Raw genomic sequence first — 121896 nt, forward strand, 5'->3', positions numbered from 1 at the left:
AGACAGCCTGCAGAGTAGAATGTATCCAGTCACAAATGCAGAAAAGAGTGGCACGCAGGACAAACCAGAAGGGGAAGATGAGAAAAGCAGCCAGCAGAAGGATAAATATATTTTGGAGAATATTTAAAGAGTATATACATGCCATCAAGTTATTTATATTTGGTCAAACCCTCCTTAAGATTTGTTTGCATAACTTCCATTAGCACTTCTGTTCTTCAACACGTTTTGCAAATAGAAACTATTCACTTCCAATAGCATATTACCTGTTAAAATCCCACAGTGACTAGACATATTTTCACTGAGAAACTGGCAAAATGTTTCATCTGAAAACCACAGCTTTTCATATTCAAGAGACAACAAAACCAAGGAGAATCTTTAAAACTTTTTTTTTTTTCAAAGAAAAGTCAATGTGGTTGCAGAAGAAATAATCAGAAGTCCAGTATTCTGTAGAACAGCAGTCTCAGCAGATATTTTCTGACAATTTTACTGGTGACTTTTTCAAAGACTCACATAATTCAATATCAGCAGAGCTTTACTTTAAATAATTAGCATCCAACTGACATTACTTTAATGGCTTTGTCATAGCAGAACCCAAGCAAAACTAACTTCTTTGTACTTCTAAACTTTTTTTCCCCAGAGATACTCTGCATATGCGATGTCTTTTCTTCCTCAAGTATCACTCATGCTTTGCTCTCACACCTAGTTACCTACAGTCTCAAAACCACCGAATTCCAGAGCTGCCTGAATTTATACCTTTGTACAGATATGGGAGGGGATGAAGACAAAAGCAATATTACTTAAACAATGGCTCACCTGAGCACAATAAACCCAGCATACACACACTAGTACTATTTTGGCAATATTTAGGCCCACAGAAATTGCTATTTCTTTACATATGGATCCATGAAGAAGGTAAGGCCCCAGGTATGTGATTAAGGCATTGGCCCAGATCTTAAATTGGAGAATTGGAGGTCATCTTAGATAACCTGCACTTTCAAAAGCAATTAAAAAAATAAAAAAAAGGAAAAATACTGACAAGAGCTAAAAGAACAAAACGCATTGGGGGGGGAGGGGAGGGAAGGAAGAAAAAAAGCCTCAAACCATTCAGATTTTATATATGCTCTGCAAGGAGCTCCCCACCACCTTTATGTATTCACTGCCTTCTCTACCTCTTCACAGCATCAGTGTTCCCACACATCCCTCGTACCCCCCAGCCTCCCCGGCTGGCCTGCAGACCTCCTTGCTCCCTCTGCTAGCGCCTGGCATGGCTGTACCCCGGGGAACATCCCTCCCTCCCTCCCACAAACCCACTGCATCAGCAGGACCTCCCGCTCTGCCACTGGCCCCAGAAGACACTGCTGTCTTCATACAGCAGCCCTGCTCTCAGAGCAGTACCTGCAAACATTTTTTAGCTGATTTAAATGTGAAACAAATATTTCATAAATGAGGGTAATGTGGTTTGTCCATGGGGTCAAAACAGTTGACCAGTCCAATGCAGCTGCAGTACCTCAGTTCATTTAGTAACACTCCTGTTGCCGTAACACATAAAAACCCCTTTCAGAGTCATTAAATATTTAAGATATTTGCCACCAGAAGTGTAAAACTGATTTGCCATAGAGGCCATTCCTGACACTGGAAAACAAACAAAAACCAAACAAAGTCACTGCAGCCACAGGAAGAAGGGATTAGTCCCTCGATGCCAAGAGCACAGGTGCGTGCTCCTGAGATGACAGTCAGAATTACTAGCAAAAATTACATCTTACTTCTGTTGCTCATTCATGCTTCAACCATTTCTCTTTCTTCCTAATATTTAATTAAACTTTAATCTTCCTCTGAGGGGGCCCCCACAGAGCCTGACAAACTCTGTTTCAGGAAATGGAAAAAAAGTTTCTGGAACTGGAAAAGTTGCTTGGCAACTGTCAAGAATTAAGCTTCTCAGATAGCCTTTGAGCAAGCCCTATCTATAATTTTTAAAGCAACCTGGTGGCAGGAACAGGATTCCTGTGGAGGCAATGAACAGTGAGGAGAAATACTTTGAAGTCTGAAGTGGGATTATGCTGGGAGAGAAAGTGGTTACGTTATACCAAGGAGCATTCAAGGTTTGACTGTGCAGCAGCAGCACCTCTCCATTAACTTCAGTTGCAGATGCTGCTTTTCAGTAGCATATGACCGCTAAAAACTTCAGTTTGGCTTCTAGACCAGACTAGATTTGTGTCACTGGCTGTTAACTGTCCCCTTAGCTTGTAAACCAAGACTCTCAGTATGTGTATTGGTACAGACAGCTGTAGGATGAGAGCTGACATACAGCATGCTATTGCTGCAGGACCAGCAATCATAAGTGACAGCTGCAGACTTTTCTCACGTACCCAAGCCAGGAGCATCATCAGCTGTGGCTGACACCTGAGCCCTGATACGTCAAGTCCCAGAGCCAGTTTGGATTGCTGGTGCTAAGTAATGCAAGGGCCACTTGCATATGGCTGTATTTTTTCCTAAGTTAACTCTATGATTTTACCTACAGCCTTCTGCATAGCACTGACCATGAAAAATTAGAGTAATTCCCACATCAAGCCTCAAAGTTACAGCCAAACTACCAGTACCTTCAAATATCACAGGATCAAACATACTCCTGGCCAATCTGTTTCAAAGGCAAATTCCTTTGCTGATAGAGAGTTATAATTGAATTTCATTGCTAATATCTGGCATTATGTTCCAGCCACTAGACCTCCATTATATTTCTCTCTGCTAGATTAAGCAATACTGTAGCAGTTGATTTGTTCATTTTCTACATTTATGGCCCAAGATCAAGTTGCTTTTTTGCTTGGGGCTAAAAATAAGGCAGGTATCTTCATTTATCAGAAGCACTGACATAACATCTTTTTGGCTGCTTTCCCTCCCCTCTGGGTGTTATTTCACTTTTGTCTGGCCAAGCTACTCATCCATAACTCAGTTTCCATTAAACATTCAGTATGTGGCTCATTCGCATCAGTGGGGTCAACTGCAGCAATAAACAATGGCCTGGTCATGCCTTCCAGGACTCCTCAGTAAGGAGACATGTATGGATTTGCTTTTCTGTACATATCACACAAATATGAACATGATCAAATGGTTGGTCACAACAATAGACTCAATAGAAAATAGAAATAGAAGGATTTTGCAGGGGCATTTACCCAGCAGCAGAGGAAAAGAGAATGAATCCACCCTGAGAAAGACTTCAAGTGCAGTTTGTTATGAAGCAATGTTATCACCCAGGAGTGGATTCAGCAGCTACACCATACCTCCAGGTCTGGATATTCCAGTCTTCAAACATGCTCCCACCCCAACCTTGGAGACAAGAGAAACTGCTGAGTGCCCTACCCTTTGGCTCACAGCACTCCAGGACTGCATCCTTTTCTGACTGCGCAAAACCAGCCAAATCTTAACTGAACTGTCTGGGCAGGTGATTCTGTCATTCGTATGCTTTGACTGGGTGCACAAACATGACCTTCTCACCAGTCCTGACAGCTAACCCAACCTTGGACATTCAGCTCAATTAACAGCACCAGAAAGAGGATGAAGATCCTCTCCCCTTATAGCCCAGCAGCCACTATGCTTCCTGGAGCACAAAAGGTCACTACCTAATCATGCCTCTGCTGGAGGACAAGGCACCAACCACCAGAAGGATGAATATTTAGAGAAATCTCTCTCAGACACTATGCAAAGTGCCACTTGTTTAACAGGAAACATTACAGTTTAATTTTAAACTGTCTGTGAGCAACACCCAAATTTCATGCTATCATCAGCTAACCTGGCAACTGCAGAATGCCTCTCAGGCAGCTGAAACGCTTGTCAAATCATGTTCGTGTCACTCTATCCCTCAGCTGGACTTGGACACCATGCAGAACTCAGAAGTTCAATTGTTATGAAATCTGAAATAGATTTGAAGAAAATCTGTTAAAAAAAAGCCAACTAAACAAAAATAGTAGAATAATGACAGCAGAGGAAACTCTGTTTTGAAGAAATGGTGGCCAAATACTCTTGGACTAAGCAAGCAAGTTCTTGTTGCAAGCTAACCTAGCTTGTGAGGTGCAATGCATTTCCTTAACACAACCCAAACCTCCACTTTCTGCATCTGGTCATCTGAAGAGGACATCTCCACGCACCTGAGTCTGAGTGTTTTTTCTTGTTGGGATCCAGTACAGTCCAGCCCTTGCCTCAACTCTTTCCCAAGGGTGCAGTATTAAAGCTCATCGTCTGTCCTGTTTATTTACCTCAACAGCCTTTAAATGCTGCTAGGTAGGATCACTGCCCGAAGAGTTATTTCTAGAGACATGGGACAGAGGCTGCCCCTTCTGCCCTCTCGCCTACTGACTGCAGTGAACAGTGCATCACCGGGGCAGGGAGGAAATCACAGCCTCTGAAGCACTGGGGAAGGTGACAATGGTGTCACGGTACCAGCAACAGCTCTGTGGTGTGCACATCTGTCCAGCGACTGAAATGAAAGCATCTCACTTCGCATAGACTGAAACAAAAACTTCCAGGTAATCTACTGAATTTTAGGATGACTCAGTTATTCAGGTCTTCAGCTCCTTATGGCCTTCAGAACCTGATTTGGTTGTCTTGGTTTCAAATGAGGACAAGGCATGCAGGACAAGACGACATACTGTTTGTGTCTGTTGCCAAAATATACGTACAGAGATTTTAAATAAATCTTCATGTAAGAAAACCATAAGAGAGAATTTCAAGATTCTTCAGCCAATGAAAACAACACAGATAATACAATTAGTTGGCTGGTCTTGAAAACTGTAATGCTGATGTGCTCTAGTGAAACGAAACAGAGGGAGTATTTGATCTGGCAGCTGAGCAGGCTGACTCCAGCTCCGTTTCTGGAGGCAGCTCCATCCTCGGGGGCTGTGTAGTCCGATTACTTGCGTGCTGACTGCCAGATGATTTTCTGGTTCTGCTTTATCTTAGAGAAAGTCTGGAATCCGAGACAAAGAAATAAACCATCTAAACCTGCTCATGGTTTCACAGGGTACAACTCTGTTCTGCAAAGAAGAGAGATGAAGCTTTACCAGTTGCAGGCACTCACACCCCAGTTGAGCAAAAGTTTGGAAATAAGAGTGCATTTCTAAGAACATTATCAGCAATACAAAAGTCAGAGAAGTGACTTCCCAACTGGCTGTAATAACAGCTGTATGTATTTTATCCCTGCTCAGTCCCAGCATCATCTGCTTTTTCAATTACTTGAAATTACTTTCCCAAACCAGCTTGTGTTTGGTTTTTTTTTCCTCTTTTGGTGATGTACATAATTTTACTCCTTTTGGTATATCTTTCTATCACAGCTTTTTTATATAGAGCCTGCACTAAGCAGAACTCAAGTGCAGAGGAAGAAGTTTCGCATAAGAACAAAGAATACCTTTGATAATTTTTCCTTGAAATACAAGCAGAGTAAAATATGGGTAATCTCCTAGTGATGGAAGCTCCTAACTGTTGTACCAGTTCAGGTCCAGGGTGGCTGAGCACATGCACGTGTTCTGCTAAAGCAAATTAAATGGAAATTTAGCCATGCCACATGTTGATTGTATTAAGAGCCCTTAGACCTGCTACAGGACAGGAAACAAGTTTCTGGACTCCAAAGCAGCTTAGAGTAAGTGAAAGGTAAGTGATAAAATTTAGTTCATGTGGTTATCTTAAGGCCATAAAGGACTTGGGAGTGCTGTATTAGATGGCAAGAATTGCAGGAAACAAAAGCAAGCATAACATTTCTTGGAGAAAATTATATGTTGCCTTCAATTCTGCTGCTTTGAACATCTAAAAATGAGGAGTTCTACATTTATGCTAACTGAAAGGTCTTTCAATTCATTTACAGCTAATTTTTCCAGGAATCAGATAAAAATTAACATACCACCTGTATTTTCATCCTTTCTATGGCCCCTAGCAGTTTAATGCTAAAATATTTGCATGTAGCTATTTCCAACTGCATGATTTCCAATTCCTATTACGTCTATGAATAAATGGTGACTTGAAGCTCTACAGTGTAAGATGCAGTGATTCTTATTTTCCAGTTGTTATGCTATCGTGGTAATAATCCCACCTGCATCATCTCTGTATACTCTCTAATCTTCTCATCACACCAGGTAAAGCTTAGACTTGCCAACTTTTCCATTTCAGAGAACAAACTCAGGCAGAGAAAAGAGGCTCAGCAATAGAAAAGCTGCTGCCTTTAATTATATCACAATGAAGTCTCTATTTGTAGCCCAGGGAAGAGTCTTTTAAACAAACTCATGTGTTATAGCAAACACTTGAGATGCAAGGTGGAAGTCAGTCACTAGTTTTTCAAATTAGCACATCTTTAAATCAGTTTCTACAAATAACAAATAAAGCATCATTAAAAAACATTCACCTGCCTTGAGCAAAAAAATCAGAGACTCCTTCTTCTGCCCTCTCTGATGCAACTAGCACAGTCTCCTGAGCCTTTCTATAACTCCCTAGTCAAGTTGCAGTAAATTTTCAAGATCTTTCAGAGCACCTATTTTTTAGAAGAAGAGAAATCGACACAGGCTCTGGGCACTTCTTTTCCTTAATGATCTTTTTCTCAAAATGTAGTAACTCAAATCTAGCTTACCTCAATCAGAGATGGAAGCAGAAACCATGCTATGTGCAAGCATTTCCACCTAAGCAAATCTTTCCTAATACACATACACAGCAGCTCTGTAGCAAGCAAACATATTGTCCCTGTCTCCCTCTATAATATACCATCTGACTCCTTCCTGTCTGTGGTGGGTTGACCCTGGCTGGACACCAGCTGCCCACCAAAGCTGCTCTGTCACTCCCCCTCCTCAGCTGGACAAGGAAGAGAAAATATGTTGAAAGGCTCGTGCATCGAGATAAGGACAGGGAGAGATCACTCACCGGTTACTGTCACAGGCAAAATAGACTTGCCTTGGGGAAGTTAATTTATTACCAATCAAATCAGAGTAGGATTATGAGAAATAAAATAAAACCTTAAAAAAATCCAAACAAAACCAAAACAAACCCCCAAACATCTTCCCCTCACCCTTCTCTTCTTCCTGGGCTGAAGTTCATTCCCGATTTTCTCTGCCTTCTCCCTAAAAACAGAGCAGGGGGATGGGGAATGGAGGTTGGAGTCAGTTCATCACATGCTGCTTCTGCCGCTCCTTCCTCCTCAGGGGAAGGGCTGCTCACACTCTCGGCCTTGGCCAGTGATGGGTCCACCCTGGAGCCAGCTGGTACTGGCTTTGTCAGACATGGGGGAAGCTTCTAGCAGCTTCTCACAGAAGCCACTCCTGTAGCCCCCACTGTACCAAAACGTTGCACACAAACCCAGTACGCTGTCTCACTGGAGAAAATGCCTCATCCAAAGTTTCATAGTTTCTGCTTTCTCCCTTTTCTAAGGATTGGTACTATAAAGACTAGTATACTGTCACCCCAGGAAAACCAAAGAGCCCAATAGTTTGGGGGAAAAAAAATAAATAAAAAAAATAAAAAGCAGGATAGAATATTCAGCTGTCAGCTTGATATTTACCAAAAGCACTGGGGTGCTTTCAGTACAGATTTACTGCATCTTACTAACAGATCACATTGTTCTGAAGTATCATTTGTATGTGAGTGGAAATTACCACCACCAAGAATGATGCGAGTTCCGCAAAAACACCAAACAGAAACAGATAATTATACCTGAACTAAAATTCAAGGTCACACTGTAAACACACACTAGTGTGTGACATACAAACCAGTATTTGGGCAGAAAATGTAGAGTTCTCATATTTATACATTCTGCTTCAAATGCCATAGTAATGACATAGCAGCCCTAGAAATGCTCAACAGGCCAAGTGTGGTTTAATTACAATTACATATTAGGTGTCTTAATTTCTAGTCTTTCCTGTCACATCCTTTTAGTCCAATGTCAAAGAAAATAATAACGAGACATTTATGTTTGTATATACTATCCTCCTGACTCCACGTCCAGCCTAATAAAGTCATTAGCCAGACAAGTTCTACACATGTTGTCTCTGCATTTCTTTCATAAAAACTCATTATGTCCTTTTTTTCCTCACTTGACTTTGCGGTGTTAGAATGCATTCAATGTTTCTGCTGTTTTCAGCCATCAACAGAATGGTGGGCTGGACCCGTACACAAGGGCTGACAGCCAGGAGCACCACTAGCACCCTGCCCACACATCCTTCCTGCGAAGGAAAATAAGGTTAATGGATAGTCCAAATGCTCCATGCAGCCAGCACAGGGCAGGATGGATGGAAGAAAGCCAGCATGGGGCTTCTTCAGCTAAACAAAACCAGCAGAAACCATCTAATATGTGCAAATGTATGTGCATTTCAAATTTGTGAAATAGCTTACAAGAGGAATCTTTTCCAGAAGAAGTGAGGAATGGAAAGAGGAGAGGAGGAAATGAATGTCTTTGGTAAGGAAAAGAAAAAAAAAAATCCCTATAAAAGCAAAATGGCAGATAACTGCCTATAATCTAAGTTCCAGCCCAAACACAACTTCGTATTTGCTTTGCTATAAATTGTGTTCAGCCCCTTCTCACAGAGAGAAAGAGGTTTGTGGATCATGCCTCAGGTCCATTTTCAGCAAAGACAGACCTACCTGTGTAAAGAATACAAAGGCGAAGAAGTCAAAATTAAAAAATGAAAGTGTTACCCACCCCTGTAGTCTAATCGCTTCACTATGAAACAGACATCGGTATGGCATCTGCATTGCCGAATGCAAAGACAAAAAAAAAAAAAAAAAAGGAAAGAAGAAAAAATCATTCAAAAGTTAAGGAGCTTATATTTTGGCTGTTCTTTTTCCTGGACACTTTGGAAAATGTTGCTGCAGAATGCTGCAGAATCCTCCTTAGACATCTGCAAGACTCCCTGGGACAAAACCCAGCCAAAGTTTAGTGTCGATCCTGTTGTGAGTGGGAGGTTCAGCTAGATGATCTTCCAGCCTCAGTGATCTATGATTTTTGTTAATTGCCTTTCTACAGGCTTGAATAGCCTTTAAAGTTACCTTCAAAACCCAGAAATATTGAATTATTCATTAGAAAATAAGCACTTCGTAAAGTTGCAACTGTGCCTATGCAATTTGTACTTCCCCAGCTACCAAATGTACCGTCGTAATGGGTGATGATGTCTCACATGGTGCCATCTCCACATCCACTTCTTCACTACCTAGGAAGCATGAGCTGCCTTATTTCAAACTAGTTAAATTACAAGTATCATTTAACCCAATTCAGTTAAAGTAGCACAAAGTTGCATGTTGATTACAATTATTTATTTCAGTTAAGTTTGATGTGCTGGTGGATAATTTCTATAAAGTTATGTTAGAGCAAACCTCTCAAACACAAATGGGAATGTGTCTATATACGTCATACCCAAGCAGCCATCAATCCCTTCCAGGTGACTCCCCCCAGTTTATACACCGGGCATGACATGCTGTGGTGTGGAATACCCCTTTGGCTAGTTTGGGTCAGGTCTGAGCTTCCTCCCAGCTTCTTGTGCCCCTCCTCACTGGCAGAGCACGAGAGACTGAAAAGTCCTTGATCAGGGTAAGCATTGCTTAACAACAACTAAAACATCAGTGTGTTATCAGCATTATTCTCAGACTAAAGCCAAAACACAGCACTGTAGCAGCTAATAGGAAGAAAATCTAACTCTAACCCAGCTGAAACCAGGACAATATACATACATGAAGCCAGTTTAACTTATTAAAAAATTATAAATGTATCATTAAATATCAATTTATGTGTACAGAAGGCTGTGGCTTAGCCCTCTGGAATCCTACCATCATCTTCTATTAACCTATTTCCACATGGGGATTCTCTATGGTATATACAAGTACTGGTGTATGAATCTGTAAATACTGTCAATATTTCATTTTCTATAAAGTGTCTATGAATCGCATGAAATCAGGACAGCTCTGTGCAGACATGGCAAGTCACTGAAGTAAGCAACACGTACTTTAAAAATAATCCCCATTTATTCCAGAAACAATACACCAAAGAAATACTTGACCTGTGTTTCCACAGACTCCATAAATAGTCTGATAAGCAATTAACACAGTGCAATCAACCCACACCACCCATAGGTTTAGAAGTGCTTAGCAAGGTAATAGAACATTGTTGTTCCTATTTTACAGCCGGAAGAGCTGAAACAGGAAACTTGGATGACTTGTCTGAGGTCTCATAGGAAATCAGCGTTATCAATGAGGAAAAATGTCCATAACTCCTGACTCTCAAACCCAATCTTTAGCCACAGATAACTTGACCATGACTAAATTTATGAACGAAAACTGAGACTGAGATAAAAAAATTACTTCGTTCTTCCAACTCCAACAAGAAACAAAGATTTCTCATGGGTATGAGAAATGGTCGTTACTGCAGCAATTTATGGATCAATGAGATATCCCAGAGTTATTAATGGGAAGAGGCCCCTTAATAAAACCCAGATGGATAGAAAGTGGACAGTGGCACGGAGCAAGCTGTAGCCCAGGGACCACTGGAAACACTGAAACCAAATATGTGGCAGAGCAACATCCCAAAGAAACTTCCAAAATGCCAAGGGGCATTTCTGAAGCAGCAAGAGTTTCTACAGAGACCCCTGCACTAACAAACATTTCTCTCATGCTGCAGCACGGGGAGCCCTGCTGTAAGGAGTCTTCTGGGCTGCTCCATTACCGGGAGGCCTGGCAGAGCCATGAGAAGCAGAGGCTGTTGGAGAATGGGTGAACCAAGTCTTGCTCAGGAACCTGTCAGCCTGGGATTGTGGTGGTGGCCACAAGACTTGCACAGCAAGGCACTGCTAGATTTCTGCAATAAGGCTATTCTTATGCTTACTGTTCAACTTTGCATGTTTTGCATTTCAATGCAGCACCATGTCACTAATTAGAAATATCATTTGTTATCCCCTGTGTGTAGACATATTGTCTCAAGACGACTGGTATTTCACAGGGGGATGTTTCTACATGCAGAGATAGAAATGAAGATTGACCTCCTCTGGGCATGGTTATCTACTCTAAAGGGCTGCAGTGACTGCCCTTCTGCCCTTAGGGCACGCTTGTAATAGCCTTTGAAGAATAACAGCATATAATTCTGCTTCAACCACCACCAGTTTCATAGGAAAGGCATGGCACCCGAGCGTGTGCTTCACAGAAGGAAAAGCAATGCACAGATGCACTGGGAGAACAATGCTATGGACAATGTCGTATTTAAGGATCTTTCCCTTATATCATCCGGTCATATTCACATTGCAAAGATCTTTGTTAGCTCCCACACACGGGAAGTTTGGGACTTCAGATGAGGCCACATGGCTCATTTGGTGTCATGCTGACCTCTTGGTTTTGTCCATGAGATGGGCACTTCCAGTTTTCCTGAGGTAGCAGATAGAGAGGTCTTTGTTTCATACCTTTAAGAAAAACAAAAGTAAAGAAAAAGGAAACAGACAGACAGATGTGCTGGAGTTTCTTAGGAAAGACATGAACACACTTGATGCAAAACACATTTCTGAAATATTCCACTGGGACAGACAGCATCAGAGCCTCCAAAAGCAAACCTCACCCTCTCAGAATCACCCTGAAGAACAATTACAGAATTACTGTGGCAAGTTACAGCACAGTTAATCAGACAGGCATGACTTTTCCTAAATAAATGGCCAGGTGCCTGGCTCGACAGGGCCGTGAACTTCACACAGAACGGACGTTTTGCTTGCTAACATCCTGCAGGAGGTCAAGGCAGAGGAACTTCAGGTGCTGTGCCATAACAGTACACAGTACTGACAGCAGGGAAGACAGTGCTGCTTAAAGTGAGGCATTCATAGAATTTATGTGCAGAAAGTATTTATCAGAGGACAAATATACCCATTCCTTCTGTTGTTCTGCCAGTTTTTCTGCCAAGCATTTTACCAGGACAGGGTCCACTTTGGAGTCAAACTTGTTGGCAAACCAGTGTCCGTAATTCAGAAGCCATCTTAATTCTGCAGCCCCATAGATGCAGACACTGCGAAGGTGGGTACCAGTGCAGGGTGGATACAAATGTTCTTCGAGATAGCTCCATTTCACCAGACGAGTTTTGCTTTGTAGGTCTGTTACGTCCTGGGCTGACCTTGGAACTTCCCCAGGGGCCCCAGGAACACGTACAAGAGTGGCCCAGAAATGCTCATCTGGAGAGTATGTATCTCTTGACCACTCAAAAAAATCTTTTGCAAGAGAGCTTGCAAGGGTATATTGAATAAATTCTCGGCTTAAAACAAAATAGGCACTGCCTACAAATACCTCAATATTATGAGGTGGTGGATCCTTGGAAATGTTGGTTTTTACAGGCATCTGCACATATTCATAAGGCACTTTCATAAGTTCATAGTGATAAGTAAATCGTTCTCTTTTGCTACTGCTCGGCTTTACAGTTTCCAGCATGTTTCCTCCACCGAGTTTCTTCAGTTCAACCACCAACTCAAAATTTGACCTCAAAGGGAAATCTTGGCCACACAAATTAATAACATACTTCCAGGGAACTGGAGACTCCATCAAATCAGACAAACAATTGAAATCAGCTTGCAGCCGTGAAATATGTGCATAGTCCACTGTCTCCAATTTCGATGCAATGAAAATATTGGGGAAACATTTAGCTAGATTGTTCACAGCAGATTTGAAACTTTTTGCTGCTTTTTGGTCATAATGGATGCAGTAAATATTTTGATGACTGTACAGTGAATGTATGAGTCTTTCTACCATTACTGCATCTTTGTGAACAACCAAAGAGTAGGCGATTGGAAAACTCTCCTCCTGTGGAGAAACAGGTTTTAGGTGGTATTTCCTAAGCGAACGATACACATGGCAAGCACTTGTCATTGCGACAACATCTTCATCAGTTAAATCGATTATCTCTTTTCTTCTTATCTCTAAACTCTTGCCAATTTCATGGGGATCTTGTTCATATATAGATGAGCAATTAATTTCATACTGGAACTCATTTCTAAGGTAGGAATACCTGTTTCTAACATAAGAAGAAGTGCTCAAGAAAGGCTCAACCAAATAAATGCCCTTAGAGGGAAAAAAGTGTCTTTCAACATGGAGGAGCTTCAGCAGTGCTATCAGCCACCCCGTTACACACAGGATCAGGATCTTCCTTCGTGAGGGACATTTGCAGGGACACTTGCGCCTCTTCATCCTGCAAGTAAACACAGACATGATGGTATTTTAAATCAGGAGCAAAGCATCAGAGGTAGTTCCAGGTTCTAGCTAAGCCATGTGCACACTGGTTTGCCTATGGGATAAACACCACTTAGCAGGACAGGGCACTGGTAATACGCAGTTTCTTCTTAATCATCATGTTAATTGAGAGTCAGACTTTACCATAGTAATAGGCAAAGATTTCATTCCCCTGAACCAGCTGACTGAAGGCAATAAACCAACTCGGATTTCAGATTATTTCCAGCTAAACAACAGTGTTGGAACAAGACTCCCACTGTTTATTTTCCAAATCTTTTTTTAATTTCTTATGAGTCACGAACTGAAGTACAGCAACCCCTGCATTGGCAGAAACATGACTGTCCTCCAAGTGAGTAGGAAGGATTGTTTACTTTCCCAAGTAAGTCCCAGATCCAATGGGATCAGCAAGGGGATCTCCTGGGAGTCTGCAAAGAATGCATGCATAAGGGTAGATATTAGTATTTTAAATAGAAAGCTTTAGAATTCAGTCAGAGCATCCTCATTGTCTCCAACACTGGAACTGGCCCATGAAGATGTCCAAGGGGGAATTAATTTCCTTCCCATCCTCTTCCAAATGGGTCTGACAAGCCCAAGGTCCTCCCTCTGTCCAGATTTGTTCTGGAAAATACTGCTAACCTGCCCTGAACAGAGAGATGGATGAAGACTTCCACGCACTGGAATGACTATATAATGTAACCTTTTGAGAGCAGGAAGGGTAGTAATGAGAAATAGCACAGCTATCCTGTTCTCTCCCATGTGACACATCCTCAGATTCAACTGCAAAAACACACACAGCCCTTTTTTATGCAGCAGGGTATTTAATAACATTCCTGTATAGCAACTTAACAGCTGAGGTGTTACCACAATAAAAGCTAAACAGTGATCATCTTTCCATATAGCTTTACCAGCTGAGTGCAAGCAGCATCGTAGCTATCCCTGAATTAAAATTAGACCAGAGCCTCATATGCAGCATTAAACTTAGCTCTGCTTAGCTTAAACTAAGCTCTACTTTGCCTCTAAATCGAACAGCTCCCAATATTTTCTCTTGAGAAGAAGTTGTTCCAGAATGCTTCAGAGTGAATAAAATGGTGGGGTCACCAGAAGTTGCTCAGATGTCTGAAGATCCCACATATGCATGTAAAATCAAGTACAGAGGTGTGCATGCAACACTTGCTGCAAGACTAACTCAGGCATCTTTAGCATCCCCCTGAATGACAGGTGTTGCAAGCTGTAACTTCTGTTAAAATGCAGCCTGTTAAGGCAGAGATGCTTCATTATTCTGTTCTCCTTGACCTTCCCTTTCCCTGTGCATCTTTCTCCTTGATATTTCTCTTCTGGGGGCAACAGAAAGCATAAGGAAATGCCACCTTCCCATCTCACCTGGCGGCACCAGGTGTAGACCAGGGAATGAAGCAGGGTAAGCCAACACCTACCTGTGTTGTAGAAGCCAGTGCTCAGCAGGTCTCTACAGGTTTCACAAACAGCCTCCAGGTACAAAGAAAGAGAAAAAACAGACCTATCTCCCCACAAAGCCAGGAAATCCCACCTTCTCCCTTAGCCAGCAAGTGCTTTCCTTCACTTCTTCTCCAAACTAATCCCAGCTCAATATCTAATCCAGGTGTCCCCTTTACCTACATCCTTCCTGTACCTATGTTCCTGCAGAAAAGTCATTTCAGAAGCTGCCTCTAACCGAAGCCAGGTTTCCAGCCATGTGATGGAAGCCGTGCAGAGGGCAACACAGCTAACCCACCCCTAGTTTTCCTTTGGAGGGAGAAGACCTGTGTGGTGAGGTCTCTCTGTGAAGCTTGCCTGTGCCTCTGCCTGGTGGTCTCCCTGGTTACCAAGGGCAACCCTTACCACTCCTGGCTGAACAGGCGTCCCCCCTTCCAGGGAGCAAATCTTCCCTTCCCCCCTGTCTTCTTCCAAAAGGCAAAAAGAAAGCCAGGACAAAGAAAAAGGAGGGCAGGGGGAAAGCACATCCTCCACTGCTCCAAACCCCTCTATCTATGGTAGCCCTGGCCAGCTTCCCCCCAGTGCCAAACATTCTGTTTCTAGGCAAAACAACAAAAACACTATTGCGCCACACCTCCCTGCCTGAAACTAGTAATCCAGACTGCTGGACCCCAATGTGGTCTGGACTTAGACCAGGATATGCAAGAAATCACCTGGGCAGCACTGAGGACTCCCTCTTTGCAGCTGATGAGCAAAGGATCCACACTGAGTTCCCTGAATATTCCTATGGTTTTCAGCACTGCCAACTACAAGACACTATTGTGCCATATAAGGAGGTCAAGAAATCTAGAAAATCTGAACATGGCTCAAACACTGTGGAGGAAGGAATTAAGGAGCATCAGTGAGAAATCTCAGCTCTTCCACCAAATCCCTTGGCATAAGAAGCCAGCAATCACATCCACCACCACCCCCCTCCCCCCATCTGTTTGCAGTGTTGTGTTTTGGTTTTGGTTTGGTTTTTTACAACACACACTATATCACCATCACCACAGTGATCTAGACAGAATGAGGCCACGTGTGACCCAACCCACTTGTACTTTCTTTTCGTAACTGCCAATGCACTCCAGAGCCAGGCTTGGTACATCAGTATGAGGGCAACAGCCTTGCCCTTTAGGAACAAGTCATTTGCCTCTAAACAGTATAAAGTTAGTTCCTGCAAAAGACTGGGATTTCTTGAGGTACAATGTGAGACCAGGGGATGAAATCCCTCAGGACAGAAGAGCCACCACAAATCTCATCAGGTTTTGATTCAAGTGCCAAACTCCTATTTCTTACCACATGCAGCACTCAAAGCTGCACCTAGACATAGCAGTGTCCTGTACTTGCAGTCTTCTGTGGAGGAGGGAATGAATGACATGTGGCACACAGGAACAGGCACCTAGAACCACCTGAAACACCCACCTGGGTAGCACTGACCAGACGCTACCTCTGGTTATCTTGCTCATGAGGTTTTTTTTTCCCCAGTGCTACCACACTATACACAGGACCAAGGTTCCACAAAGACTTCATAGTAGGAAGGGAGCTTGGCATTGCCATTGTGCCTTGTTTTGTAAATTGTTTGCACTTTCTCTTTTACATGCAAGAAGACTCCTGCGGAAATTAATGAACACTGGTCTCATCTTGCAACCAACACATATTGCACAGCTGGTCTATATATACACATACACAGCATTTAACCAGGTCAGGGCACTTACTGGCTGGCATGCAAAATACTGAATGATTCAGAGAAGGTAAATGGGTGTTTTTATTTATCCTTTGCTTCTGTAAAGCAAGGGATGTTCAAATGAAAAAGACATGCAACAAATAGAAGGGAAACACATTCATGTTGTGTAACAAAACACATGTTATTACACAACATGATTATAGCTTGCAATAAGGTACCTTAAAGACCTTGAGCTCAGCAGGATTCAAGAAGAAATTAGGCAATCAGCTGGTTATTGAGAGTTTCCAGAGTTACCTTCGCTGATACACAAATATGGACAGAAAGCTAAATTCCCTGGAACCACAACATCAGGAAATTTGTGGTTTCATATTATATTCATCAAACACCAATAAAAATGTTTCTTGTGACCATTGCTCTGTTCTCTGAATCCGCTTCTACCTACTGCTGGACCAGAAGAGGGATTGCTAGTTAGATCCATGACGGCAACACTTGTATCCCACCCAAAAACCAGCTGAGTTTTCCAGTGATGTATTTCACTGCCTTTTCTTTTTTTTGTATTTTCCTCCCTGCGAGAAGCTGTTTTGGGCAGTTTTACACCTTCAAACACTTAAAATAGTTTGCTTCCGGCAACTCGGCAAAGTGCGCAATGACATAAAAGAAGGAACAAGGTGGTGGGAGAATTTCATACCCTTCTAAAAAAGTTGAGCCACAGATCAAGCCGTCCTTCCCACTGAACGCTGTGCTGGCCTTAGTCAGCAGGACAAACCCTCCCAGGATGACTGGGCAGAGGCTGACCCATGCCACTCTCAAATTGAGATTCTCGGCCCTCACCTCCAAGGCAGTCTCCAGCCAGGCTGTGCTGTCTGTGTCTGCCCAAGGCAGTGATGCTGCGCTTGCAGGAGGACCAGAAAATACACGGCAGTCTTCAAGTGGGAAGAGCAGCTCCACTCCTTGCTCTGTGCTTCAACCCAGTGCGCATGTCTCATGTGTTGGGAGGCTGCAGAAGAATTCTGCGGCTCTCCCAGGGCTCACAAAACACTCATAAAACCCTATAAAACCCACAGAACCAGAGGATAAGCTTTCTCCAGTGTTGAACGTTATGAACTGAGCTATGGCCAGCTAAAGGAAGCACTAGGAAAGAAGGCCAAGCTGAAGGCAAAAGCGTGCTAGAAAATGCACATAAGGATACACACTCTAATTAGCCATTGGTTTCTATTGACTTGCAGCAACTGGGGAAGAGAGAGAGAATATGGAAATAAGAACAGAGGAAGTAACACATATTTGACTATGGACATTTGGGTACATATTATGAGTAACATAGCAAAAGTTTGGGGAAGTGAAGTACGGTCTGATCACGGGGAATACCTGTAAAGACTGTTGCCTCAATGGTCACTTCCAGCTGCTATCAGCCAGATGTGCAGAACTTTACCTTCCTGAGAAAAGCTGCTGCTCCTGTTGGCAATCTGTAAAGATAAATCAACAGCCAGCGAAGCTGCAGAATACCCAAAAGTATACAAACCCCTACAGCGGGCACATCACCAGCATGAAAAGCAGTGTTTGCACCTGTACGCTATCCATAGGCAACCTGCTTGCATAAACCACCTAAGCTCATACTGTCATGGAGTTAAAAGTGTACCTATAATGGCCAGAGAAGCAATTCGGACCAGTAGATATTTCTCTTGGCTTTTACAATACAGATTACAATAACAACACAGAAATGTTGAATTCCTACTGAAAGACTGCAATTGCTTGAAATGTTAAATCTTGCAAGATGAAACCAAAGGCAGGGCTCATTAAGGCTCATTAATTAAAGCCTGGTTCTAGGGCTTCTTCTGGGAGGGGAAAAAAAGTAGGACAAAAATAATTCCAATTCTAGCTCCACTGACTGAAAACATTTCTACACACCACCAGGCATTTACCCTGTGGACTTCGCTAAGCATACCTTTGGAGCACTGCTAGTCCGGATCTGCTGTGAGCAGACTGCAGCATGTCACACGTGTATCCAACGAGGCACCCCTGTACTGGAAGGAAGAAACACCCACAGCACCCCACTCCTCCTCCTCTCCTTCCCACATGGACCCCAGTGCAGCCTGGGCTGTGGGACTCTGCTCTTGGGTGTTGAGAGGGAGATGGGGCAGGATTCACCAGGAAACCCTGTGACTTTCTCTCATGCCTGCCCTTCCCAATACCATCCCTCTGGGAGTCACCCCAGCTCCTGCAAATAGGAATCAGGGTGAGTTTGCACTGCCAAGGAAGGCAGGAGCCCTAGGTCTTCACTGGGCATAGGGCATCTGTCCAGATCGTCCCTGAGTTATACAGTCCTTGCATGAACGCTGGCTCCCAGGGATATCCTCCTCTCCTCCCTCTGCACCAAACCTCTGCTAAAAAAAACCCAGATTTTAACCTCTCCATGTTGGCCAAGAACAAACACCTGCATTTGCATCAATCTGATTAACAGGCCCATTATCAATTTGTCACATCAAAGTCTAAGTCACAGCTAGACTGTGAAGATTTCCATTGGAGAAATCTGCATTTCCCTTAGTTTGTAAAACTAAGTATCTGAGGCCTCTCTGCAGCTGGTGGAAAGATAGAAGGAACAGCAAAGGGCCATCAGTTTGTCCCAGAGCACAGGGTACAAGATGGGCTGGATGAAGCATCCTCAGGAAAGTCACTGCCCCAACAAACAGGAGCCAGGACAAAAGCCCAGCACTGTGAGCTCTGCCAGCTCAACCTGCAATGGTGTAGCCTTGATGATGTGAAGCATTCTGGGGGTAACAGCATTGCACCCGACCCTGGTCCTCTGCCAGCAACACCGAGCAATTCCTCCACCCCAGAGAGGTGCTAAGGAGCAGCGGAGAAAAGCCAGCCTTGAAGCTGCTCTGTTCAGCACAAGCCTGATCCCACCCAGAGAACCAAGCTCCTGCTCTGGCTGACCTCCAATGGCTTATATCCACCAGGGTTACAGCAGCTTCAGCTCTCTTTGAGGACACCCCTCTATAAAGGGTTAAGGAAGGATATGAGCAACCCAGAGAAACAGACAGGTTCCCTTCAGCAGCGCAGAGAAATTGGCAGGCTTTGGGCTCATGCTGCCTCTCTGAAGGCATGTTTCCACTTTGCTAAGATCCTAATGATTTACATATGGAGAGCCCTGGTTCCTGAGAGAGCCCAGGGCTTTACTGCTGCTCCTCACACATTTATTTCTGCTGTTTACATAAACCCCATGCATCTGGAGTAACAGCAGCTCCCAGTCAGCGCAACTTAGTGATGCCAATGTCAAGAATCTGCAGCTACCTTCACCCTCAGCAGACCAAATTACCAACTCTCACGCTCCTCTTGCTCTGCGCAGCAAGTCTTACCAGCAGCCCACATAGTCAATGACCTCTTGCATCCCTGTATCGGCAGTATAAATTACATAATATGAAACCTCACTGCCTTGGGGCAAAAAAGATAGTGGATCCCCCTGGCACTGAAGAATCAGCCCAAACCCCTGCAGAAGCCTCTGCTCTTATTTCTCAAATGACTAATCTATGGCTATTGGAAACAGCCTTCTTGGGAATAAAGCAGTTTCCAAACAGCTCTTCCTTTAAAGTAATAGCTGCGTTATTCAAGGTAATTTTTCTGTAACTCAAAACTCAAAGACCTATGGGTATTTACATTTTAACATCTACTCTTTTTCCCTTCTCCCCACTTAGCAAAAACTCCCATAGGGCAAACTCAACCATGAAAAATAGTGAAGGTTCAGACAAGCTACTTTTAATAGAAACCATTTGAAACTAAAAAGTACCCAATTAAGAGTTTGCTGTAACTGGTCCAAAAAGGGTAAATGTGTCACTGGCCTCATCAAAATCTATGGTCTTCTTCCAACCTTTCCTATGCACTGCAGAGGTGTTCCCAGTTCATCTGTTTTCAGATCACACTGATTTATTAACAGCTTGTCAACCACTTTGAGACTACAAAGAATTTTGCAACTCCCAGTACTTCATTCCCTTTCCTCATTGTGTCTTTTCTGATGTAACTTGTGCTCTGCTAAACACAAGCACTTCAGTGATTAAAGGCAGAAGCTGCCAGGCAGATCTACAGAGCCCACAAACTCCCTGGATGCTGCCTGCAGGGTGGGGCTGTCATTAACCAGCTTGGTCCATCACAGGAAGACCAGAGCCTGGTGGGGCCAAGATGCATCAGAAGCCTTCCCACAGGCGTAAGTATGAAATTCCTGCTTTGAAGGTTGGGTTTTACCCAGGGAGGCTGGAGGGATCTCTGCTCAGAGCAGGCTGATCTGGCCCACAAAGAGAGAAAGGCCCTTCAGGCAGCACTGAAAGCAACAGGTTCAGCAGCAGGACATGCAGGCAGGGGTACCTGAGCAAGCTTATACCCTGGCTGCCTGCAACAGCAAACATCGCAACTTCCCTGAGGAACACAAGGTAATCACCAGGCAGTGTCCACTGGCCCCTCTCATCTGCCCTCTGCCAGCCTTCCCTGAAGGACCTGTTCAGTAGATAGCATAACTTCAAGCTCAACCACCAACTACATTGAGCTACAGAAATACAAAAGCCATGATCTCCTTATGTGTAGCCCTGTAGAATTTATACTACTTTTCTACTTTAGCATTATGCATCAAAGAGGTCTGTGACTCTCTACAGATGCCATAAATGACTTTGGTGTCCTGCACAGATGGCCAGCTGGTGGGAACCATCTCGTTATCTGTGGTCACACCTGCTTGTCACACCACACAACCGGCTTGAGAGTGGTTAACCCAGAGTGGGAAGTGATAAGACACACTGGCTGCTACCCGGATAAGGATTCTTGGAAAATGCAGGCTGCGAGTAGGCAGTGCTCTCTCCCAGTGGATTGGAAATACATAGTACTCACTATGAATGCTGTCGTGGGGCAAACTGCTTTTGTGCTTGCCACAGAGCAAGAGTTCAATGAAACGGTCAAGTCTGAATGCGAGTCTGTGGAAGGAGAAAAAACAGAGCAGATGCAGAGGAGCAAGAGTGCTCCTACCCTACCATGTTGTTCTCTCCCTCACGCAGAAACCCTTTTGCTGATATACAGCACAAAACAGGCTCCTTGCTTATCACTTAGGTTAAAAAAATAAAAAGAGAATGGGTGCTGAGAAGAATAGGAGCAGCAGAACCGAGGCTGGGAAATAATGAAAGAGGAGAATGGAGAGAGGGATCAATGCACATAAGTGCTCTCATGTAGGTAGCATTAACAACAACCAAAAAAATCAGAGCAGCAAAACAGGTGCTTTCTCTCACTTGTTACTCCCCCATCCCTCAGAGGCATCTGAGGCAAAAACAGTGTCTACGCCTTTCCTTGGAAACCAGGTCATGGTGTATTTGCAACCAACACCATTACCATATGATAGCAGGAACTATGGGAACAATTGCCTCTCCTCCAGGCGAAAAAACTTAGGGAAAAGTTCTCCCTGATAAAGTATCTCTGTTTGCCTAATACACACCTGCTCACACAGCAATGCAAACTTGGTCGAGTTGTTTGCACGACCAACTCTGCAGACAAGCACAGTTAATTCCTTCTGGTTTTCTCTGTACTCTATACAAATCAAGTCAGTTGGTGGATCTCTAGGGAAGGTGGAGGGACAGTGTTCCTGGGAAGCTGGGGAAGAAGGAAAGTAATGAAGTGATTGGGGGTTTTTTTAGTTGATTGTCTGTCTGAATTAAACTTTTAACTCTACTTGTTTATTCAATGCTGCTAGCTGGGAAAGTTAATTTATTCATGTGCTAGTGTTTACTGCTGGTAGCTGGTTAGTTCCATTGCAAAATTATGGGCTGACAGGGATCACACAGCTTCTGTAGGAGTAATTTTTATTGGCATTAAAGCTAGATCCGTTGATCCTATCGAGTTTGTCTGGTTTTCCACCCACCTTCCCTACACTGGAGCCTCAGCCCATGCCCCTGTAACAGAGCGGCGCCCACTACCATGCTCATTCCACACAGCTCACTCCCTTGTTTCGGCCTGCCTAATGTAATACTTAGATTTCCCCTACATGATGGGCAACTAAAGAGCTAAGTAACTACAATTACTTACATGCTGCCTTATGGACCTCTAATTAAGACATGTGGAAAATACGTCATTACTTTTAGACCCAAGTCTAATTACATTATAAGCCTGCCAATTTTAAGACCCTGAAGACTTAAAACAACACAGTGCCCTAAGGAAAACAACAAAAATCTACAGTTTACCACAGCCTGTTTTGTGCTTCTGCAAGAGGAAAGGCAGCTTCTCATCGCATTCATGAGAAACACAGGCTCTGCAAAGATTTGGCAATTATGGTTATCACATATGCCTTTGTCCCAGTGCTAAACATGACTCTTCATTGCATGGGATACATAGATCTGTGTTTCCTAACAGAACCTGCTGTGCTGCCATTAAGTTGTTTTGCTTGTCTGTCTGCCACTCAGCCCAAACTCCCTCTATCTTCTTTAGAGAAGGCTGGATGCTTTTTTCTAGTTGCCTTCAGCACATCAGTGATCCCCATAACTGCAGTAAAATATCTAACACTAATTCCTGCATATTCATGTCCCAGAGAGAGATACGTCGAGGTAAAGTAAGTCTGCCTCTCTGATCTCTGGTCAGGAGAAGAGGCAGATGACTTCTGCAGGGTCATGCAAGAAGACAGCAGCACAAGAGAGAAGTGAACCTGGTTCCTCTGCATCCCCAACTAATCCGAACTGCTTTACAGTAACTTTTGATGGAAGCTGTTCTGGTGGAGGCCTGAAAAGAAAAATCTCTCAGCAAATCCCTTGGTACATCCCAAACTATCTTTTCCTACCAGTCAGAGGGTCCGCAGCCCTGTTAAAGCAAGGAAGTGTTTGGAAAGCCCAGGGATAGTCGGCTATGGAAATTCTCAAGCCTGCTTGCTTATATGTTGAGTCTTTAAATTCTCTGACTTTACAAGATGAGAGTATCAATCTTTGCCAAGGACGTAATGTACCATAAAGGCAGAAGTCAAGATAAAAATAATGTAAATTAAAATATACAGTTAATTAGTAAAAAAAATAATAAAAAAACCCAAACACAACCAACCAAAACCAACCAGTAAATAGAGTTTACTCACTTCTAATTTGGGGCAATCTAGAGTTTAACAGCTTCATTCCAACTCATACGAGAGTTTAAAATAATACTACTATTACAGTGGAGAGAGAGTTAACCTTTACCCCCAAACTACTGCAAAACATAAATATCAGCCCTAAAGGGCCAGAAGTTGTGTACATTGGCAAGGAGCAGCACTGTAAAAGAGGGTGGAAGTTTCCTGTTAGAGAGGGAGGCAGGAGAAACTGCACCACGCTGCAGAAAAGCTCTCATTAACAGCTCAAAATACTCCTCCATTTCCTTCACCTCTCCACCACACTGCCTGCAGACTCCTGCCTGCAAGCCCCCACTGTAAATCACCCCCTTCTAGTCAAAGTCTTCACTGCCAAAGTCACAGCTTGTGAAATGATGATCAACAAGATCATTTCACGGAGAGCTGCAAACATACCTCCTGGGCTTTGCTGTGGTCTCTTCCCCTTGCAGAGCTCTTCAGGATGCTCTGTCCAAGAAGATCAACACAGGCACAGGCAGCTCGGTGGCTGAACAAAGTCCTGGTGTCTGCTCCATCCTGCTAGTGCCCGCAGCCTTCACCTTTATGGGTGCTTGAAGCGCATATGAAGTCAGCGGTACAGAAGTGGCAGGGACAACATTGCACAGATTACAGAAGAGTGTAAAATGTTAGCTGAAAAACAGCGAGTACAGAGGATTTGCGTGATAAGCTGTGGAAGCCATTATCTGTATAATAAGCCTATATTTTTGTCTACTTGCGTAGCATTTCAAAGCACCAAGATGGGGAGAAAAAACACCATAAAAAGAATAGATCACATCAAAGCAACCTAATTTCCTTCTACGGCAGCGTAAAGAGGACTTGGGGAGAGACAGGAAAGTGTCCAGATATGATGAGTCTCTGTCAAAAGCCTCACCAAGTTCAAGACTCGCACAGCACTTCAGGTACTGAGACTTCAGGTCTGGGAGTCCTTGTTCCCTCCACAGATAAAACAGCTCTGCCACAGAGCCAAGGCCTGAAATTTGGACTGCTGATGTGACTCCCATGGTCCTGGTGACGCTTTCTGAAACTCTGTTGAGACATGATGGCCTGCATTGCAAGTTCACCTATACATAACTATCTCATATGGAATACAATGACTCTTATAAGGCAAGAAACGTATTTTTGTGCTATTATACCTAACCCTTCTGTGTGTGATATTTACAAAGAAATGTGGGGAACTAAACAATGTACTATTTGTGCATCCAACAAATACCACAGTATTTTCCCTCGAGGAAAGCACAGTGCAGTATTCTTAAGGCATATGTAGCATTCTCCTCCTCTCCATCTGCATTTTGACCAAAGTACTGTGCACACCAGCCTCCTCTTAATCATCAGCCTTCCAGCTCATACAGATTTATAAACCACATCTCTGTACCATGGAGCTTATTATCTGTGGTCTCTTCTCCAGTGTAGCAGAAGCAGCTGAGTCTCATAGGCTCCAAAGAGAGGTCTGAGTGCTGCAGATCCATGGGATCCTGCAGTCCTGCCTTAGCTCAATGAGCCCAGCACAGCATTTTCATACAGTGGGAACAGTTTCTGAATTCCCTCCTTAATATTTGGCACTCCCTGTACACACATAATGCAATGTGGCAGGACAGTAGCTGGGTCCACTTCACTCCTTTTCAGGGTGATAGGAGGGGTACAGTGGTGTAAAATGTTAATTGATAAAATTATGTTTCAGAAATGAGCTTTTTGTGACTCATGTGCTCCATCTCTCAGTTCCTTTACATATTTCCTGGGAGCCCTCAAAAGCTGGAGTCACCGTATGACTCCAGATGCCTTCCTGTAGCTGTAACAGCTACACAAATGCCATAAGCTCCTGCCAGAGTCCTCTTAAGCATCATCTGTTAGTGAGACCAAACTCACTTCATCAGCATGCATCACGATAGCCCCTGCTGCCTACCCACTTCCTACATGAAGCCACTTTGTCACATAGGTACACAGTAACCACCAACACTAACAGCTGAGCAGGTACATCAGCACCCCTCTGGTGCTCCACTCCTTGCCCTGACCAACACCTAATGTGCTTACAAAATCCCCGCATCGCCCTCTCCTGAAATCTTTCTGCTGAACTCTGAAAATGCTCTGTTCTGCCCTGTTGGTGGACATAAAGCCTCTTGAAATCATACTCTACATTGTGGATACCTGCTGAGGCCCCCACCCATATCTGGCCAAGCTCAAGATCTGCCAGGCTGACAAGATGCACATGAACAAGAGTCTCTGGATTTACCTGTTTGTTCTCAACCAATGTTTCAACATTTTCTGGGCTTCCCAAAATCCTGTGCATCAGCACTTACTGTTTTGTTTGTACCTAATGATGGCACAAAGCTTTGACTCTCTGTGCATTTTTAATTTTAACTTTGGTTAATTCTTCCCAGTTTACCTGAACTCCTTCTAAAGAATTTCAGAGATCTGCTCTCAGCCACCAAGGCATTTTATGATCATCACAGACAGCCTGTTGACTGACCAGAATAACTTGCATATTAGGCCAGAAAATAGCATGCTCAGTATAGGTTGTCATCCACAAAATGTATACAGCCCAGTACACAAGCGGTTTTCAGTGCCTAGTCCCCTTTCCTGCATTCCCAGTGTAATCCCAGCACAAGAGTTGTGTCAATACAAGCAATCCAAACTTGAATGTATCCCCTATCACAGCATTGCTGCTTTTCAAAAAGTTGTAGACCTTAAGAATTGCTCATTCATATGAATCTTGTCAAAAAGCATTAGCCAGGGCTCTTAGTGATCTTCAAATGCTTTTACAGCTGGGTAGCGTACAGAAGATATGCAGGAATTGGACCAAACCCCATCAGTATCAGATGTATAACACCAAAACCCCCAGGTGCACAAATGCAGCGCAATTTCACTTCCCTTTCTACAACCATCTCAGAAAAGCTATATGCATGGAAGAACAGGCACATCAAATCCATAAGGCCCATCCAGCCCAGGACGTTGTCTCCGATTACCTGAAAGCAGGTACTTGGAAAAAGAGCATAACAAGTACCCTCCAACATCTTCTCCACATGTCGTTTCTGTTTCTGTTCCCTTCAGCTCAGCAGTGGCCGAAGCGGGGGGGTTATAACTTTCTACTTCTCTTGAAATTTCGATTTCTTCCACCCAGTTGCTTTTGAACCCACGTAAGTTTTATGGCATCCAGTAGAATAGGGGCAGGACAAAACCCTCTACAGCTGACCCAAGTATGGTGTACAAAACCCCACTTTCTCTTGTTTCATTTTTTTACCTTCCAGTGTCACTTGACTGTTGTAGTTCTCATCTGAAGGAGAGCAAGCAGCTCTTTCCTGTTCCCCACGTCCACTCCAATCGCAAGCCTATCTACCATGTCTCCCCTTCAGCTGCTTCTCTCCCAGGCTACCAAATGCAAAAATATTATCATTAGGAAATTTATTTATTTTAAAAGGTTACTATTAGGGAAATTTACCTAACTCAAAATGAAATGAGCTGGTTTGAGAACTAGATCTTTGAAATGTCAGAAGGTGTTAGTGGAGCAGATCCTCAGGTGGGACACAGTGAAGGAGTTAACCTCAAGGTAAGCTCCCCTTAAGGTCTCCTTCCACAAGCCTCACTCTGACACTATGAGCCTGTTCACGCCGTGGTGAGAGAGAAGCTGCCGCAGCCTCTCCCCGAGGGAAAAAAATAATAATAAATTTCTGACAGATCCTTGCTGTTCTGTGACTTTTTGTTTCCCTGCAAGGAAAAAAGCCTCTTTCTTTCCATACCGAAGAAAACAGTAAGTGCACTCGGCAAATTAAACACAACTCCAGACTAACGGGTACGGTTTTAGCAATTTACTCAGAAACAAAAAACACAAACCAAAACACGAGAGACTTCAGCTAACGCCACAACAAACCCGGTTCCTGTTACCAAACCACACGGTAAGTTGGTATAACTGTTGCTCCTCAGGAAAAGCACTTGCGGCTGCAGCACCGGGGCACACCTTCTGCGAGCCGGGCTGCGGGCAGGTTGTGCGCCCTCGCTTCCAACGCCCTGAGCCTCGTACCCGACTGACGGCCGCCTCTTTCTGCTCCCGACACCTAAAATCCCCCCGTCATTAACTTTTAAAACGCACGGCGCGTTCTTACCGGAGCTCCCGCCGGCACTCACCTTCCTTCTCCTCCGGCCGCCGCCAGCTCCGCGCCCGGCCCGGCCCGGCCCGGCCCGGCCCCGCGCAGCGCCGCCCCGCGCACCCACCGCCCCTTCCTCCTCCTCCTCCTCCTCATCTCCTCCCCTTCAAACTCCGCTGCGGCGGCCGAGCCTCCAAGTTTGCGCGTATGGCAGAGCGGCCGGGCGGAGGCGGGCGCTGCTGCAGCCCCAGCGTATCGCTCCAAGCGGAAAGTTGCGGCTGTGCTCCGGGGCCCGGCTGCGCTACCACCGCCGCTGTCCCGGGACGTCCCCGCCGGCACCGCACTCACCGGAGCGGGGCGGAGCGCAGCGAGGCGCGGCGCGGCCGTTCCGGGCGCGCTCGTCTGCTCGGAGGCGCGTGTGTACGCGATGTGTGTGTATTGTATGTGTGTGCGATGTGTTTGTACGATGCGTTCGCACGGTGTGTGTGCAGGGACATGTGTGCGACACCGCACCCCGTGACGTGCAGGAAAAAGGAGGGGCCGCCACCCGCCCCGCAACCTGGCGGGCAGGAGGAGGAGGATGGGTAGCCGGGGTTAGCCGCGGCGAGGTGCCCGGGAGCAGAGCCGGCATCTGGGCTCGGACGGGTCCCGCCGCTGCCCCTCTGCGCAGGCGGCGCGGAGCTTGCCGCTGCCGCCCCGGGGAGACGAGGCGGCCGAGGCGAGAGCGCAGGTCCACGCTGCGGCTTTGCAGTCACTGTGGCCGGGAGGGAGCCCACTCGGCGGCGCGACGGGACGGGGCTGGGACGCGCCCCAGTGCCGCCGGGCTGTGTGCGGGCGCGGCCATAAGGGATGGGCGTCTGCCTCCGGGGACGGGACCGCCCTCAGCCCGGGCTCCTGCCGAGTTCTTCGCCCTCCCCTCGGGGCGGCGGCGGGCTCTGCTCGGAACGCACAGACGTGCTTAAGGCCGGCCGAGCGACGGTGCTAACCGCCTTGAACCTCTGCCAACAGAGAATGACCTGCCCTCGCATTGGAATACTGCGGTTCCCCCGCGAGTTGCAGGCAAAGGCCGGTGTTTTAAGGTCAGACTGAGCTGCTAGGCTCTGTTCTCCGAGGAACCGCTCGCCTGCTGCACCGGTTCGGTCGGCAATTTGGAAGACGCTGCCAGAGCAGAGAGCATCTGTCTGCTCCTGCAGCGCAGGCCTCGCAGCTGGGCACTGCTGTGACAGCTCGGGCTGAAGGCTGCTAATTGCTTAAGCCACTGTAACCGACTTGTGTGTAACCATATGCCTCGGCTCCTTCCACAGACACAGAAGTGAAATCAGGACACTGCTGCTGGACAACTCACCTGCAGGTTACTCTGCTGTATAACGTTGGTGTAAGTGGTAGAAGTTTCTCTGACAAAGTCAAAGCCTTAGCAACACCATCACCTCCCAACACCAAAAAACATATAGATATTAAAAACTTGAAAGTTCTTTGAATCCTATTCCACCTTTGAAATGTTATCCTCCCTTCCCGTGTCACGTTATTTTCTTCATAGGCTGGACATTTAGTAATTCAAATTCCAGATCAACTGCTTACTTGACTACTGGTGGCCAGAAGGAGAGCCTGAATCTCAGGTATGTGGTTGGTTGTTCTCTTGATAATTTAAACGGAGTGTTTTCTCCAGTTAACATCAAGGTTTCAAAAATAGTAAAGAAGTCATAGAATCATAGAATAGTAAGGGTTGGAAAGGACCTTAAGATCATCTAGTTCCAACGCCTCTGCCATGGGCAGGGACACCTCGCACGAAACCATGTCACCCAGGGCTCCATCCAACCCAGCCTTGAACACCGCCAGGGATGGAGCATTCACAACCTCCCTGGGCAACCCATTCCAGTGCTTCACCACCCTCACTGTAAAGAACTTCTTCCTTATATCCAATCTAAACTTCCCCTGTTTAAGTTTGAAGCCATTACCCCTTGTGCTACCACTACAGTCCCTAAGGAAGAGTCCCTCCCCAGCATCCTTATAGGCCCCCTTCAGATACTGGAAGGCTGCTATGAGGTCTCCACGCAGCCTTCTCTTCTCCAGGCTGAACAGCCCCAACTTTCGCAGCCTGTCTTCTTACAGGAGGTGCTCCAGCCCCTGATCATCCTCCTGGCCTCCTCTGGACTTGCTCCAACAGCTCCATGTCCTCCTTATGTTGAGGACACCAGAACTGTACACAGTACTCCAAGTGAGGTCTCACAAGAGCAGAGCAGAGGGGCAGGATCACCTCCTTTGACCTGCTGGTCACACTGCTTTTAATGCAGCCCAAGATAGGGTTGGTTTCCGTGCTGTGAGCGCACACTGAAGCCGGCTCATGTTCAGTTTCTCATTGACCAACATCCCCAAGTCCTTCTCTGCAGGGCTGCTCTGAATCTCTTCTCTGCCCAACCTGTAGCTGTGCCTGGGATTGCCCCGACTCAGGTGCAGGACCTTGCACTTGGCTTGGCTGAACCAAGAGTCTTTGCCTCTGTGCCATAATGACAAAACACTTGCCAACTGCAGCTGCTCCAAGAATTTATCCAAATTCCTATGGCAACATCATTCTAGTATCACGTCTCTGTGCCCCCCTCCCACCCCACAGTTGCATTTCCCCATCAAAGCCCCAGGGAGTATTTATGCCTCGCAGTATGTCAAATATCTTTCCAAAGCTGGCCTTCATTCCCACGTTTCTCTTACCTTAACTGCTCTTGCTGGTTATAGTTCAGCTTTGCCTGCAAGAAGGTGCAATGTTTTGTGCTGATTCTCCGCCTAGAGTGAATTTAACTCTATCTTTGCCTTTATTTCTTTTCCCTGTGTCTCCCTTGCTTGTACCTTCTCATAACCTCTGGCCTGTGTAATTCAGGAGGTCAGCTTATCACACTGGACCCTGCTGGCCTTAAAATCTATGAATCGTGTGTTGCACTGTCTGCCTCCCGGCTGCTTCTCATCCTTCCCACACTCATTATTTTGTTTTCTGCCTTGCATTCTTCCTCACTGGTATTAATCTTCCCACTGATTTTTTTTTAACTCCATCTCGGCAATAAATAAATCAATCAATCTGTGGAAATATGAATCTGAATTCGTGGCTTTTGTTCACTGCATCACCTCTTTCTCCTCTTACGCCCTATCTGAATATAAATAGCAGGCAGAATGCCAGGGGTTTTGTATTCTTTGCATTTTATGTCCTTTTTACTTTAGCCTGCACCACATGAAGTATGTGCTAACTCACAGCCTAGGAGTGAAGAAGGGTTTTACTAAATGAAAGAACTGAACAATGAAAGGAGCAGGAGAGGCTGGGAGGACTAACCGCTGCTGTTTGCCAGTGGTGAGCAAAAGCTTTATCACCCTGCTGTAGTTAGGAACACCAACAGCTTATCTTTTTATGCAGAAGTACACTTAGCAGAAATTTAAGCAGAGAAAACAAAACACCCTATTCATGACGGTGTTCATAACTTTCTGCCACCTCTTAATGGATCTTTACATTAAGATTCCAGTAGGGAGAATAGAGAAAGTTCACAGCTATGAGAAGATTTGGGAAGCAGAATTCTACATTTGTTAGTCATATTAAAACATGTTATGAAGCTAACACCTTTCTCAACATGCTTATATACAATATTGGGAAAAAAAGTGCCCCAAACTGGTAGCTTACTTTTACAGACAGCATCAGCAAGAGACAGTGGTTTTCTTGTAACACTCTGCATTTTTACCTCTTTGCCCAGCTTGAATCCAATTTACTGTCCCTGTATCTTAGGATTGCCTTAGGTCATGTAATCATGTTAGTATAATGGACTAGTAGCATTACTGTCAAATCCTCCCAGTTTTTATACATTAATTTTATTAGACACCTTGTAACAAAGAAAACACATCAAACAAAAAAGTAATTCAGTAATTAACAGTCAAAAGTCTTTCACTTTTTGGTGAAAGTGGAAGTGTAGTATTTGAATTAACATTTCCTTCAACCAGTATGCCTTTAAGTTTGTTTTGCTGCTGCAGCTGTGAGACCGCTCAATTTTCTTTGTGTGCAAAGTGACCTTTATGAAATACCTGTCACTCAGTAGCCTTTAACTTTTTTTTTGACTTCCAGGCATTCTGCATTTCTTTATCCTTGCAGCCCATCAAGCTATGATTGCTTATGCATCCCAGGGCACAGTATTAGCTTTCTGTACATCAGACCCTTCTCCCTTCCGTAGAAGACCTTCTGTTTAAGGCACTAATCAAATCTCCCCTGAACAGCTCCTCACACTCCAGCTAGCAAGCTCAGATGGTTATGTAGTGACAGGAGATACTTCTCAACCCATACACTGGAGTTAGGAGTAGCAGGTGCTATTATTTCATCTCTTCTTATAATCCAGAGAATGAAAGAGCAAGAATGCCATTTGAATGCAGATATCTCTCATGACTGTCAGATGTGTTATAAATACGCTACTGAGGCAGAGTCACACATTGTAAAATTAAAGCAACTAGAAATCCTCCAGAGATCCGGGTGAGTAGCTAAGATATTGTTAGATGGAAACAACTGTGTTTCGCAAACAGGCTGACTATATTTCCTGCCATATGCCAGCACATTTTCTACCAGAAAGACTTGGCTGGAACATGAATGGAATTTCCCTGACCATTTCTAATGGCTAGGACTCCTCTTTTAACCTCTCCCAGCACCAACCCCCTTCTCAAACGTTTGTATGCATCCACACCACTTAAAGCAAAGCTGCTGGTGATTTTCAAAGCTGCCCATCTTGATTTTTTACCTAACAGCTTATGCTATTACACAATCATGTGCAGCCATTTCTGACAGCACATGCACAAGCAGAGGGGTTCGAAGTTAAGGTGTAGGAAGTGACTATCAGTGCTGATACTCATCTGGTTCTGTGCAGCCCCATCGAGCATGGGCAGCCCCTGAAATCAGTGGAGTTTCATACAAAGATATCAACCTGTAATATAATTCACAATGAGCACCACTGTGTAACAGTCCTCGTCTACTTCCCCATTTCTTAATCTTACAGAACAAAATTCAATATTGAGAGTTATCCTCGCCCGCTACAAAGTACTCCCCTGTTCCTCATTTACCCAAACAATCTTTCAATTAATTCCAAGTGCTGGGCAAATTATTTATCAACATGACGATAACAAAGCACTTTTAGTTTTAAAACCTCAAATGTTTACTTTTAACTGACGATGAAGATAAAAAATGTTAGCACTCAAGAAGTCTTCAGAATCCAAAATCTTTACATCCTTTGTAGAAATTCCAGTACTTTTCCATTGCAGTGCATGGTAGAAACTCCTCTTTAGGTACCATTACTATGTCATGGAATTGAAGAAAATGTGCCAGACTTTCCACTGAGTTGAACTGGACAGAAGAGCCTGTTAAAAATGAATGCAAATTATTACAGAGTGTATATTAAAGTAATGGAAAGAAATCACTGGCACTATTATCTAGAAAGGTGTTCATATCTTGTTAGAACCACTTACACATTAGCCATCTGTAATGGAATCTGTAATGTGTCCTAGGAATCATGTTGTGTAGGACCTTAGCTATCTTATCAGTATCTCTTACTTGCACCCAGACTGGAGTGAGACAAGGGCCGTACTACACTTCATGGTGCTCAGGATCAGAAGTCAACCATCCTGGCCATTTCCAACTACACATCAGGAAAATGCAATTGTTCTTCAGCATTGCTTGAATTTCACATATTATATCCACAAGGGGTAAGTTTAGTGTACTTCCCCAAAATTAAGGAATCATTCTAACAGGAAATACCCTTCCTACAGTCCCAAAGGACTGTATAAAAAGGAAGGTGTACACCTACAAGCATGAAATTGCAGGACTGAACAACGGCTATCTGCAATATTTAAATATTTGCTGGACTGAAACAACTATTGCAATGCACAAACTTAAGGCTCTTGTGTCAGTGCAGGAAAAGCTGAGCTTTTTACTTTTCACTGTTAAAATCAGTAACAAAATTACCACTGTAAAGATCCAGCAGTAAGAAATTTACTAGACATTTTCTTCATAACAGCACAGACTCCAAAAGGACTCCAAACTACACCTGGACTGTAGTTTTCAGTTACTTGCCTTTGTTCGTCTTTCAACCACACTGTCTCCCCTTGGTACCCTTGCACAAAATATTAGAGCTCCTGAGCTGCCATAACCAGCCTAACATAGAAACTGCCAGTGACGGCAGAAGTGTCAGATGTAGCAGATGTTATCAAGAGAGGGAAGGCTGTCATGAAAATAAGAATGGCTTCTGATTGTTGTGTTGGTTTTGGTTTGTTGTTTGGCTTTTTGTTAAACACAACAGTGCTCAGATACCATTCAAGTGTCTCAAAAAGCAAACCAGGATATGTATTCCGGATTATTAGTTCAGTCAAGATAAATCCCTGTCAAGATGCAGAGAAAACATATTTGAAGTGACACCAGTTGGTCGTTTAACTTGCACTTAGTTCTGGGCTACCATGTGCCATCCCAAGAGTTTGTCTTTCCCTGTTACCACAGTTTTTCAGTTGTATTACCTATACTATTCCAAAATACAAAATATAATTCACTGAACTGACACCATTGGTAGGTTCCAATGCTAAAACAATCAGTGTATCTTGTAGAGTTTAGACCTCTTAACTCCATGTCTTGGTCAGGATTTCCTTGCTACTTCCTGATTTCCAGGAGCTTGCCACCCAAAGTAGCAAAGTGGCAAATTCACTACTAGAAGCAATAGGTCTGTGTTCAGAAATGCGAATACAGTCTTGCGCATGAGGACATATATTGTTCCATACCCATGACATCAACTGCAAAACTTCTGATTCCAATGAGAACAGGATTGCATTCAGTATCTTACACCAAGCGCATCTTCAGTATGCTAGTGCCGTAACACTGCATAATGAACAAAAACCATGACCTGATGTCTAGGGTGTATTTAAGTATCTTGGACTACGACAAAGATGGGTAGGCTGAATACAAGTCCCACCTGAGAAGTTACATTAGAACACTCCTCACAGAGTCTTCATCACTTATGAAGCAGTCATACCAGGAGAAGCCAACTTATACACTCACCAAGAAGGGATTTTTCAAAGGACATAAAAAGGAATCCTTGGATGGGAAGTCACAAAATAGTTTTAGGGACACCTTCAGGTAAAAATTATCTTAAAAGTAAGTAAGTCTGGGAATTTATTTATAAAATAAACTGGCAGAAACTGAGCTGGAACACTGCCATTAATCCTGCGTCTATAGTGACATGACAGGCATGACTTCGAACTGTTCTGATTTGTTGAAAAAAAACTTTTTTGTTCTGAAATGTCTACATTTTGTATGGAAATACAGGAAAACTTCTTGTCAAAGTCTGAAGTTCATTTAACATCCTGTTTTGAGAGACCTTAACTGGAGAACAGACATTCTTTTCTTGCTTTGGAAATGCTCTTCTCAACACTCTCACTGAGATAGTCTAACTTATTTACTAAAAATTCTTAACTCAAATTTAAAAGTGCAATAAAGATATGACAAAATAAATCACTTTTTTTTTTTTCAGCAGTTGACAGCTTGCTTTCTTGATTCCTTTGGGTCAAATTAATGTTTTACCTATTGGATTAAAATTTTGTAGATTAAATACTAGCATTCTACCATAAATACAACTTTACCCAAGTGAATAATTAAAACCTCTACTCTCTGTAATCTCTACTTTTCAGTAATTTTAGGTACAGTCAACAGTTAGCAAAAGCACGGTAATATACATCCCAAAGCAGTCCTCCTCAGTTCTGACATCAGTGTTTGATATGAAAGTTTTTATATACATAGACAATATCTTTTCCCCAGTAGGGATGGATCAGCATTTGAAAATTTAGTCCCTGTGCTTCTTCCTCCACGTTCTGACACAGCCAACTATTTTACTTCACATTTCCACTTTTCTTTCCCAATTCTTTTTCTCTTTTCTCTCTATCTTAGCTTACTATTATTTTTAACCTTTTAATACCCACTTTGATGTTTCCTTTCTCCCTTTTGCTGTTAACTCTCATCCCCTTATGAAAGTCCAGCAGCTTACAGGTTGTAAGCAGTGGAGAAAGTCCTCATTGTAGTGCCTGGGTACAGAAGAAAGTTTAATAAGGTAAGGTGCAACAGGCAGGGTCTTTCTCTGCTTTCCTACCCTTGCTGTCCTTTTAGCTACTCTCAGTTTTCTACCATCTTCATGGACTACAAGATAAAGTATCAACCAGTAACAATAACTGAATGAGCTTTTTTCCCATAAATCTGTCCATCATATTCGAAAAATCCTGGCAGTCAGGTGAAGTTCCCGATGACTGGAAGAAGGGTAATATAACCCCCATTTTCAAGAAGGGGAAAATGGAAGACCCAGGGAACTACAGACCAGTCAGTCTCACCTCTGTGCCTGGCAAAATCTTGGAACAGTTTCTCCTGGAAAACATGCTAAGGCACATGAAAAACAACGAGGTGGTTGGTGACAGCCAACATGGCTTCACTAAGAGGAAATCCTCCCTGACCAATTTGGTGGCCTTCTATGATGGAGCCACAGAACTGATGGACAGGGGCAGAGCGGTTGACGTCATCTACCTGGACTTGTGCAAAGCGTTTGACACTGTCCTGCATGACATCCTTGTCTCTAAATTGGAGAGACATCAATTTGATAGATGGAACACTCCGTGGAGCCAAAACTGGCTCGATGGCCACACGCAAAGAGTTGTGGTAAATGGCTCAATGTCCAGTTGGAAACTTGTAACGAGTGGTGTCCCTCAGGGATCGGTGTTGGGACCGGTCCTGTTCAACATCTTTGTCGGCGACATGGACAGTGGGATTGAGCGCGCCCTCAGCAAGTTTGCCGACGACACCAAGCTGTGTGGTTCGGTTGATACGCTGGAGGGAAGGGATGCCATCCAGAGGGACCTTGACACGCTTGAGAGGTGGGCCGATGCCAACCTTATGAAGTTTAACCAAGCCACGTGTAAGGTCCTACACCTGGGTTGGGGCAACCCCAGGCACAGCTACAGGTTGAGTGGAGAAGAGATTCAGAGCAGCCCTGCAGAGAAGGACTTGGGGGTGTTGGTTGACGAGAAGCTTAACATGAGCCGGCAGTGTGTGCTTGCAGCCTAGAAAGCCAACCATATACTGGGCTGCATCAAAAGCAGTGTGACCAGCAGGTTGACGGAGGTGATCCTGCCCCTCTACTCTGCTCTCGGGAGACCTCACTTGGAGTACTGTGTGCAGTTCCGGTGTCCTCAACATAAAAAGGACATGGAGCTGTTGGAGCGAGTCCAGAGGAGGGCCACGAGGATGATAAGAGGGCTGGAGCACCTCCCGTATGGAGACAGGCTGAGAGAGTTGGGGCTGTTCAGCCTGGAGAAGAGAAGGCTGCGTGGAGACCTCATAGCAGCCTTCCAGTATCTGAAGGGGGTCTATAAAGATGCTGGGGAAGGACTCTTCCTTAGGGACTGTAATGGTAGGACAAGGGCTAATGGGTTCAAACTTAAACAGGGGAAGTTTAGATTAGATATAAGGAAGAAGTTCTTTGCAGTGAGGGTGGTGAAGCACTGGAATAGGTTGCCCAGGGAGGTTGTGGATGCTCCATCCCTGGCGGTGTTCAAGGCCAGGTTGGACAGAGCCTTGGACCACATGGTTTAGGGCAAGGTGTCCCTGCCCATGGCAGGGGAGTTGGAACTAGATGATCTTAAGGTCCTTTCCAACCCTTACTATTCTATGATTCTATGAAAACACGTCACCTCTTGGCACTTTTTCCATGCTGCTTGCCAAAGGCTTTTCTGTCTCTGTTGGCCTCTATTTTAGCATGATAGTTTTGAAACTATCCTAAATTATGTTTCCTTTTTGTTACAGCTTTACAAGAACTTGTCTCTGTGGCTGCTAAGAACCTGAAAGTTGTATTTAAGAATTCCTGTTAGTGGTGCAACTTTATAAACGTCAGACCAGAATCTCCAGTTGCATAAAGGTTAGTCTGACACACAGACCAAAGACTGACACTTCTGTGCAGAGTCACCATTTTATGATCATTAAAATAGCCCTTTAAAGATTGCCTTTTAAAAAATGGATTTCCCACCAGTATCCTCCTTATTTTTCCAAGCAAGAAAGTGCTGGAAGTACACAGAGATATGGTTAAGTATTTTATAACTACTTTACTCGTATAAAATGAATTTAAATGCTTTTGCAGTTTAAGCAACATATTTGAGTCAATTCACAGGTATGAGCAAATCCAGTTTCAATACTTCTGTGAAACAGGTAAAGAGTATTATCATATCTGAGGGAAAGACGAACTGATTTGCAGTATCTATGGCAAAGTCACGGGAGATTTTATTCTTCTGACTCAAATGGATCTGGTTCAGCGCAGCTAGTCTAGACGTGGGCTACAGATGAGTAAGCAAAGAGAATGACACACTTCAAGGTAACAGCATTTGATCTAGAGTAAAATACAAGGGAGTATTCAGAACAAAAATCTGTGTTAAGAGTTTTCAAATTTCTTGGAAATTATCCACACTCCTCTCAGGAACTTAGAAACAAAGATTAGTCACAACCCAGACTCTCAATAGTCCTTGTCCATTCAAACCAAGTAAGGTCTTGTAAATGACAGCCAGTGTCTTGCATGAATATTTTTGGATCCTCTGACTCTTTAAAAAGCTGCTACTGAATTGACGCACATGAATTCTGCCCGTGCTAGTGGTAATTTTGAAAATAACTTTTCTTTCAGCTGACCAGGACCTGGTATCTTGGAAAAAGAGATGTCTGTGGACAGACTGTCATTGTTAGACTTGGTTCTGACAAAATACTATGCTTTCCTGTCTTGTTTTGTTTTTGGTTTTGTTTCTCCCCCCACCCCCCAATGCCTTTATTTTTCTCTGGGTCTCTCCACAGTTCTTGATTCACTTCATGTGATACAGATCTTAATTCTTTTTTCCTCCTGTTGGAGGAAAATGTTGGAGGCCAAGGTCTCTGCCTTTACACAACCAATCAGTATGGAGCTTTCTTTTTCTAATAATCACACCTATCATGTGAGACAGACACCTGAAGTTAAGGTGTCCGTCCCCTAAAAAATACAAGCCAGCAGGGATTTTGGCTAATTGCTTTGTGATCATCTGTGTCCACCTCCATCCTGATTTTGAAAGCACTTTTTTCCCCCTGAGAATTAATTTATCAAGTGATCCTAAATTATGCATGATGCATTTTTGCACTGGTAGTTATGACCCCTGGAAAAAATCAAAGGTTATTTATAACATCTTATTAAATAAATCATTTGAGTTTGGAAGCTACCTAATTGACTGTAATGACCAAATACTTTATAGTACAGCTGTAACAGTGCCAGAAGGACTTAGAGCACCCTCTGACCGTACCTTAGCCTACAGTTCTTTCCTTCACATATCAGACACAAGTCACCATGAAAGATCTCTAGGCTTAGTTCATCATTTGCCTGCAACTAGAATTTGCATAGCAATAATGTGGAACTTAATTCATACTTCTGCAATTCGCTATTCTCTTGCTTCTAGGTGACATGCTAGATTTGAGAAAGTAACATATATATTGTGGAGGAAGAATAGTATTCCTCAGTAGTTCATCCTGTTGTCCTTCAGTGAGACTGGCAAAACCAATGTCACAGAGCAGAAAAAAAAGATTAGATATATAGAATCATTCTTTGACAGTATTTCGTAACAATGGTCTTTCTTGTTAAATTCTGTATCTGCATGGAAAAAGGACTTGTGGGTATGATTAAAGATCAAGAATTTATGCATTTTATTCTAAAGCATCAGTTTCAAGGTTTATGCTGAAATCTCTTTAATTATTTTATGTTTCATGTAGCAGAAAGTATTGTTCCCACAACACAGACCTGAAGATCTTATACTTGAGAGACACAGTTAGTAAATCTTTGATTCTAAATGTCTGAAAAATTAACAATATTAATAATGCTTTATAGCTTTCTTGCAAGTGTTGCCTACATAAGTGATATAAATACAATATATTATTCCCCATTAAAATGTATGGCTACATCATAATTTTATACAGTAACTGTTTTGTCTCTTCTCCTAGATACATTGGGTATATGCCCGTTAGGCAGTAACAAATATGTTATATGATATAATACATTCTGAATTATTATTCTTCAGGGTCCTTGGACTGGTGTATTAAGATATAGTCAAGTTTTTTATTTAGCAATGTGGGGAACCCAAAACTTCCAATCTATTACAGAAATCCATCAATGTTAGAATAATCTATCAGGAAACAAGACAACAATTTAAATCTCAGTGGCTCCTACCTTCTTCAGTATAGCTGTAACATCATTTTTTCCTCAGAAGGTGAGAGAGGTATGATTGACATATATGCAAATACGAATCAAGAAATGTATACAGCCTCCCACAAAAGAATCTATATTCAACATTGAATTTATACAGAAATAAAATAATAAGTACTTTTAAAAGAAAACGTAATAACTTATTCCACTTTTCTCACACAAATATTTTTACACAGCTGTCCAGAAGGCCTCTGAGTTTCTCAATAAAGTCAGTCACTCTATTTAAATATCAAATACAGAGTTGGAATTCAACAACAACAAAGGCATACACTAGTACCGTTTACTAAAAGGCACTAAGATTGCTTTAAAATGATTCATAGGAGATTATTTCTTCGTATGACTAGCAGGGTGCACATTTACACCATAGATACAACTTCTTGAGTTATTATTGTATACTTGATTACATAGTGATTCACTTGTATAATCTTTTGGAAGGAAAATACCTGGATCTCTGAAATGATTTCTAACCATTTTATAAAACCTGAATTTAATGCGCCAAGATAGTGAATAAGAAGCAATTCCAGGGCCAACCTGGGGTAACTAAAACCAGAACAGCTTAAAATTTTTGCAGTTTATAGCACACTGAGATGCAGATTGGAAGAAACAGAAGACAAAGTATAAATTAAGATTCAGCTCAGGTCAGAACAGCTATTTGATAGAAAACCCTATAGCTCATGTTTTTCATGCACTGATAAAATCTACAGGAGCTGTGACTTGTTCAGTGGGTTTTATGTACAGCCTCAGAACAACTTCTAGAGCTTTCTCCTAGACTATTATCATGTGTTGAATTAAAGACGGAATTGTTTTGTTTAGAAGCTTTATCCCAAAACTTCGCTGTAAGTCGCTCCTGAAAAAGTATCCCCAAAGATGTGTGACATAATCTGAATGCTCACTAAGGTAAAATCATCAGCTCTATTCTCAAATGCTTTCATTTGACATTAGCAAAGTGTGGTGTCAAAAAAGTCTCTCTTCTCTATTTCAAGCAAAGCAGTAGCTGAAGCCACTGCCCCTGAAGCTTGCTGTTTATCACACTGCCTTTCTTTTGTTGCTTTCATAAGTAAGATAAGAAAAGACAGATGTGTTCTAGGAAGATTATCTACAACAATTCTGTTTGTCTTAGTCGTCTCTTCGTCTCCATGGAAACACCAAAGCAGATAAAAAATGTTATAGTGCAGCTGATGAGTTAGGAAGATGGGTCAGTTATCAAAGTATTTCTTTTACAACTTGCTCCACAAAGTAAAAAGGCCAGAAAGCTAGTGTTTAAAGCTCTTGACTAGGAGTTAATTTACTTTCAGCCAGGCTTCTTAAGGAAACATGTTTTCTGTGTGCAACAAAAAGAAGCAATGGTTACAAGTTTTAACAAGTAAGAGTCCAACTGGATATATGGGGGAAAAAATGAGCATGGTTAAGCACATGTATATATTGTAAGAACATATTATGGAATGTCCACCCTTGAAAATATTCAGAACTTCAGAACTTCAGCCTATACTTCAGTCATGGCATTCAAAGTTACTGGAAAATACATCTTTGTAAATTCTGGTGACAAATGATGTGCTGCTTTTTAAAGTATGTAAGTACCTACAGCTAATGCCTGGAACTTTGAAGTACTGGAAAATACTTTTAAATATTTTGTCTGCAAGCCATGAAGAAGGGAAAACAGTATAATAGCTGCTACATTTTGAGATACCTCAGAGAAGGAAAAAGATTATGGATAGAAGTCTTTGCCTACAATCTCACTTTGCTTCCAAAGTACAAACTACAAGGAATACGCAGGTCATCTCTGTCCTTTACAATCACATAAACAGGGGCATTGTGTAGCTGATGAGTATTCTGCTATAGGTAACAAGGAGAACACATTATTAGATGCCAGTGTTTTGGTTTTGTGCTCTTTGTTGTTGTTTTGTTGTCTGTTTGTTTTGGATTGTTGGGGGGGTTTTGTGGTTTGTATGATTTTTTTGTTTGGTTGGTTTTTTTAAACACTTCCAAGTACTTCTCCTCTTCCATATTATTACCACTATTATTGATGGTAATGATGAGCCATGACTTCAATAATACTCAATCAAAAAAATTCAGATGTACAGAATCAAGCTCTTTTAAGTCATGCCATTTTGTTAAAGAAAAAGAAAATAAAATTAACCTTCGTGTTCTTAGTTTGGATCTTGACTTTTCAATCCCTAAACTACATTAATGATCTTTTCTAGCTTTTCTCCGAAAACACAAAAATAAGAATAGTAAAGTTTTCCAGTGAAAGTAGCTTCTTACATAATGTCTGAGCCTTAGCAGAAGGTGGGGCTCTGAACTGAAGTACTATGCAGCACAAAATATATTGCAAGCTTTCAATAACAGGTAATATTTCTTTGCACTACAATTACATTGAGCTTTAAACATATTGCAGGAAAAATACACTACAATGGGTTAGATTTGTTGCTTGGACTAATACCAAAGTAATATCTTCATGCAGTTCAAAGATGCATATGAGATCCCTCTTCTGAGGAGTTTACAATTTGAAGTCTAATGGCAGATTCTTGCAAATACATACACGCGATGCTTACTAGTGGTCCAATTCTACACCTATCTAGGAGGTATTGAAATACTTAATAGCTTGGTTTCATTCTACTGGAGCAATTCATTTGGATTTAAATATTCTCCTGCCAAGCCAGCAGTTTCAGCATCATAACTTTGTACTGGTGTGCAAGATGAGAAGTTAAGACTGACTAGCAAGAAAGCTGAAATTAATTACTCTTCTATCATTTTCCAGGACTAGTGAAGCCCAGAAAGTAAAGTAGTTAAAAGCCAATTTATATACCTTAGCTTTATAGTCAGAATTTATTTAGTGTGAAGTAAAGCAGCAATGCCATTGTGTATCTGAATGGTTCTTTGGAAACAATTGTAGAAGGCAACCAAATACAGCAAATCCCTTTATGGGCTATGGGGCTTCTCATGGCACTTCCAAAGCTTCATTTAGAAGATTTCAATTTCTTCATTTCATTAAGGACACTCAATGAAATAATCACCCTGAGACACTTATTTTAAAAGGAATTCCCTGCTTTTCATAGTTTGCGTTAAAAAATATTTTTGCTCAGACCATGAAACCTGAAAAGCTTCTCCTCAGAACTGAATGAGAAAGGTCTGGGATCTATAAGACAGAGATGTAGAAACTGGGCTGGTGGTTTTTAAAGGTTATACAGCATGTTTAGCAGTTTCTTCCTTCAAGTAACAGGGTAATTGTAGTAGTATAAACCAAAATGTATATATGGAACAACATTTCTGTGTATTTCCAACTTATTCATTTTTATCTTATTACGAATCTCTAATTTTGCATAATCCCCACTGTCAGTGGTTACCTTTGCTACAAAATAAATTTTCTACACAGGATTAGGGTAGCAAGGACCATACATGCTACAAGACTGTTACCTTGGTAGGCAGAACTATAACTAGTAACTATTTAAGAAAACATGAATGTGGCTGTTCATCTCTGCAGCAGAGAAATGTAACTCCTATGAGCTCTAATCTTTTCAATTAATTTCAGTCTGGATTGATACATAAATTTGAACATCATCTACTACATAATCTATTTTTTGTAACTTCAAAGACCACCTCCCTCCAAATATTCTGCCCTGGCATTTAAGATACTAAGTCTAGTTGCTTCTATTAAAAAAAAAAAAAAAAAAAAAAAGAAAAAAGAGTGGCATAACAAAGCATCTTTTGCAGAGGATTCACAGCTTCAGAGTTTACTTAATCCTTTGTACTGTAGCTGCAGGGACAGACATACAGAAGCATAAAGAGTTGCTTTATAGTGTGGCTACACTTTCAGTTTACAATGGCTGACATCATTCTTATTGTCTCCCAAAGCAGACCCAACTCAGCACTTGTTACCCACTTCAGTGTAAAGTGTTACCCAACATTGGGCACAGTGGGGGTTTGAGCTGGCTGCTCTGACTCTGCACTGTGGTCAACCAGGTCATCCCTCTGCAATGTAATCAAAGGTGGTAGAGGCAAAAATACTAGGTCAAAGTGCAGTAAGCACTGTTCACATTGTATAAATATTATGGATAGAGTTTAATGTGCAATCAAAATAAAAATGTAACACTGAAACGACAAAGTTACAAGCTCAGTCAACTCCACAAAGATCAGAGCATCTTCAGGAATGTTTCCACTTTTCCCTTTAAATTAGATTACATGAGATTATTCAGCAATGCTTTTGTATCATATTTCTCCATCTAAATCCAGTTGGCATTTGTCTATGCTATTATTTTGTGGAGACATTTAACCAAGTATTTAAAATTATATGGAGTTATTTTGTTAACTCCATCAAAACAACAAGATGTTTCTCATTTGGACACAGGAGAGTTGAACATACTAAGCTCTGAAAAATGTCATTTAGATGACCCATGAGCAGAGTCGTAATTTTTCCCCAGCTCTCTTTCTCTCCCCCACACAAATCAATTCCATGCCACCTACTTTCTTTTTCCTTTTGTATCTCTCGTATAGCCCTTGCACCCACCATTAGGATTTTAAGGCAGATAAAAACAATCTTACTCTTAAATTTCCTGGTAACAGCTGCTTCTCTTTCAGTGCATGTTTTCGCAACTTCTGTTTGTGGTAAAGATGGGCGTTTTGGCTGCATATTGCTTAGGTCAGAGGTTCCAAGAGGCTGAGCAATGGAGATAGTACCAGGACTCTGATGGCGCTTGTTGTGGTTGGTGGGGTTCCTCATGATAAAATTCTTTCCTGAGAGCATAAGAAGATCAAGACAACTTCGTTCTAAGAACAAACAGTACTGTTTAACACTGATGGTTTCATGGTTTAATACGGAGAGCAGTTAGGGGTTTTATTTTTCTTAAAGGTAAATACTGAACTTTTCACTTAGCTTTATAACACCTAACACATGTAACGGCAGACTTCCCTCTGCTCCTTTACCAGCCCACCCATAGCTGCTATAAGATGACTGTGTTCTCTTTTTTTAAAATGTGTATCATCTTCATTGGTAAAATTACATTAGATTCCACAAAAATTGAATTTGAAAAGCAGCCTACTAAATATATGTGTGTTTCACTGCTTGTCTCAAGAAAAATAGAAACAAATAATAACACATATGATCATAGCAAAACTATTCTCATTTGCTTTCATGCAACCTTATTGAGTTCAGCTGCTCATTTTATGCTAGATATAACTGAAAAAACATTAACATAAACCTTCTGAAACAGGCCCCATGGTTCAGCCATTAAGAAATTATCTGGATTCTCTTGAAAACACTCTTTATTCCACACAACTTTGGGGTCTTTCATGAACTAAAGGTGAGCAAGAGTTGTTCTAATCTTTACAGGTGGCTAATAATTATTAAAGGCAGTAAGAGACTGCAAGAGCACAAGAATTGCACTAGTTATGCTGTTTCCCAAAGATCATCTTCCTGAAATAGCAATGTACAAGATGAATGTACATATTACACTTAGTATAACAACTGGATATGCTTTTATTTTAAGTGACTTTGCTGGAATTTCAATGTGAAATATCTAACACCGATATCTGCTCTGCAATTGACATCTGTTCTTCAGCCGACATCTGCTTCTGAATCCTTGTTATTCTTGGTCCTTTTTAGCAAACATTATGTCATCATTACAGGTACCAGAAAGCACAGAGGAATAAATTCCAAGCCACATAATCACTGTTTCTTCTTCTTTCCTATGTACGGATACTCTAAAAGCACTGTTTATTTTCTTAATGTTTAGTTCTCACTCGGGCTTGAATTCAGTAATTCCTGCTTTCTGCTAGTGTGATCCTAGAAGAGACTAAAGGCTCAGACTCAAAGGTGGGGCATAAAGTGAAATTTAGTTAGGATTTAGGTGACTAATTCCAAAATTGCAATCTTTAAAGCTTCTCTTGCATACCTGCATTGGTCTGGGACTACTTTACTTAATGTGCTCTTCAAGTTTTTTGTGTTAACAATCCTCAGGTATCTAAAAATCTGCTGCTACACTAACCTTGAAGCACCTTAATCTCAACCAAGCTGAAAAGCTGAGACATTTCTTTTGCTGGCAGCCACAGAACAGCAATTCCTTCACCTGTCTTTGCCTAGGGACTTTGATTTGGTAGAGGTTCTTAAAACATGCTTCCTAAATTGGGCTCTATACAAAGTTCAGTGTTAGCTGCTGCTTTTTTTTAAAAGATGGCTGGACACAGCCACTGCCTGTATCATTTTCTCCCCTCTTCATACAGTACCTCAAAGAACACTAAGCTAAGATATTGGAAACTGGAAGGAGTGTGTGGGAGGGGTATTTAAAATAATAGGGGTATTTAAAATAATAGCATTCTTCTCCAAAAATGCTCAAATTATCAGGCCCCAGTCTTCTTTTTTAATGATGCTCTGGGATGCATAGAAAAATTTCAATTCACTAACAGTAAAAAAAAAAAATAAATTGATTTTCTACAAAGGCAGGATGAATAAAATACACACACTCTTTAAGTATATTATAAAGATAAAAGAGTGCCTGAGAATGTCCCCAGGCAAGTGGAACAGGATAGCTCACATCCACACCAGCAAACTTTCCTATGCTTTCGAGCAGGTTGGCTGTAGGCAAAGTGCCTGTTGGGAACAGCCCCTGGAACAAGCTACCTGATGAACAGCGCCCGGAAGCCATTTGGGAGCTACCTGATGCCTGAAACTGTTCTCACAATACAATGGTGCAGGTTAATCCTCTTCTGGAATGACTTAAGGCACTGTTTGATTTCCTATATTTATCTGGCCACATAGTACCTGGAACAGAACTGAAACTGAGAAAAGAGAAACTTTGGCTTTCTCTCCCTCATTTTCTCACCTAGGGCTAATGGTAATCTTAAATTAAAAGTGACAAAACCCCCCAACTTCTTTAAATACCTTTCCCAGATTACACTGGACTGTTTGTGAAAAATGGGAAAAAAACCAACTTACTGATCTTCAGGCTGATTTTTGTTTGTCAAGAGTATTTTTTGAATAAACGGATTTCTCTGTTTTACGAGTTACAATATTTATCATAAATTTTCCATTACAGGAATAATTTTCAAGAACTAGTGAAATACTAAAAAGCCTATTAAAGAGTTAAAAGACTAAATCCATTTTAAGTCACTTATAACTGGTATAAACTTAAGTAATGAAGGCAGGGCAAGGTAAACTCATCATCTGGATGCTCTTAGCTTGAAGCAAATTCCAGTAGAACATGGTAGTCTGAATACCAAATTAGTTATTTTAAATTATTATTTTTTAATATTTCAATTTATTTTAATTTATTTCTGGTATGTTAACAACAGATCAAGCCTGATATCCCAGTTCACGCGAGTGAGGTGCAGTGTCCCATCAATTAACAGAACCAATCACAAAAGCCCAAAAGCTTTTCAGATTCCAAGTGCAACAGGCAGTCAAAGGGGCCTGAGTTTCCCTGGAAACACATAAGTTATCAAAATTAGGCTGAAGTTCTTAAGTCTGCTGGGCAGTTCTAAAGAAAATATTCAACATAATTTTGTCATATCAGTGCACTCTGCTTCTTATGGCTGTTTGTTTTTCGAGAATAATCCCCCTAGTTATTCCTGTTGCTTGGGCATACTGGAATCTCCACCAACAAATAATATTTAATATGATTTTAAGATGTACATGTAATTAAAACTTACACTCGTATATCTGAGATTTAAACATAATAAAAAAGTATTAAATTATTAAAACTTCAGTATACATCAAATATTTATAGTGTAAAATGCTACCTAAATATTTTTTACATAACAACCAAGTCATTAGTATTTATTGTCCTCACACAACCAATTAAGGGAAGAAAAGAAACATACTTCTTTAGAGATCATGTGTAAGTTCTGGCACTATCTATATTTCAAGCCCAAGATCTGTAATAAGCATATAGTTCAGCAGAAAAATAAATCAGGAAGCAATATGGGAAATTGGGAACTTAAGCTCTTTAGAAATCACTTTCTGATGCTTCAGTCATGGTGAATATTAGATTTTAAGTGGTACATACCCAAAAGCATTCTTTCTTGTGATGGTAATTCTGGGTCTTTAGAAACTGATACTCCTTCATCAAGAAATTTTGACAACTGTGTCCCAAGATATGTAACCTGTAAAAATATATCTAGATGGATAACTGGTAATTTTAATTAGTGTATTTTTCTTATAGGTGTAAAAATTTCATTTTTCTCATAAAACTGAGTTTATGCACTTAACAGTCTAATCCGTGTCTGTCAAGGTCAAGCAGAAATTCTGCGAATTTGAATTCTAAATGAAATAAAGCATAATACAACACATCTGCAAAGCCCTCTTAAGCTCCACCAGTATTTTGCAACATTTATCCCTGACATGCTGACATTTCAGCAAACTTGGTCCTTTCCATTTTAACTACCTTACAGCTTTTTCTGTCAGCCTCTTAATCATCTTTAAAACTACTCTTTCAAACCACTGATAGCTTACAGAGTGGGCATTCCTCATTCTCTCAATGCTTGCGACTAGCTCATCACTGTACAGCTACAGCTATGTAGCTCTTTCTTTGCTGCTTATTCATTAAAAGTAAGAAGACTTTTTAAAATTTAGGCTTGTACCCTCTTTTGCTTTAAGAACAGTAAGGAGATCAGATTAGTGATATATTGCTATTTTTGGGAGTAAATTCAGGCCTACCTTATTCCATGCATACTTCCATGTCACATAAATATCATTTCCTAGTAGGTCTTTAACCCAATGAACTGGATTCTGCATTATTTGTCTCTTACTGGTTCTGATCTTGCCACTGTTTAAGAGCGTGGCTTTACGACTAAATTCCTAAAAAATAAAAGTCAAGAAGCAGTTTTCTATTTATAAATTAAAAATCTGAATTAACATCCTTAAAACATGAAAAAAATACTGAAGAACAATATAGGTGAAAATAGCTAATTCTGTTTCTCTCTGAAAAATAAAGAAGAAAAAAAAAAAAAGCCACTATTAAGAACTGTTGTATGTAAAATAACACAATTTATTCCACCAGAATAAGATGTTTTAGCCACACTAATACCACTATCAGGGACAAATCTCCCTATTTGTGTTTATCAGAACTGTTTTTGCATCTTAGTTCCTCTTAGACATAATAATGCTGTGAATAAATTAATTTGCAACAGTGAACCGAGGAACTCACAAGAGGCAATTCTGTGCAACAAAAACTGTTACACAAATGCAATCTTCCTTACACATGTGGAACAAATGCATGTCACAGTGAAATTCCAGCAATGATTCAAAAATGAAACATATTTGCATATAAACTTCACTTATGTCAAGGGACACCAATTACATGTTTTAGGAGGAACCTGACAGCCTTAACTTATGCAAAATAAAGGATAATATCTATTTATTCTTGCTGCCTCTTTGATAGTGCTAACACGGCCCAGTTCTGCAAACATATATGCACCCCCAGAAGCACAGTTTATACTATTTATAGTTCAGTAACCTATGGTTTTATTATACTGATCTCAGTTAGGCTAACACAGCTAAATAAGGCAAAAAATTGGTTGTTGATAAACTATGCTAGAACTTAGTAAGGTTGCTTAGCCTGCGTGAGGTTAAACAATCAGAGTAAGAGGTAATGATCCACCAGCAAACACTGAACTGGCCTCCTACCATATCCACTGGCTTGGGGTGTCTATAAGAATCTAAATTAAGATGTTTGATGAACACTTCGAACACTATTTTGCTGAACACTCAATCCAGTTCACTGTTTCCTAGCTTAGGTCTACAACATTCAAAAACTGCATTATGCCTGCCCAAAGCCCTTAAGTAAGGACTACGTACCAGCTCTTTGTTGTTATTTAATACATCTCTATGATAAAGAAGGAAACTTTACTGATATCTCTGCTTTGCAACACAACAGACACTGGCTTCTAAACTTCTATCTTATAGCACTGTCTTCCGAGACATAAATGTCATTTTCATTCTTGTAAAAATCACTGGCTTCTCTACACTCCAAAACATCAACATTTCAATAAACGGTTGTAATTCTTTAAGATCCACATGCACCAAGCCAGTATCACAGATAACAGTCTTGATAAATGACAGTAAACATAATGAATTCTTCATCCTTCCACTTAATCATCTTGAGGTTCAGAGGAATATTACATATCCTTTAAAGAAAAGAAGCATTTGTATATACCTATGACATGGCCCAATGTAGAGGCTTGTGACTTATTCACGCTGCCTTGTATTACAGAACACACGACCACATGAAATAGCCACTCTTAGCAGAAAAGCATTTCTGAGCAGATTATAGATGCAGAAAACAGTCTTTTCTACATTAACTACACCTGGTGCTTTGGCTGAAAAGAACCCTTCATGTTTTAATCAATATGTTGCCCTGGAAATTAACTAGCTCACAGGTGGGAATTCAGTCAATAATTCCACCATTTGCTCAATATTAAGCCAGTCCCCTGGCGGCTGCCTCACAAATCTGCTCTGTATTTGCAGGCACAGGGATGTGCTTTTGTGTGAAAAAAAGAGGTCGTGTTTTTTGGTTGGTTTTTTTTATTTTATGTATGTTTCATACCAGACTGTAAACTATGGAACCAGCTGGCATGTAAGGAAGTAATTTTGCATATATTTGTGTCTAACACAGTGCTATGAAATCCTTGATGTAATATTTCTTTATTTGAGGGACTTGACAGTTGCTTCCAAGAATCACATTAAGTCATAAAAACCTTAATGTTCCTGCTACTTCCAACAGGAAAATCAGCTATTACACTATGTACACCAACCAATGATTCCACACTGGCTTTAGCAACAGGAAATGTTAAGAAGCTGATAATGCAAACTTAAAACACGAATTCTAAAACATGAATATTCTGGGTGTTAATATTATAGGCTAACAGAAGATGCCATCCATAGCATTTCCCTTCCAAACTCATAAAAAGTTATCTGTAACCAATGAGTAAAAATTTTCTATACTAAGTACTGAAGATGCAGACCAAAACATGAGAACTGCTCTTTCTCCATTTCAGTGTTTTGCTTTTTTTGTTGTTGTGGGTTTTTTTCATTCTATGCTAATATGAACATTATTATATCTCAGTAATTACCTGCAGTTTGAATTCTAAAACATTTTCTCCTGGCTTAATCTTTCCCAATTCCAGTAGATCTATCAACTGAAGCTTTTTCTTATTTCTTCTTCCACACCTCACTTGGATTTGTTCACATGCTTGATTACTGTAGCTCTGGGAAGATTTCTCACTGAGATTTAGTGGATAATCTGTATTTGAGGTATGACTTGAAAGTACCAAGTTGGCATTAAACGAATTCTCACCATACTGGAAGATCATTTGCTGCAAAGTATTAGGGAAGTTGTTTGCAGATTTTGACAAAATTATTCGCTGTTGCTGCTGCTGCTGGAAATCTTCTTTCTCATTTATGTATATCTGTAGACCCTCACGTGTAAGAACCTGCTGGCAGTCACTGTCTGGCTGACAGACATTGTTATTGACAACAGTGCTTCGGGGTTCTACAATATTTAATACATTTGTCATTGAAGTGGGATTTAAAGACTTGTTTCCTTGTTCTGCAATTGCTATACAATCAATGTCTTTTTGCTGTGAGCACTTTGTTTTATTAGTGGAAACAGCAGGTTCTGAAGGCAATGTCACCACTTCTACAGCATTTGTCAGCTTTGACATGTTGTCGAAGGGATATTCTCTCACCCTGCTTTCGGATGCCAAAGCATGATCAAAAGCCTCTTTGCTTCTAATTGCTTCTTTATTTGCTCCTGTCTCATCCAAGCAGATGTGTGGATGCTGGCTGCAGTCCTGAGCTGGAAATTCATTTTCTAAAGGGAGATGTGCTTCTACTCTGTTTCCATTAGGCATGCTGGCACCAAGCCCCATACTAAATGTAACTACATCAGGACACACAATTTCATCCGCAGTTAAACTTTGTCTTTCATCATCTCCACAGGAAATAATTGAGTTTGAGATCTGCTTCTCTGAACATGATGCACTGAACACTTGCTTTGCTTTTCTGTAATTCTGTATTTTCTGGACTAATTTTTCCTGGTTTTGGGCAACAGTCAACAGACTCTTTTGCCTAGAAGCAAGGTTAACTAATTGTTTTCTCAGTGCTCCTTTTTTAAAAGATTCTACTGAAGCCCTGTAGAAAATTGAAAACAGAAACAGCTTAACAGACGTAACCCACTAAGAAGAGGAATATGTTTCAGAGGATTCTGCCAGCACCTGAAATTTGAACAATCTCTTTATCATGAATGAAGTTTATAGTTCTAATCCCAGGCTTATGCCCAACAAACTGCAGAATCCTGTCCAGAAGTAGGATGCAAGGATCAAAACTTCAGTGATAGCCTTGTCCTTCTATACCACCCTTACTTCACAAAATCAAAACGGGGTCTGTATTATCACTGGCTGCTCTTTTACCACCAGAAATCACAACAGTTCACTGAGTTCAATGCCTTTGCAGCTCTCATTTAGAGCCTTTTTAAGTGAGCTCAGGATGAACTACTGAAGGATGATACTATCACAAAGTTTTTACGCTGTACACAACAAAACATTTTATGAAGCCACAACTGTAATAATACCCCATGACCTTGCTCTCTAGATGAGCTCATCTCCCTGTGAGACTCCTTCACTGGAGGATTTCCCCCCTTTCCTGCTGGAAGGGAATTCTTTATTTTCCTCACTTCCTTTGGCACAAGAGCCACCAGACCAGCATAATACTCTTTTCTCCTAATTCCCCCTGAGACAAGTGATTGCATCACCACTCTGGCACCATGCTGGGAAGACAGGGGAGTACCACATGGTGTGGGAAAAGGAATAGCAGCATGATTTGCTTTTAACTCCACTCACAGCAGAAGTGCCAAGCAAGTAACACCATCCCAGTCTCAGAGGAGAGAGACTGTTGAGAAGATCAAAACAGAGGTACAGCAAGACTAATTGGTGCAGAACAAGGACACCCAAACCACAGTGTGACAGTACTGGTGTCTGTATTGTGATATTGCTTACAATCATATGTGTTTAGAATCCATTATATGATCAACAAATCAGCATATAGTTGATCACTGATATGCATAAGCCTTGACAACTATGGACTCCTACACAGGCCAGTTAGGCTCCACATAGTTTTCTAGCAGTGTTTCTTCAGGGAATTATTGTTGCTTTATTGCTATACAGGTACAGAAGAACCTGCAACTGAAAAGGCAAAGATAGTGTGACTAAAATGACAAAGGCAAAGTAACTTACAGCCACCGACAAATAGGATGCTTTTTTCCCCATTTTTCTTAGGTGAGAGATACAACTTAATATCTTCAAATGAAGGGACAGAAATGGAAAAGTGTTAATAGGCTAATTAACTGAACAACAGAAAGATGGAAAATGTGATGATGCCTCCTGATTTTGTGTATATTTATGTATTGTGTGACAAAAGCTTATATGCTAATTAGTCAAAAACAAAATGTTCAAAATATAATGAAAAGGAAATTTAATGTAATTTGGCATGTATCTCATTACTGTTGAATAGCTGTTGTGTTAGCTGCAAGGTATCTGCAATACCAAGAAATATTTATCATTCTGCTCTGGAATGGTTTCACTTTCAATATTAGAAGGCACAAAAGTTTGTGTAGACATTAGTTTTACTGTTCTTGTTTCTCAATTCAGTCACTGGTTTGTTCACAAGGATGATGTGGAACCCTAACTTCTCTTCACATAAAATCTTCTCTTATTATCTGTGTAATCTATGTATCTTACATTTTACAGTTGGCAAAATGGTCTGTGACTGAAACATTTCAGACTCTGCTCAACCAGCCTATATGTTTTGCCATGGAACTACCTGAACTGTTGCTTTTACATGACCAAATGAATACTGCTTGCACAAACAATATGTAGACATTCTCATCAGATGGCCTCGAAGCATCCACTGAATACAATGCTACATTGTTAGCTGAGCACTCACCACATGACCAGCATTTAGGTAGTCCCTCTTAGTAGGAAGTATAAAGAGGCCTTGTGAGAGCTGGCAGCAGGAAGCTGACAATTCACAGTCCATGCTCACACTGAGGTGAGCACTCCCAGCTCACGTTTGAGGTGTCCCCACAGAAAAGGAACATCTGCAAGCACACTTTAAGCCATTGTTTTACCCAGCTCTTAGGGGCTCTTGGCTGAACACGCCCAATCTAAGGGTGGTAAAGAAACAAAACTGAAGGCAGGTATGCTACAAGTAGTGCCTGAGTTGCTACTGCTTTCCTCCATGATGTCGCAAAAGCAATCTAATTGCTCACTACCTCCATTTCCTCATTTCTGCTTAAGAATTTTTCCACACGTTTTTTATGTTCACTGCCTCATTTCAGTATTCATTGTGTGCACAGCAACTGATTAGTATACACAAGCTAAACTCTGAAGTTCTTCCTTGATGTAAACTCTTACTGGGAATAACTGAACCAATACGGATCATGCTTCCACAAAATGTGAATGAAAACCACATAGTTTTACTTGCATGCTACTGTATGCTCACCTTCTAAGTTCTATCACTGTTGCTATTAAGAACAGCTTCCTATAAATACAGTCCTTATATTTTACTTACCTGTACTTTTTAGCAAGAGTATCCCTTTCTGTTTTCTGTTTCGCAAGCATTTCATTCAAAGTATCTTGCACCTGAGACAGCCTTTGGATATACATATCTGTCCAATAATTTGATACAATCAAAATGATGATGGCAATAAGTAGTAGAAAATAATTACACTAATAACATTTTAAATGTAGCTATATTTTTATAAAATAAGAGCAGCAATTACAGATTCTTCTTTATATACCCTGTCTCTTAGCCATGTAACATAAGGCAGAGTTCGGAAGTCATGACCAGTGAATGTCACTGGGATAATACGCTAAACATGTAATCTAATTCCTGAAATTCTAAACCAGGAAATACAGGCTTTCCATAATCATGAAAAATGGGATATTACAGGAATAAAAGTGTCATTTATAAAATGTTTACCCAAACTTGTTTCATAGTATGTACAAGTATTTACTTACTTACTAACACATAAAAATAGAAAAATATCACTCTTATTAAGGCGGCTTAATAGGGAATTTTAATCTATTATTTACGATAGGTTTTACTGCATGCAAATGCCTTCAGTATTTTATTGTACGTTCTAAGATTGTAAGTGTACTTCTGTGTCCTTGTTCAGTCTTGTGCCTCCTCACAAGTAATAACTATAATTTAGTTTAAGAAGAGGTGCATTTGTCAGTAGTGCTAAGAGTAGTGCTCATTCCTCTTATTCCTCTAAATAGGAGAAGTTTGATAGTTCTGTTTTGCTTATTTATGAAATTGCACTGATCTCTGCCTATACGCTTGTCTATTGTATCATCTACCTGTTCGTCAAACATTTTTCAAGAAAACACATCAATTTTAATTAACAGTTCATACACCACAAATTTGAGTTGGAAGCTATAAATCGGCATAAGTCTGTATTTAATTTATTTTTAAAATTAACTGTTTTAAGTACAATTTGAAAGCTCCACCCTATATTCAGGCAAATAAATTTAAAACCCCCTTCCTTCTGTCAGTAAGCAAAACTGTTCCATGAGCATAAGCTGCTGGGCATGTGTAAACAGCCCTGCCTGGATAGCTAGGGCAGCTTCGGTCAAAGGCATTCCTACAGCAAGCTTTGCCACTTGAACAGTCATGGCACAGACACAATAGACTTGAACTGCTACGCAGCACCAGCATCATGATCTCCTAGGAAGTCAGTGTCACTTAGTAAACTCTTGAGATTAATCTGAACTGAGATTTTATAGCCTAAGACAAATTACACCTCTGGGCACCAGTATTTCTGAAACTACCCATCATCCACAGCCCTTGCCTGAAAGTTTTTTCTTTTTTCTCTCATAAATTATTTTATGCTTGTGAAAGTCCAGCCACACTAGAATGAAAATGATGCATCTATTACTTTACATATAGGCATAGCATTCTTGACCATGGAGGGGCTCACGTACTTGTCACTGAATAATGTTGCTAACAATGTGCATTCTTACCTAATATATATCTAATATATCTAATATATTCTAAATATATTACATGTATTATTATTTTTAAAATAATTGTATTACCAACAATAATGATGCATGTCCTCCACCCAAAAAACCAGAAAAAGTGAAACAACTTGAATTTATGTCTACCTGCATCTTTGGAAGTTCTCAGTTCAAGCAGCAACAATTCTTTTTGCTTCTCTTCTGCATCTTGTATGGCAGCAGCAGGCTCCTGTTAATAAATACAGAAATGATGGTAAGAAATAGAGCCAAATGCACCATACAAAACATGCCATGATGCATGGCCTGCAGGGTAGGTACTGGCGGACTCAATAGCAGGCAGGGGATGGTAGCAATGGGGGCATCAGTAGCATAGACGTATATATTACCAGAGGTGTGCTCTGCAAGGGGCTGTCACATGCTTGTTTTGCCTAGGCATTCAAACTAGTCCATGTTCAGGGTCCCTGTCGTGGTTTAAGCCCAGCCGGTAACTCAGAACCACACAGCTGCCCGCTCACTGCCCTCCTTCTTCCTCCCCCCGCTCCCAGAGGGATGGGGAGGAGATGGAAAGAATGTAAATCCCATGGGTTGAGATAAGAACAGCCCAGTAACTAAGGCATAATACAAAACTACTACTGCTACCACCAATAATAATAATGATTAGGGAAATAACAAGGGGAGAGAATATAAAACTAAAAGGGGAAAAGGAAAAGAGAACAATAAACACAAGTGATGCACAATACAATTGCTCACCACCCGCTGACCGATACCCAGCACGACCCAAGCAGCAATCTGGGCCTTCCGGGTAACTCCCCCCAGTTTCTATACTGGGCATGACGTGCCGTGGTATGGAATACCCCTTTGGCTAGTTTGGGTCAGGTGTCCTGTCTCTGCTCCCTCCCGGCTTCCCATGCCCCTCCTCACTGGCAGAGCATGAGACTGAAAAAGTCCTTGATCGAAGTAAACATTACTTAGCAATAACTAAAAACATCAGTGTCTTATCAGCGTTGTTCTCAGGCTAATGTCGAAAACACAGCACTGCACCAGCTACTAAGAAGGAGAAAAATGACTGCCACAGCTGAACCCAGGACAGTCCCACCCCTGAGTACACTACAGGGATTAGACAGTGAATCTCACCATGACGGCATCACCTAGACAATGTAGACAGCCTACAGATACCAGCAAGAGCCGACTTAACATAAATTTGTTCAAAAATCTTCCTGTCTGTTTTGAATTAAGATTAAACAATTTCTAAATATCTTCATTATCATGAAGAAAAATCATTACTCTTTCAAAGAGCCATTTTGGAAATGTGACGAAAAGCCTCAGGTTTCCTGAGCTTTTTTCTATTCATATAGGAAATAAGAAATGTATATAAATATTAACTACTGTTTGCACAACAAATAGGAGTGCACAGGAATCATGAACAGAGAGAAGTGATAACACACACACTTGCACACTGTAAACCACAGTTTATATACTGTAAGCCTCTGCATGATGATGTTTTCCACATACATTCTAAAGGGTTAATTATTTAAATGGTATTTTTACATTATTCAGTCAGTAAATAACACTGCAGTAATACACTATAAAGCAGCTTAGCAAAATTCTATTATTTATACTTACCACACTGTATTTCTCACATTGTGGCTCCAAATCTTCATTATCATTTTCACAGTAGCTGTAACAAGGATGTTTTGATCTTCTTGATCTAGAAGGATCTCTCGTCCCTATGCAATTAAGAAAAAATAAATAGAATTTAAAATGAATTTGCAGGAGCATAATAGGTTAGATTAGCTAGTATAGGTTACAAAGATGCAATGGCAGATCTTATCATAAAAAACATCTTGTATATGCAAATGAGATCAAATTTAGGTAGCATAAGGAAATAAGTCTTTAAAGCTACTCCATAGTAAAACACAACGTTCCTGTGAAGGGAAATATGGATAATAACAAAAATCTGAACAGACAAGTATGTCCTTGTATCTCATTCTCTCAGGAAATAAAAAACCAAACCAACCTAACCTCATGTATCCTATTTTCTGTAAATAAATAAAATTCAGTAGTTAACAGAATTAAAAGTATCAGTGCCGGGCAATACGCAGCTCCACAAACCAGCAGCATTCTAATATACTGATTTTCCTTAAGACTCAGAGTGATCCTACGATTTACATTATAAAACCAACATACCTGTAACTTCAATAGTGTCAACAGGAGGTAGAGAGTCCATAGCACCATAAGACTTCAGCAGTTCGCTCATTTCATCATCATGAGCCTCATCCAAAGCACTTTTCCCTGAATTACTCCTCTCACAGGGATTTGCTCCATGCTGTAGTAGAACCCTGGTGGCCTGTTACATATTATTATGATGTGTATTGTGGTAATTCTTGTTGTGAACTTGTAATACAACTATATGTGTTGTATCTATCATAAATCACAAATAATAAAGGTACAAATAAGATACGCTAAAACCTGTTACACTTGCAATCCTAATTAAACAAATAAGTTTAATTGGCTATTATCAACACCAGCTTGTATCTTAACACTTCTAATTTTCCATTAAAATACACAAATAATTCACAACTTGTCATTAAACCTATCATCTTCATGGTATTGTTATAGAGAGCAATTAAAAAACTTCATATATCTAATATAAAAGGAACTGGTCAATTGTATTAAGATCGACGTGCAGAAAAGAAGAGGATTTTTTTCATTTAAGTATTTAATAGTGGGTTTGGTTTTTCGTTACACACACTGATGATTTTTTTCCTAATTCCAAATCTCTTTCAAGACTTCTTAATTGTAAAATGTGGAAATGAGATTAGTGGCATCAGTGGAATCATCTACCCCCTAAAATTCAGATCATATGGAAGTGCTGACAAAGTCAGCTTTGATGGTAAAGAATTTTCATACGTATGAAATCTTTAACATTTCTTCTTTCATATATTCAGAGTGCTTCTAAGTATCAAAAAGTATCAGAAAGAGAATACTCTCTAGAAGTGCAGAACCTTCTACATCGGTTTCTCTCCGCAGTACTGAATAATAGCCTACATGTCTGCAAGAACTGTACTGATATTTTGGCACAAGGCCTGTGAAATAATCCCTTTCTTTATCTTTTCTCACAGAAAAGATAAATGTGATGAAATATCAGCTCTTCTTACAGGAATAGCAGTGGTATGTTTGAGCCAATCTGGCATGACCATTTTATGCTCAGTTCCCTGGACCACACTGTGCCAAACCATTTTATTTATTTGTGTGCAGTTCTGGGCCTCACAATTTAAAAAGGATGTGGAAGTTCTTGAATGCATCCAAAGCAAGGCAACGACCCTGGTGAAAGGCTTGAAAGGCATTTCCTGTGACACATCCATGCTAAGGACTCTGAGCTTGCCTAGTTTAGACAAAAGGAGGCTGAAGGGTGACGTCATTGCTCTCTACAGCTTCCTGAAGAGGGCAAGTGGAGAGGGATGTGCTGAGGTCTTCTCCAGGGTATCCAGTAATAGGATGTATGGAAATGGTTCAAAGCTGCACCAGGGGAGGTTTAGAGTGGACATGAGGAAGCATTTCTTTACTGAGAGGGTGGTCAAACCCTGGAACAGCCTTCCTAGAGGTGGTCAATGCCCCAAGTCCATCAGTGTTGAAGAGGCATTTGGACAATGCCCTTAATAACATGCTTTAACTTTTGGTCAGCCCTGAATTGGTCAGGCAGTTGGACGAGATGATTGTTTAAGGTTCCTTCTAACTGAAAGAGGCTAGTCTATTCTATAGAACCATAAAACAGATTGGGCTGGAAGGGACCAGTCAGTGAAAAACTGTTGATCTCTAAATAGCAGTCCTAGAGTTTTTTTCTTTACAAAATTAAATCTTTTACAATGAGGGTTGTGAGACATTGGAACAGGCTGCCCAGAAAGTTGTGGATGCCCTATCACTGGAAGTGTTCAGAGTCAGACTGGATGGGGCTATGGGCAACCTGGTCTAATGAATGATGTCCCTGTCCATGGCAGAAGAGTTGGACTAGATGATCAAATTGAGAATGCTCTATTTCATTACTACTTTTTTAAAGCCCAGTATGTGGGAAATAACCATGGGAGCTTCTGAATTTTTCTGGATTTGTCTGCTGGACTGAAAAAGTCAACTAACTGCACAGTTTCAACTGTCACTAGTGAAGAAAACTTCTTTCTCTAATTTTGATAATTTTAAAGAATATTAGTTTATTTCCTAGATGCAAATCTACACTAAAATTGTATTAGTAACTTTAACTTTCCTTATTTAAACAAGGATTTTGCTTTGCTGACCCTCTGCTGGAAATCAGTCACAGGAAATCTAATGTAAAAGAAAAATGTACCTCCAAATAATTGCCAGAAACAGCATCATGTATTGGCAAAATACCATCCAGACTTCTGCTGTTAACATTAGCACCAGCTTTCAGTAATTCTAAGATCACTTCAGTAAATCCCCTATTGGAAGCTTCATGAATTGCTGTCCAACCTAATAAAAACAAGGTGACACATACAGCATGCATCTGATTTGGAAAAATCCACATAGATCACTAATTAATCATTATACATTTTGCTGCATTTGCTGTACTTTAAGCAACAGACTACTCTCTTTAAGACAAATATTATACAATCACCTTGAATGCCAAGGTAAATTATTTCCTGTGTAATTCTGTTTAGAGAAAAGTGCATCCAATATTAAGCAGGAAAATACTGTTTATTTTTCTACTACACCGCTAAAAATAATGAAAAAAAACCCAACAGAGTAGAAGACTCTAAAAACTCAGAAGCATAATATTAATAGTCTGATTTCTAATGCCGCTATCGTTTTATAACATCAAGTCAGCCAGGCATCCAGAATAGAATACCATCCATTCTGAGACTACAAAAACAGAAAGACATTATACATTCAGGTAGAAAAAAAGAAATAATCTTGTAATCTGATTTTTGTCCTTATTTCCTAAGGAAGTAAGATTTGTGTGAATGTGCTTCACAAGTGTATATATTCATGTGTGTCAGCATTAATACTCTCGCCAAACTTTCAAGTTCACTTTCCATACACATCTCTGAAAATACGGTCTTCAGCAGAGGAGCAAGACTCGATTAATGCCCCTGCTAAGAAAAAGGCTGCATTACCTGCATGGTAAGACACAAAATCCAGGGATTCACTTATTGTGCTTGCACTTGCTGAATGACTTCCTTTCCTCCTCACAATCATATTGTAAACCAAGAGTCCATAATTAATTATACTAAAATTACACAAATTATGTAAAACCATATATACTATAAATTATATAGAATTGTATCATAAAACAAGCCAATCAGAATTTTCAAACCTGCATTGTCCTGTTCATTGACACAAATTCCAGATGATATTAGCGTTTTCACCAAAGACAAATTTCCTCTCCTAGCAGCAATATGCAGCTGAGTTTCTCCTTTTGTATTTCTCTTTTTTGTTGTCTTTCTCCCAGCTCCTATAATTTTATAATGTAAAATTATAGCCTCTTTTCTGGTAGATAGGGAGGATTCTAAACACATATTGGGTGTTCATTAGGAACAACAAAAGATGTTTCATTATAAACAAACGAGCTTCATAACTCATCTGAATTAATGTAAATGTGTGCAATACAGTTGCTTTAGTTATGCAATAACATTAATTCACTATAACAAAAGGTTAGAAGATACTGCTTAACAGTACCTTGCTAACTGCTTCAGGTAACAAACAGACCCTATGCAAAAGAATTCACAGCTCAAATCTAGGTGACTTAACAAAGATACAATGAATTAAGGATCAACCAAAAATGTAACAAGGATGAACTTTTATATTGTATAGAGGTAAGGAGTATGTTACATTTCTCCATGGGCTGCTTTAAAGTTACCAGGCATGCCCGTTAAATATATAAAATGCTTTCATGAAGGTATTTAAGAAACTATATAAAAGTGAAGATTTGACCATTGCCTCTTTTCCATTCCTTGTTCTGTATCAGGGAAGAGATAGGTTTCTACATAAGGTATTTTCACACTTGTGATGTGAAAATATCCTGTAGACTGATTACAAATCTTTGTTAACGTCTAGTGACACAGCTGAAGTGCCTTTTAATAACACATGTGCAGCATTGGACCCATAACTGTAAATAACCTTGATTTAATCCTTCTATTGGTTCACAAATCAAACAACATGCACATTACATTTTAACATGTGATCATCAGGTATGTCCTAAAGCTGAGGCTCCTGGTAACAGACATACCAAGCAGGAATAGATACAAAGAAAAAAACAGGTTTAAAAAGTCCTGATTCTGCATACTGAGTAAGGACAACCCCCTCCCCAAACTGCTACCAAAAAGACAGGGTGTGTAAATCTTCAAACACTATACCATGCATGTCAGCTTTTTTAAAATTCCTGTTCCTGCTGCTGCAATACTGTCCTATCAGACTTTTTTAAAAGTTCACTGTGTTCTTTTCTGATTTCTTGAAAATCTGTAATTTGTCCAAAAAAAGGAAAGTGTAAGGTTTCAAATAAGCATTTTGCAACTCTTGTCCATGTTTTTTTTTAATTATTCCTATGAATGCAAGTGCTGCATTCCAAGCATTTCCTCTTCTTATCAGACAAGCTGTCTTCTCAAATATCTTCAGTTATCATTATCCATCGCTATCAAACATCTTCCATGATTTGACAGCTGCTTTTCTTCAGGCTCCTCCTGCCTTCTGGAAAATCTGATTTTCCAAGGTTTCCTTTAAGGTAAACTACTGAACTTGTAATCCAAGACTGTTTGGAAAAACATGAAAGACATACTGCAACTATATTGAAGACAGACATATAGCACGGGTATATCCATACTAATTTTAAACTAGATTGTTCAGCCACTATGGCAGCCAGACTATGGGAGAAAAGGAGCTCACCATGGGCTATTCTAACCTGTCAGAAAGCATTCAGGCAGCCCTTTGTGCATTGGGGGTGCTTGGCTCACAGAGCCTGGCAGCCAGAAGAGCTAAAGACTTTCTTTTTTCAAAGGAAAACTGAGATTCTAGAGTACAGACGTGTCACATTATTGAAATACTCCAATCTGAGACCTACTTTTCTGTAAGATAAGGTATTGCATTTTGTCTAAAAGCTTCTGGTATGAACTCCCAAAGCAATCATCTGCTTTCTGGTTCTTCCTTTTCTTTCCCTTTGATTCATGGGAGTATGTCCTAGGGACCTTTAAGAGATGCAGGAAGGAAAAAACAAAAAGGTGCACAACAGACCATTAAGCTAATGACGCTTAGCAATATGGGCTGCAAGTGAACAGAAATAATTGCAAAGTTTTCCAGTTAAGTTGTCATGCACAACTCTTTTCTTTGTGGTTGTTATGAAACATTTGCAAAAGTAAAATGGGACATCGGTATGTGAATCACAAAATACTGGTTCTCCATGGAACACATTGCCAGGTGGGTCATAAGCAGGAAAGATCAGGTACTTGACAAATACAAAATCCAGTCAGAGAGACGTACAAAGATTAAATGGAGAGATTACAGTAACCAACAATCAGATTAGATTAGGCTGCCACACCTCAACAACTTCAAGGACATCCTCCTTCAAAAAGACATTTGAACTTTGGGCAATGAGCAACTCCTTCCACAAATTGAACTGTAAGATAAGAAGTAAGCTGTTTGTACCTTCCTTCTGTATAAACAGAATAGGAGTGTTAGGAGCCTAGCATAGTTGGGAGCCTAAATGGCTGACTGCAGATGAAAGTGACAATGAATCATTTAGGAAGAAAAGCTTTTTATTCAAGAATAGAATAATATAAGGAGGACCACTAGGACACGGAAACAATCAGATAAGATACAAAAGCCACTTAATGAAGAAAAGCATGAGACAGCAAAAAAATCTGAAAACCCCACAATGTCAGAAAACATTATCCCATCTTCCACTTTTTCTGCTGCAATCTGAATGCCATTGTCCCAGTCTCCAAAGCTATCAATACCTTCAACTGCACAGAGGGCTATACTTCCTCACATCAGCTCTCAAACAGCCACATTCTCCTGGGATGAAGGAAATAATTAAATTTTAGATAAATAAAATATTACCTGAAGAACCTCTTTAGGGGGAAAAATTAATCTGTGGAATGCAGTTCCAGCGGTAACCAAAATGTCAGACACATGTTTGGAATAAATTTTTTTTAAATCAAAATTGGAGGCAAAAAATATTAAAGGAAAAAAATGAAAACATGTATTAATGCACACAGACCTTAGAAAGCAGGAATACAGGAGCTACAAAAAGAATTGCTGTAGTGAAAGGAATCCTTTCGACGTTGAATGTTTATTCTTCCAACAATTAGCAGTGGATGATGGAAGGTACCAGATATGCTATGGATTCCACCACCCCACCTCCCCAAATGAAGTAAAAAGACATTCCTACAACAGAAGGAACCAATCTGGAGATAGGGAAGCCTCATACCGACACTGCCAAATACTGGAGAGCAGTAAGTAACATGAAGCACCTACTCGTTTCCTTCTTTCTTTTCAAAAAGAAAACACAAACTTCCAGTCCAAAAACTCAAGAGAGCAGGAACTAACGGTGGGTTGAAAGTTCACAACTACCTGAGATTGAAAAGGTAACAGCATTCTGTACAGCTGAATGCAGAAAAGACAAGAAGACTCTGACTATCAAAGAGAAAAAGATCAGCATGATCCTGAATGTTTCTTCTCATGTGTTACAGGACATTGCATAGACTGGCTGATGACTCCTGAATTCAACTTAGAAGACTCGTGAGGATCTAAAGTCCCCAAAAAGAAGGAGGGTAACTAAGCAAACAACAAAAAGAGATCAACAACTGAGTATGTTGATAGTATGTGTGTGTTTGTATTTGTCCATGCTGTGTGTGTGTATGGGTAAGCAATTATATTTGTTACATGTATTGTTTTAAGTATGTATGCTGTTGTATACTCTGGTTTTAAAAGCATTTTATGGACATAGGAGCATGAATCCCATTGATTTTCAAAATACATACGACATACTTAACGCTAGCAGTTTCCCCCTCAAAGGAAACTGAAGTTTGACCAATAGACCCCAGCAACACATAACTGCAGTCCAAGAAGGAAACTAAATTTTTTTTCTGCACACATTTGGGAAAAATAAATCCCATGCTATAACCACACACAAATACACATGCATTCACACATACTTCTATAAACCTATATATATACATAAAACCCTTTTTCCTATGTATCTATATGCAAAGCATACATTTACACTGACACAGTAGTTGTTTGAAATGCAAAGTTTCACAGAGCTGGAAACAAGTTTGAAGAAAAGGAAAGCAGAAAAATATGAATAATAGTTAGAAAGTATCTCACAACATATCCCACGTTCAAGATGAACAGCTGCACCAATTCAAAAACTAACCTGGTGTATGAAGGGAATTAGGGAGCAACAATAAATGAGAAATTAAAAATGGGAAGTGAATGGTAGCAAGTATAAATAAGCAGTTGCAGAAAACTGCTGTGGAAAACAAAAGAATACAGGGAGATAGTCACGGACAGCTAAGATGCTAAGAAGGCAGTATTTTAGAATCTATCAAACCCAGAAAAAATAATTCCCAAACTCTTAATTACAAGAGAGAAACCACAGAATTATCTATGACAATCACAAAAGACAAATACTCTATTCCATATCAAGACAAAGCTACACAAGAAATTCCTGTCATCTAATGACACAGTTCTTTTAATTTCAACGCAAGTTAAGGAGAATGCCAAATTGTACAAGGATAAACATTTATGAATCAGTGGTCCAGATATACTACATTTAAAAGTTTTAAGAGAGGAGGGATTCCACCTAAACTAGAGGTTATAGTTTTAGTAAGTCTTGAGTGCTATGGTGCCCTGGTTCCAAAAAGAACCAAAGTGCACAAGATCACTGCCAGCTTTACTAAAAAAGCAGTAAGTGTAAAATACTTGGGGGCTATGATGAGTAATCACTTGTAAATGAGTAATCACGGCCCTATTGTGACAGTAAGGCTACAAGACGAATGCACGTCTTAGACATGGGATGAAACTGCTAAACAGAAAGCAACACATGCAGGCAGAAATGAACATAACCACCGCAGCATGCTAAATCCTTACCCCCATGTAAGTAGATTTGTTTCTATACTACAGCTGATTTGTGCCTGATGAGGATATAGTCTATAAAATATAATTTGATACATGTGTCCCAAATATACAGAGAGCCAGGTTTTCTGCCTTGATCTGTGATATGTAAAATAGTTAACTGAGGACCAATTTAAAGTTATTTTAAACTATCATTTATGTAACATAGTTAAGTAAGGATCAATTTAATGTTATTTTAAAACTCTTGGTTATGATCCTGCATCCCCTCAACCACAATGCTGAAAGACTGGTGAATGTAAAAACAAAACAGAATAAGTATGTGTATTCTATAAAATGAAGGACTGAAGTTCTGAAACCTGTAACGAGTGGTGTCCCTCAGGGATCGGTGTTGGGACCGGTCCTGTTCAACATCTTTGTCGGCGACACGGACAGTGGGATTGAGCGCGCCCTCAGCAAGTTTGCCGATGACACCAAGCTGTGTGGTTCGGTTGATACGCTGGAGGGAAGGGATGCCATCCAGAGGGACCTTGACACACTTGTGAGGTGGGCCGATGCCAACCTTATGAAGTTTAACTAAGCCACGTGTAAGGTCCTACACCTGGGTTGGGGCAATCCCAGGCACTGCTACAGGTTGGGCAGAGAAGAGATTCAGAGCAGCCCTGCAGAGAAGGACTTGGGGGTGTTGGTTGACGAGAAGCTTAACATGAGCCAGCAGTGTGCGCTTGCAGCCTAGAAAGCCAACCATATACTGGGCTGCATCAAAAGAAGCGTGACCAGCAGGTCAAAGGAGGTGATCCTGCCCCTCTACTCCGCTCTTGTGAGACCTCACTTGGAGTACTGTGTGCAGTTCCGGTGTCCTCAACATAAAAAGGACATGGAGCTGTTGGAGCGAGTCCAGAGGAGGGCCACGAGGATAATAAGAGGGCTGGAGCACCTCCCGTATGGAGACAGGCTGAGAGAGTTGGGGCTGTTCAGCCTGGAGAAGAGAAGGCTGTGTGGAGACCTCATAGCAGCCTTCCAGTATCTGAAGGGGGTCTATAAGGATGCTGGGGAGGGACTCTTCCTTAGCGACTGTAGTGGTAGGACAAGGGCTAATGGGTTCAAACTTAAACAGGGGAAGTTTAGATTAGATATAAGGAAGAAGTTCTTTGCAGTGAGGGTGGTGAAGCACTGGAATGGGTTGCCCAGGGAGGTTGTGGATGCTCCATCCCTGGCGGTGTTCAAGGCCAGGTTGGACAGAGCCTTGGACCACGTGGTTTAGGGCAAGGTGTCCCTGTCCATGGCAGGGGAGTTGGAACTAGATGATCTTAAGGTCCTTTCCAACCCTTACGATTCTATGATTCTATGATTCTATAAATTAATATAAAGTATTTGGAACTCCCTAGAGTATTTGCTCAACATGCTACATAATTTTTCCAAACTTTCCCTTATGTATTACACAAAGCCTTCTTCATGTATGTCTGAAAGAAACCTCCACTGTTTTTATAAAATATTATTAACTTTTCACCTGATTTCTTGAATGTCTGCTGTCCTGATGCTTGACTGAATTGCGATTGCCTAGATGAAAGGTTCGTTTTGCTGCTGCTGGAATATGAGGCTGCTTTTCGGTTTGTCTCCTGAGGGTCTAATCTTATTCTTTTACTTTGGACTTCTGTTTCAGTTAACTCTGAAAGCACATTGATCTTTGCATTTACTTTGTCTCCATTGTTTTCAGAGCCTTTTGTCCGACTTACTAGAGCAAACACTCCTTCATCTGTTGGTTTAACAAAAGAACTTACAAGTAACCATGGCATAATACTCAGTAATTTCAGAAATTGTAACTGGTATTAAAATGAATGTCAAAATTGCCACCTAGTAGATTAAAAAAATGCCTGCAGTAACTCACTCAATTTTGAAAATACTTCAACATAATAAATCCTTTATCCACTGGTCATCATATGTTAATGTACTGAGACTGAATCCAAAACAGTTCAAAGATTTTTTTGTGAAAATATGACCTTTATTGATTCTTAGATATTAAAAGAAAAAGGTATTTTAGAATTTCCTCTTAGTTATTCTAATGACCATTGTGGTCACATTTTTGTAAATACAATCAGGACTTGGATATAAAACAACCAAGAAAATTCAAAGAAAAAATTGCTAACTAGTTAATCTGGCACAACTGTACCACAACACATTCCATGTGTCTGCTGTTTACTAATGGCAAAATACATTCTCAGGGGACCAACAGCTAGGTTTTTATAATAAAATACACAAACTCATAAAACAATTATTTTCAAACAAAACTTTGTACCTGTTTTCTGGAAGGTTTCTTTCTGCATGTTTTCCACAATCTGAAATGAGAAAGGAGACCTGCTATCTGCATTAACACCAAAATGCAAATCTGCTGTTAAACTGGTTTCATGAGGATCCTTTCTCTTTTGAATAATCTGAAGTGTGTCCTTTTCACAGAGTTGTAAATCTATAGGCTCAATCTCTAAACTACTAACATTTTCAGTTTCAATGCGACACTCTTCAACACTTTCTTCTGCATTAAACAGGATCCTCCCTCCTTCCTCTGGCTGTGAAGCCTTCTGTTCTGCATTGTTTAATACACTACTGGTAGAATTATAAGGAGTTCCAAAAACACTTTCTCCATGAATAGCAGCTAAACGCTCTTGCACTAACAGTGTTTCTGCATTTGCTTGAACTGCCTGTTCAGTGCAGCTGGTTCCATCTCCAGATATATCAGTATAAATGTTTTGCACCTCATTCACAATAGTCTGTTGCAATATGTCTGTGCTGTCTGAATGCAGAAGATTTGCACACGCTGGTTCTGACTCATCTGTCTGTAAGGAAATCTGTTCAAACAAAGGCAAAGAGAGTTTTAAACTTAGAGCTGATCTATTAATTTTGTTTCCATTAACATCAGATTTAACTTGATTTGTCAAGATTTGCAAAGAAATAAATCATTCTGAAATCACACAAATACGTTCACAAGAAGCTGCAAGTTGCTCAGTTTAAAAAAAAACCCAAACAACCACTATAGCACAAGCTTATTCACAAGTCTTTGGCATGATAAATTATCTAAGTCATCTAAATAGCCACATCTATTTGGTAAAATTAGGAAACTTAAAAAAGAAAGAATGGTAATTTAATCAAAAGCAACATAGCATACACTATGGTTCTAAATTAAGGGGCTTTTGTTTGTGTACTTAAGGAAATTATGAACAGGTTGGATGGGGCTTTGAGCAACCTGGTCTAGCGGAAGGTGTCCCTGCCCATGGCAGGAGGTTGGAACTAGGTGATCTTTAAGGTCCCTTCCAACACAAACCATTATATGATTCTATTATCGGCTCAATATTTAGATTCCTGTCACTCAAACTGCTACTAATATTCTGCTTGAGACTATGTTGACCACTGTCATAACTCTTGAATACCTGTAGTAACTTTAAAACAGATACATTGTGAGAGGAAGTCAAAGCAAGTATTGACTGAGAATCAAGATCTGCTAAATCAGTAGTCTGAGAATGCTGTGCAGACACTTTTTCTTCAGAAACCACTGATGTGGGGCAGCGTAAACTGGTGATCTCCTCCCCTATTACAACAGAAGTCACTGAACTTCTACCTGTTCTACCCTATTCTTCTGTAAATGGATTTTCACTGTTACCACTGTTGAATCATGTTCCTGTTGCAATTCTGTCTGACTTAGCTCAGTTTTCCTATAAATTAAGTAGGATGCAACAATTATTATTAGAAATGACAACAGTGTGTCCCATTTCATTAGGTCCAGCATCAGGGAAATGTATTTTCTGCAATGGTTTGGACCTAAACATGATGTCCATCTAACGTGAGACGCTATTTGCGAATAGTTTAACCCTTGGCTGTAGCCTCTGCTGTAACAGTAGCAGATCTGTCTTTTCTGAACTTTTTTTTGGTTTCTGCCTTCAGAATCCTAAAGAACTTTACTGGGTTTGTATTTCACCAAATTTGTTTTTCTGCTTTGCTCATTTTTAGCAGAATTTCCTTTGATGCTTTAGTATTATCATGTTTAATCTATATTTAATTCTATCTACAAAATAGGCCATATACTTATTTTCATTTTCTAATAAATTGCTGTATTATACTCTAAAACTGTGCTATTATAAAATTAACTGATTTCCTCTGTCTATGCAGCTTCATAAGACAGCAGGACAAAGAAATTAAGGAACTAAGAAATACGTGTATAAAAGCATAAAAATTAATGGGTGAAATCCAACAATAAATGTTACTGAAGAGCTTTACACTTCTATTTATTTCTGAAAATTGAACCAGTTTCAAATTAATGCTCTGCCTTTAAAGAATTAAAACTACATTGCTTCTGTGGTCATACACCAGAGCTACAGGTTCACATTGCTAACAAACCTGTCTACAATGACTCTAGGAAATCATAAAGAAAGGGAAACAACACAGCAAAACCACACAGAATTAACTCATGGCAATCTCAGAAGAAAACTGCTCCAAAGGCCAATGACTACATAGAATTATCCTGTTGATTACTTCGTATCTGGAGATAGAACCAGAACACGAACACTGCAACAGCTCACAGAACTACTGAAATCATCAGTTACACAACCACAGTAATTGGTTTTCCCAATTAAATGTTTACAATGCCTTCTTCATCAATTAACTAATGTTTTAAATTGTAATCTAAGACTATACACCATGGATGCTGTTACAACATTTCTAAGGACACTGCAGGCTGCATTACTGGGAGTAACAAGGACAGTTTTCATTACTATATAAAACTTCAGAAAGCAAGAATTAAGTGTCTGTGCACACTGCATTATATGTTTCAGATATTACCAGCTATCATAGTCCAAAGAAGAGAAAACGAGAAAGGGAGAATACAGCTTTTAATGAAAAAAACTGTTGTGCTATATGCAAAAAAACTATGACCCACGTGACTGATCATAGCGTCTTGTCTTCATGTGAGGCGCTAGCTCCCATACAGGTCTCACAGCATAACTGTGAAACCCCTCTGCAAGACAGTGGCTCCCTAACCTTTTCCTATTGAAATCCAACACAACATACTATACAGAGACAAGAAGCAGCTATACTACTGCTTCAAGACAGGCAATATTCGCAGTTTCAGTCATGTTTCTGTAAGCACCAAGAGGCACTGACGTAGCATGCCTGCTGTAAATTACCTCTGCAGCACTTGCAAAAACAGCAAGAACCACTGCCTATGAGAGGCAGCTTATGGCCTATGCCTTGCATTTTCATAAGGCTGCAGCTTATCCCAAATACCAGTGAGGACCAGCAACTGCTTGCCAAATAATTGGTGTAACATTGAATATCACTCTGTTTCAGCCCCTGCTGGGTATAAAGCATCTAGTACATTGTGTGCTAGTTTTGAAACACATTTGAGAAACAATCATCTCCTTTAGTTTAGTGAAGACTGCTAGCAAGCCATTAACAGTTCAGCATCAAATTAACATCAGGATTCTTTGTAAAGATGTACCTGATGCAGGTTTGTATCCTCTACACTTTGAGCATTTAACATATTCTTTGAATCATCTCCACCTGAAATGAAACATGGAAAGAAACCAGAACTGAAAAGACTGTAATTCTTTACATATGTACCATCTTGTGTCCACAATCTTGTGTGTAACTTAGCACATTCAGCTATCTAAAAAAAAAAAAAAAATTATCAAGCCGTAAGGGTTCTATTAGAACCTAAAAGGTCAGGGGAAGGTTCAAAGAAGTGCCACAAGATAAGTCTTGATTAGAGAGGACTGTTGGACACCAATTGGTCAGCGTGGGCTGTGGCATGTATAAGTCTGGAAGGATTCCCCAGCCCTCAGACTATTATACATTATTGCTCTTCCATGTGGGTGGTGATGAAGCTGCAACACATCGTCCCAGCTGGGACAGTTGGTAAGCGAACGTGGTGCACAGGTAATTTGCCCCTCTATCCTTCCAGTTTTGGGCACCGATACTGGAAGAAATAGATGAACCCAGTCTATTAATACATGGCTCTGTGGCTGGTGTCACTGCCGCAATTTCAGGTTTTTCGATAATGGGATGCATGGCACCAGGCCTGCCGGTGTCAGATGGGCCTTTGTGAAAGTGGGAAGAAGGTCTTTGCTCATGAGCTAGTGGGGCTCACTGACAGCTTTAAATTAGACTTGATAGAGGAGTGAGATAATATCAGGTTTGCCCATGACAAGCTGTGGGATGACACACCAAGGTTAGAGGGATGGCCCTCTGTTGCTCTGAGACATGCTGAATACAATGGACCACACCTGAAGTCTTACAGAGATGAGCCAGGGGTTCCTGAGGTAATAAAACCCAACAGGGAAACACTGGTGAAATACCTCAGAGGAATTAAAGTGTGTTCCTCTAAAAATGTGACACAGCCAACAGCACAGCTGAAGTGCCTCTATACACAGCATGGGCAACAAAAAGGCAGAGTTGGAACCTACTGTGCTGCCAGAAAGCTGTGACCTAGTTGCCATTACTGAAACTTGGTGGGACAAATCCTACGACTGGAGTGCGGCTATTGATGGCTACAAGCTGTTCAGAAGGGACAGGTAAGGAAAGAGGGGTGGAAGGGATGCCCTTCACATCAAGAAATGGGTAGAGTGTGAAGAGCTGTTTTTGAAGAATAGCCACAAGTAGGTTGAAAGCTTATGGGTAAAAATACAAGTCCAAGGAAACAAAGGGAACCTTGTGTACGTTGTTTACTACAGGCTGCCCAATGGGAGCCTACTGACAAAGCTTTCTTATTCCAGCTACTGGAGGCATCACACTCACAGGCTCTCACCCTGCTGGAGGACTTCAGCCACCCTGGCATCTGCTGGAAAAGCAGTATAACGAGCTGTAGGCAATCCAGTAGATTCCTGGAGTGCATTGAGGATAACTTCCTTAGCCAGGTAATAGCTCTACCAGGGGGCATGCAATACTGCACTTGATGGTCACCAACACAAGTGAGCTAATCAGTAAGGTCAAGATGAGGCAGCCTGCGTTGCAGTGATCATGTACTGGCGAAATTCGCAGTCCTGGGGGATACGGGTCAAGTGAAGTGTAAAGTCAGGACTCTAAACTTTAGGAAAGAAAAATTCTAGCTGTTCAAGGAGTTAGTCAGTAGGACTATCCCTGGGAAACTGCCTTCAGGGACAAGGGAGCAGAACAGAGCTGGCAGATCTTTAAAGATGCTTTCCATAGCACACAAGAGCTCGCAGTTCCCAGGTGTAAGAAATCAGGGAGGGATGGCAAGAGACCAGCATGGATGAGTCAAGACCTGCTGGCCAAACTAAAGGGCAACAAGGAGATGCACAGGCAGTAGATGCAAGGACAGGTATCCTGGGAAGAGCACAGGGACACTGCTCATTTGTGTAGGCAGTGTCTTCTGAGCCTTCTTCTCAACTTAGGTCCTAAGACTGTACAAGATCCAACTCCCTCCTTAACCAAAATGTTCATCTACCAATCCCTCGCGAACTCACTAGCTATTACCTACAGCAATATTACCCTTGTCCCAGCCATAAGACTAGCAGTTAAGGATAAGCAGTTAAGGCTTGGCAACCCCCAAGATCTTGATCTAATCCTAGATCCATTTTTTACCCTATGGATCCTTCAAAATTCAGCCTCTATATCAGTTTAGAACCAAATTTTATCCCTAGCTCTAAAACCGTACCACAACAATCAACATTTTACATTTAGATAAGTAACAGCTGTTGTGCTCGGTATCTTCATTTCAAATTTAAAGGTAGCTCCAGCCCAAGAAAAAGCTGTACATCATTATCTTTTTTACTTTGCCAATGTACAGCAACTGTGCTGGGTAAGAAGGGCTCATTGGTACTCAGGCATGAGACAGTAAAGCCCTTGGAACTACAAGAAGTAATTAAGGAAATACAGCGCAACAGTCATTCTGAATTTCTCCATTTAGAATGCGATATGTGAGAATAATTCTATCCTACCTGTTACTGAATTTATTCTGTATTTTGCTACATAGCTTTTAAGCAGTTTCCTCATAGCTGGGTCAGAAGCTTCTTCCAATGCACACCTTCCCATCTCATTTTTTAATAAAGGATCAGCTCCATAGAAAAGTAGTAACTCTGCCATCTGGAAAAGGAAGTTTTTCAGGTTGTTTATTTTCTGACAGTATTTTCCATACTCTTTCCTTATATGGGCTTATCTCTTTTGTTGCTCGACAACATGAGCAACTAAAACCAAATCTAAGGCCTAAGACAAATGATCCCTCTCTATCCCAGTTAAGACACCCCAAGCATTCCCCTAGATGCATCATTATCCTATCGTTTTATTATTTTCATGTTTACAAATTCATTCCAGTTTTTAATCTGAAGTTTTCTCAATACAAACGTCCTAAGAACATATCAAATAAAAAAGGGTTCAATCCACAGCAAAACCCTATTAGGCTTCATAAGTTGTCTCAAATCTACAGATTTTTTTCAACAAGTAATGTTGAGAACTCTTATTCCTTAATGAGATCTTTAGCTACACATCACACTTGTATGATCTCCCCCTTAACTGCACTATAAGAAAGTCCCTCATACACATACCATTTTTCTGAAATAAGAAATTAATTTTGCCATACTGTAGGTGCAGAAAAGAATAAAGCAGTCAAAAGGTGTGTTTCCAGTCTACAGTAATAACTTCACTCATAGCAGGTAGCTTTGAAAAAAACAGCTCCAAATACCATGTTACCAAAAGTTGTATTACTGAATCACCATCACTATTTTGTTGTTAGTCAGAAGCAACAAAAATTAAGTCTGACAGACCACTGCAGTGATACAACTATACTGCTCCTGAGGAAATACAGTGCCACCATATAGCACCATTCCCTGTGGATGTACCAGCTCATGTAACTGTAACACAGTTCTCATATAACAGTAACACAGTGTTGAATGATGTTGGTGCACCCCAAGTGACCTAGCTGAGATCAGTGTTCTTCCCAATATCATTCAAATTGCTGGCCCCTATATACTCCCTGTGGAGATGCAGAGTCTTTCATCCATAACCATGGACACGGCATCTTAGGCACTTTCACAGAATTCAGAACTATTTCATGAAACCACAAGAGTCTGTGATCAACAATCTGAAAACCAAGCTTGGGGTTCTTGAGTGTCAGAGAAAATTATTAACCAAAGTCCACCCCTCACTGTTGCTACAAGTGGACTTAGGGAGAAACAGAGTAAGTCTTACCTCAATTGTGAAACAGAAAGAAAGCAAATATTTAAGGACAAACCTTATTACACCCCACAAAAAAAAAAACAAACAAACAAACCTAAAAGATCTTGGAAATTGATAAATATTAGGCAGCATATGAGCACTTCTAGTGAAAGAAACAGCAAGCAGGTAAAAGGGACACGCAGAACTCCTACGTAAATCTGGGCCACCCTAGGAACCTCCACGGACAGGCGGAGGCAACCACTGACAGACTGAAAGAGGATCCACAATTCAGACACAGGCTTACGAACCCACAGCATCTGGAACAAAACTTGTAATTAATTCACACTGACCATTCAGTTGACTTCCTGCTTAAGATCATACAAAATATAAAGTCATAACTTCATAACTCTCCATGTCATGTGATAATAGACAAAAAATGTCTGTGCATGGCTGTGGCTGCACATCGTACACTCATGTTTACCAAATGATGAAAAAGTCATTAAAACTCCAGAAGACTGCTCAGGTCATAAATTATTCTGTAAGGGAATTATAAAATAAGTGAAACATTATTAAACAGGAGCAATCTATTCCTCAGTACTTCAGCTATTGTCCCAAACAATTAGAAAAACAATTGATTTCTGCTTTTGGACAAATCTTGTAAAGCACGGAATAGTTTGAACAGAAATCAGGCAGAAAGGACTTGCAAGCTCCTGAATTTATCCATGATCTGAAAGACCAGCCAAGTGTAACACGATTATGTGACCTTTTAAACCGAACGACAATAATTTATATTCCTAAACCATAATTCGTGTTCAGTTTGGAGTATACCTCATAATGGCCTTCCTTAGCTGCATCTTGCAATGGTGTTACTTGTTCATACCCTTTAGCATCAACATCAGCTCCTGCTTTCAAAAGCTCATTTGCAATCCTGTAAGAGCCTTCCAGACTTGCTGTATGTAGAGCAGACCAGCCTACAAAAAAAAGCAGTATTTCGTATTTGTGTGAAATAATTTATAAAAATTGATGTCAGTTTTAGGTTGTCTATTTGATAAATATTTTAGAGGGTATACGGAAAAATACAGTAAAAACTGTTGTATGAAGAAATGTTTATGAAAAAGTCACAATATTTGGTTGATCTAATTCTTTTGTCAAAATTTGCACTTACTGAAGAACCAGATGCTGCTGTAACAATATTAGTTTTAGATTTGACAGTTCTGTTATGACAGAAGAGAATAAAAATTATTCCACCCACATCTTAGTAACTTCTCCCCCAATAAAATGTATGTGCTGTTTTAAGAACAAGGTAATTTTTTTGATGGCACCCTTTTATTTACATAGCCATGCTGAAGAGGGTAAGCGATAAAGAAGAGACAAAATGAGGACCTGGACTCTTTACTGTCAAACAAAAATGTTTTTTAAGACTACCCAAGAACAGTTTGAGTGCCCAAAGAAAGCAACGAAAAATCCTTACTGAAATTCCATATCCATTCCCAGCTATAGATAATAAACCAAGATATGAGCTTCATGACACACAGAACAACTCTACTCCATGAAGGATGGAGTGGATGGATGGATGAAAGATGGAATGTAAGTCTTTGAACTGGGTTTAGCATAGCCTTGCATCAGCTCCTTAAACATGCGCTATGTGACAGTTTTCTGTAGGGTGAGAAAAGTAAGGGGAAAAGACAGAAGATTTTCTACGTCCTATCTTCCAGCTCTCAAACCACCATGCCCTCCAGAAGACCATTCTGATTGACAGACTTACTCTTCAATCACCTCCCATCATCAGAAGGTTGTCTGGGCCTAATTCACATACTAAATATGTGAATTAATATGTGAATCTGGCTTATTAAGACTGTTATGCTCTCACTGTGTAAAGTTATCTTAATTTCATTGGACAGAGAAACTCCTGAGGATCTTTTATGCACCACTCAACCCAGAATATTGCATATTTGTATAGCATTGCGTTTGTTATGGCCACAGGATGTTGCACCAAGTTGTTAAACAACCTTGTGCTTTCAGGGTTTATTTCCAAATGCTTGAAACTCTACTGAGTTTTAACTACATCACCTAATGCTGACAGTGCTTCAAGATGTATGGTTTTATAACTGTATAATCTGTAAAACATATAACTTCCATTTTACAGAGCCTATTTCATTAAAAAACTCTACTAACTCTATACTCTGGAGCAAAAGCTTGATACGTGCTAAGCGGAAGATAAAAAAGGTTCACTTAGGGGAAAGTACCTATTTCTTCTTCAGTAAAAAAGTACCCTATGTCTGAGATAATAAACTGAAAAATTGAACCTGCAACATGTTCAATTGATAGAGTTTAGCAATATCATTCTCCGAGGACACCATGCATGCTCCAGACGAAGGCGAAACACAAGTTTCATTGCAACTGTTTTTCAGCTCCCTTAAGGCACTGTGAATCACGACTCAAACTGAGAGCACAGACAGTATCTCCTCCATGCTGTCCATACCCTACGTGCTGATGTCTAGGAAATAAAAAGGAGGGAAAAAACCCAACCCAAAACCCAAACACGAAAGAACCCAAGAACTCAGTAAGTTACAGTAGCACAGGAATAAGTAAAAATACTAGGCTATGATATGCATAATCACTGGTGGAGTACTTTCAAGGAAGAGAAAAGGCACAGAAGCAGAATATAACAATCAGAACAATGATTCCCAAAGAGCCCGAGATGAAAGCACATTTCAAAGTGGCACAAGTCTGGCGACTCCTGAAGGTGCACAAGTCCATGGGACCTGACAAGATGCAACCGTGGGTCTTGGGGGAACTGGTGGATGTAGTTGCCAAGCGATTTTCTATTATATCAGAGAAACTGTGGCAGTCTGGTGAAATTCCTGCTGACTGGAAAAGCGGAAATATAACCCCCATTTTTAAAAAGGGTAAAAATGAACACCCAGGAAACTACAGGCCAGTCAGTCCCACCTCAGTGCCCAGCAAGATCATGGAGCAGATCCTCTTGGAAACTATGTTAAGGCTCATGGACAATAAGAGGGTGATTGGTGATAGCCAACATGGCTTTACTAAGGGCAAATCACACCTGACAAATTTGGTGGCCTTCTATGATGGGGCCATGGAATTGCTGGATAAGGCAAGAGCGACTGACATCATCTACCTGGATGTGCAAGGCATTTGACACTGTCCCAGCACAACATCCTTGTCTCTAAATTGGCAAGGCATGGATTTGATGGATGGACCACCCAGTGGATAAGGAATTGGCTGGATGGTCGCACTCAAAGTGTTGTGCTCAACAGCTCAATGTCCAAGTGGAGATCAGTGACAAATGGTGTTCCTCAGGGGTCGGTATTGGACTGGTGCTGTTCAACATCTTTGTTGGCAACACAGACAGTGGGATTGAGTGCACCCTCAGCAAGCTTTCCGATGACAGCAAGCTGTGTGGTGCAGTTGACATGTTGGAGGGAAGGGATGCCATCCAGAGGGACCTTGGCAAGCATAAGAGATGGGCCAATGCCAGCCTCATGAAGTTCAACAAGGCCAAGTGAATGGTCCTGCACCGGGGTTGGAGAAATCCCAAGCACATATACAAGCTGGATGGGGCTTTGAGCAACCTGGACTAGTGGAAGGTGTCCCTGCCTGTGGCAGAGGGGTTGGAAGTAGATGAGCTTTAAGGTCCTTTCCAACCCAAACCATTCTATGATTCTACGGTTCTCTACTTCTTTCTGATTACACCTCCTTTACTAACAAAAGAAATCGGGCTAAGTCAGTCTCTCATCTTTCCAAGGAGTTCAATTAAAACACATTTTGTGCAGTTGTGCTCCTTTTGCACCAAAAAATAGCAGCCAGAGGCTGGGCGATGAAGAAACAGTGGCCTGGCAAAATGCGCAAAGGCAAAAAAAGGAAGTATCTGTGAGGCCAAAAACTGAAACCAGTGCATTTTAGTACACTCGCCCACAGAGGATGCAACTTAACCCACACTACCAACGTTTCTCTGATATCAGCAAGTGGCTTTGAAACCATTACCAAAATGTTTTCTCATCTACCTTTAGCACAAGTTATCACACATTACCAGTCACTCTTAGCTCTGAGTCCTATACTGTAAAAGTCTGAAATTTGCTGCTGACCCAATCCATTTCAATATTTTCCAAAAGACAAAGATTTTCTACCTTAATTTTGGTCTGTTATATGCCTGCATTATGCAACAGTATTCAACTGCGGAACACTTCTTTTTTTTGTTCCCACAGAACAGTTGTGAAATCCTACCAACTGCACTGGATGGAAACATTCTAAGGATGACTCAAAAGTTTTCTACCAAATGAGCCAACTGTCTGTGAATCCATTTTCTCTATTGTTATGGAAATTTAGAGAGCATAAAGAATGAGACAAGGAACTGCAAAATAAGGAACAACAGCTCTACATTTGAAACAACCAGTTGATACTCTAGGGTGTGGCAATGTCTTTGACACAGAATATCACATGTGAAGCTGGATAAGGTGAACTGCTTCAACCAAAATGTTCACAGCTGGCCACTATTTGTCATCCTTTTTTTTCTGTGCCAAAGAATGAACTCAAAATGCAAAATTCCAAGTACTCAGAACTCTACAAAATCACAGCAGAGCTAAATTATGAAGCTACAACTTCCTTTGAGATCCAAGGACAAAATCACAGACCCTGAAAAATTAAACTGGAAAATTTACATCTTGGCATTTCAAGTTGCCACTGAAACGGACAAAAAAAAAAAAAAAAAAAAGTAAAAACAGCACATTATTTAATTAAGGGACTGTTTTATGATAAAAATGAATAGAATTGTTGAATCAAGGCTATGTAAACTCAATTGCATCTCTGTAATTCTTTAAGTGCTTACTTTCTCCACGATTTTTTTTAAGAATACTTTTATACATAGGTCCATATATTTTCTCATGAACAATTCCCAAGTTAAACCAATAAAAATTTAATAATCTATTGACTAGCCACAAACCTAGAGTCTTGTCCGTTGCATAAACTCATAATACGCACTTTTTATTGGTAGGTACTTGTTTTGAAATAGTATTTTGACACAACTGCAACTTACCAGCATAATCCCGAATATTTACATTTCCACCGGCTTTTATTATGTTACATACAAGGTCTACATCTTGATGAAAAACAGCCCTATGCAGTAAGGTTTCACCATACAGATTCCTCCTATGGATGACTGAAAGCGAAATGGGGCAAACAGGATTGACAGAATTCCTCCCAAAGGCTTCTTGTCCTGAAAAATAATGCAAAAGGTCTGTTGAACAGAAAAATCTCTTTCCTCTCGTTTTCTCTTTGCATTACAGTTAGTAAGTAAACTTCCTGGAGAAAAAAATGATCTCCCAATCTAGTAGAAACAAGTATCTTAAAAAAATTATTATAATTAAATAGCAATACTATTCAATAAAAGATGTCATAGTGAATTCCATAACAAAACTCCAACTGAAATTCAGCGCACAGAAATATGACTTTGTAGAAGTGTGTTAAGTTTAGACTTCTCTTTTAATGACATTTTCTCAAAGTGCATTGTTTCCCACTGGATAATAAAACTGCTATTCTAGGTTACAATTCATCACAAGACATGCATTTCAATAGCTAGTGAGTTATTCGGTATTTTCTCTTTTCTTAAATATCAATTTTATCAGCCGTTCTTTTGTACTCATTTATATTTCAAAACCTTCACTTTGTGAGCAAGAAGTATTTACACTATGATAGTGATTGAGATTAGCCCTCTCAGATTACTTTTACCCATTACTGCACAACCAGTTCAGCCATTTCTGCAATGAGCGAAAGGAACAGTTGATAGGGAACATGAGGTCTAAATGCAAAAAAAAAAAAAAGTAAAAAGATACTATTTTTAATTTTCAGCTTATTGTTTTACAAACAAATATGATTTCCCATTATGCACTCATTACAGTTTTTTAGCTTGGGCTAAATTATTTCCAATACATAGATGAGCTGTTCTGTACTGCAGAAGCAGTGCTATCCCAGCATCCCCTCATACTGTGGAGAAGAGCATCCTGGCTACTGCCTCTTCTGAAAAACAGAGAGGGAAGAAAGAAGGGAGAAAAGAAAGCACAATGCATAGCCTAGGCCATTAATTCATCTATTAATGAAAAAACTTGGAACAGTAGGCTATATACACTGCTTCTGTCCACTTCCGTAGCACATCTGGCTCACTAGCCCTAAAACTCTACCTGGGTGTCAGAAACAGCCATTTTAAGTATGACCTTAAAAACACATAGTGTTCCTTGAGCTGTAACTCAGAAAGCCTGATGTCTCTGCTGGTTTGCGCATCGTCGTATACTGTGAGCTCAGACTAATTCCCAACCTTAAGTTCTTCTCTCTGTGTAGATTTTTAGAATCAGTTAACCACATGGACAGTTCTCCTCTCCTCCACCTGTTCAGCCTTGCAAGACCTTAATCATTTAAGATACTGCAGTCCCTAGCCAAAGCTGGTCTAAACCTGCCAAGCAGTTCAGGAGGGATTAAACCACAGACACACAGAGAACAAGGCAGAGTTTTGTGTTACACTTAACCCAATTTAACCTGTTAGTTTGCCAGGACCTATTTCCCATCACGTCTGCCCTGCCTTCCCTGTGTCTGACTTTGTGCAAAACAAGTGATGCTTGCTGATCCAAACCAAAACTTTTCATAGGGTTGGTTTTTCTTCAGTGAATGACCAAACTAAGATGACTCACAGACTCTTGACTGCTAGGTCTGAGGCGAAAGGGAGGTAAACGTGCTAGACCAGATTAACATGAAGCTACCTCTATAGGCAATGCAACTCCTTCTGTAGAAATCCTGCTAAAAGCCCAACAGCTTGTTTTCTGAGTGGGAACTACTAAGTCAATTTGAAACAGATGAGCAGTTAGTCATACAACTTTAAATCTCATAAAAACTGTGCTTCCACTGGGAATAATTAAAACCCTGTAAAAGAATAGGTTTGTTAATTTGAGGTAGAATTACTCATATTTTGTAAGATCTAAGATGTAGCTGTTACAGTTCAAATACTTCCAAACTTTGCAAGCTGTTTAAATGATTGCAGGTGCACAGATAAATCCAGACTGTGTGGGCTTAAAAAAACCCACGTTTTAAGACCCTAATCTTAAAGATGCTGGAGTGAGCACTTAAGTGAGAATATTCTGTATTCTGCTATACACTTCCTCTCTGAGGCAAAGTATTTCTCTGCATGCCTCTTCAAAGGATGAAAAATTGCAATCTTTCTGACAAAGCACACTGCAAGTAAAAACACTTCAAAAGAGTGCTCTGTGACTATTGCAGTGAAGGCCTTATAACCCTGTATTTGAAACAGACGGGGTACCAACATCAGGCATTCAAAATAGAAACAACTGTTTTGAATAGGTCAATTCTTGAGCATGGCAATGCCCTCAGAATGATGTTGCACAGAACACTAGATATTAGAAGGATTTATAAATGTATATCAGGATCTACATTCTCGCTCTGCATGAAAACATTTTTCTTCTGCTTTTCAGAATAACCATTTTTTTTCATATAAAATGCTGTGATAAAACTGCATCCTGAAAAAAATCTCATGATTCTTAAGGAGTTTATGCAAAAAAGTCAACTGTTAGGTTGCCAATATGTAGGTTTAAACAATTGAGAGAAATTATCAATAATTCTAATTATTAAAATAAATGTTTATACCATCCTTTTAAAATAAATGCATGTCCCAATATATTGGAAAGGTTGTGAATTATATTTGATTCAGTACAGTTGTTCAAATAAAAAAATCAACAGATATCTTACTCAGTTTGTTTTCAATTCTCTTGCTCCTTCTTCTCTGCTTAACTTCACTATCCCCATTCAGAGTTACTTCTTGGTATATGTTGGTTTCTAGACCCTGCTTATCTTCAGAAGTAGATTCATGAATTTTACTGACAAGAGATTTGCTTAGAATCAACAAAACCAGATAATTCTCCATATAAATCTATATTCTCTATATAAATCTATTTCATATAGGAGAGATAAGAATGTGAATATATTTGATTTTTAAAGGAAGTCTGTAATAGCATGCAAGTATATAGGCTAACCTAGGTAGTACTGAATAAAGAGAAAGTCAAAAGAGAATCTTATTTCCAGATCTCCAAATAAAAGGTACCTTTTACCTTTTCATCATCTATACTCACTCACATGAGGAATGAGTACTCTGTATGTTACATTAGTTTCAAAAATTAATTTAAGAATATTATGCATGATTTTGTCATACTCAAAATCCTTAGCTTTGTTTCTTGTTGTACTGCCACTGTGAGACATCCTCTGCTGAGTTTCTTCAAGCATTTGGCAGTGACTGGAAATATGAGCTCTGCTCTCTCTTGAGGAGGTCTCCCTCAACTGCATCGCCTCCCCTGATGTTTGGGCTACTTCTGCACATGCTGCAGCATTCGTTGAATGTGCACTTCCCTCAACAGTTTGCTTTTCACTAGAGGTGGTACCCCAGTAATCTGAAGTTACTTCTTTCTCTCTTTGCTGATCACCCACAGGCTATAACAAAAAGGAAACATTACATAGAACTGGTAGCACACAGTTAAAGCAAGGGCTGTATAGATAGGAGCTCCAAGAACATTGTCTTATATGTATGCTCACAAACAGCAGAGGGGTTGCTTAAGCAAATAACTGGCATTCTACAGAGACAACAGAGAGAGGCTGCCAAAGGAGAAGCACTGCTAAAGTAGTATGTGCCCCTGGCAGAATTAGCCAAAGAAATTTGGATACTCAGAATGACAACTTAAATAATAAACCTAGACTGGCTGACAGTGAACAAAAGTTGTTACTATCTGAAAGGTGTTTGGTTGGACATATGAAATGACTTAACAAATTCATTTCAGCTTCCTATGGACACGAGCTCCTGTCCTAAAAAATAAAGTGATATTTAAGATGTCTTAAACTAACCCATTTTATCTCACTCTTGCACAAACCTAGAAATGCGCACAAGATCAAGAACCATGACTCACCTCAGGTGCAGTAACCTCCACCTAAGAAGTTACTTCTAAAGACATACAATACCTGGGCTACAGCAACCACGGAAGAGATTCACTTACCTTCAGTCTTCTAAACGCCAGGGATCTAGACAACACTAACATCCTTGTTACCCCTACCACTAGCAAAGAGGAAGAGCTACTTTCAGACATGATGGTAATTCACGTTGTCCTAAGTTGTGCAAAGGAGAACCTAAATGACTGGTGTATACCAGAAGCTTATCTTTAACAGTCAGGAAGAGAAAGCCCACCCTGAAGATACATCATCACATGGCAGTTAATTTCACTTTATTCACTGTTTTAGTCAGCTGAGTGTGACGTGCTGCAAAACATCACTCAAGCTGCTGAAACCTGGGTACTCATTAGCTCGTTACACACTTGATCAAGGCTGAAAGCTCTTTAGGACACACCCTCAGCAAACATGCATACTAGTTATTTCAGGTGATGTGGGAGAACTTGTTAGTCCTTTCTTGGGACACAGATGAAAATGGAGGATTTGCTGATTAATTCTTTTAATTGACATATTCAGCAGATGTGGTCCCTCCAAGTCCAGAGATGATATGGGTCTTTGGAACTTTCCTTCGAGAGATCATGAGACATAGAAAAGGTACAGAGGCATCAGGAGTTTCGAAACTCCCATGCTGATTATAGATTTCCACATCAGTCACTGAATTAACTTTTCTGGGATTTCCCATCCCAGCAAGCTGAGACATTTCTGTAACATCGATATCAAAACAGGAAAAACACTACTGGACTTTAAAACAAAAAAAAAAATTCAAATGTATTAAACATGTAAATTACTGATGCCAGTTTATTCTTTACTAACATTCACAATCCCAAGTAATTTGGCTATTCTATAAAATATTTTATGATAAACATGTATTTTCAAGTATTAATTAAACTGTGTATATACTTGCTCATTTGTTGTCCTCTGCAAGTCAGATCCTCTTAAGGCTTTTATTTCTTCCACCTGAATTTTAGCAAGTTGAGGCTCAATCCCGTTTGTTACTTGTGTGCAGACATCACCTAATTGGAGAATACTAGGTTCTGAATTTAACTGCTCTCCCTCTGTGTTAAGCAGTATTTCATCTGGCACTATAGGAGATCCTGACATGGCATTCAGAGCTGTCACAAGCTCTACTGGCAGTGCATCACTGCTCTCATCTGCTGATGAATCAATGGAAAATAAATTACCTAAATTGTCAGGCAATGGGTTTATCATTTTAAGATTCTCAGAATCACTGAGGGATCCCAACAAATCAGTAATTTCAAGATCACTAGTCTCTATGTTCAGTTCAGTGAATGCTTCCATGAAAAGCTTCCCTACGGACGTCAGTGAAAGATGTGTATCATCATTATGGGAATGTTCTTTTACTGTGTTATCCACGTCAGCAGTGGTCATGCAGGTTCTCTGGCAATCTTCTAAAACATGTGGAAATGTATCTTGTGATGTCTGTTCCTTTGGAACCATTATCATATCCTCCATATCTAGACAAACGCTCACTTCTGGAGAGAGATCTTCATTACTTAATTTCTGTGAAATCTAAACATTTGAAAAAATGTTTACAAGAAGCAATGGAACAACTCTTTCTAAAAAGCACGTAATTAACATTCACTTTAGAAGTAACCCATATAAATACACGTATTTTGTTTGCAATTTTTGTGCAGACTACAAGACTCATAGCCTTCCCTAAGAATTCATACAATTTCTCAACAACGGTTAGAATGAGGTCTCAGTTTCAAAAGTAGAGCACCTTAGCTGTTGACCTCCCTAGCAGTGAAAATCCAGAGTAAGACAGACTAACTCTTTCATAAAGTCAAAGATATCATGCCATTGCCAACGACCTGAGGGTGTTAAAGGGCTTCAAAAGAAAGGCATTAAGTATCACCCAGAAATAATGAAAGTTAACATAGTCACAATACTATAAAAAGCCTAGTTAGTAAAACACAGTATATGATGTTTCAGTATGTGATTATGTGGATCTCAGACAGGTATGGAGCATTTCTGCCCCACAAGCTCCAGTTCAAAACTTTAGGCATATGTTTGGAGGCTGCACATTTGAGATTTCACACTGAAGACAGAACCACAAAACCATAACTGTTCTTGGAAAAGTAATACTACTACTGTTTTTCTAATACTTTGAGCTGCTTTCAACAGGTTCACCCATTTTTAAACCAATTAGTAGCTTTTTCATGGGTTTTTTTATCCCTGGTCCAAATACTTCTGCAGAAAAATGGATGCCTCAGCCGAACTAAACCATGTTTTTTCCTAGATAACATTTGTATATAATAGTGCTGTTGCTTAGTAATATTGGACCTTAAGAAAATAGATAACAATACATTTTTAGACTCCTGCTGCCAGCAAGTGGCAATACTGGGCACTGCAAGAATCCTTTAACCACTGGTAATGTAATTTTGATAAAAGCTCACACACAGTAGAATAGAAAGGGCAGAAATCCGACAGCACTAACTCACATTCAGTTTGTAAGCCATTATAAATTCCTGACTCTTGTTGAAAAATTATTGCCCAGTTTGCTACTTCCTAACTTGTACCTGTGCAGCTAATTTTCTTTTTTAAGTACTGACTACTTCTTACGTTGTTGTATTGAATTACAGTTTCTTTTTGGCCTACTTCTGTAATTTGTGCAGGCTTTAGACAATTGGGAAAAAAAAACAATGGCATGACTTTCTTTACTTGAAGAACCATGGTATAAACAGCTTGTATGCATATTACAAATTTCCTAATAAAAGGGTTTGATGCTTTTGTTGAAGGGCAGGTGAAACATTTATATTAATGCAGAAGTATCAGGCAGACATAAATGAATAATTTTGCAAGATCCTAAAAACCCAAATCCCAACTGAAATCCAACACTTTAAATGTGACTGGTGTTCACAAAACCCCCATCCAACTACAGGTGCATAAATTTCTTTAGCACTCACTTCTGTTGGCACTAATCCTGTAGGATTTGCTGTACAAATAATTAAAATCTGCAGAACATAATAAATGTCAAAACTTCCCTCCCCTAAAACCTATCCTCAGCAGCCACTTATCCATAAAGACAATTAAAGCCCCAGAGTCTAAGGTCCCTCTACCTTCAATTGTCTGTTGAAAAGGAGCTTAAGGAGCAAGGCTGAGCAAGCTGGGAACTGGACCAAAACAGCAAGTTCTCTCTCCTGTGGGCCCTAGTTTGGTAAATACGGTCTGAATATACTTAAGTTTCACTCAAAGGAGGAGCAGGATTACCCCTTAGTCAGTAGATCAGCAGTAAAATACCAACACTATGGCTGTAAATGCAGGTTCAGGTGCATCCTCCACCAGAAGGGTTTCAAGCAACTGATTTTAAAAAGGTGTTCCTATGAAAGAATGCTAAAGAGAAAAAAGCATCTCTTAGGCACAGGGCTGTTAATTCTTTCTAGGGTTTGAATGCCAACTATCTCGTGTCATCTGTGAATCTCTTCCACTGAGCACACTACTTCAAAAGCCTTGATTTAAATCCCACTATCCTCATGTGTTAATTATTCCCAGTACAAATACAAATCAAGGTGCTCCTTAATCCAGGAACAGATCCTGCTGACCTTCTGGCATCAGCCCAGAATCTCTTATTTCCTCATCTTACCCAGTAAGCACACACTGGTAACAGCTGAGCATGGCCAGTGTCAATGGCAGCCTCAGCTGATTCAGAACACCACCCCAGATGAACCAGGTGGACAGAGAAGTCAACCACAGCTCTCAACGATTAAAAAAAACACCCCAATTTACCTGTCTGTGGATATAAAAACTTTGTGTTAATAAACTCACTGCAATAAAGGCCAACGAGCTAGCCAGGCTTACCCAAGCCCTAGATATCCACCTCTCCTTGTGCACTACAGGAGCAAGCTTTAATCCAGCCTGTCAGTTCCAGCAGATGGCATTGCATTCGCGTCACCCCAGTGAACCCTGACACGCAAAGAACTTTTTTCCCACGTGTTTTGGGAGCAATTAAAAGGTTATCGAGAAATTGGTGGCTATTTGGTGTCACAGACTGTGGCTTTCAAATGTTACTGGACTGACTAATACTGAAGCATAAATAATAAGGATGGAGTGGAAATGTTAAGTGGACTCCTCTATCTGCTCGCTTGGAGCCAAAACAGCAGAGGAATTCAGCCTTTCAATACATAGATGTAAGAGAATCACTATAAGAGTTACGGTGTCAGAAGAATCAACATTATCAGCTGAGCTAAAGATTACTTCTATATAGTGGGACATGAGGAATGCACAGAGAACCACAGAACTGTTAAGGCTGGAAAGGACCTCTTGAGATCATCTAATCCAACCCTGTTGCCCAAGCAGTGCCAACTGCAGCAGGTTGCCTAGGACCACATCCAGTCAGGTTCTGAGTATCTACATAAGGTGAAAATGCACAAGGTTTCTGGGCAACCTGTTTCAGTGTTTGGCTACACTCACAATTAAAAAGTGGAGGGTTTTTTGTGTTCAGATGGTATTTCTTTTTTGTTTCCATTGACTATTCTCTCTAGGGATTACTGAGAAGTCCGGCTCCCTCATCTTCATTCCTTCCTGTCAGGTGTTCATACACATTGGCAAGATCTCCTTGAGCCTTCTCTTCTCCAGCATGAACAGTTCTAGCTTTCTTGGCCTGTCCTCATACAAAAGATCATAGAATGATCTTAGAAGGGTTAGAAGGGTTAGAAGGGGCCTTCAAAGGTCATCTAGTCCAACCTCCCTGCAATGAACAGGGTCACCTTCAACTAGAGCAGGTTGCTCAGAGCCTCAGCCAATCTGACCTTCACTGTTTTCAGGGATGCGGCATCTGCCACCTCTCTGGGCAACCTGTTTCAGTGTTTCGCCACCTTCATTGTAAAAAACATCTTCATTATATCTAGTCTGGATCTACTCTCCTTTAGTTTAAAACTGGGGCCTTTCGTTTAAAACTGAGCTCTGCAACAGGCCCTACTAAAAAGTCTGTCCCTATCTTTCTTATCAGCCCCCTTTGAGTACCCTGTAACATGTCCCTGGAGCCTTCTCTTCTGCAGGCTGAACAACCCCAACTTCCTCAGCCTGTCTTCACAGGAGAGCTGTTCCATCCCTCTTCATCTTTGCGGCCATCCTCTGGACTCACTCCAACAGGTCCATGTCTTTCTGATAGGCTGAGGACTCCAGAGCTGAATAGAGAACTCCAGGTTGGGTCTCATGAGAACCAGTACTCCCAAGTCCTCCTTGGCAGGGCTGCTCTCAATCCCTTCATTCCCCAGCCTGTGCTGGTACCAGGGGTCACCCCGAACATCGTGCAGGACCTTGCACTTGGCCCTGTTGAACCTCATGGGGTTCACATGGATCCACTTCTCAAGATTATCCAAGTCCCTCTGGATGGCATCCTGTCCCTCAGGTGTCAACCACACAACTTAGCTTGGTGTCATCTGCAAACTTGCTGGGGGTGCACTCTATCCCACTGTCTATGTTGCTGATGAAGGTATTAAACAGTATTGGTCCCAGTACAGACTCCTGAGTCTCTACTGATCTCCATCTGGACATCAAGCCATTGACCACCACCTTCTGGATATGATCATCCAACCAGTTTCTCATCCACCAAACAGTGCACCCATTAAACCCAGATCTCTCCAATTTAAAGAGAAGGATGTTGTTGGGAACCCTGTCAAAGGCCTTAGAGAACCAGATGCAACAATCTTTTAATTCTCTTCATAGTTCTGCACTGGACACAGTCCAGTGTGTCTGCATCTTTCTTGTACTGAGGACCCAGAACTGGACATAGCTTGCTGAATGTGGCCTTACCAGTTCTGAGGAGTGGATCACCTCCGTTGACTTGCTGGCAACACTCCTCCTTATGCAGCCCAGAATATTTTGCTACAAGAGTGTGTCACTGGCTCATGGTTTGCTTATTTTCCACCAGGATCCCAACGTCTTTCTCTGCAGAGCTGCTTTCCAGCCAGTTGGTCCACAACGTGTACTGGCATCCAAGGTTGTTCCTCCCCAGATGTAGAACTTCGTATTTTCCCTTGTGGAATTTCATGAGATTCTTCTCTGTCCAGTTCTCCACCCTGTTCAAATCCCTCTGAACAGCAACACAACTATCTGCTGTATCAGTCACTCCTCCCAGTACCATCTCTGAAGCTGATGAGGATGCGTTCTGTTCCTTTTTCCAGACCATTTATGAAGATGTTGAATAGTACTGGACCCACTAGTAACAGACTAACCACAACAGATAATAAAGCTGCTACATTGTAAAAATCAAGACAAGCCAGCAAGACTCATTTCTGCTGTCAGGACTTCTATGTAGAGATTATTAGTTTATTAATTTCTCTTGTAAGTACACAAAACTAACATGCGCAGTGACTCACTGCCTGGTTGTCAAGGTGGCTGTCTTGCCCTTTCTTCAAATCAGTATACACAGGTCTACGACAGCCATTGGTTCCTCTCACAAGAGGTCTTCCTGCAGCACTCAGATCTTGCTAGTGCCAACATCAACCAATATGCAAAAAGAATAACTCACTGCAGTGATCATTTCCAACCTTCTTAGTCCAGGCTCCTAAAATATCCTCTCTGGAGATACCCTCAGCGCACTCAATATGCCTATTCTCCAGAGGCTATTAATTGTAGATAATCTTTGTTTTAAGGCATTTTGATATTGTTCTATTTAACTAATTCTGTACAATGAGAATGCTTCATTTACTAAACTTGGTATTACAGTTGTATACTGGTAGTGTATCTTCCAAAAAGGAATAGCCTAGAGGATTTCATTTTTTCCCTTTGTTCCAAGACAAGGAGTACTTGACCATGTAATCAATCACATTTGCTACAAGACAGGGACAATTCGCCATAGTGGTCTTAAATTTGTCTTTCGTGAATTTTAGCAAGTACTGCTTTTTCCACAACCTTAATCAGCCCGCCTGACAAAGTAAAATTGATTTATACATAATTCTAACTTTTTATTTGTAGATACAAAACTATCAGTCTAGCTAGAACAGTCATAATGCTGTGATTTCAGCAGAAAATTACACTGCATATTGCTGTAAATTGCTCCACGCTGGAATGTCAAAGAAGACACAATGGAACTGGTATCCTCTCTAAGTTAATGGGAGGTTTCCTAAGAAGCTGCAGATGGCAGCAAGCATTACATGTACCCAGTAAGAGCCTCTCATTTCTCTAGGACCCATGCAGCTGATGCCACCAGTGGACAGAAATTCTCAAAACTGTCCATGACACTGCAGTAGGACTCGGTAATAGCAGTTACTTTTCGCTGCAAAAATAGCATCAGAGTAGATTTCAATGAGTTTCTTTGTCCAGCACAAACAGACCTGAAAGCAATAAATCAGTCAGGGTGAACTGAGACTAGAATCAAAAAGCACAGACAGCATTGTGTCTCAGAGGAGCAACAGGAGGTAACAATGCAGAGGTTGCAAAGCAGACACAAGTAACATCGCAGAGTTGCCAAATGGGGGAAAAGATAGTTCCAAAGCTATTACCTCACTTTCACCTCATCAGCAGTGAAACCTGTCACTCATGAGCAGCTTCAGAATTACCAAAGAGGTGTATCAAACAGACTGGTACTACCTATTTTTGGCCACAAGTCATTACTCCCAAATAGAAGGACACTTACAGATAATTTGTTCCTCCTCAAAGACTTTCCTAATATCTCTCCCCTAACTTTCACTGGTGGAAAAAGTTTTAAGCTACCAAAAGTCTTCATTACTTTAGCTTCCTTACAGATTCTGGGTCATGGTGATGTCTTTCCTATTTCCCTGTTACTGCTATGCTTCTATCCTTGTGCCTCGTAAACTTAATAACTGCAGTTCCTACCCAAAAAGCAGGAAATAAAAATTAGCTCTTAAGTTGTTTTCACCTAGTGCACTTGGTTTCAGTTTCTATAGCTGTGTGCTTGCTTTTGAAAATGAAAGAACTGGGATTTTTTAGTAAAATATGGTCTAATGCTGATTCAATTAGATGATATTTTATATACATTCAGTGGTAAAAATACACTAACCTTTTCTTCTGAATCTTTCTGAAATCCATTCAATTCAATATCTAAATTTAGGAGAGTAAAATATTTCAGTTGTATTTTCCACTTCTGAAGGTTCTCATCATCTCTAATAAAATGGCTGCATTTCCTGATTAAGGCTGAAGTTTCAAACTTTAAAAATTAATATAGTCATGTTCCCTAAGTGAAATTGACAACAACGTTTCTAGTTAGGCTCTGTTAGCAACTGGAATATATTCCAGGGCTATTTTGTCACATATCTGCACTGCGGCTTAAAGGCCCATGTTTCCAAAGACAATCAGCAGATGGAATTGCCATCCATTCCCCAAGATGAGACCTATTCCCTGCTCTCTGTAATTACAATGCAATTAGACAGTACAACTAAAACAATCCAATAATTTACTGCCTCTGAAAAGGGCTGATCCCAACCCCCATGCTTCAATCACCACGTTTTGACATTCATATAACTCAGTGGGAATTTCCTAATCAGAAATAAAGTGAATTATTTTCTAGTGGGTTTGCAAAAATTAGCTCAAATAGGGAGACAGCAAAACACATAGGTCAATCTTGCTTTGCTGGGAGCATAGAGGAACAAACAGAAGTACAACTGAAGTAGCAGCAGGCGACAGACAGATCTGGGGAATCATCAGTAGCATTTTTATTTATCCTTTCTTACAGATGCCTTTGTGTCTTGGATGTGTTGGTAAGAAGCATGTAAGAACCTTAATGACTGTTACATCCATGTTTACCTTACACATCCATAGGGCACTTGCCTACCATGTGGCTTGTAACTTTTGCCAGAAAAGCAATGAAATAGTTTTAAGCTGGAAATATACCACTGGCTTGGGAAAAACATTTATTTCTTCAAACAATCCCAACAGAATACTTACAAGAGCATAACTTGTAGTCCAAGACAACTGTGAAAACTAAACAACTGTTGTAAAGGCCACATATAGTCAGATCCTAAACAAACCTACATGGATACTCATCTTCAGCTTCTCAAATTATTTTGCCACAGCTACAGCAACTTTCAGATTTGTACAAAATGTAACATACCTACAGAATTATTTTGGTGTCCCTCTACTGCAGCATTCAGTGAAGAACCAGACTTAGAAATATTTTCAGTAAGTGATGGACACTTTATCCAACACCTGGAATTAAATAATATAATAAAAAGTTTTTATTCAGAAAGAACTGGAATCTGTTCAGTTTAGGACAATTTCTACAGTACTTTTGCGTTTATATATGCAGTTTTGTACTTAAAATTACTTGTGGAAACTACTGAAATTATTTTTAAGGCATACTTCTCTTTACCAGCACATACAGCAACAAAGACTTCCAGATTTCCTAAGAGGAGCTAACTATGTTTGTACACTCATTCTCAGTGAAAAAATGGCCCTTCCTATTTTTTAGTTCTTTCTGTATTTCTATTATAAATTTATCTGCTGCTGAAATCCTTCCATAGCTTCTAAGAGCAAAAGTTATAATATTATTTATTACGAATTTTTATTTATTTTTCTAACATCTAATCCCTGAGTAGTTTACAGTCATTCCTGTTGATTACACCCTTATACCATTGAAGGTAATATCACCAATAAAAACAAGTACAGTTTGACCCATACTGGAAACAGAATTGCCACTGACATAGATATAGATGCTTCACTAAGCAAACAAGGAAACTGCTTCACAATAGAATATTTATAATAAAATAACATACAAAAGGAATTAGAATGTAATAGTTTAATTATAGTCCACCTGACTGGACTTCCTGTGTGACCTCTTATACTCACTGCAGGAGAGACTGAGACTGGTCAGATGTGTATGCCTCTTGAAGTATCTGAATGAAAAAAAATAAATTAGCAAGCTAGTAAACAAAGTACTTTGTTATTTATTTTCTCAGCTTTATTACATGCTTATACTTCTGTAACTGAGTTGGGAAACAGAATTTTTTGATCCAATCCTTACATACATACTAATAAGATTAAAAAGCCATTCCACTTCAATCTTTTTTTTCCTTGTGCTATTTGAGAAAAATGTTGAAAAATAGATAAAGACTGTGAAAGACAGCACTCACCCAGGAAGAAAACATACCTATGCAAGTAGGACACGAATGCTTTAAACGTTAGGTGTTTTATACATCAAAAGACAAAAAACCACAGCATTTTTATTTCAACTCCCAGTTTTAATCTTCTCTTTGTAACAATTCCCTCTTTTCATTAAGACAGGGTGCTACTCCAGACACTGTGGAGTTCAGTATACAACTCTCAATATCCGTGGAAAAGGCAGAATTAAAGAACTTTGCTTACAACTTGCTGCCACATCAGCATGGTGTAAGTGACAGAGCTGCCACCTGCAGGAGCATGGAAGCGCATGTGGGTAAGGAGAGAGCTAATGCCACAGCAGGAGCCAAACTCAAACTCTTTAGTAAAAGGAACTCGCATTTGCTTTTTTGCCTCTGTACGTAAGGACATGATCTTCCCTAGTCTGGAAAAAGAAGCCTTTATGTAAAGTCTAAGGCAACCTAGGAATGATTAAAATAGGCAAGTGAACTGCAGAACGCTTCTGTTCCAGATGAGCCAAAGACTAGGGAACTATCAGCATAAGAGCTGCAATTTTAAACACATCAGTGACATACCGCAGAGAACATTCACAGCACCAGGAAAACTCTGGGAAAGAACCTCTTAGTGTGGACACAAAGTAATGACTTATTTGGCTTGCACAAGATATTAGCAACACAGTAAGAACAACTATCTTAGCAATGATCTGAAGGGCAACAGGACGAGACAGCCCAGTAAGAAGGACTGCTAAAAGGCTCACTGGTACAGAACAGATTCTGTAGAAACAGTCTGTGCAACAATTATAGACTGATCTAGTTCCAAAATACTGCAATAGTATAGTTGGCAGAAAGTTACTGACTTTGCTAAATACACCCTTTGTACGAATCAGCCCAGGTATTTACACAGAATATTATTCAGAGACCAACCAAGGTCAGGAGGTGAGCAGAACAACTATTCAATCTCTTTGACTAGCTAACATTGCTCAGACTTAGAGTTCAATGAACTACTGGTGTATCTCAGAAGAAGGAGGAGCTATTTTGTCTGCTAAAAAATCAGGTTCTAAGCAAAATCAGTGTATTGCTGATAGGTTGAGAGGTCTTCTCAAGTCATGAAAGTTACACAAATAGTATTTGTGGCCATGGACTGCAAGTATTTGGAACAGTCTTTTGTGCTGTTCTCTTGCTTTTGGCAAGGAAATTCCTATAAAACTCAAAATTATTTTTCTCATTTGAGCACTTACTAATACAGCCAACTATCTGAGGGGACTCCAGATGTGCTCCAAAAAAGACTGATGCTTAAAAGCCCTAAGTGCCACCAAACAACTTTAGGTGCACCTGACCAAACTGGGCAAGTAAAAAAAAAGACCCTGAAAAACATGAAAGCGCAAACCTGCATCATGAGGCTTGCCTGAACACGCCATGGAATAGGGGGTTAACAGATAATGGCAACGACTTGTCAGTTGGACAGAACCTGAATCCTACAAAATCTGTTTGTATATCTACTGCATCTCTGGTGGGAGAAAAGTCTTACTTACAATCTCTTACACAGAACAATTTAGGTTGCAAAAGACCTTTATGATCACTGAGTCCAACCATAAACATAACACAGCCAAGTCCACCACTGAACCATGTCCCTAAGTGCCACATCTACATGTCTTATAAGTACATCCAGTGATGGTCACTCAACCACTTCCCTGGGCAGCCTGCTCGAGCTTGACAACCCTTTTCGTGAAGTTCTTCCTAATATCCAATCTAAACCTCCCCTGGCAAAACTTGAGGCCATTTCCTCTTATCCTATCACTTGTTACTTGGGAGAAGAGACCAACCCCCACAATCCTTTCAGGTAGTTGTAGAGCAGGTGAGGTCCTCCCTGAGCTTCCTTTTTTCCAGGCTAAACCACCCCAGTTCCCTCAGCCGTTCCTCATCACACTTGTGCTCCAAACCCTTCACCAGCTTCGTTGCCCTTCTCTGGCCCTGCTCCAGCACCTCAATATCTCTCTTGTAGTGAGGGGTCCAGAACTGAACACAGTATTTCAGGTGCGGCCACGATTACTTCCCTGGCCCTGCTGGCCACGCTATTTCTGATACAGGCCAGGATGCCCTTGGCCTTCTGGGCTGCCTGGGTACAAGCTGGCTCATCTTCAGCCGGGTGTTGACCAACACCCGCAGGTCCTTTTCTGTGGTTGAAGAGCCACACTGGTGCAATCTACGCATGCAAGTATCAGGGATGAAAGGCCAATACAGTTCCTTACAATATTCAGTGAAGATTTAAATTTTGTATCGTCCCCATGCTGTGCATAACCAACCTGCCAGTGGCATGCTATACAGGTCTCACAGGAAAAAAAAAATAAAAATTGTGAGTTACCCAAACTATTTGGTGAAAAGTAGTAGGTTTCTTTGCTTTTACGACTTTTCCTTTGGCGGACAGGGGATTTGTTCTTAGACTTGGAAGAATGCCTTTCCGGGATTGCAAACTGGCTACTCTGGTGACACCCATAAAGCCAAAGACTTAGGTTAGGCAGCAGATAGTCATACTCCCAGAGGAGAAAAAGAGAGCGTAAATGGGCACTTCCCTCACTCCCCCTGTCCTTTGAAAACCATGATAAACTTCAGTCAAGACAAGCCTGGGACATGTAAGCAGCAAAACAGACTTACGGAAAAAGCCTTTGAAATAATAGCTTCTTTTTGATTTATTCGCTATTTCCCATGCTGTCACTTGAGAGAAATTTATTTGCAATACTACAATGCTATTATAGAATAGCATTCTTTCAAAAACTCTTCTCGTACTGGAAAAAGGATAGGTAGTGGTCTTTGGACTGGTGAATCCACAGCACTAAAGACAGTCTAACAGTCACAGGTTTTAAAACAATCTCAGTTACAGAGTAGAAACCTGTTTATTTCTAATTGTTTCATGTGTGTGTCCTATGCAGGAGGAAAGCTGATTGCTCAACTGAACAGGAGTTTACGGACTAGATACCAAACATGGCAAGCATACTGAAAGATAGGCTAATTAGCAGGATAGCGAATGCAGAATTATCCACAGAGCAGAATTACCTCATCGTTATGCAAGCAGACATTTTATTCTGCATTTCAGATTATTATCTTTTTTAAAGAAACTATGGTCCAATCAATGGATCACAGCTAATCTCATAATGAGTAACCGAAGGTGTATTCTCGCATGGTTAACCCAGATAGTTGCCCTTCAGCTCCTGAAGGGAACATACTAAAAAGCCTGTCCTCCACAACTTCTTCATCTTTGTCATGGGCTTGTTCCTCATATATACCCTCATGAAATAGCAGGGAGGAGACTTTGATACATTCCTGGAGACAATGTGCTACACATGTGACAAATGTCTTGACATAAAATTCATTTCAGCTGCAAACCACCAGGCTCTTTCGCACATAAAGAATGTGAGCCCCAGTGAGTTTATTAACAATTAATAGTTAGATATGTGTAGCAGGATACATATAATTTCTATACTTACTGGATTTATCTGTTGTTGCTTCTGACTATATGTGTGATCAGAAAATTTCGGTATAAAACAGATTTCTGGAGAAGCAATTCCTAGGAAAACAAACAAACAAACAAGAAAATTACAGTAACTGTAGGGATGAGGCTGTGAGATATAATTAAAGGAAGTTCTGATTGCCTTACATTCTATGTAACATTCCATAACTCTACAAATTTCTACATAACCAAGTAATTGAGGTATAGGCATCAAAGCTTCTGATATGCAATGGACATAAGTGGTTAAACAGTCTATCTAACTGGATTTTGAAACTACAATATAGGAGAGGTCAGAAATTAATAAGACCATCTGGGGGGGAATTTATTTCACTTAGTGTTCTGGCACCCTCTCTGAGTGTGTACTGGAGATTAACTCTTTCCTAAATTTTTTTTAAACTAACAACTGTAATTTTGGTGAGCTGCCTGATCCATTTGACTGAGAAATATTTGTAGTCCTATATGGAATACTTTCTTTAATGACTATGCAAAGGAAGAACGTCTCTGTGGAAAAAAAAAGAAAAAAAAGAAAAAAAGAAACCCCTAGGTTTCCAAACTAAAATGTTGTTCCTGACATTAATAAAATATACATAAAATTAATCCTTCTTATGTATCTCATCACCCAATTGCTACTATAGGAGTATGCACAAATATATGAGCAATGAATATTAATTCCAATTTACTGAATGTAAATTGCCACAGGCAGAATGCTAAAAATATCATAATCTATTACATTTACAGAGACCAAAAAACCCCACCCCACCTCAGACAAATCCCCAGTCCAAAAACTGAACGATGAGTCAAATAAGATGCCTTAAGCCATGCATGTTGAATGTTGCAAGGTTTTAATTTCAGTGCATAACCACAGATAAATTCAAAATGGGATGATGCTTCTTTCCTCAGACAAAACTACTGAGCAGCTATGAAAGGTTCAGCATCAGGAAATCACAGTGATGTGAAAAGTTTCTGTGGGTTTCAACGGGCTATATGTAAGACTCATATTAACTCAGAGCAGGCTGATTAAAAAAACACAATAGTCTGCTCAAGTCTTCAAACTGAAAGACAACCGAAAAAAGAAATCCTGAGGAACACTAAGAACACCTTGCGCCACTTACAGAATGGGTAGTGTCCATACTGCTGCAATAAAACGTACAGGACACAAGTCAAATGGATTACATAAAAATGCTCAGGAGGTACCCATAAAACTATTATGTAACCACAACATGCTTGCTTATGCAACCTGCTCTAAGGGAGTTACTAGGAAGGATTTTAAGACTTAAATGAGTGTGCACACGTTCACGTTTAAATTAATAATACACTTAAAATAATGCACTTACATATCCCTACCCAAATTTGTTTGTGTTAAACACAATGGATGTATGAACAATATTAAAGCTTTTTTTTAAAAATACTGTGTGCAACTATAGTAACATACAACTACTATATGTATAGATTTTATTTATAAGCCTTTTATGTGTTTAGATTCCATTTACTTTATTCTGCTCAAACACAATACACATACCCCCAACACTTCCCAAGCTGGGCATTCTCAGTTACTAGTACCTAGGAACAATGGAGAAATTAAGAGCAAGCCTATTTTTCATATATTAAAAACATGCTGAACATTCTTCTAAAATGAGAGCTAAATCCACGGATATAATTAGGGAGCACATACAGTTCACAAAAATGAACTTCATGTAACGCTTACTCTGAAGTAACATGGACTTGGGCAACACTCACAGCAGCAATTCATAGGAAAAACAACATAGGCTGAAAGAAGAACCTGTCCTACCTTTATGAATTCTTGTTTCTGTTGTTAAATCCACATCCTCACCAAGAAAAGGCAACCTTTGCAAAAAAAAAATAAAAGGCCATTAAACAGTTGTGTGCTCTGCTTTTCACTCCGATAAACTCCAAGGAGAGTTGAGGCAGCCAAGGGCACCATCTTGGCCTCCCCTGGGGACGCCGCTAACTGCATACTGGGTGAGTGCATCTCTCAAGCTAACACAAGCAGTAAAGAACCCCCAAACTGTGAGGATACACCTGCTACTCTGCACAGAAAACCTGCGGTAGGGAGGTACATCGCCATTTTACGGATTTCCAAGCAATACTGGGCCACAGGAACAGTACAAAGAAGTGCAGCAGCTTGGTAATTTCCACTCTTTGCCATGTTTTAAGAAGATATAATGTCATGAAAATGGTATCAAGTTAAAAGTTGTGGAGAAATAACATCAGTAGCAAATGTATTCAATAGTGTATTTTTTATTTTCTATGAGTTGTGTTCTGATACGTTTCATGTCTGCTGACTAAAATGTTATGAGGGAGGTCTGGAGGTTATAAACTTGGCCCACCAGGCGTGTTGTGGAAAATATACAGGGCCATTTGCAGAGCTGAAAAATACTGCGTCTCGGGGTATATAAAAAAAGGGAAAAAAAAAACCGGAAACAACCAAAGAACAGAGAAAAAAAACCCAAAACAAAGCCAAACCCAAACTAAATATATGAAATAATCGAGAAGAGCCTCCTGCCATGCTCAGGAGGGATGGTTCCCGCGTGTGGCTGCTCCTTGCCCGGGTGAAGCGCGGCGCGGGGCAGGCCGGGGGCAGCACTCCGCCTCTCCTCATGGCGGCGCAGGAGCGCCCCTCAGCCCGCCCCCAAACCCGCCGCCCCGCTCTGACAGGTACCCGCGGCGCCGAGCGACACCGCGTTACCCCCTCCTCCAGCGGAACTCTTCTTCCTCTACATCACTCTCCGCCACGGAGCCCTCCACGATGGTCTCGTCGCTGTCGCTGTCCTCGCCGCTGCCGCTGCACACCCCCATGCTGCCGCCCGCTCCGCTCCCCGCTGCTCTCCCGGGCGCCCCCCGCGCCCTCCCCTCCCCCGCGCGTGCCGCGCCGCTCCCCTCAGCGCAGGCGGCGGCCGCCATCTTGTGCAGGCTCAGCCCTGCGTTGCCTCGGGGCAGCCGGGCGGGGGTCGGGAGAGGCAGAGCGAGCGGGGAGAGCTTGGCTGCAGCCAGCGCTGCCCTCTCCATCGTGGGCAGGGGCGGAGGGGCTGGCGCGGGGAGGTAAAGGCAGCTCTCTGCTGAGAGGGGGAGTCTGGGTCTCCCTCAGCAAGACCAGCCTTGGCCTGCTTGGGGCGGCCCTTCGGCGGGGTTTGCACGCACTTGCTACGTTGGGCTCCTGTGTAGGGCCACACATTTTTCAGCAAATCCACAAAGCGCTGAACATACTCATATGCGTGTCATCAAAAATTGCTCCCTTTTCGTAAGTTGCGTACTTTCATGGCCACATTTTAAGTAGCTAACTTCCTCTGCTGTCCTGAGCGGAATGAGTGGGCAGTGGTTGGACTTGAAGATCTTACAGGGCTATTCCAACCTAGCTGATGCTGTGATTTGATGTTTTAAAGAGTAGGAACATCTTAGAACCAAATTACTAGTTGCCAGTACTTTCACGGTATTTGCAGTAGTGTTCTTGTACATAACCCAGCAATCACCTGTTCACCACTGCAATGTTTATCCTCAAGCAGACAGGTTCTGCCCCAGCTCTGCCTTCTGCAGCTGCTCCCAGGGTCTGCGTGGAGCCGGGCTGTGGACAGGACACCACAAAAGCTGTGGGCAGAAACACTTGGTGGTAGAAACTGTGGTTTCATCATGAACTTGCACAGAGTGCCAGTTTCAAACCATCATAGTGACTCCTGCTCCTGGTGAACTTGCTGATAAAATTGGCATTTTTGGTACTTGCCAAATCATATTCATCACCTACTGCTATGGCAAAAGTGTGGAAAACAGAACAAGATGCTATAGGATACTTAAACTTTGTATCGATTGCACGTAATTATTGCAACTGCACAAATTGCTGTTTTGCTTGGAGTTACTCATATCCGCACGCAATTATAGCAGTTGCTGTGCATATTATCAAATGACTCCAGAAATCTCACTGGTCATACTTCGCTCTTTTCAGGTAATACAGGTGAGGTACTTGAGAAAACATGAATGTTAAGAGAGAAGCTGGCAGGGACGATGGACACGGTAGGAAGTTATTAGGATTTGTAAGCATCACATTGAAGATGAGAATGAAAAGTGTATTTACACGTTGAAAGACTGAGCTGGCATGAGTGGTGTCATCACTGACGGCAGCTGCTTTGGGTGGAGTTCTCAGGAAACCTTTTCATTGGCGTGAGAGATTTTTTGAGGATCCCATTAATGCTTTGCATTAATGCTGGAGCTACCAGAAATACTTCTAAATCAAACAGCTCGTGTAAGAAAGGGGTTTAGGAAACACTGGGGTGTAGATCACCCACAGCAAAATCACTGTGGGTTATGTTTTGGGTTGTATTTGAACACGTTAGCCTGCAAGCTCACACCCAACCGCACAAAGAGGCCAGGCAGAATGGGAGCAATGTACTGCTGCCACCGAGCACGCGCTGCACCTGACTGGGTACCCAAAGGGTACCCAGAGCGGGCCCTCTGTGCCTCGTGAGCCAACCCCGGTATTGCCCCTTGGGCAGGCAGCGACCAGTGGGCACAGACGGCGTTCTACCCTGAATGCCGGTCCCCGCCGCTCCCCACAAGCTGCAGGTCACCACGGCCCAGGGCGCCGGGCTCCAGGGGCCGGCACCGGGGGCAGGATGGGTTGGGCTAAGCCCGTCGGTCGATCGCCATATGTAAACGAGGCGCATCCTGCCGCCCAATCAGGGCGCACGGAGCGGGCAGCGCGGCGGCCCATTGGCGGGCAGCTCGTGGCGAGATGGCGTGTTCGCCGCTCCTGATCGAGTCTCGAGCTGTGCGGCGTTCGCCGGGCCGTTGCCCTGGCGACGCGCCGAGTGACGCGCCACCGGGTGGGCGTACCGGGCGCTCGCCATTGGCTGCGCGATCGGGCGATGGCGGCGGCTGGCGTGCCGCGCCCCGGGTGTCCTTGCTCGGGGAGGAGCGGCCGGCTCAGTCCGCGGCGCGGCGGGAGGTTGGACGGTGGTAGTGTGTGCGGCGGTGCGGCGCCGGCGCCGAGGCGGTGAGCGGCTAGCGGCGGCAGGAGGGCCGCGTTTCAGTCAGGCGCGGTTCGGGCTGCCCGCCGCTGCGGCACGGGTCCTAGTGGTCTGGAGACGGGCCGCGGCCCTGGGCGGCCCCGCGGAAATCGGCCGGCCGGATAACGGCGGCGCGGGGGAGGGCGCTGCCGCCACCGCTGCCCCGGCGGAGCGGCGGCCGCCCAGCGTCACAGCTCCGGGTGGCGGGCGAGGGAGGGCAGAGCCGCCGTCGCGGTGCCGCCTTGACGCCGGAGGGTGCGGCCCCGCGGGGTGGGCACCGGAAGGCCGCCCGCCGCACCGGCTGTCGCAGCGCTGCTGTTGCGCGGGGCCTCCGTGGCCGCAGGGAGGAACCGGTCCTTCCCCTTGTAGGCCGCGCCTCGGTCACAGTGGAGAGCTGTGCTTCGGCACGAGGTTGCGGGGGGCCGGTGTTTGGCGTGCGGGAGGGTGGTTTCTCTTGCTGAAAAAAGCCGCGGCCCGGCCCTTTGACAGCGTCTGTGTGCTGTCATGTGCCGTTCAGGTGAGCTCTGCACAGGTTTTCGCTCAGCTGTTTTTGCCACTCGCTACCTTTATAACGCCGTAGCTATTGCTGAATCAGCTAGCGAGAGGTGGAAAATCTGTGCTGATCTAATAGAGGGTGTTGCAGATGATTGCTCTCAGGTTAGTGAGAACTCTGTGTCAGACTGTAGGTATTTCATTCAGTTACGTGGCAGATAAATTATGTGAATTATTTATGTAAACATACAACCAGTCTAGTTTGCTTTCTAGGTTCTGGCTAAGTTTTTGAAGACGTTTCGGTTGTTTTTTGCTTACATTTTGTTTTGATTCCCAGAATGGATTGCTTTGCACTAGTCTCCTGGAAATTTTTGATGGAAAACAAAGGCAAATAGGAAATTATGGAATCATAGCATTATTTGCATTTGAAGGGACCTTAAAGGTATCTAGTTCCATACCCCCCACAGTGTGGATAGGGATTTATGAAACATCCCTTTTGAACCATCATTTTGAAATTTAACAAAATTATATTAATGTTAATATTGATATTTAACATGTCTTGCTAATGTCAAGCTATGGGTCAGTGTAACTACAGAAATATTTTAAACAGAATTAGAAATATAAGCTGATCATTTTACAGCACTCCGTAATGCAGGATCAGTGTATGAAATCTCAATCAGTATTTTCTAGAATGGTAACTGAATAGCGAAAAACCCCATGCTCTTCAGGCAGGTTAAATAAACATGCAGGCTTTAAAGAATCCTTCTAGGTTAAGAGTTACTGACACTCAGTAAACCCCAAGATCAGCAGTGACGCATCCCCTATTTTGTAGCAGCAGTTAATGATAAAAGGTTGTTTAGTGATAGGTATTAAGCATAAGTATTTTCATAATCAAATTAATGCAACTTTTCCCGATTAATTTATGTGAAGCCATTTCACACTTAATAGTTTTGCTTAGAAATGTGGAAAATAATAGCTGAAGAAAGACTTTAAAATCTTTGTAGCTCTACTAAGAACTTGTTCATTGAGAAGGTAATTCCAGCTGTCAGAATTTATAGGTTGTAGTTTTAGGACTGGTAGGGCTCTATGTTATATAGTCATGTAGTAACAACTAATTCTGTTTGTCCTGCAACAGTGTGGTATTTGAAAGTATTTGTATTTTCATAGGCCATTGCTATGCCTTTTTTATTTTTGGCATTGTTTCACTATCTGTGGTACTAAGATATATACCTCTGGCTGTGTCTTATTTTAGTTTTCCTAATTGAAAGATACCTTATATTCTGTTGAAGAAAATCGATAATGCCACTTTGGAATAGTTTTGCAAGAACATAAATTTACAAAACCATATGTAGATTATATTAAACAGGGAAAAGCGAAGGATAATGTTGACTTTGAAAGGAGTGGTTGTGCTGTGTTGTTTGTTTTTTAATAAACGCTTTCTGTCAAGAAATAATTTATTCACAATGAAAGCAGTCCTCAGTGACTGTTTTGGTTCATTTGGTTCCATGAGCCACAAAAATCCTGCCATGCCTTCATTGTGAAGGGTGGAGAAAAATAGATTGGTGCTGTTAGTGCTACCATGATTCAGATTGGCTTCAGTAGATGTAGTAGATGTAGTGCAAGATGATTCTGGTATTTTCAGAAACACTAAGCAGGTCTGTTATTTTCTCCATTGAATGACAGCTTCATGTTTGATGTCATAGCCAAAAAAAAGAAAATACTGTTCCCAGAAGCCTAATGGATGGATTGTTACTTTTAAGGCAATATGAAGAGGTTTTTTAATCCACTTTGAAGTGTCAATGTGTAGAGCCCTCAGTCCTCTATGGAAATTTAGTTGGAAATCAATGCTAGGTTTGTACATCTAAATACTGAATTACAGATTGTCTCTGCTAGCCAGGCTACTATTTAAGCATCTTTTGAACTTCATGATATAGTTACATAATTATCTTTCATCTCAGAGTTTTATAAGCTGTTGATTTTGTGTGATGAGAAAAGCAAAGTCCCAGTACTAATGTATTTGAGAGATTTTTTTGGCATTTTGTTTCTGTGGTAAAGAGCATAAGGAAACATCCTTGATGAACTTGTATAAAGGTACACCACAGAGCAAACAGATGAGGATGCAGTTTTGTAACTGAAGGATGTACATAACATCCACATTCTCAGTTATGTGAAAAGAGGTGTGAGAATTTCTGTTGAATGTTTGTTACCTGTTGAAAGGGGATGATGAAATGGAGCAGTAACCTGGGAATTAGTTATGGGTAAAAGAGCAGTGTCACAGAATACTGTATGTGAGAAGGACTTGGGCTTGAGGTGAAGAAGGAACCATTTTGAATGTGATTAACTTGAATCACTGCAGAATATTGAGCAGAAAGTAGAGAAGAGGAGACACAGTCAGAGAGAGATAAAGTTGCAAGTCCTGCTGTTGAAGTCGAGCATTACCAACAATGGTTAGTTGGTAATTTTATACAGTTAAAGTTAATCAATATTTTTTATAGGAAGACTGAGTAGAAAGAAGTTACAGAATTTAGTGAGTGTTTATGTAGGTGGTAAAACCAAGAAGTTTGAGTCAAAGTGGTATCAAAATTGTGTGACAGAAAGCTACAAAGAGATGTTGTAAGTGGTGGAGACATTAGCAAGACCTTTTTATGTGTATTTAAAAAAAAAATAGATTGAGAAGGCAGGAGCAGATCATCTTACATTTCAGAGGTTTAGATATATAAATGTGTTTTACGTGGAAGGTTGAAAGGTGGAGATTCTTACTCATCTGTTGCTTAACTGGTTTTGGGGGTATTTTTTTGGGGGGGGGGAATGTGTGTGTTTGGGTTTGGTTTGGTTTGATTTGGTTTATTCTGAGGGATGACTTCCAGAAATTTTTAGAGCTCTATTTTTTATCCATGAATCCTGTACTTGCTTATATGAAATGCTCTTTTGTTGCAGGTTTGCTAAGTGTAGAAAGAGAGTCTTGAAAATGTTGTCCAGACTCTTTCGAATGCATGGCCTTTTTGTGGCCTCCCATCCATGGGAAGTCATTGTGGGGACAGTGACTCTCACCATCTGTATGATGTCCATGAAGATGTTCACTGGGAATGATAAGATCTGCGGCTGGAATTATGAGTGCCCTAAACTTGAAGAAGTAAGGATTTAAATTCATGTTATAGTACTTACTGTCAATCAGTAGATCCAGGGTTTTCAGTAGAACAAGATCAGATTGCGATATATTAGGAGGAAAGTAGCTATGTAGAAACTTCTTTATTGCCTTCTTTTCCCTATGGATATTAAAGCTGTATGCAAGCAGTGATGTGTTACAGGTGGTTTTCATTAAATCTGTCAGTTGCACAGTATCTAGTGAACAAGGAGTTTATATTGGTTTAGTTTTTTAAGACAGACTAGCAGTGAAACTTCCTTTTTAGTGCAGGTTCACAGTGTATTTTTTTATTATGGAAACTTAATAAGTTACTACTTTATGAACTAACAAAATTGCTTTGTATTTCGAACAGGATGTTCTGAGCAGTGACATCATCATCCTGACAATCACACGCTGTATAGCAATCCTTTATATATATTTCCAGTTCCAGAACCTAAGGCAGCTTGGATCAAAATACATTTTAGGTACTGTATGTGATTTTTGTATTTGCTGTATGCCTTTTAATTGGTTTTGATTATAAATTGGTAATAAATATCCAAATTCAAATACTTATGTACAGAATGGGGTTATTTCAGTTACTTGCTTCATAGCAGAATAAATTTTTGGCATGTATCAGAGTGCAGTATTCTAAAGGACTTTTGTGTAGTTGTATAAATGGTGGAAATGTAATTCTTGAAATAATTGTTTACTGTGTGAAACACTTAAAAATATAGAGCTGTTTATAAGCCAGTTTTCAGTTTTGCTGATAATGAGAAGATTTATGGCTTTTATTTGTTAGAGTCTTACTTTGAAGGCAGTACAAATTTTAAATTTAAATATCTGTATAAAAATAGCACCTACTTCAGTTTGTATTGTAACTGCTATTACTGCAGTCTGAGAGACGAGAATTGTCACTTGTTTGCTTCAGGACTGATCTAAAGGTGTAGATTTTCTATTTTCCTCCCTATATGTAAAACAAAATTTTTCAATTCTCTCCCTTTTTTTTTAAGGTATTGCTGGCCTCTTCACAATATTCTCAAGTTTTGTTTTTAGTACAGTGGTAATTCACTTCTTGGATAAAGAACTGACAGGTCTGAAGTAAGTAATGAATTGTTTTTCCAGATTTCTTGCTTGAATTTGTGTTCCTGTACAATAAACCTTGAATTTTAACATATGCCTCTCTTTTTTTCAGTGAAGCTTTACCGTTCTTCCTGCTTCTGATTGATCTATCAAGAGCAAGTGCATTAGCCAAATTTGCGCTCAGTTCCAACTCACAGGTCAGTGGGGTTGTTTTTTTTTCCGGTTGTTTGGTTGGGTTTTTCTGCATTTGGGGTGGTTTTTTATTTTGCAGTGGAGCTCTTGAATTTAATGTTTAAATATGTACATAATCCCATTGCAGGGGGTGTGGAACTAGATGATCTTTCAGGTCCCTTCCAAGCCAAGCCATTCTGTGATTCCACCAACAAAATAGCTGCAGGAGACTCCCTAGAGTTTGCCATGCCTGGCTTCTGGAGGAAATACCTTTGCCCCCAGGGGAAAGGCTTAGTGTCTTTTATGTCTTCTTTCTGTCAGCTAAGTCTAGAGAGTTAAATAATGAAATAATAAAAGTTAGGGTATACAACCACAACCACAGGCAGCAGTGGTTGCAAGAACTTTTGAAGTGCCATGACATGTGTGGCTTCTATTTTATGTCTTAAAGCATAGAAGTCCTGTAATTAAAGTCTGTGCCCATTAGTGTTTTCGGAGCTTAGAATACTGATGAACCAAAGGTAGAGAAATGAATCAAAATGAAATCATTTTATGTAAATAAAGACTGTCAAACTTACGGGAAATAAAGCAATTAAAGAATATATGCTCTCATAATAGTTCAATATATGTTTTATAAGGACTTATCACCATACTACTACTCAATTTACTAATCGTGTACTAATTATGTGTACTCCCTTAATTTGATTTCTGTCTTTATATTAATATACAGAAATTTTTCTTTTTAGGATGAAGTTAGAGAAAATATTTCACGTGGAATGGCAATTTTAGGTCCTACGTTTACACTGGACGCACTTGTGGAGTGTCTTGTGATCGGTGTTGGTACTATGTCAGGTGAGCAATACAATCTGAGGGCGATACAATCTTTCAATCTAAATCTTGAAAAGCCTTGGGATATTGAGAGTTTCTAATAATAGTTGTTACCCATGAGAGTGGAGTGACTCAATCTTTTTTTTTTTTTAACCTTCCTAGTTAGCCTGTATTGCTAGTTTCCTGCAGGTATGAATAATATGTTGAAGAGAAGTTTGAAATACAGATAACAGTAGGAATGAACTTCTGTGCAGCTGCTTTTATGAGATCAAGACTTCCTGTCATTCCTGTTAACATCTTAAAAGAGCTGCTAAAATTTTCTCTTGGGCATTCTTAAAAATGAGTTGCACTTCCAGCACATGTACACTTATTTCATATTTTTGCAAAAATGGAGCATTTCTAAAAATTACACCAGGCAATTAGTCTAGTTAAAATAAAAATAACCAATCTTTTAAGTGGTTGGGGTTTTTTTTCCCCCTCCAATCTTTTGGTCTTCGTTTAGTTCTATGTGCAGTACCAGTTGTATTTCCTTAAGAAGAGAACAGTTAAATGTAATAAATGAAGGATTTTCAAGTATAAATAACTGATTTCTTTGTAAAATAAAGTGCCATAGTTAGGACTAAACAGGTTTTTGTTTGCATGTTTGTTTTTGTCTGTTGCTTGGGGGGTTTTCTGGAGGGTAGGGATGGTGTTTAAGCTGTCTTGCATGCCTTAAAGGCATCTTTCAATGCACTTGCTTTTCAAACTGTTTTGGACTTTTTCAGGGTATGTGTATTAATAAGCTGTTTTCCCATTTACATCTAGGAAAAAAACCCTTGTTTTGTTGTAGCATATAGTTGGTTTCTTTTTTTTGTTTTTTGTTTTAAATTATTTATATTGTTAGCTCTTTCATCTTTACTAAGGAAGTTCTGTAATGCATGTGTGACATAGCTAACTGACTTTTTCTGAATACCACGCTGGCAAAGGGTAGGTGGGGTATAAAGTGTTTCTTACTTGCCACCTTTGGAAGGGATTTTGATACATAATGTCAGCTAACTTCTTTGCTTAGGTAAGTGAGGAGTTTCAAGCTTTCAATGTGAAGCTTCAGAATCTGGAACTGTAATTATTTTTATGTACTTAGACTTTAAAAGTTTCTGTAAATACTGTACCATAAATACATACTGTGCTTAGAATAAACTAATGCACAATGGCTAGGGCTTACCATGCTCGTTTTTTATTAATCTAGACAGTTCATCCTATAATTTGCAGTGTCAGTTTAATGGTTTCTTTCTTTCTTCTGCAACACTTCTTCAAGTATAGAGAAAGCCCATTGCATATACAAATGTAAGAAATGTTTTTTTTTTTTTTATGTAGGTGTACGACAGCTTGAAATTATGTGCTGCTTTGGCTGTATGTCTGTCCTTGCCAACTACTTTGTCTTCATGACTTTCTTTCCAGCTTGCGTGTCCTTGGTATTAGAGGTAAGACCAGCTTCAAGACAACATCAAGCTTAATATTCAGACCTTGTGCTTCCTGTAGGCTTTACATTTCTCCATGGAATTACACACCAGCATGTTTGTCTTCTTTTCAAAACAAACAGAGGAAATGCACAAAAAAAGTTATGGTGGCTGAGCTGGTAACAGTAACTTGTTAATGCCACTGTAAATGAATCACACAGTGGTGAGTTCTGACCTAAAGCAGAGTAAATTAGTTATATCATAAATTATTGGCTGTCCAGGTTTTTTACAATTTACGGTCTTAACATAGGCTAAACAGTAGACTGTAGGCTCTTTACTTATCATTTGTTAGTGATCAAATAAAAATACAATGTCAAAGCTTGCTTGTTGGTTCTTCTGATATGTACTAAATATGACCTATTTTAAATTTTGTTATTTTTGCAGCTTTCAAGAGAGAGTCGTGAAGGGCGTCCTATATGGCAGCTTAGCCATTTTGCTCGTGTTCTGGAAGAAGAAGAAAATAAACCAAATCCTGTAACACAGAGAGTCAAAATGATTATGGTTTGTGGCTCTTTTTCACCTGTGGTTACACAGTCAGTAGGGTGTCCTAGTGCAATGAATCAAGCTTTTGTTTTCTATAGATTTGTATTATGCATCCCATTAGTCTAGTTTACCATGGTAATTTAAGAACACCCCCTGTATGTACACCTAAAGTCTTCCTACATATGCCATTTCTGTGCCAAACACTCAGGGCTTTTGCATGTGTACTGATTCCTTCCTTACATTGAGGGTGGCAGAGCACTGGAACAGGCTGCGCAGGGGGCTTGTGGAGTCTCCCACTCTGGAGACATTCAAAACCCTCCTGGATGCATTCCTGTGTAACCTGCTGTAGGTGGCCCTGCCTTGGCAGCGGGGTTGGGCTAGATGATCTCCAGAGGTTCCTTCCAACCCTAATGATTCTGTGATTCTTACCCCTAAGTACCCTCAGCTCCCTTGCTTATTGAGCAAGTGGAAGGATATGGTGGGACAGGTTCAAAGCTGAGTGTTATCACGATAGGCCAAAATGGGTGTTGGATGAGAGGTGTGGAAAACTGGCCTTTAGCTTTAGACTTTTGGGGAATGGAAAACAAACAAACAAAAAAAAACCCAAACCAACCAACCAAAAACCTAGAGAATGTTTAATCTTAGTGTGTCAGATACCTAGTTACACTTGAAAAATTAATACCTGTTTTGTGTTTTTAATACAGTCGCTGGGTTTGGTTCTTGTCCATGCCCACAGTCGTTGGATAGTGGAACCAGCTTCTCAAAACAGTACTGTAGAAAATTCAGTGGGATTGGATGAGAATGCACCGAAGAGAATTGAACCTAATGTTTCATTATGGCAGTTCTACCTTTCTCGGTAGGTGACTTCACAAAAGAGAAGTGTTTCCTTCATTAGGGTGTATTCTCCAGCTGCCAAGCTATGGTCCTAGGGTGCAACACTTGTGAACTAAGATCTAGGATATTTTGGAACCAGAGGTGACATTTCATAAGAAAGATTTCAATATTATGCTGTTAGTCCAATCTCCTTGAAGTAATCAAGAACTGATCAGGAACCAGCTGTCCTGTATGCATCAAAATGCTATCTTTTTCCACTAGCACTGACACCTTTCAGAGCACATTGTAAAATAAATTTTGTGACTGCATAAGAGTAATTATTTATGCGGAGCTTCTGACCATTCACACACAAGGGCAAAAAGCACAAAAGCCATGTCACTATTGCCTTTCCTTCAGCTCAACCTAAGTTAGCAGCAATGGTGGTTCTATGTTACTTCTGAAAGCTCAGAACTGTCTCGTTTAGGGGGTTTTTACACCTCATAGCAGTTCAGCTTGCATCATAGTAGTCATTCTTAGTAGAGGAGGATGATTGAAACTTTCTACTTTATCATTGGTAGAAGATGCCTTTTGACTGGAATTTCTGTAACAGTATAAATTATCATGAAACTCTTGCCCTTTCGAAAGCAAAGGGATGTCAGAATGCTGATTATAAACAACAAATTGTATGTACCATGTATTTACTTTTTGTTTGGTTTTGTACTTTTTGTCTGGTTTAGAATGGCCAGTATGGATATTGAACAAGTAATCACTCTTGGATTAGCCCTGCTCCTTGCTGTCAAATACATCTTCTTTGAGCAAGCAGAGACTGAATCCACACTCTCACTGAAGAATCCCATAACGTCTCCAGTGATGGTCCAGAAAAAGGTCCCAGAGAACTGTTGCAGGAAGCAATCTGGAATTCTGAAAAACAATCAGAAATCTAACACATTAGAAGAAGCTTTAATTCCCAAAGACGGAAATGGTAATTTTTAGCATTTTGAAGTCTGAAACTATTCCCGAGTATTTGGACAAATACTGAAATTTGTGGTTGTATGTTGTATTTGGAATCAGAACTTCAGAAATTTGTAAACCAAAGTTCATTTTAATTGTCTTTATGCAGCTGAAGTCATAAAACCTGTATTAGCAGAGTCATCAACCAAGGCTACATTTGTAGTTGGCAGCTGCAATCCTGTGGAAACGTCTTCATTTCCTCATGGAAAAGAGGAAGAAATTGAGTTACCGAAAGAACCTCGTTCTATTGAGGAATGTGTTAGTATACTTGGAAACACAGAGGTATGTAAAAATAAGGCTTGTGGGGTTTTTTTGGTTTTGTTTTGGGTTTTTTGTGGGGTTTTTGTTTGTTTGGTTTTTGTTGTTTGTTTGGTTTGGTTTTTTTTTAAAAAAACCTCACTGCAATATCTGATTGAAGAATTCTTCAGTTAATTTTCCAGCTTTTAAATGATCCTATTGATTGTAACATCATTATTGAGAAAACTCTGTGCTTTTAATAATAACTTGATCGCATCCTGGCCTACTATAAAACCTGACACTGGCAGTTGGTTCCTTTAGATGTACTCTGATAATGTCAAAGTAAACTTGTTACTCATTTTCATTTGGAAACATCTAAAAGGATTTTCACCAAGAGAATCTGTTCTTTCTTTCCCCCTTCATGTTTCCAGAAAGGAGCAAAATTCCTTACTGATGCTGAGGTCATCAGCTTAGTTAATGCTAAGCATATTCCTGCATACAAACTGGAAACCCTGATGGAAACTCAGGAGCGAGGTGTGTCCATTCGCAGACAGATGTTATCTAAGAAACTCCCTGAACCTTCATCTTTGCAGTATCTTCCATATAGGAATTACAATTATTCTTTGGTAAGTAAAAGGCAGACAAGCAAAATTTACTCTAAAACCATTTTCCAAGTAGATGTGACACATGCTTAAAGTGATGTATATAAATTAAAAAATGACCTTGGTGAAAACTGATGTAGAAGATAAAAAAAGGCATACATAAGGCACTACCTTCTATTGTTCTTAACGTTTTTAAACCGAGGGAGGTGGGTGAGTTTTGCTCACTCAAAAGCTTACTCAAAAAATACTTCCGACTGAAGTGTGCAGCTGCCTTATCTCTGAAATTCAGAATTCTACTACTATGGAGCCTGAGTTCAGCTGAATGGTCATACCGCTTGGAGCTCAAGTTAAAATGGAAGTTTATTTAAAATTCATTCAACAGCATGAGGGTCTTTTTAATAGTGTTTAAGACTTAGTAAGATTCAATACATCTGTCAAATACTAGACTTGAACAGTATTAGCTGTTGATAGCTATAGCTGTTCACTTTTTGAGGTGGGAATTGGTTGCTTTAAGGGTAGGGTTGTGGGTTTTCTCTAAGATACCACAGGCATACCACAGGCATTGCATTTAACATGCTGTGCTATACCACTGTAGTGAAACCTTAGTGATACCTTTTGTATTCTTTTTGTAAGGTTATGGGAGCTTGCTGTGAAAACGTGATTGGATATATGCCTATTCCTGTAGGCGTAGCAGGACCACTGTTTCTGGATAACAAAGAGTTTCAGGTGCCAATGGCAACAACAGAAGGTTGTCTTGTAGCAAGCACTAACAGAGGATGTAGAGCAATATGTGTAAGTATTGCTTGACTAGCTTGAAAACTTTATATATTATAAAACATATTTGGGGTGATATAAGGCATGTTTCTGGCTTCCTAAATACTAAAATTCACTGTCAGTAATCTTTGTTTACCGTCTGCTTTGATTTTTAGCTTGGTGGAGGAGCACGTAGCCGCATTCTGGCAGATGGGATGACTCGAGGACCTGTTGTAAGGCTGCCCACTGCTTGCCAGGCTGCAGAAGTGAAAGTTTGGCTTGAAAGCCCTGAAGGCTTTAAAATAATGAAGGAAGCTTTTGACAGCACAAGTAGGTGAGTACAATAGCTATTTGAGCCTTATTTCCTGACATAAGACTTCTGTGGCTCCTAACTGGGTTTTTTTATTGTTTTTGGCATACTGCAATACAGGAAATTAGACCTTTATTTTGGCTATCCCATGTAGACTCAATTTGTGAGAACAAAAATCACTCTGGCTGTGGGCCAAGGCTAGTAGTAAACATTTTCCAATGATAAGTGGTAAACAACTGTATCTTAACAACAGTCATTTGCATCACGAAATACATTATTTATTTTATTTAAGCATTTAAAAATAAACATAAAAGCTTACTTGAATTTCTAGTACTTCGCAAAAAGTAATTCAAAGTTTGGAATCTAGACTTTAAGATGATATTACTAATGTTAAGAACTAACTTGTGAGGTTCCAGAGAATACAAGATAAACTAATGCTAGAAGTGAAATGCTGAAAAATGTAAAACAGTATTAAGAACAAGTCTGTTTCAAGCCCTACAGTTTTTACTGAGATTTATGATTACATGCTCAGAGAGAGATTTCCTTATCAGATTTGCTTCTTACGAATGTTACAAGTGTCAGCTAAGTTCATACGTGTATTTTGGCCAGAATCAACTCATGCTGCTGTTTAAATGCAGTATTTCCCGGTTTGTGTTTCACCTGTGGAAGATAGCTTCCACAGAAGATAGTGTTGATAGTGGTGGTGTTGAAGATAGCATGTATTTTGCCTTGCTGTAAAACTGACGTAAGAATTTCCTAAGGCCTCATTTTTAATTTATACCTGGTAGTCAGATGTTTTAAGGAATGCAAATGAATTGAATTTATGATAGCACTATAGGATATTTTATTTCATGAAGTTCAGGGATAGAAAACATAAAAAAGAAGCAAACACTTTTGCAGTGAGTATTTTTAAAGCATTTACTCGAGAGGACTATGTGCATGGTGGCTGAAGGCTTTTTCCTGTGCCTCCTGTGAGGGAGGAGGAACACAGTGTTGTTAACAGTGCTATCTGCAATGATTTACTGTCATTTTGCCACTTAAAACTAATTTAATCTTTTCCCTTGAGGACTGTAAATAACAGTTGAATTTTCTTGCAGGTTTGCCCGCCTACAAAAACTTCTCATCAGTTTGGCTGGTCGTAACCTTTATATCCGTTTTCAGTCTGGAACAGGGGATGCAATGGGAATGAATATGATTTCAAAAGTAAGGACCAGTCCCCTGAAGTCTCTTTCGTAAATATGTCTTTTAAGAATAAATAAATTGTAGCCTACCAATCTGTGACTACCTGGCATGTGAAGACAAAGATAAGACATAGCACTATTTGCAGTGCTATAAAATAATAAAGTGTTCGACCTTGTCAAATATAAACAAGAATAGGATGAGAATGATGAAAGAAAAATAACTTCATATTTTATGGGGTTTTATTATTATTTAAAGAAAGTATTCTTGGTAAGTTAAGCTGGTTGCTCTGTTGCTTTGGACCGAAGATTTTATCTCACAGTAATTAATCTGTTACTGTTAAGTGATGTCTTTTATCACTTCCTTATAAAGGTTTAGGTATTTGGTGAATGGCAGTGGAGGGATGTCCTCTAGGTTTTTTTATTTGTCTTTATGCAAACATGGAAGAACTTGGGACATGACCCATAGATTGTAGGGATGCTTTGTGCTGCTCGAGATCAATACTCTGCCAGACCTTCTGTCTGATTTTTCTAGTGTAGAGAAGCTCTTTCCACTGCATGCAAAATGCATTTGTTTCATGCCCGTAGTGTTTGTCTTAGTGCATGTCGTATCTTCAGCATGGTAAATGCACCTAGTATGTATCCAGAGAGTCCATATGCACAGGGTAAAAACAGCTATTCTCTATATAATTCCCAAAGTGGTTAGGAAAAAAGATAGTGATAATTGGATTTTTCTTCTCCTGGTCCAGGTTCCTTCCTGAAACTATGTTCATTTGTTCAGCTGTAACTGATGATCTGATTAGACTTAATCTAATCTTGCTGTCCCACTATCCTTGAGTAGCTTGTTTTGCAACTGTAATGATATTGTTGCCTTTTATCTGTTTCTCTTCTAACAGGGTACTGAAAAAGCACTGATGAGGTTGAATGAAGAGTTTCCTGATCTCCAGGTTATAGCTATTAGTGGTAATTATTGTACGGACAAAAAACCTGCTGCTATAAACTGGATAGAAGGAAGAGGGAAGTCTGTTGTCTGTGAAGCAGTCATTCCAGCCAAGGTTGTTCGAGAAGTAAGTGTTTGCTTTCTTTTACTTGTTGATAAAAATGCATACATTTTACAAAACTGATACCTGTCTTGCATCATAAAAATTGTTTAAGTAAGTTGTTTTCCAGGTGAGAATGATTCCTACTTGTATTTTCAGATACAGCTGTAAATAAGCCCTTTTTCCTGAGATAATAAGTATTTTTCTTTCATAGTCTCTTCTGACATAATGTGCATATATGTAATATGCATATACATAATGATAAAGTTAAAGGCATTAGGATTTTCACTTTTTACTTTTGAAAACTTATGCCAGTTTGTCAGATCTTTACACATAGGGCTTTGCCTGAAATTAAACCCCATGTTTTTGATCATTTCACTCTGTTGTCTCTCACACAAACCCCATATTCTCATTAAGGTTCATATGTCTCTACTACAGTGAAACCAGATAATCAGGTGCTTCACATAATTCCAAAGCTGCCTCAGTGTCTTGCGTGACGAAGGGTAATCTTTATAAGCAATGCCACTTCTAGCCCCTGGCAAACTTGTCTTACATCATAAGCACTATCTTAGATTCACTTCCACCTGAGCTCAGATGACTGACTGTGTGCATCAGACCAAATCCATTGCCTGTTACCTGGTGTCCAGCGCTGGCCAGGAGAGACAATACCCAAGGACGAATTTACTGCACTGTACTCAGAATAGTATTCCATCAACTTGTTCAAGATTTTCTGAATCGGTGCTTTCAAATCTGATGGATTTGGGTTTTTGTTTGTTTTCCCCAGTAATTCGTCTAGTCCCTTTTGCTAAACTATGTAAACAATTCCACAGCACAGCTACACCTGGTGTGAGAACTACCTCCTTCTTGCTGTTGACTCCATTTGATGGTGCCCTAGTTTTATATTGGAAGAGATATATGAGACTTTTATCTTTGCTCTTCTGCTCAAGATTTTATAGTTATAACAAATGCAGCCCTTTCACCTTCCCAGCTACTCTTATTTTCAGACTGAAAAGCACTAGTTTATCTACGAGGAATGACTAAAAAGACTGTTGCAGTGTGTCTTTGAACATACTTATCTTTAGACCTTTTTCAGTTCTGAAATTTCTAAGTGCTGAGTACAGAGGTGGACACAGTATTCCAAGAGTGTATGAGCTTTTCTTAAAGGCCTGTGCAAGTCCAAACCCTTTGCACTGCCCTTTCCATTGTTACCTGGACAATGCAGCCTGCATTTGAAAGAGCTCCTTGTGAGCAAAACTAAAAGCAGGTATCTAGGACAAGGACTGAGTTGAATCTCATATGGAAGCAAACAAGGGGCAAGGGCTTACTAATCATAAATAGAGCATCTCTACTCCTGCCTAAGGAATGGTGTAGTAAAAGTGTACCACTTTGTCTAGGTATTGAAGACAACTACAGAAGATATAGTTGAAGTCAATATCAACAAGAATTTGGTTGGTTCTGCGATGGCTGGTAGCATAGGTGGCTACAATGCACATGCAGCAAACATTGTGACAGCTATCTACATTGCCTGTGGTCAGGTAGGTTTGTTTTACTCTGATTAACTTAGGTTTTCTTTAGTAGTAATTCTTATCCAAATGCTTAGTTAACGGAGTGTTTTGGTTTTGTTTTGCTTCTCCTCCTTGATTTGAAGGATGCTGCGCAGAACGTGGGCAGCTCTAATTGCATCACTTTGATGGAGCGAACTGGTTCCACCAACGAAGACCTGTACATCAGCTGCACAATGCCTTCTATTGAAATAGGAACTGTTGGTGGAGGCACCAACTTGCTCCCACAGCAAGCCTGTTTGCAGGTATAGATCAGAAAGTTTAAAGCAACTTAGCAGTTTCAATCAAAGCTCACTTTCATGTTGCGTATATTGTGTTCAAGTAATGGTGTGGGAAGGAGCTTCTTGAAACTTGGAGGATTTGACATTAAAATTTTAGAATTATCTAATGAACTGTTTTCATGTATTGAGATTCTAAAGCTTAAGATGTTTAATATTAAAATTATTTAAAGCTAGTTTGATAGATAATTTGTAAAGACTTTAATACTAAATTTAGCATAAGTTGACTTGGATTTCATAGCATTATTGCATATTTTTCTCCCCAGATGTTAGGGGTTCAAGGTGCAAGCCAAGATAACCCTGGTGAAAATGCCCGTCAGCTCGCTAAAATTGTTTGTGCCACAGTGATGGCAGGGGAGTTGTCACTGATGGCAGCTCTTGCAGCTGGGCACCTAGTCAGGAGCCACATGATCCACAACAGGTAAGAAACAGAAAAATTCTTGTCTTTGCTGGTTTGCCCTTCTTCCAAGTACACAAGATTCAATAATAAGTAAGTGAATAATAGAAACATGTAATAGCAGTGTAACATTTTAACTAATGTAATTATCTTACTGTTTTTATTAGGTCAAAAATAAATCTACAAGATCTTCAAGGAACCTGCACTAAGAAGGCAGTTTGAATACTAAAACGGCTTTGAAATGAAGAGTTGCTCTAGCAACTCACCAGATGTATGGGGATAAAAAAAAACCAAAATCTGTGAAGTTTAAAATGAAAATCACCTTTAACATAATGATGTCTATGTAAGATGAAGTGAGAGATCAAGGGACTTGTGCGACACTACTTACGCCTTTGACTTTCTTCAGTGGTTAGAGATGACTTCGTAAAGAAGTCCTGTCAGATGTCTTGAGCGTGGCTTTGGAATTCTTGCTCTTACACATCATTTTCTAAAGGGGCAGTCTTATGTTTTTGCAGGCTGAGATCATTTTGATTTGTAAACTCCTGGTGACCACTGAAAAGTGATATAATGTACTTTGTACATTAAAAAAAAAAAGTTTGTTCTACACTTGGCTTGGATGCGCAGGTCCTTGCCATCCTTATGTTCTGGTTAGACAAGTGTGGTTTTTAAAGCGATGGCAAGCCCGATCACTTCCCATGAAATCCCAATTTTAAATTTGTTCACATGTAAAACTTACGTTTTAAGCTATAAGAAATTTTTATTGAATCGTTTTAGTTTTTATAGAAACCTCCATATATGTTGTACTGAATTTGCTGCTGCTTCAGCTAAGCAGCATTCAACGTTTCAACTCCACAATTTAGGTTATTACTTTATGGAAAACTTGTGACCTGTAAAGTTCTGAACTGTTAAATATAATTGGTACTGAAGTAGGGAAAAAACAGTGTCTCTTCAACTGTTTGTTATTTAGTCCAGGTAGAAGAAATAGATTTTGAAACTGGTAACTCCAAAAACTGTTATGTGTCAGGCAGGTGTTTAAACAAATGCAGTTTCTCAAACTCCTTTTGATAAGAGTGCATTCAAATAACAGGAGTCACGAACAGATGTTTACACTTCTTTTAAAGGAAGTCTCTCAAGGTACAGTGTGTGTGTATATTCCTAATTATTATTTTTAAGTGTTTGACACCTATTCCCCAGGAATAGGTGTGTATCCGCTGTTTCAGCTGAGATGAAGTGAAGCCAGAAAATCACACTGTTCTCTTAACATTAGGGGATTTTCTATTTTAATTCTTTTTAAACTTTCTTTTTGGGTGGGGAGTATTTATTTCAAGAAGAAATCTTACCCTTTTTTCAATGAAAAGTAGTAATTAAGGGAATTAAATGAAATTATATGTTAATGCAACAAGCAGTTTTTGTATTAAAGTACTGTACTTGGACCAGTGAAGCAGTCTCAGGTGTTCTTAATGTAATAGAGAAACCACAAGTTTATTCTGGTTTGATTCACTTTTGGGAATATTGCTAAATGCATCTCCATGGCTAGTTAATCATAGGACGGAAATTGTTAATATGCTTGATGATGAGGTGTTTTTTGTTTGGTTTGGGGTTTTTTGTTTGCTTTTTTTGGGGGGCAGATTGGTGGATTGGACTGGGTTTCTTGCTGGAATGCAGTGGCATTCCTGCAGGGGGGACTAGCAGAGGTGCTCTTCTAATGTGCAAATTTGGTATAAATCATTATTAGTTGTTTTGTAGTACATCAACAGATTCATACCACTGTAATGAGCTCATAAAGCAAATGTGCAAGCATGAGGACATACTACATGCTAGATATGTTATGATAGCATGTGAATATCAAATATCACGAATGCTTATCTTCCTGCAGTATTGTTGCTAATAGCTACCATTTTAAGGAAAGGTGGAACTACTTTGTTTTTATGTTCATTCAGTGACCTTATTTAAAGTAACATGGTCCTGGCAATAAATGGTGGTTCAGTGTTCAGTTTGGTGGATTTAACTGACATTCTGTCTTGCAGAATTAACATTTTGTATTATTACTGAATTGTGTACATTTTGGTACAGAACTACTTTTTCAGTTTCAGTAAAACAATGGAGAACATGTTCGCTTAATGGTGATATTTTAAGGTTACTTCACGACTTTGTGACATATCCTAATAGACAACATGACACAGGAGGGTTAAGGATAACATGGCTGGCGTACGGTACTAAACACAGCAGGGATGTGACACCAAAACCTGCCACGTTGTTGGCACAAGCCTGTACTTCCTTATCCTCCTTGAAGCTGCATCAACACACAGTTTGCCCAACTGGGAGAACTAACTTAACCCCCAGGTCTTTTGCTGGGGCCTGTTTTCCCCCTTTTCCTCACCTGTAGTTCAACTCCTATTCTTGATGTTGGCAATGTCTGTCAGTCTGTCTATCATCAGATATTGCACTGCAGCCCACAGTCTCTCTCCTTGGTGCTACCGCCTTTATGCCAGAAGCAGAGGTTACCATTTCAGATGTGTCGGAAAGTTTAGGGAACTGAAGCGCTCTTGTTTCCCTGCATGCCTGACAGTGATGCACTTAAGCATTGCTGCAAAGTTTGTGTAACAAGAACGCTTCAGTGCAGGAACAGTCTTGTGCAGTTTGTTTTGCATCCTTGGCAGAACCAAACCAGCTGGATTCACGTTCCTAGAGCTGCTGCAACTTAAATGCTGTACTATTACAATTGATACCATTTTCTAAGTATTTTAAAACCCTAGGAAAATGTAGTAAAAATAGTGTATTTGACTCTGGTTACTAGCTTGCTTCTCTTTGCCTGGATCACCTCCTTTTCTCTCGTGTTGTGAATACACTTCACCCCTGCCACACAGCAGTCCTGCTCCTGCTGTCTGACATGAACGTTTCAGAGCTGTGGGGCTCGGAAGCTGTCTCTAACTACCCAGCTGTTGCCTGCTTTGATTTCTCTCAGCAGCAGCAGTCCCAGCCAGTGATGTGTGCCTTCCCAACAGGGCAGCAGCCACGCTTGTGCCGGAGGTACCTGCGATACCAGGAGCCTGCGGCGGAGGCTGCCTTGGTGCTGGGACAGGGGTGCGAGCCAGGGCGCTGCTGAGCAGACACACCAGTTCCCAGAAGAGAGCGGGGCCGAGGGGCCGCTTTGTCTCTAAGAGGAGTGTTCAAGTGTAGGCACAGCATTGCTGGGACAGTTTCACCCTTGGCGTGAATGAACCCAGGGTAAGGGGAACACAGCCCTGGGAAAAGCTGTGGTAGAGGGTCCATCCTCCCGCTTCTTCCAGCTACCTTTTGGGATGGAGTGAGAGCTCTTACTGCTCACAGTGCTCAGAGCCATAGGCTCCATCATCAGCAATCCACAACCTCAGACAAGTGG

General features: G+C 40.5%; 3 protein-coding genes across 14 annotated transcripts; 1 reads left to right on the forward strand and 2 right to left on the reverse strand.

The window, feature by feature from the left end:
* Window positions 1-9956: 9956 nt before the first annotated feature.
* GCNT4 (glucosaminyl (N-acetyl) transferase 4) lies at window positions 9957-24165 on the reverse strand. 3 transcript variants are annotated; one of them, XM_030470510.1, is made up of 3 exons: window positions 18321-19272; window positions 17744-17841; window positions 9957-13162 (listed from the first exon to the last, which is right to left on the reverse strand). In XM_030470510.1, the coding sequence occupies exon 3, from the start codon at window positions 13159-13161 to the stop codon at window positions 11794-11796; it is 1368 nt and encodes a 455-aa protein (XP_030326370.1). In that variant the 5' UTR covers window position 13162; window positions 17744-17841; window positions 18321-19272; the 3' UTR covers window positions 9957-11793. The 3 variants fall into 3 exon arrangements, with proteins under 3 accessions (XP_030326370.1, XP_030326369.1, XP_030326371.1); XM_030470509.1 differs by lacking the exons at window positions 17744-17841; window positions 18321-19272 and adding an exon at window positions 23883-24165; XM_030470511.1 differs by lacking the exons at window positions 17744-17841; window positions 18321-19272 and adding an exon at window positions 14637-15125.
* Window positions 24166-31382: 7217 nt separating this feature from the next.
* ANKRD31 (ankyrin repeat domain 31) lies at window positions 31383-100474 on the reverse strand. Of its 8 annotated transcripts, none has more exons than XM_030512422.1 (22): window positions 100355-100474; window positions 99437-99492; window positions 97625-97704; window positions 93874-93920; window positions 93140-93234; window positions 80150-80329; window positions 75922-76064; window positions 73881-74025; window positions 71423-71484; window positions 68234-68273; window positions 67448-67693; window positions 61187-61324; window positions 60200-60342; window positions 58048-58207; window positions 57484-57587; window positions 56008-56089; window positions 54410-54506; window positions 50914-51973; window positions 48500-48640; window positions 47850-47946; window positions 44392-44583; window positions 31383-32926 (listed from the first exon to the last, which is right to left on the reverse strand). In XM_030512422.1, exons 1-22 carry the CDS (start codon window positions 100462-100464, stop codon window positions 32775-32777), a joined length of 3570 nt encoding a protein of 1189 aa, XP_030368282.1. In that variant the 5' UTR covers window positions 100465-100474; the 3' UTR covers window positions 31383-32774. The 8 variants fall into 8 exon arrangements, with proteins under 8 accessions (XP_030368282.1, XP_030368276.1, XP_030368278.1 ...); XM_030512416.1 differs by having other exon boundaries at window positions 68234-68780; XM_030512417.1 differs by lacking the exon at window positions 31383-32926 and adding an exon at window positions 37817-37971 and having other exon boundaries at window positions 68234-68780.
* Window positions 100475-102381: 1907 nt separating this feature from the next.
* HMGCR (3-hydroxy-3-methylglutaryl-CoA reductase) lies at window positions 102382-121298 on the forward strand. 3 transcript variants are annotated; one of them, XM_030512425.1, is made up of 21 exons: window positions 102582-102649; window positions 103492-103596; window positions 106092-106287; window positions 106652-106763; window positions 107289-107376; window positions 107471-107555; window positions 108273-108378; window positions 109708-109814; window positions 110235-110351; window positions 111038-111189; window positions 111884-112128; window positions 112267-112439; window positions 112826-113020; window positions 113630-113788; window positions 113926-114083; window positions 115157-115262; window positions 116134-116304; window positions 117672-117812; window positions 117926-118084; window positions 118384-118538; window positions 118682-121298. In XM_030512425.1, exons 3-21 carry the CDS (start codon window positions 106123-106125, stop codon window positions 118734-118736), a joined length of 2649 nt encoding a protein of 882 aa, XP_030368285.1. In that variant the 5' UTR covers window positions 102582-102649; window positions 103492-103596; window positions 106092-106122; the 3' UTR covers window positions 118737-121298. The 3 variants fall into 3 exon arrangements, with proteins under 3 accessions (XP_030368284.1, XP_030368285.1, XP_030368287.1); XM_030512424.1 differs by lacking the exon at window positions 103492-103596 and having other exon boundaries at window positions 102382-102649; window positions 118682-120082; XM_030512427.2 differs by lacking the exons at window positions 102582-102649; window positions 103492-103596 and adding an exon at window positions 102935-103179.
* The last annotated feature ends 598 nt before the right edge of the window (window positions 121299-121896 follow it).

The sequence above is a fragment of the Strigops habroptila genome, chromosome Z (assembly GCF_004027225.2).
Source record: "Strigops habroptila isolate Jane chromosome Z, bStrHab1.2.pri, whole genome shotgun sequence".
Taxonomy (NCBI): Eukaryota; Metazoa; Chordata; class Aves; order Psittaciformes; family Psittacidae; genus Strigops; species Strigops habroptila.

Bases quoted from the DNA above. Each gene is read 5' to 3' on its own strand.
- GCNT4 (XM_030470509.1), bottom strand. From the start codon at position 13,161: ATGAAGAGGCGCAAGTGTCCCTGCAAATGTCCCTCACGAAGGAAGATC.
- ANKRD31 (XM_030512416.1), bottom strand. From the start codon at position 100,464: ATGGGGGTGTGCAGCGGCAGCGGCGAGGACAGCGACAGCGACGAGACC. The intron at 68,781-71,422 runs GTACATCTTTAC...TTGTTTGAACAG, and splicing joins AGGATACAAACCTGCATCAG to ATTTCCTTACAGACAGATGA. The intron at 44,584-47,849 runs GTATGTACCACT...TTATGCTCTCAG, and splicing joins ACAAGAAAGAATGCTTTTGG to GAAAGAATTTTATCATGAGG.
- HMGCR (XM_030512424.1), top strand. From the start codon at position 102,522: ATGGCGGCGGCTGGCGTGCCGCGCCCCGGGTGTCCTTGCTCGGGGAGG. The intron at 107,556-108,272 runs GTCAGTGGGGTT...TTTTCTTTTTAG, and splicing joins CGCTCAGTTCCAACTCACAG to GATGAAGTTAGAGAAAATAT. The intron at 114,084-115,156 runs GTGAGTACAATA...ATTTTCTTGCAG, and splicing joins GCTTTTGACAGCACAAGTAG to GTTTGCCCGCCTACAAAAAC.